This window comes from Entelurus aequoreus, linkage group LG12 (assembly GCF_033978785.1).
Source record: "Entelurus aequoreus isolate RoL-2023_Sb linkage group LG12, RoL_Eaeq_v1.1, whole genome shotgun sequence".
NCBI lineage: Eukaryota > Metazoa > Chordata > Actinopteri > Syngnathiformes > Syngnathidae > Entelurus > Entelurus aequoreus.
Window position 1 is genome coordinate 45121161 of NC_084742.1, and position 144179 is coordinate 45265339.

At 41.1% G+C, this 144179-nt stretch overlaps 6 protein-coding genes and 1 long non-coding RNA gene across 12 annotated transcripts; 4 read left to right on the plus strand and 3 right to left on the minus strand.

Moving 5' to 3' along the window:
• Window positions 1–9064: 9064 nt before the first annotated feature.
• Window positions 9065–24488, minus strand: cnpy4 (canopy FGF signaling regulator 4). Its single transcript, XM_062067027.1, has 6 exons — window positions 24325–24488; window positions 24058–24184; window positions 9915–10011; window positions 9696–9818; window positions 9515–9632; window positions 9065–9447 (listed from the first exon to the last, which is right to left on the minus strand). Exons 1-6 carry the CDS (start codon window positions 24458–24460, stop codon window positions 9353–9355), a joined length of 696 nt encoding a protein of 231 aa, XP_061923011.1. The 5' UTR covers window positions 24461–24488; the 3' UTR covers window positions 9065–9352.
• Window positions 24489–32791: 8303 nt separating this feature from the next.
• On the plus strand, window positions 32792–42499 carry LOC133662856 (uncharacterized). The gene is made up of 3 exons (XR_009828179.1): window positions 32792–33155; window positions 33660–33717; window positions 42440–42499. It is a non-coding gene; the product is annotated as an uncharacterized LOC133662856 (long non-coding RNA).
• A 196-nt stretch (window positions 42500–42695) lies between these two features.
• Window positions 42696–58435, plus strand: LOC133662857 (calpain-5-like). Its single transcript, XM_062067028.1, has 12 exons — window positions 42696–42860; window positions 42930–43061; window positions 43113–43324; window positions 43393–43585; window positions 43672–43865; window positions 48066–48143; window positions 48552–48903; window positions 48964–49086; window positions 49463–49659; window positions 52643–52761; window positions 52862–52998; window positions 57900–58435. The coding sequence occupies exons 1-12, from the start codon at window positions 42696–42698 to the stop codon at window positions 58068–58070; spliced, it is 2073 nt and encodes a 690-aa protein (XP_061923012.1). The 3' UTR covers window positions 58071–58435.
• A 4560-nt stretch (window positions 58436–62995) lies between these two features.
• LOC133662858 (transmembrane protein 272-like) lies at window positions 62996–65888 on the plus strand. Of its 3 annotated transcripts, none has more exons than XM_062067030.1 (5): window positions 62996–63106; window positions 64692–64766; window positions 64831–64881; window positions 64949–65155; window positions 65223–65882. In XM_062067030.1, the coding sequence occupies exons 2-5, from the start codon at window positions 64703–64705 to the stop codon at window positions 65432–65434; spliced, it is 534 nt and encodes a 177-aa protein (XP_061923014.1). In that variant the 5' UTR covers window positions 62996–63106; window positions 64692–64702; the 3' UTR covers window positions 65435–65882. The 3 variants fall into 3 exon arrangements, with proteins under 3 accessions (XP_061923014.1, XP_061923015.1, XP_061923016.1); XM_062067031.1 differs by lacking the exon at window positions 62996–63106 and adding an exon at window positions 63133–63164 and having other exon boundaries at window positions 65223–65888; XM_062067032.1 differs by lacking the exon at window positions 62996–63106 and adding an exon at window positions 63797–63914 and having other exon boundaries at window positions 65223–65888.
• An 8954-nt stretch (window positions 65889–74842) lies between these two features.
• Window positions 74843–105456, minus strand: LOC133662859 (procollagen C-endopeptidase enhancer 2-like). 2 transcript variants are annotated; one of them, XM_062067033.1, is made up of 9 exons: window positions 105355–105456; window positions 92898–93006; window positions 88997–89255; window positions 88787–88911; window positions 82303–82439; window positions 81662–82242; window positions 81512–81592; window positions 75201–75371; window positions 74843–75132 (listed from the first exon to the last, which is right to left on the minus strand). In XM_062067033.1, the coding sequence occupies exons 1-9, from the start codon at window positions 105441–105443 to the stop codon at window positions 75002–75004; spliced, it is 1683 nt and encodes a 560-aa protein (XP_061923017.1). In that variant the 5' UTR covers window positions 105444–105456; the 3' UTR covers window positions 74843–75001. The 2 variants fall into 2 exon arrangements, with proteins under 2 accessions (XP_061923017.1, XP_061923018.1); XM_062067034.1 differs by lacking the exon at window positions 105355–105456 and adding an exon at window positions 103680–103810.
• An 814-nt stretch (window positions 105457–106270) lies between these two features.
• Window positions 106271–110848, plus strand: LOC133662256 (uncharacterized). 3 transcript variants are annotated; one of them, XR_009828083.1, is made up of 3 exons: window positions 106271–106360; window positions 106592–110541; window positions 110770–110848. XR_009828083.1 is itself a non-coding variant. In XM_062066086.1 (2 exons), exon 2 carries the CDS (start codon window positions 108956–108958, stop codon window positions 110228–110230), a length of 1275 nt encoding a protein of 424 aa, XP_061922070.1. In that variant the 5' UTR covers window positions 106271–106360; window positions 106592–108955; the 3' UTR covers window positions 110231–110818. The 3 variants fall into 3 exon arrangements, 2 of the variants coding, with proteins under 2 accessions (XP_061922070.1, XP_061922069.1); XM_062066086.1 differs by having other exon boundaries at window positions 106592–110818; XM_062066085.1 differs by lacking the exon at window positions 110770–110848 and having other exon boundaries at window positions 106592–109308.
• A 1893-nt stretch (window positions 110849–112741) lies between these two features.
• per1b (period circadian clock 1b) lies at window positions 112742–124865 on the minus strand. The gene is made up of 20 exons (XM_062066087.1): window positions 124675–124865; window positions 120334–121025; window positions 119944–120197; window positions 119734–119855; window positions 119415–119616; window positions 119111–119305; window positions 118669–118747; window positions 118090–118196; window positions 117862–118015; window positions 117501–117774; window positions 117295–117403; window positions 116633–116798; window positions 116447–116553; window positions 116228–116365; window positions 115784–116146; window positions 114928–115709; window positions 114665–114851; window positions 114377–114590; window positions 113632–113782; window positions 112742–113546 (listed from the first exon to the last, which is right to left on the minus strand). Exons 2-20 carry the CDS (start codon window positions 120711–120713, stop codon window positions 113307–113309), a joined length of 4224 nt encoding a protein of 1407 aa, XP_061922071.1. The 5' UTR covers window positions 120714–121025; window positions 124675–124865; the 3' UTR covers window positions 112742–113306.
• Between the last annotated feature and the right edge of the window lie 19314 nt (window positions 124866–144179).

A 144179-nucleotide genomic window follows, 5' to 3' on the forward strand; every position in this document is an offset into this window, starting at 1 on the left:
ATATATCACCAAGAATGATTCCCGGGCGCAGCCACTGCTACTGCACACTGCTCCCCTCACCTCCCAGGGGGTGAACAAGGGGATGGGTCAAATGCAGGGGACAAATTTCACCACACCTAGTGTGTGTGTGTGTGTGTGACAATCATTGGTACTTTAACTTTAACTTAAATATTTAGTATGACAGTTATACTGTCATATTGAGTAAAAAAAATGAATAATTTGTGTTTGCAAACCTTACAAAAGATTATGTTTCGAGTAAAACTTACAAAGATACATTATTTCAGGCATTATTAAACATTTTGCATGTTTGAATAATTTTACTCAATTATTTCAGGCATTATTAGACATTTTGCATGTTTGAAATAATGTATCTTTGTGAGTTGTACTGGAAACCAGGGGCGTAACTGGCTTTTAAGGACAGGGGGGGCTTAGCCCCCAAGAGATGCACAGGATGCGAGCGAATGTAGCGCACGAGCACAAAACTTCACAAGCGGCTAACAAACACTTAGAAATTAATCATTGTTATTATTATTATTATTTCAGTCGGTTTATTTTCAATCTGTGTTCAGTACAACAACAAACATGGGTTTGCACAGTGACATTTTGTTTACAGCATCAACAAGAAACTATTACTTGCATGATCCTTCAAGATACACTGAAACACAATGAAAGTCATGGCATTAGCCTCTATGTTATTAATTCACAAAATAAAGGCTAATGCCACGACTTTCGCTCACAATACAATAATTGTTTGTTCCCAAATATTTTGAAGTTGCACAAATTGCATTTTGGGCACATATGTGACTAAAATGGTTGTAAATTCAAGCCCTGGAAATATTACTTAATTACTTGAATTAAAGTAATATCTGAATCGGGATAATTTGGCTTGTATATAATATATTTATATATATATAGTGTATATTATGGCAAGCCGTTAAGGAAATTAAATATATATGGAAGTCTGAATAGAAATGAGAAATGTTTATATAAACTGTAAATAAAAAAGACTTAGAGTCCGTCTGCTGATCTGAAAAAGAGCCAAAGCTGTCAAAAGAGCTAAGGGACCATCTTCAAAGTGCAATGCTGAAACAAATAATGCAAACAATAAAATGTAACTTCCAGGTCTTGAGATTAACATAGTCCCGTCGTCCCGGGGATGGGACGAAATTAAATGCTCCCCGGGACGATGGCTTTTAACCATTTTTTTTCTTTTTCTTTTTATGTATATGTATTTATTCATTTTACATTTTATATTAAATGTCTTGGTTTTTCCACCCTCTGAAAATCCTATGAAATGTTTAACAAGCCATCCTATAATAATACAACAGCTATTAAAGGCCTACTGAAATGAATTGTTTTTATTTAAACGGGGATAGCAGATCCATTCTATGTGTCATACTTGATCATTTCGCGATATTGCCATATTTTTGCTGAAAGGATTTAGTATAGAACAACGACGATAAAGTTCGCAACTTTTGGTCTCTGATAAAAAAAAGCCTTGCCCCTACCAGAAGTAGCGTGACGACACCGGAGGAAGGGCTGCTCACATTTTCCTATTGTTCACACCAGCAGCGAGAGAGATTCGGACAGAGAAAGCGACGATTACCCCATTAATTTGAGCGAGGATGAAAGATCTGTGGATGAGGAACGTGAAAGTGAAGGACTAGCGTGCAGTGCAGAACGTATCTTTTTTCGCTCTGACCGTAACTTAGGTACAAGGGCTCATTGGATTCCACACTCTCTCCTTTTTCTATTGTGGATCACGGATTTGTATTTTAAACCACCACGGATACTATATCCTCTTGAAAATGAGAGTCGAGAACGCGAAATGGACATTCACAGTGACTTTTATCTCCACGACAATACATCGGTAAAGCACTTTAGCTACTGAGCTAACGTGATAGCATCCGGCTTAACTGCATATAGAAACAAAACAAATAAGTCCCTGACTGGAAGGATAGACAGAAGATCAACAATACTATCAAACTCTGGACATGTAACTACACGGTTAATGCTTTCAAGCTTGGCGAAGCTTAGCAATGCTGTTGCTAACGACGCCATTGAAGCTAACTTAGCTACGGAACCTCGACAGAGCTAAGCTAAAAACATTAGCACTGCACCTACGCCAGCTCTCATCTGCTCATTACGACCCGTGCTCACCTGCGTTCCAGCGATCGACGGTACGACGAAGGACTTCACCCGATCACCGATGCGGAGAAGGAGGAAGTCAAGGTGAGGTCGTTCGGCTAGCGCGTCTGCTATCCTCAAAGTCCTCCTGGTTGTGTTGCTGTAGTCCGCCGCTAATACACCGATCCCACCTACAACTTTCTTCTTTACAGTCTCCATTGTTCATTAAACAAATTGCAAAAGATTCACCAACACAGATGTCCAGAATACTATGGAATTTTGAGATGAAAACAGAGCTTTTTGTATTGGATTCAATACTTCCGCTTCAACCGTTGACGTCACGCGCAAACGTCATCATATCGAAACGTTTTCAGCCGGAAGTTTGCCGGGAAATTTAAAATTGCACTTTTTAAGTTAACCCGGCCGTATTGGCATGTGTTGCAATGTTAAGATTTCATCATTGATATATAAACTATCAGACTGCGTGGTCGGTAGTAGTGGGTTTCAGTAGGCCTTTAATGGAACAATACAATAAAACAAATATATTTAATGATGTTTTTTTCATTATTTTAACAATAGGCTAATGTATATTAATTTATATAGATTCTACAAGAAACAAAAACTTAAAAACTAAATTATTTACAATTACACCTGCAGGACCGCAAGCAAGGTCGCAGAGAAAATGCGGACTGGATTTTGAGTGATGTGGGCATTTTCTATATGAACAAGTGGAATGGATTGGATACCGACGCACTAAAGGGGCTCTCTACCTTACACTATGAAGTGAGGGGAAACTGAGTGAATAATGACAGGTTATATGATTATTTATTTAAACTCATATTCGGGCCACTTTGTAATGAATATGTCGGCATGTATTTGTAAAAAACACCAAATTATTTAGGGGGGCTTAAGAACATTTTAGGGGGGCTTGAGCCCCCCTAAAATAGGCCTAACAACGCCAATGCTAGAAACATATGCCTAGTAAAAAAAACAAATTTTTGTGTTTGCAAACCTTACAAAAGCTCATGTTTCTAGTAAAACTTACAAAAATACATTATTCCAGGCATTATTAGACATTTTGCATGTTTGAAATAATGTATCTTTGTGAGTTTTAATAGAAACATATGCTTTTGTAAGGTTTGCAAACACAAAAATTAGTTTTTTACTCAATATGACAGTAATGTTTTTAGAATCCTGAGATAATGTGGGGGAAAAAAGCACATGTTGCTAGTAAAACTCACAAAGATACAATAATACAGGAATGGTTAGACATATTGCATGTTTGGTTTAGGAGTTATGTTTGAATAACTGAGACTCTGAGACAATTTATTAGCTATTGGATATTACAATATTTCATGGAGTTATGTTTGAATAACTGTCATATTTAGTAGGAAAGTTATAATGTCATATTGAGTAAAAAACTTTTTTTTCTGCTTGCAAACCTTACAAAAGCACATGTTTCTATAGTAAAGCATAAAGATACATTCATACAGGCATTATTAGACTTATTGCATGTTTGGTTTTGGAGTTATGTTTGAATAACGTTCATATTTAGTATGACAGTTATACTGACATATTGAGTAAAAAACTAATTTTTGTGTTTGCAAACCTCACAAAAGCACATGTTTCTAGTAAAACTTACAAATATACATTATTCCAGGCATTATTAGACATTTTGCATGTTTGAAATAATGTATCTTTGTGAGTTTTACTTGAAACATATGCTTTTGTAAGGTTTGCAAACACAAAAAAATGTTTTTTTTACTCAACATGGCAGTAATGTTCTTAGAATCCTGAGATAATGCAGAAAAAAAGCACATGTTGCTAGTAAAACTCACAAAGATACAATAATACAGGCCTTATTAGACATATTGCATGTTTGGTTTAGGAGTTATGTTTGAATAACTGAGATCGGGATAATTTGGCTTGTATATAATATATATATATATATATATATATATATATATATATATATGTATATATATATTATGGCAAGCCGTTAAGGAAATTAAATATATATGGAAGTCTGAATAGAAATGAGAAACTTTTATATATACTGTAAATAAGAAAGACTTAGAGTCCGTCTGCTGATCTGAAAAAGAGCCAAAGCTGTCAAAGAGCTGAGGGACCATCTTCAAAGTGCAATGCTGAAACAAATAATGCAAACAATAAAATGTAACTTCCAGGGCTTGAGATTAACGCAGTCCCGTTGTCCCGGGGACGGTAAAAAAAAATGCACGGGACGAAATTAAATGCTCCCCGGGACGATGGCTTTTAACCATTTTTTTTCTTTTTCTTTTTATGTATTTATTCATTTTACATTTTAAATTAAATGTCTTGGTTTTTCCTCCCTCTGAAAATCCTATGAAATGTTTAACAAGCCATCCTATAATAATACAACAGCTATTAATGTAACAATACAATAAAACAAATATATTTAATGATGTTTTTTTCATTATTTTAACAATAGGCTAATGTATATTACTTTATATAGATTCTACAAGAAACACAAAACTTAAAAACTAAATTATTTACAATTGCAGACACAAGGTTTTTGTTCTGCAGTGCTGTGTGCTAATGTGCTTCGTACACCTGCAGGACCGCAAGCAAGGTCGCAGAGAAAATGCGGACTGGAATTTGAGTGATGTGGGCATTTTCTATATGAACAAGTGGAATGGATTGGATACCGACGCACTAAAGGGGCTCTCTACCTTACCTATGAAGTGAGGGGAAACTGAGTGAATAATGACAGGTTATATGATTATCTATTTAAACTCATATTCGGGCCACTTTATAATGAATATGTCGGCATGTATTTGTAAAAAATAAATAAATAAAAAAAATAGCTTTTTTTTTTTTTTTTAAACACCAAATTATTTAGGGGGGCTTAAGAACATTTTAGGGGGGCTTGAGCCCCCTAAAATAGGCCTAACAACGCCAATGATACAGGCATTATTAGACATATTGCATGTTTGGTTTAGGAGTTATGTTTGAATAACTGAGACAATTTATTAGCTATTGGATATTACAATATTTCATGGAGTTGTGTTTGAATAACTGTCATATTTAGTATGAAAGTTATACAGTTATATTGAGTAAAAAACTATTTTTTCTGCTTGCAAACCTTACAAAAGCACATGTTTCTAGTAAAACTCACAAAGATACAATAATACAGGCCTTATTAGACATATTGGATGTTTGGTTTAGGAGTTATGTTTGACTAACTGAGACTCTGAGACAATTTATTAGCTATTTGATATTACAATATTTCATGGAGTTATGTTTGAATAACTGTCATATTTAGTATGAAAGTTATACAGTTATATTGAGTAAAAAACTATTTTTTCTGCTTGCAAACCTTACAAAAGCACATGTTTCTAGTAAAACTCACAAAGATACAATAATACAGGCCTTATTAGACATATTGCATGTTTGGTTTAGGAGTTATGTTTGAATAACTGAGACAATGTATTAGCTATTGGATATTACAATATTTAATGGAACTATTTGATTGAATCAGATTCCTACCTTTTTTGGGGGGGCCACACATCAATCGCAGTGAAATAAATAAATCAAAGCAAGAGTGAAAGATAAGCTCACCATGTGTGTCCTCAGAGAAGATCCTTCTCCTGCCGGTCCACGGACGTGTCCTCACGCAAACCAGCCTCGGAGCGTCTGCCGGCCTGCAGAGGAAGAAGAAGAAGAGGAGGAGGAGGAGGAGGAGGAGGAGGAAGAGCTGCGGGACGTGGGGGGTTTTTTTCTCGGGGAAAAATAACGGGGACCTGTTGGGAGGTGCAGGTCTCCGTGCGCATACAAGAGAACCGCGCCAAAGGACGCACAAGTGGTCCCTGCAGGAGTCCAATAGGTTTGTGCATTTATTTACATATGCATTGATATCATATCCAATTGGTTTCTGTGTTAATTTTTGGTGTGGTAAAAGTACTGTACGCTTAAGTTTGTTTTACAATTTTTTTACAATGATATTTATATAATCAGTCGTGCTAATATATTCTGACATTTAATTAACAATACTGTCCTGTTCTGGAGCATTAAGGTGCATGGACTATTATTTAACATTTGTGTAGTTATATCATATTTTAAACCGTATGTTTATTATTTTATGTTTTTCCAGTTGTCAGCTGTTGCTAGGAATTTCCCCAATATATTGGCCTTGTTGCATTTATTTTGGATATTTTCACTATGGCTGCATGATATTTTACAAAATTAAATACAGTATATATGCAAAAAAAGCATTATTTAGAATTGTATATTAGGTTTTGTTTTTGTTTTTACAAACATTTCTGCCGAAATACAACAATAAAGATAAAAAAGTTAACTGTTCTACACTTTGTTTGGTATAAATAAAAGTTAAAGCATGTTTATTATACACAATACGTCTCTTCTTGTTTGCTCCACTTATGCGCCAATTATCCCTGAGTGGAATTGCGAGCTAATTGGCGCGCAGGATGGTTGTCAGATGTGAAGCAAAGCTGATGCAGATGGAAATGCAAGGTGGAAGGTTGGATGGGAAGACTTGATTGGCGAGGAGGGAAAGTTTCCCAGAGAAAGCCATAAAACTGATGGATGGCTCCCCTGGAGGAATGTTTCCCCAGGTGTGCTTCACGCATGTCTGCCAGTTGCAGGGCGCTCCACACATGCTTTGCTTGGACGCCGGACAAGTGCAATGAAGCAAATGAAGCAAATTGGGGGGCGGGATTGTCGTCAAAGTGCACTTTTGGCTACGCAAACAATCACAATTCTAGAGGGTTTTTTTTTTGCGTGCAGGGAAGGAAGTGAAGGTCAATCCATGCAAGCCCTTCAAGCTTTGTTGGACGCAAGGAACGCCTTGCACGTGCCAAACTATATTTGTCATCTTTAACCAAAAAATATATATTTATTTCCTCTTTTGAGAGATGAAAGGACACCTGCTTGTTTGGAGTTTGCACTTATTTGAGTCAAACACAAAAGTGTAAATTATAAAAACAATTTAGCTTTGTGGTTGAGGTTACAAATATGTGACATCATAGGGGAATTTGTATTATTAAAAGGCCAATCGAAAAAAAATGAAAATTAATTTTGCACTTTGGTGCTGTAAAGTCGTTCTTTTACTTACAGCTTATTTCAAAAACAATGCATGAGAAAATATGTCATTAACTGAAATAAAATGCAAGACGCATGCATCCCATTGTTTAATTATCACAACACATGCAATGCTTCAGTTAACAAACCTAATGTTTTAAAATAAATCATAAATAATACAAACTATTGACTGATGATGAACCTTACAAATATTCCAAAGCTCCAGTACCTGCAAGTATGGCTTATAGTTCGGCCTTGTGGCGCCCTCTTGTGGCTGCTTTTGGCACTGCCTAGAGAAATAAAATAAAAAAATGCAGTTATTTCAATTCATCAAAGTTGTACTTCTATACCAGACCTGGGCATTCTGCGGCCCGCGGGCCACATCCGGCCCTTTGTGCGTCCCTGTCCGGCCCGCGTGAGGCCAATTATAAATTACAAAATAAATTTTAAAAAGTATCTATATCGAGTGTGCAATACAACGGTGCTGCTTTTGTTTTGAAAATCGTTATTTGTATTACTTCCGTGTGGACGTATGCGTGCGCGTGATTGTGAGTGAATGTGAACAGCTGCAATCATTAATTACAAAATAAAGTTGAAAAAACATCTATGTCGTGCGCGCAATACAACTGTGCTGCTTTTATTTTGAAAATTATTATTTATGGGCGTGTGTCCGTGTGTAACCTGCGAGTGAAGGTGCACATGCAGCAACAAGTGATGCACGGTTTACACCCGAGACGCTAAAAAGAGAAAAGTTGATGAAGAATGGCGTGTTTCCAACAAGACATGGACTGCCAAGCAACGTTCCCTCTAAGGTGCGTGCCTGCGCAATTGCGTACTGCTCAAGCGTCTGCTGCGCGCAGCAAATATATGCCGCACACCAAATCAAATCCCATCTGAATTCTAAACAAAATAAACATATTTATTCTATGTAATTTTGCAATGCAACTTTGAGTGACAGTGACAACAAGCGGCCCTAACGGTGTTCGTCAACACCGTTCAATTGAACACCGTTCAATTATTGTAACGTCTATCGAGATGCTTCGAGGCCAGGAATTATATCGATCACTTTATTGAGCAAAACTGTTTATATTCTGCCATAACCACACCAAAAACATAAGTAAAACACTTCTATCTCGAAAAACTAGTCATTTTCTGCCGTACAAACCAGGCCAAAACCAACTTGTCACCAACACGCATAGCACTAAACCACTGGTGCGTTTATGGCCACACAAAAAGTCGGACAACTCAAACACCACACAAAGTTACACTAATAATAATAATAATAATACCTGGGATTTATATAGCGCTTTTCTAAGTACCCAAAGTCGCTTTACATGTTAAAAACCAATCATTCATTCACACCTGGTGGTGGTAAGCTACTTTCGTAGCCACAGCTGCCCTGGGGTAGTCTGACGGAACACTATGACTCCTCAGTCATACGTGTGCTTATTTTACTGTCATTTATTATTAATGTTAATTTATTTATATTAGTCATGGACTGCTGTTACACACACTATGTTGAAGTATTACTATTATTATTAATTATTATTATTATTATTTATCTTACGGTATATATCAAAAATAATATTGAGCAAAATTTTATTGAAATATTGTCGATGTGGCCCTCCAGCAGTGCTCGGGTTGCTCATGCGGCCCCCGGTAAAAATTAATTGCCCACCCCTGTTCTATACTGTTCTTTATGCATTTACTTTGTATTTACAATTTTTTAAAAACATATTTTAAAGTAATCTGCTAAATAATGTATAAATAAAATACACTAATATTAATATGGTACCTTCTAAAGTATAGCTCACCCGAATGATTGCGGTTATTGTTCTGGGTAGGTTTTGGAGTGGGAAAAGTGAGAAAAAGTCTTTATTTAAAATGTCAAAACTGTACATATTGCATTTCTGGGTACATATTTTATACATGTGTGAAAAAGCTGCACCACTTCACTTTTTAGACAGTAAATCTCGGTATTAACGCGTAAAAAAAAAAACCCAGCAGAAATAGCTGAGCGAAGACATCATCCTCCCAAGCGCTAATCAAGCGTGACCGCCGGCTCGGCCAGGAGGCCTCAGGGGGCGGAGCCTGTCGGAAAGACATGTCCAGATGTGATTGCAACACCGCTCTGCTGTTGTGCGGGTCAAAGTTCGCCACTGTCGTGCGTCTTGGCGCTCGCCACCTCCTCCGTGCCTCCTTTGGTCCCCGGGTCTCCCTTCCACACCTCCGTGAGACATTCTTCACCAGAGAAGACAAACAATGAGCGGCGGCGAACACCACCGGACCGTTTGAGCCGTGTCCCAACCTTTTTCGGACGCTCCCAGGACGTGACTCCCACACAGGAAGTCTTCTAGCTTGTGGTCCTGATGGTGGAAGTACCAGTCCTCCACCACCTCCTCGTACTGCTCCAACATGGTTTCACACTGCAACGCACACAGATTCACTAAACATTAACCCGTTCTGTGCTTCTACTTCTAAACGTCTACCTGCTTTTTCATATCAGTCACTTCCGCGGAGGGCTCGTCCCACATCTCGTAAGGCAGACCCAGATCCACTTTGACCCCCTTGTGGACCAGGTTCTTCAGCGTGTCCATGGTCTGGCTTGAGCCCTGGCGGCATATGATCCAGCAGCATCACGTCCAGTTACACCACATTAACACGCACCTGAGCAGGGTTCATGGCGCAGGGAGAGAGGGTCAGGTGACCTTGGCGTAGCGTAGGCTGCCTGGCCGCTCTGCGTGGACACTGTACTGCAGGATGCCCTCGCATATGTTGTCTATGGCCTCCATTAGGCGTGTTTCCCTGAAAGCAGAGTGGAAGAAGGTCTATGTGCATGTCACTTGACATTTGTGGCATCCCTATGGGTTGTAAAAGGGTTATACTTGTGTAGCGCTTTTCTACCTTCAAGGTACTCAAAGCGCTTAGACACTAGTTCCACATTCACCCATTCACTTGCTGAAGTATTCTGTCTAAAGTTCAAATCAACCCAACTTTTTTCCCACACATACATACATACATACATATATATATATATATATATATATATATATATATATATATATATATATATATATATATATATATATATATATATATATATATATATATATATATATATATATATATATATATATATATATATATATATATATATATATATATATATATACACACACATATATATATATATATACACACATATATATATATATATATATATATATATATATATATATATATATATATATACACATATACATATACACATATATATATATATATATATATATATATATATATATATATATATATATATATACATATACATATACACACATATATATATATATATATATATATATATATATATATATATATATATATATATATATATATATATATATATATATATATATATATATATATATATATATATATATATATATATATATGTATGTGTGGGAAAAAATCATAAGACTATTTCATCTCTACAGGCCTGTTTCATGAGGGGTTTACCTCAATCCTCCTGAGGATAGTGCTCTACCGCGGTATCGAGCACTATTTTTTGGATAATCTAATTAAGACATATATATATCCAATTAAAGTACCTACTGTACTGTTCACTTGTTGAAGTACCCTTTAAAAAGCTGAAATCTACCTAAACGACCACTGAGTGGTTGCCAAAAAGTGATTAAATGTAATATTTTGATATTGACACATCTTATCTGTGCATGAATAACTAGATTACCCTAGGAAGTATGGCATTTATCATCATAAATTACAAACATACTAGAATACCTTTAGGAGTATTACATATATCAAAATAAAATACCTGCTGTACTGTTCACTTGTTGGAAGTACCCTTTAAAAAGCTGAAATCTACTTTAACAACCACTTTGTGGTTGCCAAAAAGTGATTAAACGTATTATTTTGATATTGCCACATCTTATGTGTGCATGAATGACTAGATTACCCAAAGAAGCATGGCATGTATCATGATAAATTACATACTGTACTGTTTACACATTGAAATACCCTCTCTAAAGTTCAAATCAACCCCAAATGGCAATGCAGTGGTTGCCAAAAAGTGATTCAATGCAATATTTTTGACATTGCCACATCTAATCTGTACATAATTTACGAGAATACCTTTAGGAGTATTACATATATCAACATAAAATACCTACTGTAATGTTCACTTACTGAAGTACCCTTTAAAAAGCCAAAATCTACCTAAACGACCACTTAGTGGTTGCCAAAAAGTGATTCAACGTAGGGCTGGGCGATATGGCCTTTTTTTAATATCTCAATATTTTTAGGCCATATCGCGATACACAATATATATCTTGATATTTTGCCTTAGCCTTGAATGAACACTTGATGCATATAGTCACAGCAGTATGATGATTCTATGTGTCTACATTAAAACATTCTTGTTCATACTGCATTAATATATGCTCATTTTAAACTTTCATGCAGAGAGGGAAATCACAACTAAGTCAATTTAACAAAAGTGTATTTATTAAACAGTGATTAAGCAGTGGCACAAACATTCATGTCATTTCAAAACAGAAAGTGCAAGATTGTCAGAGACATTTTAAAACAAGCTATTAGTGCACTTTTGTGCATGATGTCACTAAGATGACATATCAAAACAACACTAAATTAAAGTGCACTTTTTGTACAGAACGCCACTACAATAGTTTAAAACAAATAAAGTGCACTTTTGTGCATGATGTCACACAAGATATTTCAATAACTGTCAAATAAAAATGAGCTGCATAATAGGAAATCAAATAGTGTACGTCCTTCGCTATGTGGAAGGTTCCGGCGGACGTTATCTCATGTTGTTGTTTTTTTTCATACGGTGTTGATGTGGAAATGGTTGCCTCTGCATTTTGTTGGTGTGGCCCCGAACGGAGATGTTGACATGCGGAGTAAGCACTCTTCATTCTCTCGCAGGTGACTTTTCAAATGATGTTACATATTAGCAGTAATGCTACTTTTTGTAGCAACGCTTTTGCTCCACACTTGACAAAAGACGGTTGTCTGTTCGACATACTCCCACTTGACGCCAAACCACCGCCAGACGATGGACCCCGTGCTGTTTTTCTTGGGAATTAAGTCTTCCTTCATTTGTTACCAGATTCGCACCTTCTTTCTCTCGTATTACCACTCGCACCACAGCTAACTTTCCCCATGCTGCTCCCTCTCTGCTCCGCGAGGGCGTATACGTATGTGACGTATGTAAGAAGGTGCGCTTGTTTAATGGGGAAATCGTCGCTTTCTCGGTCCAAATCGCTCTCGCTGCTGGTGGCCATGATTGTAAACAATGTGCAGATGTGAGGAGCTCCACAACCGGTGACGTCACGCGGATAACGTCTGCTACTTCCGGTACAAGCAAGGCTTTTTTATCAGCAACCAAAAGTTACGAACTTTATCGTCGATGTTCTCTACTAAATCCTTTCAGCAAAAATATGGCAATATCGCGAAATGATCAAGTATGACACTTAGAATGGACCTGCTATCCCCGTTTAAATAAGAAAATCGCATTTCAGTAGGCCTTTAAGTCTCTGTGAGAAGGAGAGACAAGAAAGAGTGGGAAGAGCCTGTAGTGTAATGCCTGCAGCTAAAAGCAACTGAGAATGTATACTCGAATATCACGATATAGTCATTTTCTATATCGCACAGAGACAAACCCGCGATATATCGAGTATATTTATATATCACCCAGCCCTAATTCAACGTATTTTTTTTTATATTGACACATCTTATCCATGCATGAATGACTAGATTACCCTAAGAAGTATGACATATATCATGATAAATTACATACTGTACTGTTTACACATTGAAGTACCCTCTATAAAGTTGCAATCAACCCTAAATGGCAATGCAGTGGGTGCCAAAAAGTGATTCAATGCAATACTTTGATATTGCCACATCTCATCGGTGCATAATTTACTAGAATACCTTTAGGAGTATTACATATATAAAAATTAAGTACCTATTGTACTATTCACTTGTTGAAGAACCTTATAAAAAGCTGAAATCTACCTAAACAACCACTTAGTGGTTGCCAAAAAGTGATTAAATGTAATATTTTGATATTGACACATCTTATCTATGCATGAATCACTAGATTACCCTATGAAGTATGGCATTTATCATGATAAATTACAGACTGTACAGTTTACACATTGACTTACCCTCTATAAAGTTGCAATCAACCCTAGATGACAATGCAGTGAGTGCCAAAAAGTGATTCAATGCAATATTTTGATATTGCCACATCTCATCTGTGCATGATTTACTAGAATACCTTTAGGAGTATTACATATATCAAAATAAAGTACCTACTGTAGTGTTCACTTGTTGAAGTACCCTTTAAAAAGCTGTAATCTACCTTAACGACCACTTAGTGGTTGCCAAAAAGTGATTCAACGTAATATTTTGATATTGACACATCTTATCTGTGCATGAATGACTAGATTACCATAAGAAGTATGGCATATATCATGATAAATTACAGACTGTACAGTTTACACATTGACTTACCCTCTATAAAGTTCAAATCAACCCTAAATGGCAATGCAGTGGGTTCCAAAAAGTGATTCAATGCAATATTTTGATATTGCCACATCTCATCTGTGCATAATTTACTAGAATACCTTTAGGAGTATTCCATATATCAACATAAAGTCCCTACTGTACTGTTCACTTGTTGAAGTACCCTTTAAAAAGCTGAAATCTTACCTAAACGACCACTTAGTGGCTGCTAAAAAGTGATTCACCGTAATATTTTGATATTGCCACATCTCATCTGTGCATAATTTACTAGAATACCTTTAGGAGTATTACATTCATCAAAAAAAAGTACCTACTGTACTGTTCACTTGTTGAAGTACCCTTTAAAAAGTTGAAATTTACCTAAACGACCACTTAGTGGTTGACAAAAAGTGATTCAATGTAATATTTTGATATTACCACATCTTATCTGTGCATTTATGACTAGATTACCCTAAGAAGCATGGCATGTATCATGATTAATTACATACTGTACTGTTTACACATTGAAGTACCCTCTATAAAGTTGAAATCAACCCCTAAATGACAACACAGTGGTTGCAAAAAAGTGATTCAGAGTAATATTTTAATATTGATACAGCTTTAGTGTGCATGAATGATTAGAATACTGTGAGGGGTATTACATATATCATGATAAAGTACATACTGTACTGTTTACATGTTGAGGTACCCTCTATAAAGTGGTCAAAGAGCCTTGGTGCCCAATAAGCCTATCCCATCGGGCTTGAATGACTTCAGAACGGTTGCCCTGACGTCTCATGTCATGAAGGTCCTCGAGAGACTTGTGCTGGATCAGCTGATACCCCTGTTGGCTCCTACCCTGGATCCTCTACAGTTTGCATATCAGCCCCATGTAGGATTGATTGATTGATTGAAACTTATATTAGTAGATTGCACAGTGCAGTACATATTCCGTACAATTGACCACTAAATGGTAACACCCGAATAAGTTTTTCAACTTGCTTAAGTCGGGGTCCACTTAAATTGATTCAGTGGATGATGCTGTTATCTACCTGCTGCATCGTGCTCACTCTCACCTGGATCAATCATCAATCAATCAATGTTTATTTATATAGCCCTCAATCACAAGTGTCTCAAAGGGCTGTACAAGCCACAACGACATCCTCGGTACAGAGCCCACATACGGGCAAGGAAAACTCACCCCAGTGGGACGTCAATGTGAATGACTATGAGAAACCTTGGAGAGGACTAAGGCTGAAACGACGCGTCGACGCAGTCGATGTCATCGGTTACGTAAATACGTCGACGCCGTTTTTGTGCGTCGACACGTCGCATATTTACGTCACACTACCGTCATGGCGAAGCGCAAAGCAGACGATCAAAGCAGACGATGCGAGCGAGGGGGAAAAATCACGCCAAAAGTCGTCAAAAGTGTGGAAGTATTTCAATACACAGCCTAATAATGTTGTTGTATGCACACTGTGTCGAGCGGAAATGGCCTATCATAGCAGCACAACGGCTATGAACGAACATTTGAAAAGAAAACCATCAACCATCAACTAGTCAATCGTCCGCGTGAGCATACGTTGTCATCATTAAGGCTGAAACGACGCGTCGACGTAGTCGACGTCATCGGTTACGTAAATACGTCGACGCCGTTTTTGTGCGTCGACGCGTCGCATATTTACGTCACACTACCGTCATGGCGAAGCGCAAAGCAGACGATCAAAGCAGACGATGCGAGCGGTGCGAGCGAGGGGGAAAAATCACGCCAAAAGTCGTCAAAAGTGTGGAAGTATTTCAATACACAGCCTAATAATGTTGTTGTATGCACACTGTGTCGAGCGGAAATGGCCTATCATAGCAGCACAACGGCTATGAACGAACATTTGAAAAGAAAACCATCAACCATAAACTAGTCAATCGTCCGCGTGAGCATACGTTGTCATCATTAAACAAAAACATGAATGTGTCATTTGTATCTGCTAGGGGTGTAACGGTACGTGTTTTGTATTGAACCGTTTCGGTACGGGGCTTTCGGTTCGGTACGGGGGTGTACCGAACGAGTTTCTAAGCTAAAGCTAACTTTAGCTGCTAAAGTCTTAACAAGCTGCTTCGCTCCTTCTGCCTGTCTCAGCACGCAGCATTGTCCCACCCACACAACCATCTGATTGGTACACACGAAGCATTATCAGCCAATCAGCAGTGCGTATTCAGAGCGTTACCAGCCAATCAGCAGTGTGTATTCAGAGCGCATGTAGTCAGTGCTTCAGCGTCGAGCAGATAGGTGTTTAGCAGGTGAGCATCAGGCAGCGGACTCTCCCCAAATGATAATAAACACCTCCCAGTCAACTACTAGTAACATCACTATGAGCCCGTTGACCTTCTAGAAACTTAAACTGCAGCTCAGCTCACTCGCAGTCCTGGCTTGAGGTGAAGGCTAATTACCTCTCAGTTCCAGCCACATCGACCCCTTCTGAGCGCCTATTTTCAGCTGCTGGGAATATTGTAAACAAGAAAAGAACCAGAGCATGTAGACATGCTAACCTTTCTTCATTACAACTGTTAGTCACTCACTGGAATGAGTAGAATTGGTTATTGTGAACTGTGTTGGACTGGATGTTTATTTTGCACATTTTAAAAGCAATACTTAATGCTTACAGTGCTCCAGAATATTTAGATTGGCACTTTTTTGTATTGGACGTTTATCTTTATTTTTGCACATTTCAGCAAATAAGCAATACTTTCACTTTTGTTGAAATGTTTACACTGTTGTTACAGAATATTTCGTTTTACACTTTTTTGTATTGGATGTAGGGATGATGTTTGATAAGAAATTATCGAGTTCGAGTCTATTATCGAATCCTCTTATCGAACCGATTCCTTATCGATTCTCTTATCGAGTCCAGATAGGTTGTTGTATATGGAAAAAAACACACAATATTTGGTTTAACAAAAGCTCACTTTTATTATATAAGAAAACAATTTAATCTAATAAATAAATAAATATTGACTGTTACCCCCCTAAAAAAATAAAAAAATAAACATTGACTGTTGTTACCCAAAGTATATTAAGTGGGATTTTTCAGAAAAAGAAATATATACAGTAACACAAAAACAACCTGTCTCTGTGATCACTATAGGTGTATAAATAATAATGTAGTGTTAAATAAAATCAGTCCCTTGGGCAAAAAACTGGAAATAATACAGCTCTCCAAAAAGTGCAATTCTGCTGCTATTTGACATAACTGTTTATGATGCTTTGACATTTTTGCACTGTAAAGAAAGAAAGAAAATTCTATGAAGAGAAAAGTTGTTTGCAAATGTGGTTACAATGCTAAAAAATGAAAAGTTAAAGCTAAAAAAAGAAATACTTTATTGAGTTAACATTATTTCTTTATAGGGGGAAAGATGTTATGAGCTAGGGAATATAACAACTACACTACCCATCATGCAACGGGAGTGACGAGCATGCGCGGTAGCCCCGAAAAGTGTTGTTGCATGTCGTCACCCGTGAAAGTAAACGTCAAGAACTCAGCCAACACGCCTCGTCTGCATTATTTATAATTAGACAGACAACACATATACAGTGTGAAAAACAAAAGTTAAAAAAGGGAGATATGTTGTATATATATGTATGTGCTGCGGTTGCTTTAAGAACGTTGCGCCAGCTGCCGTAAAGGAGGTGCGTTGCTAGCCTGGTTGCTATGTTTCCGGTGGGTCGTAAAAGTGTTCTTCATGAGTTTGTACCCTGCTCAAATCTCTCAGTAAAGTTATTCATTGGATTATACCTTTTGTTTTGAACTTTATTACACCTTGGAGCGCTTTTTCCCGTCCATTGTTTTCCTGCTTTCGCTATCTGCGCCTAATGACTGAGCTACGTGACTGATTTATTGTGATGTCACACGGAGCATTTCTGGTCGGGACGGGATTCGAATAAAGAACCAACTCTTTTCTTTACTATAGTGGTCTCGATAACGGGTACCGGTTCTCAAAAAGGGATTCGAGTCCGAGGACTCGGTTATTTTCTTATCGAACAACCGGGAAAACCGGTTACGAGTATCATCCCTAATTGGATGTTTATCTTTATTTTTGCACATTTTAAGGCAAAATAAGCAATAATTTTACTTTTGAAATGCTTATACTATTGCAGAATATTAAGATTTGCACTGGATGTTGACTTTTATATTTGCACATTAAAAAGCAAATAAGCTACTTTTAATTTTGTTAAAGGTTAAAAGTTTTAAATGTTTACATTGTTACGGAATATTTAGTCATGTTGTTGTCAATGTTGACTGAGTGGCCATACTTCTTTTTTTTTGTAAATAAAAGCCACGCCTTTTGAAAAAACTGGCCTACATTTATTTTTTCATCTTCATTTTGAATAAAAAAAATAATCGGTAAAAGGAAAAATAATCTATAGATTAATCGTAAAAAAAAACTATAGATTAACCGATTAATCGAAAAAAATAATCTATAGATTAATCGATAGAAAAATAATCGTTAGCTGCAGCCTTAGAGAGGACCGCATATGTGGGTAACCCCCCCCCCCCCCCTCCCCTCTAGGGGAGACCGAAAGCAATGGATGTCGAGTGGTCTGACATAATATTGTGAAAGTCCAGTCCACAGTGGATCCAACACATCAGCGAAAGTCCAGTCCATAGTGGGCCAGTAGGAACCATCCCGAGCGGAGACGGGTCAGCAGCGTAGAGATGTCCCCAACCGATGCACAGGCTAGCGGTCCACCCCGGGTCCCGACTCTGGACAACCAGCACTTCATCCGTGGCCACCGGACCTGTGCAACTCCCCCTCCATAGGGAGAGGGAAGCAGAGGTGGGAAGGGCACTGTGAGGATCATGTTCTTTAATTTCTCCAGTGCCTTTAACACCATTCAGCCAATTCTGATGAGTGACAAGTTGCTCAGTTCATCCATTGTCTCCTGGATCACTGATTACTTGCCTGACAGGCCCCAGTTTGTGCGACTGGGGAGCTCCCTGTCAGATACTGTGGTCAGTGGTGTAGGTGCTCTACAGGGGACCATCCTGTCTCCTTTCCTGTTCACCCTGTACTCCTCAGACTTCCAGTATAGTTCCAGGTCCTGCCATCTGCAGAAATACTCTGATGACTCTGCTGTGGTCGTGTGTATCAGTGAGGGACAGGAATTGGAGTACAGCACACTGATTGCTGACTTTGTGTAGTGGTCTCAGGCGAACCATCTGCTCCTTAATGTGGACAAGACCAAGAAGCTGGTCATCTACTTCAAGAAGAGAATGACTCCTGTGGAGCCCATCAAGATACAGAGCCGGGAGGTGGCACTTGTGGGGCAGTACAAGTACCTTGGAGTCCACTTGAACAGCAGACTAGACTGGAAGGACAACAGCAAAGCTGTTTACAAGAAGGGCATGAGCAGACTCTTTTTCCTGAGCTAGCTTAGGTCCTTTAATGTGTGCAGCAAGCTGTTGGAGATATTTTATCAGTTTGTTGTAGCCAGTGCCCTGTACTTTGCAGTGGTTTGTTGGGGGAGCAGCACCAGCAAAAGGAACTTAAACCGGATCGACAAACTGATCCGGAAAGCCGGCCAAACTATTGGTACGCAGTTGGAGGCGTTTGTGTCAGTGAGGGACAGGAGGACACTGGACAAACTGCTGGCCATCATGGACAATCCTGCCCACCTACTCTACCAGACAATTGAGGGACAGCAAAGCTCATACTCCAACAGGCTCCTTCAGCTTCGTTCCCACAGTGTTCGATTCAAGAACTCCTTCATTCCGCACTCCATCCAGCTGTATAATCACTCGCCATACAGCAACAGATATCTGCCTTTTACCTGACTTGTGCAGCCCTTTGAGACACTTGTGATTTAGGGCTATATAAATAAACATTGATTGATTGATTGATTTGTCAAACTGTCTCTTAAATGTATTCATTTCTTCTGTTACTATTTGTATTAGCTTCTGTGTGTTCTCTCCTGAACAAAACGCAACTGTGTCTTCTGCAAATAATACTAACTTTAAGTCCTTTGTAACTTTACAGATATCGTTTGTATAAAGATTAAACAATTTTGGTCCCGGGGGTACGCCACAAGATATACCTAGCTCTGTTGATGTATGTTCACCTATCTTCACGTATTTGCTTTCTGTTAGTTAAGTGGCTTCTTACCCAGTTCAGGACTAACCCTCTAATTTCATACCGTTCTAGTTTGTTGATTAAGATATTATGATAAATTGTGTCAAATTATTTAGTTAGATCCATAAATACTCTTTACTCTATTGCATTGGTAATTTCCTCTGTAATTTTTAATTAATGCCACCGATGTTGAAATATTAGCTTGGAATCCATATTGGTTAACCGTGAGTGTTCCACTTTTATTTATGAATTTGTACAATCTGTTATTGAATAATTTTTCAACAATATTTAAAAATTGTGGAAGTAAAGATCTTTTGTTTTGTAAATTGGTGTTTGTCTCTGGTCTTATAAATCGGTACAACTTTTGCTATTTTCATTTCGTTTGGGAATTTGCGATAGATTGCTGATATACGTTAAAGGTACTGAATTTCCTCAATAACTTTTTTTTATGGTTTCCATATCAATCCCATGACAGTCAGTTGAGGTCTTAAATTTGTAATTGTTTACCATTATGATTATTTCCTGTTTTGTCACATTCTTAAGGAACATTGAGTTGGGAGTTCCGGTAGATGGTAAATGGTCTGTATTTATACAGCCCTTTACAATAACTGTAATGATACCCGGAACGATTTACAATATACATCACATTCACCCATTCACCCACTGATGGCGGAAGCTGCAAACTACGACCTATCAGGAGCAAGGGTGAAGCTGGAATCGAACCTGGAACCCTCCAGTTGCTGGCACGGCCACTCTACCGTCTGCGCTACTGTGTCATTCCAGTCCTCAACTGACTCATCATCTACATCTGGAATCGTTTGTTCCAGATTTGTTCCAATATTTACAAACCAGTTCTTAAAGCGTTCAACTACTTTGTTCATATTTACGTTTTTAACGTTTCCATCTGAGAAGTATTGAGGGTCATCTTTCTTAGCACCATTTTTAATTACGGTATACTATTTAGGATACCCCATGTTTCTCTCATGTTTTTGTGATTGTCAAATAATTGACTGTAACATTCTTTCCTACATGTGTGTAGTAGTCTAGTTAGCTTGTTCTTATAGTTTTTGTACTTAATATCTGCCTTTATAGATCTTTTGTTTTGTAAATGTTCTAAGTAATGTAGTTATTTTTTGTCGCAAGCATTTTCAATCTCTGTCGTCCATGATTGATTGTTATTTTACTTCCTACTTAATTGTTTCCATGGACAATGTTTGTCATACAGCATCAGGAAAGTAGTCGTTCATTTACGTCATTTTAACTATATTTACATTGTGCCAACTTTAGTATCTTAGATCATTTTTAAAGGCAATCATAACTTTCTCTTTGAAATGTCTTTTTGTCATCTTATTGGTATGTAACAATAGGTAAAACAAGTTGGGGTTTGCTCAATAGGGCCTTTTTGAGAGGCTGATTAAAACAAATTCAATTGATGCGTTTTGGTGTCTGCTGGAGTTTTTTTAATTACATTTTTTAAAATGTAGTTAATTTTTTCATTTAAAAAATAGATTACTATCATAAGGCTCCTACATAAATAACCGGCTGTGCATTTTCTTGCAATTGGCTCATTCCAGACGCATGAATGCGCTGCGGTGTTGCGACGGTCCATCAGCTCCCTGCAGAGCTCGCATCAGCGAGCTAAAAACAGTTTGTTGTCTAGATTGCGATTCTATATTGCAAAAAAGGTTCTACATAATATAGATGTGTGCTGCACGTTCAACAACATCGCACATAGGTTTGAGAGCACAATAACATGAATGTGCAGTAAATGAGTGTCTCCATGGTGACAGCAGGCCGTACACACAAAAACCCCATTTAAATAGGGCGGTCTGCACCACACATGCAGTCTTTGAAGATCACAAGCGATACGCCCACTAATAGTACAGGCTATTTTAATAGTTTGCACACACTGTTTAGCGTGTGGTGTTTGGATATTAGACTATGTCTACACTAAGCCGGATAACCCCTTAAACAAATAATTATTTAGCCTAAGCCGCGTTTCAGCTACACTAAATCACCGTTTAAGGTTCCCCTCCTCGGACAACTTTTTACACGGGTAAGTGCGCCGTGTATTTCTTGAATCCCCGGCTCTTAGCTTTGTGTGGACTCATTGATCGTTTACAAACTGAGTTCGGGGAGGAAGTGACGCCAGAAAGACCGCGCCCCACACAGGAGGTGACGCCAGAAAGACCGCGCCCCACACAGGAGGTGACATCAAAAAGAACGTGCCACAGCCAGCTTCATAATAAAGCGGTTTCGTAACTCGGAGCTAACCACTGGAAATATGGAGGCGAGTCATCCAGACATGCCCGTGTTTCTCCTTCCGTCTGTACAGATGCTTGTGGAAATCACACATGACTACCTTAAGAGAAAGCGATTGCAGCTATTTGGGATACAACACTTCTCAGATGACAAGAGAACTTTCGAATGTCCAGGTCAGCTGTGATTCTACTTACCGAAAAACTCTGTCCATTTGTCGAAGGAGAGACAACGAGAATGCGAGCTCAAGTGGATGTGATAAAAAAGGTAGCGTGTGCTTTGTATTTCCTGGCCATCGAGGGAAGACTACGGAAAACGGTGAATGCTTTTGCACTGGCAAAGCAGACTGTATCAGTTATTGTCCGCCATCTATGTCACAGACTCAACGTCTAGGTCCAGAGTATATAAAGTCACCAAAAACAAATGGACAATGAAGGTGAAGGCAAAAGAGTGAGGAGTGTCCTGACCAGATATCTAGATTGCTAGATTTATTGTTGTCATTGTTCTTTGTCACATTGTGTACTTTCGTGTCCAATAAAGATTTGATTAATTTATGATGGCTCAGGTGTGATTCACTACAATAGGGCCCCACAGCACACTGAATTCCAGTTAATTGAAATACCAAAACACTGGATATTGTTCAGATTAGTTACATTTAAGAACTTGCACACAAAGAATGCACATTTTCCACGCATGCGTACTAAGTCGCATTGCGCCGGCTGACGGAGGGAGGCAGGGGGTCTTAAACGACCATTGCGTGTGTGTGGACAAGCATAAGGTTAGGTGGGATTTACCCTGGATAACCTTATCCAGCTTCGTGTAGAAGGGGCCTTAGTAGATAATTCATTTAATTTAATTTCATTTTTATTTATATCCTTCATTGATGTGCATCTTTGATCGATAGACAATTATACCACAATTATTCAATTATACAGTTACACACCAATGCATGAGAAGGAGCAGGATGAAGAAAAATCTTATATTTTCCTGCCCCCTTCAACATACTACGTAGTCTTACTTAATGATATCATATAAACCAACAATTACATCCAAATATAACGAAAACAAACAAAAAAACACAACAAGTGCAAAACTTAATGAAGTACAAACCGAACAAAAAAACAAAAACAAAAAAAAAGTAATATACACCTCACGGGATGATACAAAACAAATACAAAACCAAGCAAAAAATAGTAAATATAAAGCAAAATGTAAACACTTATGGCTGTCCATATGATTTTATTGTTCTGTTTTTATTTTTTTTAATTGGAATATATTTGTACAATCTTTTATCTCATTATAAAGATAATTCCATAGTTTAACCGCCACCACTGATATACACATTTGTTTTAAAGTTGTCCTTGAATACTGATGTTGGAAATGACATTTTCTTCTATGCTCTTCATTCTCAGAAGTGATGACAAACATTTTTTGTAAATTTGCTGGTAATGTTTTACTTTTAGCCTTAAACATGACACATCATGTCTGTAACTTTACTAGCTCCTGTAATTTCAATAAACCCGAATTAATAAATAATATGTTAGTGTGTTCTAAGTAATCTACTTTATGAATAATCATTATAGCTCCTTTCTGTAGTTGATACAATGCCTTTATGTTACTCTTATATGTGTCCCCCCACACTTCCACACAGTAGCTGATATATGGCAATATAAGTGCACAATACAATATACGCATTGCCCTATGATCTAACACATATTTTACCTTATTTAATATAAAAATACTCTTAGACATCTTTTACCGTACATGTGCCGATCAGGCCCTACGTGTGTTATTATGGTGGTGTAGATGTGCATTCCATCATGATGTTTCTATTAATATGCACCTGGAGATAGGTTGATTGGCAACACTAAATTGGCCCTAAAGTGTGAATGTTGTCCTTATTTATTTACTTACGAGGTGTTGTACTTGATTCTTTTTCTCCGCCTGCCAGTGTCCAGGACTTCTCCCACCTCCAGCACCTCTTTGGAGCGGCCACTTCTCTGCAGGGCTTCTTGGAGCTCCACCGTCAGAAATTTGCACACTGACACAGACGGAGAAGTTATTCTAAATCGACTTTAATAGCAAACTCTCAACATAATTATGGTCACTCCAGCAGGCGGCGGCTACACCGCCACTTAGCGGCTGCTTAGCTAAACGTAAACAACACACCGCTCGTCTTACCTTCACATTTATTCGGCAGTCTGGCGTCTTCGTCGGCTTTCGCAAAAACGTAAAAACAAAACGCAGCCAAAATTATCTGCTTCATTGTCGCCGTAAACGCAAAGAAAGACAAACACTGGGAGACTACTTCTTTCATAGCCACATAGGCAGCCCCAGCCAGGAGTAAACTGCGCATGCGCGGTGGAGACGAGCGAGTCAATGCTTGGTGGTGTTGCTCAGTCAAAGCTAATCGATTAACGAAAACTCGAACTAACAGCTGTGGTTTTTTTGCGTGTTTTTTAGCTATGACCATAAGTTTTAATCATTACATTTATTTTGTAACAATGAAATTAAAACTATTACATAAAAACATTCGTAATATTTCAAAGGTACAATTACTGAACAATAGTTAATGTAATCATGAATAACAAAACCAGTATCTGTAACTTTACTATTATTATTACTACATCATCTTTTTTCTTTGATGGTATTGGAAAAGCGGTAGAAAAATGGATGGATGAATGGTATTGTTTTGACAATTTTCTCCATAATCCGTGAAGTTGTAATGGCTTTTTAATTGATTTTTTGTCATCATTTTTCAAACATTTAACTTGTTAATTAGTCCATAAGTGTGTTGTTATTGGAAATAAATGCAATACAAACAAATATGGTAATGGTATAGTTTATTTGAAGGAAGGAGTAGGAAGAAAATAACTGTGTTGAACATATGGGTCAGTGTCACGGCGCATGCGCAATCCTGCATGTCATCTGCTGCAAGCGCAGCCGGCTAGAAGCGCGTCGGGACACGCCCCTGCTCGCTCTTCCCGCATCGCGGCCACGCGCCTACACGGCTGCAGACAATCAGCGCACCTGGGTCTGATTAGGCAGATAAAGACCAGCGGACCCGAAGAAACAGTGCCGGAACGTAGTTCACTCTCCGTAGTAAGGATCCCGTCTCTGGCTTCCAGCCGCGTACTTGCTCTTTCTGTGCTCTACCTGTGCCTGTGTCTTATGTCCTCTGTGTTCCCCGCAGTGTTCCCTCTGTTTCCCGTGATCGAGCTGTGTGCCTCGACTTCCCACCGGATTCTGGACTGCCTCCCTCGATCCTCGACTCCCGCTTGGACACGGACCACGTCGCCTCTCCCCAGCCCCTGACCGCTCGCTTGCCCACGGACTGCCTTCTTGCCCACGGACTGCCTTCTTGCCTTGCTCCTCTGGTCTGGATCCATCCAACACGCACATACAACAACCCCTGGTAACATTTACATTGTTAATTCTACACATAGTCTTGCACCATTCACTTAGAGTAGCATACACACTCCAACACATCATCAGATTCAACAAACCAGTTAAAATGATTCCCGCTGTGGTGTCGTCTCCTTCCCCCGCCGTACGTAACAGTCACTTGACCACTTTTTAATAGTAAAACAAAAGGATAAATATGTGTAAAAATAAAGTTAATAAGTGTGTAGATAGATTTTACATTAACACGAATAAATAAATAAACAAATAGATGAATGAGTAATTGAACAGAACATTATTCAGCAAGATAAAGGTGTATATAGATAATGTGATAAATATTGTCCTAATGCGGGGGTCGGCAACCTGCGGCTCTAGAGCCGCATGCGGCTCTTTAGCACCGCCCTTGTGGCTCCCTGGAGCTTTTTCAAAAATGTATAAAAATGGAAAAAGATGGGGGGGAATTTTGTTTTGTTTTCATATGGCTTACGTAGGAGGACAAACATGACACAAACCTTCCTAATTGTTAGAAAACCCACTCTTTTACTGTTTGATCGATCGCGAGCTACGGGTCGATTGGGGAGGGTGTCGATTGGGGAGGGATTGGGGAGGGTGTCACTCGATCACGAGGCCTTTAAAAAAAAAAAAAACAAGTACACCTAAAAATATTATTTTAATAATATTTGCATGTCTCATGACGCATTATCTATATGTAATATTGGCTGCATTTTTGATAGTTGTTTGTGTGCCGTGTTGTTCCAGACCACAGCAAATGTTACCCAGCTTGCAAAGATTATAATAAATCCATTAGAAGAAGACAGCCTGCCATTTCCTTTAACTTGGACACACACATCTATAAATTTGGTAGTTCTAAGCCAGTAATTTCCAGGAGTTAGACTTAGACTTAGACTTAGACAAACTTTAATGATCCACAAGGGAAATCGTTCAACACAGTAGCTCAGTTACAATGATGGAAAGGACAATGCAGGTATAAATAGACTAATATAGCTATAAAAAATCTAACATATATACTAATATATACATAATATGTGTACAGAGTAATTTATATACAGATATATTATATCTATAACATATATACAATATAAACCAATGACCATGTACAATATTACAGTATATAAAGTCTATATGACAGCAGCAGCATAAAATAGAGAATAGGTCCAGCAGGAAATAGAAAATAGACATTATAAACAAAGAGAAGTAGCTAACACGTCAGGTGTCAGGTAATAGGCAGATGTCATCTATTGCTGTATGGTGAGTGATTATACAGCTGGATGGAGTGTGGAATGAAGGAGTTCTTGAATCGCACAGTGCGGGAAGGAAGTTGAAGGAGCCTGTTGGAGTATGAACTCCGCTGTCCCTTAATTGTCAGGTGGAGTGGATGGGCAGGATTGTTATGGTGAGTTATCTCACCCTCTGAGAATCCTTCATTTTACGGATGTTCTGCAAATAATAAATATTACATTTCAACATTTCTGTCAATGAAGATTTGCGTCAGCTTGCGACACACATTTTTTTCCAGCAAGGCGTGGTGCCAGGCGGTTGCAAACAAAACAAATACCTGTGCAAGCAGATACTCTCAAACTTGAACAACATAAAATCCAAATACCGCACCCGCCTCACAGATAAGAGCTAGCAGTCTTATAAACACTTACATCATGTGTTGCTTTCATTATAAGACTTATACAAGGATTTACATTTTTTGCGGCCCCTGACAGCTTTGTTTTTTGTATTTTTGGTCCAATATGGCTCTTTGAACATTTTGGGTAATTGATCCCTGTCCTAATGTAATGCCTACGAAGAAATCAAGAAAACAACCCGCAGGCCCTCCGAGAGGCGGGATGAAAGATGGGCCTAACATGACGGACCACACGGTAACGACGATGGCAACGGAAACGGATAACGAGAACATCAGAACTCCAGTTAATGAGGAGAAGATCCTCCGAAAGTGTGCTTGCGGATGGGAAAAGGTGACCACGTACAGGGGACTGCGAATCCACCAGGGGAAAGCAAAGTGTGGTCAGAGAGGCCAACAGCAACCTTGCACCGCGGCAGCGGGTGAGACAAGAGGGACCAGAAGCCAGGTAGAAAACCACAGTGCTAACGGACCCAATGTTGCTGAAAGCACAGATGGCACAGAGGAAGAAAGCCCCTCGGTGGAGGCTGAGCCCCCACGTGAGCACCAAGACCCAATCTCTACCATCTCACACAGAACAGAGCCACAAGCAGAGACCAAGAAACCAGCAAGAAGGAACAAGCTCAAATGGCCAAAGGCAAATGAAGCAGAGGCATGGCGTACTTTGGATACAGACCTGACCAAGATCCTGGAGGAAAGGTTGCATGGAGGTGCCGAAGCTAAGCTTAACCTGTTTGGGGACATCATATACCAGACCTGCAAAGACAGGTTTGGTGAAATTATCTCCAAGCAGAGGACTGCCCCAAGGGAAATGGGGAGGAGGGAAAAGGAGATCGCCGAGCTTGTGCGAAGACGCCGACAACTCCGCAAGAACTGGAGGAAGGCAACCCAGCCAGAGAGAGAAGGTCTGAAAGTCCTGTGGGAGGAGGTCAGGCAAAGGCTATCCAGGCTCCGCAGAGCTGAACGCATCCGCAAGCGTAGCAAACGGAAGCAGAAAGAGCGAGCCAGCTTCTTCAAGGATCCCTTCAAGCACGCCAGACAACTGCTGGAGGAGAAAAAGTCCGGGAAGCTCGAAACCACCAGGGAGCAAATGGAACAGCACGTCAAAAGGCAGTACAGTGATCCGCTAAGAAACGTCCCATTAGGAACACCAGGGTACGTGCCCCGGCCTGCGCCACCGACAGCTGAATTTAACATCATGCCCCCCAAGCTCAGCGAAGTTAGGCAAACCGTGAAGAAGGCAAGGTCCTCATCAGCACCAGGCCCCAATGGAGTTCCCTACAAGCTCTATAAGAACTGCCCCAAGGTACTTGAACTGCTCTGGTATCTAATGAGAACTGCCTGGAAAAAGCAACTCATTCCAGCGGAGTGGCAAAGGGCTGTAGCGGTATTCATCCCGAAGGAAGAAAACTCCAAAAATATCGGCCAATTCAGAAACATCGCCCTGCTGAACGTAGAAGGAAAAATCTTCTTCTCAGTGCTGGCCAGAAGGATGACCACCTACCTGCTAGAGAATTGCTACATCGACACCAACTGCCAGAAAGCAGGAGTTCCAGGTTTCCCAGGATGCGTAGAGCACTCTACGATGATCTGGGACCAGATCCAGAAGGCCAAGCGGGAGAAGACCGACCTGCATGTCATCTGGCTCGATCTCGCCAACGCGTACGGATCGGTCCCACACCAGCTGATCAACTACGCCTTGGAGTTCTTCCACATGCCACCCTGCATCAAGAACCTGGTAGCGCTTTACTTCAGCGATCTGCAGATGTGCTTTGCCCTCCAGGACTTCACCACCGGGTGGCAGCATCTAGAAGTGGGAATTGCAATGGGGTGTGCCATTTCTCCAATCTTGTTCGTGGCAGCCTTTGAGATAATCCTCATCGGAGCAAGGCAAATGGTTGGAGGAATCAAAACACCATCTGGTCAGAGGTTACCCCCATTGAGGAGCTATATGGACGATGTCACCAGCCTCCTTCAGACAGCAGCATGTACATCTCGACTGCTGAAAAGGGTGGATGAGTTGACATCATGGGCCAGAATGAAGATCAAACCCTCCAAATCCCGTAGCCTGTCACTCAGAAGGGGAGTCAGAAACGACAACACCATCTTTGTCGTCGGGGGAGAGAAAATCCCCCTCCTGTCTGAGCAACCCATCAAAAGCCTGGGGAGGCAGTACACTGCAGAGCTGTCCGATAAACAGATGGGGAGGACTGTCATGAAACAACTCACGGACGGCCTGGCAAGGATCGACCAGAGCCAACTCCCTGGAAAGTACAAGGTCTGGTGCTACCAGTTCATACTCTACAGGAGGGTGATGTGGCCTCTGAAAATGAGCGAGATCCCCTCATCTGCCGTGAGTAAGATGGATGGAAAAGCCAACTCATTCATCAGAAAGTGGCTGGGACTACCACGGTGCCTTTCAGAAACGGGCCTCTTTGGGAAGAACGCACTGCAGCTGCCACTGCAGTCTATCAGTCTGGGCTATATGCAGGAGAAGTCCAGGCTGGTCCTCGAACTAAGAGAGTCCACTGACCAGTCAGTAAGGAACGCCAATGCCAAGGTTCCCACTGGCCGAAAGTGGAAAGCCCAAACTGAGGTTGACCGAGCTGTCAGTAGGCTGCATCACCAAGAGCTCATGGGCAGAGTCCAGGCAGGAAGAGCAGGGCTAGGATGGGGAGAAGCGCCTCGGTTCTGGTCTAAGGCCAACCGCAAGGAGAGGAAGGAGATGGTGGTGGCGGAGGTGACGAGGATGGAGGAAGAGCGCTATAAGATCAAGGCCGTGTCGCAGGGCCGACAAGGAAGGTGGACAACCTGGGAGGGAGTGGTCAACCGGAACATCAGCTGGTCCGACCTGTGGAAGATTCCACAGGCAAGGATCAGCTTCCTTATTCGTTCAACCTACGACACGCTTCCCTGTCCTCGTAACCTTCACCAATGGTTCGGGAACGAGGAATGCTGCTCACTCTGCAATGCTCCCAACGCAAGCCTCCAGCACATCTTGTCGGGCTGCAAGACCGCACTCTCTCAGGGGCGCTATAGATGGCGCCACGACCAGGTCCTGAGGAAACTAGCGGAGGTGCTGGAGGGGTGTCGACAGGGCAGCAAAGAATCACCACCAGCAGAGAACCATACCAGCTTTGTCACGGAAGGGGGGGGTCAAAGATACATCAGGCCAAGAGAGACAGCAGCAAGGCCCTTTTCCCCAGACCAGGAGTGGGACATGAGGGTTGACCTCAATAGGCAGCTCCGGTTCCCCACGGAGATCACCACTACATCTCTCCGCCCGGATATTGTAGTGTGGTCTAGCAAGGCAAGAGTGGTGCACCTTATTGAGCTGACCGTACCATCGGAGGAGGGGATCGAGGCCGCCTTTGAGCGCAAGAAGGCCAAGTACTCGGAGCTGGCTGCTGAGTGCCGGGAGGCTGGCTGGAAGACAACCATCTACCCAGTAGAAGTTGGCTGCCGAGGCTACGTGGGGCTGTCAACCACACGCCTTTTGAGGGACGTAGGAGTGACTGGAAGAAAGCTGAGAAAGGCCATAAAAGATCTGGCAGAGGAGGCCGAGAAAGGCAGCTTTTGGCTCTGGCTGAGGAGGAAGGACAGGAGCTGGGGAAAGAACAACTAACCCCGATAACAGCCGCAGGGGGTAACAGCTATCAGCTGCAGGGGGTGACAGGGAGACGTCCCTGTCACTGCTCCGCCACCAGGAGACGTTCCAGGATTAAAGGAGTGAAACGTTGGTGAATGGTGGTTCCTGGCTGATGACCCTGCAGCTGACCCGTGGGCACTGGAGGAGGTGCGACAGGCAGCAATGCCAAGCAGGAAATACTACCTACCTGTTCATTAACTTAGGACAGACACAGCAAATGCAGGGGGCATTAACTGATGAAGCCTAACTGGATAAGAGACGAAAAGTCAGCAAAGACAAACTAAACAGTCTAGTAGCGATCGAGTGAATGTACTGAGAATACAATGACCTGGCTGAATGAGAACATCCACATAGGACACCAAACAATGTAAGAAACACGTTTTTTAAAATGAGCTATAGAGGTAAACAAAAGGGTTAAGTAATCAAATTAATAGGAAGCAAGGTAGTGGTAGTATAATTTTCCATCAACACGTTGTGCTTCAAATTTTGCGGTTTCACTGTGTTTTAAAAAAATGTATGTATTCAAAAAAATATGTTGCGTTTGACTACGGCCTATCATTAATAAAAAAATCACATTTACTGTGAGAAAATTCATGTTTATGGCCTATATTAAAAATTGTATAGCATCAAAATAGCTTAATGAACCTAAAAAACTAATCTAAAGTACTGGGTTATATTGCCAAGTATAACACTGTAATAAAAAAACAGCACAATTTTACGTTAAAATACCAGCAGCTGTGGCTGCCAGGTAATCACCATAAAAATGACAGTTACAATGTATAGGACATTACAGTATGTTAATGTTGAATCCGTTAATTTTATAGTTGATAACTGTTTTTGCTTACAGTAAATTACTATTAAAAACCTGTTGTTAACCTGCACATATACAGAAAAACTATAGAATTCACAATAAAATACTGGCAGCTGTAGTTGCCAGGAATTTGCCATAAAATAAATTAGGGGCCGATTTTAGTGCATGTCTTGGAGGAAGCCAGAGTACTCGGAAGGAACCCATACAATCACAGAGAGAACATGCAAACCCCATACAGAAAGACCCGGAGCCTGGGAATCAAACCCAGGACCTGTGAGGCACAGGCCTTAACCACTGTTCACCATGCTGCCGCTTCACCAATACTACAGTCTGCAAAATGCCTGTGTTTCCGAGTCTTGTGAGCGGTACATGAGGATTTAAACTTGAAAGCATTTGTACAACCTTTCACTGGACAACTCACAACATGGCCTTCCGCAACATGTTCCTTCAAGTAATCTATTAAAAACAAGCTTTAAATACGCCATATCTGTTAAATAGCTGCTTGCAACCAGTTCCAACACACCTAAACACACAGCGTGGTTCATTTCGATGCAGTTTGCAAAGAAGCACATAGACATAACCCCTCAATGTCTGAAACCACTTGCCACAAAAATACAAGAAAACATGTTTGCCAAAAGTTAACTAGGCTAATGCTTCAACACAAACCACTAAAACAATTAAGGTATGCTGTAAATTTAAATGTAAACTCTACAAAACCTTTAATTCAGACATAATAATAATAATAAATAATTTTAGAGTATTTGCATGCTTCTGACATTAAAATATTTGCCTCAATGCAGTGTACAATTTTCATTATTTTCACAGTACAGTCATGTGTTTTCTAGTAATTTTGGTAATCTCTTTTTTCTTGGTTTCCACTGCATTCACAACTGTGATAAAGTATTTTAGATTGTAGTGTGTTTTACTGTTGCAATTAAACAATTGCTTACCGCAGTTTTTAACTGTATTTTTTTTACAGTAGATTATCGTCACCGCCATCGAACAAGTTGCAGTATTTTGAGGTGTGTTGTTGTGTTTCAGAATGGTGTGTGTGAGTCTGTATTACTGTGCAGTATGCCTTATTTTTGTACTAAAGAACAATCTTATTTTCTATTTTTATGTTCACTGTAGGGCAGCACGGTGGAACAAGACGGTCCTGGGTTCGATCCCCGGGCTTTGGATCTCTTCTGTGTGGAGTTTGCATGTTCTCCCCGTGACTGCATGAGTTCCCTCCTGGTACTCCGGCTTCCTCCCACCCTCAAAGACATGCACCGGGGGATAAGTTGATTGGCAACACTAAATGGACCCTAGTATGTGAATGTGAGTGTGGATGTTGTCTATCTGTGTTGGCCCTGCGATGAGGTGGTGACTTGTCCAGGGTGTACACCGCCTTCCACCTAAGTGCAGCTGGGATATGCTCCAGCAGCCCTCCCGACCCCGAAAGGGACAAGCGGTAGGATGGATGGATGTTCACTGTGTTGGATAAAACAAATGTAAAGGTGACTATATTTCATGTCTAAATGGCTTTACTAATGCTATAAACCAAATTAAGAAGGTCGTAACCATGTTTTCTATGAAAATATCAGACTTACGAATAAGAAATTCTAGTTCGCAAAAAGCCACTTATCATGGTCAGTTCTGGAACCAGTTAACAGCAACAAGCAAGGGACGACTGTAGTATTGAACACAGTGGTTGTCCATTATCGTCGTCTTCTTATATTAAAAGTTGTTTCCTGCCCAATAGTAATTACACTTTTACACTATTTAAATCATACCAAGCATTCTTTAGTTTAATGTACTGATAACATGTGGAACATAAAGTCAAAGTTTTGTTGTTTGACATCTTGAATGTTAGGTTATTGATACTCCTTAACTAACCTGCTGGAGGGCTAATTCTATTATATTGGTGTCTGCTGTATCAACACCATGATCGTTGGCTTAATATTTGGTGATTAAGATAAGGGCCGTTAAGAAAAAGGTTGCTTTGCTTTCTCATGTCTCAGCTGCAGCACACGGCATCGAAACGGACACCGGAAAGTCTCGGCATGTGTTGACTGGAAGGTAGAGAGAAAAAAAGATAGTAGAGAAGATGCAATGTTAACACCAGCTCCTGTGTGAAGAGGGATTAAGCCAGCACACACTTTAAAGGCCTACTGAAATGAATTTTTTTTATTTAAACGGGGATAGCAGGTCCATTCTATGTGTCATACTTGATCATTTCGCGATATTGCTATATTTTTGCTGAAAGGATTTAGTAGAGAACAACAACGATAAAGGTCGCAACTTTTGGTCGCTGATAAAAAAAAGCCTTGCCTATACCGGAAGTAGCGTGACGTCACCGGAGGAAGGACTCCTCACATTTTCCCATTGTTTACAATGCAGCGAGAGAGATTCGGACCGAGAAAGCGACGATTACCCCATTAATTTGAGCGAGGATGAAAGATTTGTGGATGAGGAAAGTGAGAGTGAAGGACGAGAGTGCAGTGCAGGACGTATCTTTTTTCGCTCTGACCGTAACTTAGGTACAAGGGTTCATTGGATTCCACACTTTCTCCTTTTTCTATACTATATCCTCTTGAAAATGAGAGTCGAGAACGCGAAATGGACATTCACAGTGACTTTTATCTCCACAACAATACATCGGCGAAGCTCTTTAGCTACTGAGCTAACGTGATAGCATCGGGCTCAAATGCAGATAGAAACAAAATAAATAAATCCCTGACTGAAAGGATAGACAGAAAATCAACAATACTATTAAACCATGGACATATAAATACACTGTTAATAAATCCCAGCTTGGCGAAGCTTAACAATGCTGTTGCTAACGACGCCATTGAAGCTATCTTAGCAACGGGACCTCACAGAGCTATGATAAAAACATTAGCGCTCCACCTACGCCAGCCAGCCCTCATCTGCTCATCAACACCTGTGCTCACCTGCGTTCCAGCGATCGACGGAAGGACGAAGGACTTCACCCGATCATCCGTGCGGTCGGCGGCTAGCGTCGGCTAGCGCGTCTGCTATCCAAGTCAAAGTCCTCCTGGTTGTGTTGCTACAGCCAGCCGCTAATACACCGATCCCACCTACAGCTTTCTTCTTTGCAGTCTTCATTGTTCATTAAACAAATTGCAAAAGATTCACCAACACAGATGTCCAGAATACTGTGGAATTTTGAGATGAAAACCAAGCTTTTTTGTATTGGATTCAATGGGGTACCAATACTTCAATGGGGTACCAATACTTCCGTTTCAACGATTGACGTCACGCGCATACGTCATCATGTATAGACGTTTTCAACCGGAAGTTTAGCGGAAAATTTAAAATTGCACTTTATAAGTTTATGTGTTGCAATGTTAAGATTTCATCATTGATATATAAACTATCAGACTGCGTGGTCGGTAGTAGTGGGTTTCAGTAGGCCTTTAATTAGAACAGCAGAAGCAGCAGTAAGTGATATGCACACGCACGCACGCACACACACACACACACACACACACACACACACACACACACACACACACACACACACACACACACACACACACACACACACACACACACACACACACACACACACACACACACATGCACACACTCTTGTATTTGTTACCTTCTTGAGACCTATGGAAAATGCCTACCTCTTTAGGACCACCCTTTCTAAATATATAAAGATTTGTATTTACAACATTAATAATATATATATACTATGCAAATATGAAAAAGGTAACTTTTAGTTTTTTTTTTTGTTTTTGTTTGTTTGTAATTGTTTTTTAATCTTCATTATTTACTTCAAGTTATTACAGTGTTCGGGAGCCTGTAAAGGACTGTATATTTACTTTAGGAGGATGCTCTAATTTTCACAAAATTACCAAATAAAGATAGTCTAGGAGAGAGTGAGAGGACACCACTTATATAGTTAACCAATTTATTATATCATATAACATACAATAATCTGACAATAATGAACACATTGTTTACACTCATACACTCATCCCCACTCACACGCTACCTCCCCAATGAAACCTCCCGCACTAAACCAATTACACAACACACACACAGTCCAACCTGGGCCCCTTGGCTGGGCCAGAAGATAGTCTGTTGTGGTCCTGCTGTATCGTTGGTGCACGTAGGGGTGGGGGTGGTGAGTTGCAAATGCTGGATACCAAGGGGGCGTTGGAGAGGGGGGACACTGCCCGTTGTAGAGTAGAGAAGGGGGGGGGGCTCGGCCGTGCTTCCTCTTAGTTCCCTCACGAGTCTAGTCTGGAGCGAGAGGAGAACCAGCCTCGTCCTGGGTCACCTCTCTGTCGACTAGCCCGTGAGCGCGAGCCACTAACACTTGTACCTCGCGCTGTCCACTTCCCTCGCAGCAAGGTAGCCACGATAGCACACAACTAAACTCTACAACGTTCTCCAAACAATAAATAGTCCCAGGGGAGAGTGTCTCTTAACTAAACTTAGTCCGAACGTGACGGAACCTGGCGTTCGTGAAGTCACGTTGCAGCCAACAAACACAGGTGCGAGCTGCGGTGAGCTAACTAGCGGTTAGCATGCGCTTCACCTCCTACTGGCAACGTGAAGCGCCCAAAACGTCTTTAAACTTAAACTAGTGCACTGGCACTTAACTGTCACTTATAACAAACTTAAATACACCGCTTAGAGTACTAGTTTCTTATCTGATCTGCAACTGTGGTGATCTCTATCTCCGGGTAGTATTACCGACGCTCCCCTGCCTGTCAATGCTGGAGCTTTTTTAAACACTTTTTTTACCTGCCGGCGGAAACGGAACTGCCCGTAACCATGGCAACCGTTACCGTAGCAACGGTTAAACAACTTAACGAAAATACATTTCACCTTTCCAAACAACACATATGAAATAGAAATAAATAATAATAATTAATCCCTTAACAGAAACGATCTATATATAGAACTAAAAGGGACAATTTACACAAATATGAAAACCTTCAGAACAGCCGCCCCCTGATTTATGTGAAGGAAATCAGTTATACTAATGAAGGTTTGATATACAAGCAGATCAGGGGGGTTTAGGGGGAGTCGGGTCAGAGTATGGGGGAGTCGGGTCAGAGTATGGGGGGAGCTTGATAAGGCGAGGCACTGGTCGATGGTAGGTTCTCTGGCCAGTGTCCACTATTGCTGAGCGAACTCTACCATCCTTCCCCTTAGTGACTGTCTTCACTCTGCCCAGGAGCCAATGCGCTCTGGGTAGCGCTGGATCCACAATCATGTCTGGCCGCCCCATTAGGAGAGAGTTGGGCGTGATGGGATCGAGGTCAGCCAGGTCGCTACTTGCATATCCCAATGGTTTACTCTCCTGCTGAAGAAACTTCTCATCCCAGCCCCCTTTGACCATTTGTAGTCCCTCCATCATCTCCATGACATCAGTTAGCTGGCAGTGAGCGGTTTGGAGCTGCAGGGCTAATGTGTTCTTCTCTTCTGACATCTTTGACAACTGATCAGAGAGGCCGTTCCTCTCATGCAGAGCACTGTTCAGCTTCTGTGCTGCACAAGACGTTTCTACTTCTGCTGATTTAATTTTATTCTCCAAGGTTTGAACCTGGGCCAGGAGGTCAGAGGTCAACTCTTTCCTCAGTCGAAGGTCCGAGTTCAGGAGCTCTATCTCAGAGTACAGGGCCTGGACTTTCTCTTCTTGTGCTGAGAGCTTTTCCTTGTCCTGGTTATGTTGTGACTGCACAACTATTTCTGTCTCCATGGGTCCTAACTCCCTAGTCTCCTCAGATTTGGAAAACAATGACAGCTCACAGGCAGCAGCTTTATTTTCAAAGACAACCTTGGGACAGTTCTCCTCAGGAGCTTGATCAAACTGTTGTTGGTGATGATCCTCCTGCATTTTCTGCCCATCTTCAATGCTTGCATCCCTGTCTTCCTCCTCATTGTCCTCAATCACATCTGCTTTTATTACCTTAAGGAATGCTTCGGTCTCACTGGCAGCCTTACTGGGCTGGTTTGAGGGTTCCTCCATTTTGTACTCGGCCCCGAGGAAGTGCATTCGGGTCTGGCTGGGATTAGCACTCTTTAGGTTGATAGGGCCTTGGAGAGTCCAACCAAGTGGGGTGTCCAGGGCGACGGGGCAGCCACGTGGGCCTGGGAGAATGCGCCTTGGGAGGGTCAGCCTTGCTTGATCGGACCCAAGTAGGATGGTCGGTACCACTTTCTCTTCTTGATCAAGACTCAATTCAGACAGATGGGGGTACTTTGCCTTGAGCGCCTTCATTGGGTAGCCATAGGTAGAAAGGCTCACGTCAACCGCGGTGAACACATCACGCAGGGGGTGCACATCTCCTGGTCGCCCCTTTGCCATGATCTCCAGGGACACTATCTCACCCGTGATCGGGGTGGGCTTGGGTCGAATGGTGAGGATATTCATCTGATGAGGATGACCCTTGAGCCCGAGGGTGGTGGCTGCCTCCTTCATCAGAATTGTGCACTCTGCACCGTCATCAATGATGGCATAGGTGGACATCTCCCTCCCATCATGGCGTAGGATGACCGGCACCATCTTGAGTAACACTTGGGGGTTGTTACCACGGACTGGGCCTACGTAGTAGGTACGACCCTCCTGGATCTCACTTGATGGGTCCAGAGGGAACTCTCCGGTCTCCGGCTTGTCGCTTCTGGTATTTAGGTCGTGGAGGACCGTGAGGTGTATCCTGCCACATTCCTTAATACGACAAGGCCTCTTCAGGGTGCATTGCTTGGCCATGTGCTCACGGGCGCACCTCCAACACCGCTTGTTGTCCTTGATCCACTGTTTCCTCTCTTCTGTGTTATTCTTCCCAAACTCTGGACAGTGTTCTAGCCAGTGGGGGCCTGTGCAACACGGGCGAGGTGGTTGAAACTTCTTGTCACCCTGCTTAGGGCCGCCCCTCTCACCGTGGGGGGTGTCCCTCTCCTCCTTAGTGTCAGCCCTTGGGATCGTCGTCATCACCGGGACTGACCCTTCCTTCCTCTTGGTTGCTCGATTGGTCCATTCGTGTCCGCCGTACTTCGGCTCAGCTTTTGTTGGGAGACGGATGTGCTTTACCTCACTTCTCAGAAAGTCAGATAGCTCCTCTAAGCTGGCTGCTGGCTGGTCGGGGTGGAGCTGGTCGTGGCGCCGCCGGAACCTTTCCTCTCGATGTCTGGGCAGCTTCCTTATGAAGCGCTCCACGGTGGAGCCTGTGTTCAATTCCCTGGCTCCAGTCGGTCCCTGCAGCTTCAGCATCGTGACCAGGGAGCGGATGCGGAGGGCGTAGTCATCCAGGGCTACGTCGGTTCAGATCTCAGGTAACTCCCCGAGGGCTTCAACCTCGTCGAGGATGTGGTCCCATGGACAACCCCAGCGGTGATCTAGTTCGTTCATGCTGTCTGTGTAGGGCGTGAGGGACTTGGCGTGGGAGAAGCAAAGTCTCTTAGCTATTGGTAGCTTGCAATGGAGTTGGAGTGTGAGCCACTTTTGCTGCTCACTGTGGTACGCCTGTGGTTCTCCTAGCAGGTACTCCAGGCTGAGCCGCATCTCCCTGTAGTTCTCCCTGCTGTCTTGGGTGAAGAATGGAACAATGGAGCCAGGCGGGTGAAGAGGAAGCGGGTCATATGGTCCTGCATTACGGCGGGCTGATGGTGATGGTGAGGAGGGGGGAGGGGCGTGTGGATACTGCACCCTACGATCCAAAAGGGAGTCCAAGCGTTCGTCAGGCTCCATTTCCTCCTCGTGTGCGCTCTGGGTTTCTGGGTCCAGCGCTCGAGACCTCTCGATACTCCTCTTCCTTTCCTCTGGCGAGCCAGGCCTTGAGGGCGCTCTCGATATCCGGCCTGGGGAAGAGGGCTCTGGTTGGCGAGAGAGAGCGAGCTTAGCGAGCTCCAGGCTCTGGACGGCCGCCTTCTCCAGTGCCTCCGCAGTTGCATGGGTTTGCCGTTCCAGGCGCTCCTTGTCAGCGCGGGCCTCTATCTGCAGGCGCTCGTCTCTAGCACGGGCTTCTTCGTGCAGACGCTCCTCTCTAGCTAGGGCGTCCTGGCTCTGGTTCTCCTGGTTGTCAATCAACTGCTGGATTAACTTCTCAGAGAGTAGACTCTCATGGCTTGATCGTCCTGAGTGGCTGCTACGGTGACTACCCGTATGGCTGCTATGGATGCTGCTGCGCCGGCCAGAAGATAGGCGAGACTTTACTTTGGGGGGCTTGCCTTGAGGATCGGAGTTCTTGAAAAACTCACCCGGATGGAAGGTTCGCGGGTCGGTCCTGTCTAGTGGGGTGGCGGCATCAGGGGGAATTATTTCCTCACCGTTCTGTAAGTCGCCACCTCCTGGTGGATCCTCTTTGCCTTGGCTGACGATTTCTGTCGGCGGGGGAATGACTGCTGTCAGCGGCGGGCCCGCCTTTTCCTGTCTCTTTTCATCCCTTGGTAGTGAGGAGAAGGGGTGAATACTGGGTTGCATAGTCGAACCTAATTCTGGTGTTGCAATATTGTCCTCCGCCACTTGGGGTGCTTTACTCTCTAAACTACTGGGGCTGTCAGTCTCATCTAGGGTAGTCAAGTGATAGTCCTGTAGTCTAGTGGGTAACCTACGCTCTCTAACAGGGCGTGTTGGTGGTTCTGGTTTTGGGGAGGGGCTTAGGGTTCTCTCACTCTTTTTGGACATCCTAACTGATTAGACTATCCGGCTCAAAGGACCAAAATGTTCGGGAGCCTGTAAAGGACTGTACATTTACTTTAGGGGGATGCTCTAATTTTCACTATTTACCAAATAAAGATAGTCTAGGAGAGAGTGAGAGGACACCACTTATATAGTTAACCAATTTACTATATCATATAACATACAATAATCTGACAATAATGAACACATTGTTTACACTCATACACTCATCCCCACTCACACGCTACCTCCCCAATGAAACCTCCCGCACTAAACCAATTACACAACACACACACACAGTCCAACCTGGGCCCCTTGGCTGGGCCAGAAGATAGTCTGTTGTGGTCCTGCTGTATCGTTGGTGCACGTAGGGGTGGGGGTGGTGAGTTGCAAATGCTGGATACCAAGGGGGCGTTGGAGAGGGGGGACACCGCCCGTTGTAGAGTAGAGAAGGGGGGGGGCTCGGCCGTGCTTCCTCTTAGTTCCCTCACGAGTCTAGTCTGGAGCGAGAGGAGAACCAGCCTCGTCCTGGGTCACCTCTCTGTCGACTAGCCCGTGAGCGTGAGCCACTAACACTTGTACCTCGCGCTGTCCACTTCCCTCGCAGCAAGGTAGCCACGATAGCACACAACTAAACTCTACAACGTTCTCCAAACAATAAATAGTCCAAGGGGAGAGTGTCTCTTAACTAAACTTAGTCCGAACGTGACGGAACCTGGCATTCGTGAAGTCACGTTGCAGCCAACAAACACAGGTGCGAGCTGCGGTGAGCTAACTAGCGGTTAGCATGCGCTTCACCTCCTACTGGTAACGTGAAGCGCCCAAAACGTCTTTAAACTTAAACTAGTGCACTGGCACTTAACTGTCACTTATAACAAACTTAAATACACCGCTTAGAGTACTAGTTACTTATCTGATCTGCAACTGTGGTGATCTCTATCTCCGGGTAGTATTACTGACGCTCCCCTGCCTGTCAATGCTGGAGCTCTTTTAAACACTTTTTTTACCTGCCGGCGGAAACGGAACTGCCCGTAACCATGGCAACCGTAACCGTAGCAACGGTTAAACAACTTAACGAAAATACATTTCACCTTTCCAAACAACACATATGAAATAGAAATAAATAATAATAATTAATCCCTTAACAGAAACGATCTATATATAGAACTAAAAGGGACAATTTACACAAATATGAAAACCTTCAGAACAACAGTATGTCTCTATATACATATTTTATTGTTTTTATACATTTTGGCCAAAGGGGGCGCATTTCAATTTCTTACACACACTTGTTATTACATATGTTAGCCAGAGGGGGAGGACTTCAAATTTTTGGGACCACCCTAATTTTGATAGATTTCACCACCAGGGGTGCAAATGAGACATTCTCTATTAGATGCAATGGTTTTCCGTATTGGGACCATGATTTTGCTCCTAACTTGTCCTCATATGAACATATATGAACATATGAATAATGTAAATAATTAAATGTGATTATCTTGTGTGATGACTGTATTATGATGATAGTATATATCTGATAGTATATATCTGTATCATGAATCAATTTAAGTGGACCCCGACTTAAACAAGTTGAAAAACGTATTCGGGTGTTACCATTTAGTGGTCAATTGTACGGAATATGTACTTCACTGTGCAACCTACTAATAAAAGTCTCAAAATAAAGTCTCAATACTTTTCCTTGTTGATGTCTCAAGAAGGGTAGAAATACAAGAACACACACACACACACACACACACACACACACACACACACACACACACACACACACACACACACACACACACACACACACGCACACACACACACACACACACACTCCTGAAAAAGTCAGCTTTTGGTGTTCACATACAGGTGAGTGCTGTGTGACTGAAACTAAAGTGTTTCTTAAGTAAGTGTGGCTTCCTTCTGCTGTCATGTCACCGGGTGCATAGTTACTGCATATTTCATGTGTGTGTGTGTGTGTGTGTGTGTGTGTGTGTGTGTGTAGACAGGTAAAATTACACCGCAGCGTAACCATGCACATGGACGCAAACATCCCAGAGCCTGCTCGCCATGCACAGATAAAAAACAGGCGTTCCCTCGCACCTTGGTTTCAGCATTGTTGCTCTGATGCAGGTGGAGATGACTCTTAGCGTACCAAAGAAGAAGACAGTGTTGCTCCAAAGACCAGAGGAGGATGAGCAAAACGTTCTGTCTTTGTGATCAAAGCACGCCCTTATCCTGGACCACCTGGCAACGTTACACCTAAAAGGTAAAGGGCACATCATTGTGATCATGTGTGTTTATAGCTACAGTATAAAGCACGTCATGCAGCACTTCCTGTATTGGTGTTTGGCATTTATTGATACGACTGATCCATTTATGGTCTAGTATGTCCGAGCGAGTGACAGACTTCCAAGGTCAGAGCTTCTACAAGCTCCGCCGAGCTTGCCTGCGCCGCGGCGTTCTCTTCAAGGACCCCGTCTTCCCCGCCGCTGCCCAGTCGCTCTTCTACAAGAGGGCGCCCCCGCCAGGTGTGACCTGGAAGAGGCCCCAGGTAAAGATCTGGGATCACTTCACGAGCGCTATACCTGCAGGTTGTCAACTCCCCGTCTGTCCGTCTCAGGAGATCTGCAAGGACCCGCGTCTATTTGTGGACGGCATCAGCACCCGTGACCTGCACCAAGGCAGTCTGGGTAACTGCTGGATGGTGGCAGCCATTTCCTGTTTGGCCTCCGAGCCCACCCTGTGGAAAAAGGTAGCTCACCTGGATTATTGTCTTCCTCAATGTGATAGCTTCTACTCCTAGGTCATCCCAGACCACACGGACCAGGAGTGGAACCCGAAGCGCCAGGACTTGTACGCGGGGATCTTTCATTTCCGCTTCTGGCGCTTTGGTCGCTGGTTGGAAGTGGTTGTAGACGACCGGCTGCCTGTCAGCGGTGACGGCATGCTCCTCTTCTGCCGTTCAGCCACGCCCAGAGAGTTTTGGAGCGCCCTGTTGGAGAAGGCCTACGCCAAGTTAGTCATTGCGGTGTGACCTCCATGCAGACTTTCTATTGGCTGTCTCACTGCTGGCGTCCTTGCAGGCTTAATGGCTGCTATGAGGCCTTGGAGGGAGGAAACACTGCAGAGGCCCTCATTGACTTCACTGGGGGGGTTTCAGAGCCTCTCAGCCTGGATCGAGGGACCCTCAGTCGGCACGGCGACGAGAGAAAGGCTCTCTTCCAGATGCTGGCTAGGGCCCACGAACACAAAGCTCTCATTACATGTTCTATACGGGTATGTCCATCCTCTGACAAATCATCAATCTTCGCCCTGTCCGAGCAGAAGAGCGCCAACAAGTTCATACGTTCTGTTGTTGTCAGCCAGCTGAAGGCGAGACGGTGGAGTCTGTGTTGGACTGCGGCCTTGTGCGAGGACACGCCTACGGGGTGACGGCGGTGAGGAAAGTGTGGCGTGGGGAGAAGCTCCTGAAGGCCACCGGAACGTCCCGACTCTTTTTGGCGCGCATGAGGAACCCGTGGGGGACCACAGACTGGACAGGTGCTTGGAGTCAGCGGTGAGTGGAATCATTGTACTGTCGGGAATAACAGCTTTGCTGATGTTAAATGGACAGTTATACAGTTTACCCGTACTTCCCTTCTTTTACAACCTTGGGCTTATTTTCATAAAATCATAAGAGCAGGCAGCTGCTCGTTGGATTTGATGCAATAAAACCCTAAGCCTTTTTACAGGGGATCCCTGGGTATTCGCAATTCAGCATTTGTGGCCCCGTACTTTTGTACATTTCGTATAAAAAAACTATAGTTAAATATAATAATAATATATATAATATACATGCATCCATTCATTTTCTACCACTTGTCCCTATCGGGGTCGCGGGGGGTGCTGGAGCCTATCTCAGCTGCATTTGGGCGGAGGCCGGGGTACACCCTGGACAAGTCACCACCTTATCGCAGGGCCAACACAGATAGACAGACAACATTCACACTCAAATTCACACACTATTGCCAATTTAGTGTTGCCAGTCAACCTATCCCCAGGTGCATGTCTTTGGAGGTGGGAGGAAGCCGGAGTACCCGGAAGGAACCCACGTCGTGACCGGGAGAACATGCAAACTCCACACAGAAAGACCCCGAGCCCGAGGATCGAACCCAAGACCTTAATAGTTTATACATTCATTTCACTATAGCATGATCTGCTTAGCACCCAGTTTCTAAAACTTGTAGCTCATCCTCCGTATATTCAGGCTAAAAAATATACGATTGTTGATCATTATTTGTCCCAAAGTACAGTAGTCGTAGTTGGCTCTCATGAAGTATGCCATGATTACTATGTTGATTGTAAATGATAGGCAAAATTCCAAAACAAGAGCGGTTCCCCTTTGATATCAGCAAATGTATTGAAACTTGCTGGACCTTTTTTGGATTTAATACAGTTTTTATGGGTTTAGTTGTAAAAAATAAATGAACAGGCTTAAAGCGCAAAATGTCCTGTTAACATGACATTTACTGCAAATGTCATGTTTATCCAGTTCTCTTAGGGCTTTTTAGCTGAAAGTATTTACCTAAAGCAGGGGTTGGCAACCCAAAATGTTGAAAGAGCCATATTGGACCAAAAATAAAAATAAAAATAAAAACTGTTTGGAGCCGCAAAAATTTAAAAGCCTTATATAAGTGCTATAATGAAGACAACACATGTTGTAAGTGTCTATATTAGCTATATTAGCCTACGATCAAAATTACTTTAAAAGTCTTATATAAGTGTTATAATGAAGGCAACACATGATGTAAGTGTCTATATCAGCTATATTAGCCTACTATCAAAGGCTGACACAAATCTTCGTTGACAGAAATGTTGTATTCCAATTTTTATTCTACACATTTTTGCAACATTGGAAATCATGGGTAAAATGGAGGCTTCTCACAGGATAAGATAACTTCTGGAAATCACTGTCTTAGAATGGCCAAAGGTGTAGATGTGTGTGTCCAAGTTTAAGGAAACGGCAGGCTGTCTTCTTCTAATGGATTTATTACAATCTTGGCAAGTTGGGTAGCATTTGCTGTGGTCTGGAACAACATGGCACACAAAAAACTATGAGAAATGCAGCCAATATTACATACAGATAATGTGTCATGAGACATGCACATATAAATTACATACTGTTATGTATGCTGGAAGGAGTTGACGGCACAGACACAAGGGGGAAATATTGCTCTATGTATTTATTATATATATAAATAATATAATATAATAAATAAAGAACAATATAATGAATTAAACAAAGGAATGGAGTGTGAAAAAACCCAAAGGGTGTATGGTGCAAGACTATGTGTAGGAATTAACTGCTGAGTGTTACCAGAGTGATGAGTGAGAAGGAACAAGGCATGAAAGCAGTCCGTGGGGCAGGCAGATAGTCAGGTTGAATGGCGAAGCGTAGGAGTTCCGTGTCCAAGCGGGTTTGAGGATCGAAGAGGCAGTCCGGCAAGCAGAGAAAACTATGGCTGACGAGACGCACAGCTCGCCGACGCGGGGACAAGGCAGACTGCTGGGGAGGACGACAAGGAAGAAAAAATGAAACACGGAGGGGAAAACGCAGAGAGAGAGAGAAAATAAAGCTGGGTAGTCAGCTTACGGTACATAATAGCAGATTAAGTTCGGCAAGGATTCTTGAGTCCACTGGTCTATATACAGCTCGTCCTCATCAGTCCCAGGTGGGTTGATTGCTGATGTGGCCAGCGCGAGCAGGGGCGTGTCTCGGCGCGCTGCCAATGGAGGTGCTGGCAGACCCAGCTGACGGAGAAAAGCGGGTTAGAGCCCGCGCCGTGACAAATACACAGAGGACATGAGTGAAGGAAATTAAATTAGCTCATATAAATACCTACAAATGAGGCATAATGATGACCAAATATGCCTGATAAGCACTGCAGCAAATCAATAAACTCAACAAAGCTTACTTTTGTGCATTCACGCACAGCATAAAACATTTGGTAGACAAAATGAAACAAAGAAGAAGTGGCATATAGTGACATGTACACAAACTACGTTGAGTTCAAGGATCGCTGAAATTAGTAGGATAAAACAATGCTTGCCAAATACTCTCATCAGTGAAGCAATGTATAACATGTGGGATTTCTAACAATTAGGAAGGTTTGTGTCATGTCTGTTCTCCTACAGAAAATATATTAAAACAAAAAAAAATTTTTTTTCGCCATCTTTTTCCATTTTCACACATCTCTGAAAGAGGTCCAGGGAACCACTACGGCGGCACTAAAGAGCCGCATGCGGCTCTAGAGCCGCGGGTTGCTGACCCCCGACCTAAAGGAATAAAAGTATAAACAAACATTTCTGGTGGCCAAATTAATTAACATTTTACTAAAGGCCTACTGAAATGAATTTTTTTTATTCAAACGGGAATAGCAGATCCATTCTATGTGTCATACTTGATCCTTTCGTGATATTGCCATATTTTTGCTGAAAGGATTTAGTAGAGAAAATCGACGATAAAGTTCGCAACTTTTGCTCGCTGATAAAAAAAGCCTTGCCTGTACCGGAATTAGCGTGACGTCACAGGAGCTAGTATTCCTCACAATTCCCCGTTGTTTACAATGGAGCGAGAGATTCGGAGCGACAGAGCGACGATTACCCCATTAATTTGAGCGAGGATGAAAGACTCGTAGATGAGGAACGTTACAGTGAAGGACTAGAGAGGCAGTGATGGACGTATTTTTTTTCCGCTCTGACCGTAACTTAGGTACAAGCTGGCTCCTTGGATTCCACACTCTCTCCTTTTTCTATTGTGGATCACGGATTTGTATTTCAAACCACCTCGGATACTATATCCTCTTGAAAATGAGAGTCGAGCACGCGAAATGGACATTTAAAGTGACTTTTATCTCCACGACAATACATCGGTGACACACTTAGCTACTGAGCTAACGTGATAGCATCGTTCTCAAATGAAGATAGAAACAAAAGAAATAAATCCCTGACTGGAAGGATAGACAGAAGATCAACAATACTATTAAACCATGTACATGTAACTACACGGTTAAAAATTCTCAGCCTGGTAAGGCTTAACAATGCTGTTGCTAACGACGCTAAGGATAATTTAGCAACTTAGCAACCGGACCTCACAGAACTATGATAAAAACATTAGCGCTCCACCTACGCCAGTCAGCCCTCATCTTCCCATCAACAGCCGTGCTCACCTGCGTTCCAGCGATCGACGGCGCGACGGAAGGACTTCACCCGTGGGTTTGGCGGCAAGCATCGGCTAGGCGTAGTAAGTAGTCCTTGTTGTGTTGCTGTAAGTATTGTACTTAGCCGCTAATACACCGATCGATCCCACCTACAACGTTCTTCTTTGCAGCCTCCATTGTTCATTAAACAAATTGCAAAAGATTCACCAACACAGATGTCCAGAATACTGTGGAATTTTGTCGAAGAAAACCAGAGGTTTTTGTATCGGGTCGATGGGGTACAACCACTTCCGTGGATTTTGTGACGTCACGCGCATAAATCATATCCAAAGGAGTTTTTCAACCGGAAGTGTGGCGGGAATTTTAAAATTGCACTTTATAAGTTAACTCGGCCGTATTGGCATGTGTTTCAATGTTAAGATTTCATCATTGATGTATAAACTATCAGACTGCGTGGTCGGTAGTAGTGGCTTTCAGTAGGCCTTAAGTAACAATTGTAAATCGTTGTCGATTATCTTGTATAATAGAATTGGTCGACGATGTCACTGTCCTTGCAGGTCGCAGGAGTGGCAGCAGATGAGCCGTGCAGAGAGGGAGAAGATCGGACTTGTAGTTCGAGACGTTGGCGAGTTCTGGTAGCTAGACAAGTTTTATTGCACTTGCAATGCAGACTGTGACAAAGTGTAGCACTATAATTTAAGAAGACTGTCTCAATATGTACTACAGACTTGTCAAATGTAAGTGTATTTATATTATTCACATGTGAATAATGCTGTATAATAGACTGTATTTATATTATTCACATGTGAATAATGCTGTATAATAGACTGTATTTATATTATTCACATATAAAAAATACCTAAGTGTTTATTGTGAGCGAACTGTGGTGCTGAATTTCCCCCCAGGGATCAATAAAGTACTTTCTATTCTATTCTATGCTATTGACATGAGTTAGCATGTTTGTGTAGTACACCTATTTGTCCACTTGGGAGTGCTGTAGTGTTTTGATAAGAAGTATTTTCTGAATCCTTTCTTGGCTTCAGGATGGACTTTGAGGACTTCTGTCGTTATTTCACGGATGTGGTAGTGTGCCGCCTGGTGGAGAGAACTCTCCTGTGGCAGAGGGCCCACTGGAGAGAGGTGCGCTGTTACGGGGAGTGGTCGCCGGCGCTGTCCTCCACCAACCAGCCTCCATCGGCTGTCTGCATGTTAAGCCGAAGGAAGGAAAACGAGGTTGAGGAGCCGTGGGGGAAAGAAAGGCGCCTCAAAAAAGTGTCAAAGTATCAAGCAAATTATGAGGACGAGATAAACAGAGACCGGGAGGTCCACGTGGACAAGAGGAGCAGGTGTGGAGGATGCATCAACCACAAGGACACGTTCCTCCACAATCCACAGGTAAACAAACCAGGAATCTTCTGAAAAGAACCATGAGCTTGAAGCCTCTTCCTCCTCTAGTTCATGTTTGACGTGCAAGACCACGAGGAAGAGGTGCTCATGTGTCTGCAACAGGAGGACCAGAGAATACGCCGGAAGGACGGAGGAGGCGACAACCTGCCAATCGGATTCGAAGTGCTAAAGGTGAGAGGCTGTGGACGACCACAAGACACCTACTCAGTGGTCTAGTGGTTAGAGTGTCCGCCCTCAGATCGGTAGGTTGTGAGTTCAAACCCTGGCCTAGTCATACCAAAGACTATAAAAATGTGACCCATTACCTCACTCAGCATCAAGGGTTGGAATTGGGGGTTAAATCACCAAAAATTATTCCCGGGTGCGGCACCGCTGCTGCTCACTGCTCCCCTCACCTCCCAGGGGGTGATCAAGGGGATGGGTCAAATGCAGAGGACAAATTTCACCACACCTAGTGTGTGTGTGACAATCATTGGTACTTTAACTTAAACTTAACTTTAACCTTCATGGAGAGCAGAGACTTTTCATGTCTTTTGTCTGTGCCCAGGTGGAGGTGAACCGCAGCAGCCGAGTGCAGCGTGTCGTGGAGCAGGCGGCCAGCTCCGTCTACATGGACTCCCGCAGCATCACGCTAAAGGCCACCCTGGCACCGGGTCGCTACGTGGTGCTGCCCACCACCTTCCAGCCAGGGGCCACCGGACACTTCCTTGTGCGTCTCTTCTCCCATTCCCATGTCCAACTCAGGTGTGGACACATTTTACCCAATTGTAGTATTGGCAGAGGTGGGTAGTAACGCGCTACATTTACTCCGTTACATCTACTTGAGTAACTTTTCGGATAAATGTACTTCTAAGAGTAGTTTTAATGCAACATAGTTTTACTTTTACTTGCGTATATTTATAGAGAAGAAACGCTACTTTTACCCCGCTCCATTTATCTACAATCAGCTCGCTACTCGCTACTGATTTTTATCGATCTGTTAATGCACGCTTTTTTTGTTTTGGTTTGTCAGACAGAACTTCAAAGTAGGATCTATCGCATGCCTGTGTTTCATCAATCAAATGCAGTCACTGGTGATGTTTCACTCCGTTTCACCAATCAAACAGAGCCAGGCGGTCACATGATTAACTGAACATAAAGTTTCAGCGGCAAACAACAAGCTTAAGCTTACATGAACTGAACGTCAAATTTGAGGAAGCACATCGCGGTAAGTAAGGTTAGTAGATATTTAGGCTGTCACCTTAGGCTGATGTTAGCTTCCCTGCTATGAATCACTGTCAAATGTACATCGTGTGGGGACATTTATTAACGCACTGCAGCCTCATAGACACACACACACACACACACACACACACACACACACACACACACACACACACACACACACACACACACACACACACACAGTCACACGCACACACACACACACGCATGCATAGAAACACCAATCAGTGTGTTCCCAGGTGCAGTCCACATCTATCAGTTTATGGTTTGCGTAAAGGCTAACTTGTTATTTTCCTTTGTAATCTCTGCCTACTGCGCCTATGGTGCTGTTAAGTTATTGTGGCTCAATTTGCCTTAATTTTTTTATGTTAATGTATTATTATTTAATATATATTATTGTTTTAGTTGCTTTAGAGATATTCCTGGCTCTGAATTTGCTCATTGCTATTTTTTTTTTTTTTTCTGCATTATTTGTTGCCGTCATCATTAAACGAACAGGTTACTCATCAGTTACTCAGTACTTGAGTAGTTTTTTCACAACATACTTTTTACTTTTACTCAAGTAAATATTTGGGTGACTACTCCTTACTTTTACTTGAGTAATAAATCTCTAAAGTAACAGTACTCTTACTTGAGTACAATTTCTGGCTAATCTACCCACCTCTGAGTATTGGTCACATATTTTACTGAAGCGTGTTGTCCAAACTAGTCCAGCCTTGATGCTGGATTTTAGACTTTTTGCGAGCCTTACGTTGTGTCTGTAGCTTTAATGCTAACAAGCTGCTTTTGTCTACACCTGTATCCAAGAAGCGCTATGGCGCGTCTTAGCCACTTTTGTGATATACTGTACATTGTAGGGTTGTACGGTATACCAGTATTAGTATAGTACCACGATACTAATGAATCATATTCGGTACTATACCGCCTCTAAAAAGTACCGGTCCCCCAGTCGTGTCATTGCTGGTTTACGAGCAGAGGAGCATGTTCGGCAGCGCACAATCACAGAGTACTTACAAACAGACACAGTGTGTAGACAGAATTAGGAGAACGGATGCATTTTGGCTGAAAAATTAACGATAAAGGTGAAGTTATAACACTGAAACGCCCTCAGGAAGAGGTGCTTTAAGACATGGCTAGCTAGTTAGCGGCTAATGTCCATCCGCAATCGGCAGTGTTTTAGCTACTTCTAAATCACTAATCCTTGTATCCATGGCAACAAATGAAGTGAGTTTCTTACAAGTATCATCCCTGCAGGACGAGGAATAGCTAAACATGCTTCCCTACACACCATAGCTTACCGGCGTCAAAATGTAAACAAACGCCATTGGTGGATCTACACCTGACATCCACTGTAATAATATCAAGTACAGGTGCATATCTAGTCGATACTACTATGATTACGTCGATATTTTTTGGCATCACATCTTCTCTCGTTTAAAAAAAAATTATATTGTGTTTATAAACTCAGGAAATATGTCCCTGGACACATGAGGACTTTGAATATGACCAATGTCTGATCCTGTAACGACTTGGTATCGGATTGATACCCAAATTTGTGGTATCATACAAATTAAATGTAAAGTATCAAACAACAGAAGAATAAGTGATTATTACATTTTAACAGAAGTGTAAATAGAACATGTTAAAAGAGAAAGGAAGCATATATTAACAGTAAATGCAAGTAGATGAATATGTTTTACAGTTTGTCCCTCATAATGTTGACAAAATAATAGAATAGAAAATTACAAAATATGTTACTGCATACGTCAGCAGACTAATTAGGAGCCTTTGTTTGTTTACTTACTACTAAAAGACAAGTTGTCTAGTATGTTCACTATTTTATTTAAGGACAAACTTGCAATAAGAAACATATGTTTAATGTACCCTAAGATTTTTTGTTAAAATAAAGCCTATAATGACATTTTTCGTGGTCCCCGTTATTTAGAAAAGTAACGAAAAGTACCAGAAAGTATCAAAATACAATTTGGTACCGGTACCGGCACCAAAATATTGGTATCGGGACAACACTACTACATTGTAACTCTCTTCTAATCTATCAAAAACAAAGTAACATTAAGGAGTGGGACAGGAGAACGCAAACATTTGCATTAACACTAGCATAGCGACGTGAGCTGAAGCTAACGTTATAGTCACATTTTGACATTAACATTGTTGCTGTTCACACGTCATGGGGGACGGCGTGGCGCAGTTGGGAGAGTGGCCGAGGCAGCAACCTGAGGGTTCCCGGTTCGATCCCCACCTTCTACCAACCTTGTCACGTCCGTTGTGTCCTTGAGCAAGACACTTCACCCTTGCTCCTGATGGTTTGTGGTTAGGGCCTTGCATGGCAGCTCCCGCCATCAGTGTGTGAACGTGTGTGTGAATGGGTGAATGTGGAAATAGTGTCAAAGCGCTTTGAGTACCTTGAAGGTAAAAAAGCGCTATACGAGTATAACCCATTTACCATATTTGGGTACATCTTTTTTTCTTTGTGTGTATTTAGGGAAGTGAAGGATGACTTACCGTCTCCGTCCTTGTTCCAGTGTCTTTTACCTCAGCCCACCATGGTGACTACGGTCCACCTCCAGAGGGCGACCGTACTTTGTCCCCCTAAACAGACAGGTGGCTCCTCCCACAACTTGAATTGTTCTTTTTCAAACAACTTGTAACTGTATGTGAAAACATAACCTGCCGAGGTCTCTAAGTTCCTTTTGTCTCACAGCTCCAGACGTTTACGCCATCATTCGATGTGAGAGCGCCGCCATCAGGACTCGGGTGTTCAAGGCTGAAGGAAACCCAGAATTCAACCTGAGGAGCATCTTTTACAGGAGATACCCTGATGCTCACATCTCAGTCGAGGTTTGACGCCTTCCTGAGCCCTAGCACCAGAGCTATTCAACTGTGTTCAGTTCCAATCTTGGGAGTCAAACATTTTTGCAGTAAATTCTTCAAACACTAGAGTGCTCCTGTTCTATAGAAAAACTTGGACCACTGCAAACACGTTGGCAGATCCTTGTATTGACGTTTTAACCTTGCTAGTAAACATAGAACACCAGGGTCCAAAGTTGTGATGTACAAAACCCAAAACCAGTGAAGTTGGCGCATTGTGTAAAAAGCTCATCAAAGATGGATTGATGAAAGTGGAAAAGTGTTAACGAGTCCATATTTCAATTTTTTTTTGGAAAACTGTGGATGTTGTGTCCTCCAGAACAAAAAAGAAAAGAACCATCCGCATTGTTATAGGTGCAAAATTCAAAATCCAACATTTGTGATGGTATGGGGGTGTATTAGTGCCCAAGGTGTGGGTAACTTACACATCTGTGAAGGCACCATTAATGCTGAAAGGTACATACAGGTTTTGGAGCAACACAAGTTGCCATCCAAGCAACGTTATCAGGGACGCCCCTGCTTATTTCAGCAAGACAATGCCAAGCCACGTGTTACAACAGTGTGGCTTCATAGTAAAAGAGTGCGCGTACTAGACTGGCCTGCCTGTAGTCCAGACCTGTCTCCCATTGAAAATGTGTGGCGCATTATGAAGCCTAAAATACCACAACGGAGACCCCGGAATGTTGAACAACTTAAAGGCCTACTGAAAGCCACTACTACCGACCACGCAGTCTGATAGTTTATATATCAATGATGAAATCTTAACATTGCAACACATGCCAATACGGCCGGGTGAGATTAGTAAAATGCAATTTTAAATTTCCCGCAAAATATTCTGCTGAAAACGTCTCGGTATGATGACGTTTGCGCGTGACGTCACGGATTGTGTGGACATATTGGGACAGCATTGTGGCCAGCTATTAAATCGTCTGTTTTCATCGCAAAATTCCACAGTATTCTGGACATTTGTGTTGGTGAATCTTTTGCAATTTGTTTAATAAACAATGAAGACAGCAAAGAAGAAAGCTGTAGGTGGGAAGCGGTGTATTAGCGGCTGGCTGCAGCAACACAACCAGGAGGACTTTGAGTTGGATAGCAGACGCGCTACCATGAGTACGCAGCTTTGGCTTCCAAACATTTGATCGCTTGCCCGTACGTGCGTGGCGCTATGTGCATGTCACGTACGTAACTTTGGGGAAATATATGTGCTGTATGAACTTTACGGAGGTGAACGGTACTTTGGGCTGTGGGATTGAGTGTGTTGTGCGGGTGTTTGAGTTGTATTGGTGGGTTATATGGACGGGAGGGGGGAGGTGTTTGTTATGCGGATTAATTTGTGGCATATTAAATATAAGCCTGGTTGTGTTGTGGCTAATAGAGTATATATATGTCTTGTGTTTATTTACTGTTTTAGTCATTCCCAGCTGAATATCAGGTCCCACCCGCCTCTCACAGCATCTTCCCTATCTGAATCGCTTCCACTGCCCTCTAATCCTTCACTCTCACTTTCCTCATCCACGAATCTTTCATCCTCGCTCAAATTAATGGGGAAATCGTCGCTTTCTCGGTCCGAATCGCTCTCGCTGCTGGTGGCCTTAATTGAAAACAATGTGCAGATGTGAGGAGCTCCACAACCGGTGACGTCACGCTACTTCCGGTACAGGCAAGGCTTTTTTATCAGCGACCAAAAGTTGCGAACTTTATCGTCGATGTTCTCTACTAAATCCTTTCAGCAAAAATATGGCAATATCGCGAAATGATCAAGTATGACACATAGAATGGACCTGCTATCCCCGTTTAAATAAGAAAATTTCATTTCAGTAGGCCTTTAAGCTGTACATCAAGCAAGAAGGGGAAATAATTCCACCTGAAAAGCTTCAAAAATTGGTCTCCTCAGTTCCCAAACGTTTACTGAGTGTTGTTAAAAGGAAAGGCCATGTAACACAGTGGTAAAAATGCCCCTGTGCCAACTTTTTTGCAATGTGTTGCTACCATTAAATTCTAAGTGAACGATTATTTGCAAAAAAAAATTACGTTTCTCAGTTCGAACATTAAACATCTTGTCTTTGCAGTCTATTCAATTGAATATAAGTTGAAAAGGATTTGCAAATCATTGTATTCTGTTTTTATTTACCATTTACACAACGTGCCAACTTCACTGGTTTTGGGTTTTGTACAACACTGAGGTGTTCCTCAGGGCACCCCTTTAAGTCCTGTCCTTTTTGGAAGGTTATGTTCGTGTTGCTCTAGCTTGTTTACTTCAGACGCAGTCAGTAGTCATTAGTTCAAGTTAGTTGCACCAGCAGTGTTCCTCTGCGTTTCATTTTAGGTCTGCGAGTACAGTGCAAACAAGTTGTAAGAGACTCACATGTTTGCAGCAGATTCTTAAAAACACAAGAGTGCTGCTGTAAAGATGATCCTTGAAAACAGAAGCGCGCTATTGTAACGCTGACAAAATAAAAGGACCGAAATGAAGTGTGTCCTGTAGAGGTCTTACACCAGGGGTGTCAAAGCCAAGGCCCATGGGCCAAATCCGGCCCGCAAATGAATGATCTATGGCCCCCGCGATGATATTTGATTAGTATTAGAAGCGGCCCGCAGGCCACAGCCGCCTGCTGCTGTTTTGCACGCACCAATACTCCATCAGTGTTGGCGCTAGGAATTTTCAAAACGGGGCCCAGGGACCCTAGAGGGGGGGGGTTACCCACATATGCGGTCCTCTCCAAGGTTTCTCATAGTCATTCACATTGACGTCCCACTGGGGTGAGTTTTCCTTGCCCGTATGTGGGCTCTGTACCGAGGATGTCGTTGTGGCTTGTACAGCCCTTTGAGACACTTGTGATTTAGGGCTATATAAATAAACATTGATTGATTGATTGATCAAGTCATAAAAATGGGGTCCCACAGTAAACTTTTTGGGGTCCCACTTTTTTGTAACCGTTTTGAAAACAAATGATAAATGTATGCATTATCCTGTTATATCTCACATTCTATAGTGTTTGGAAAAAGGTTGTCATAAACGTTACTTAATTCATTAAAAATAATTCAAAAGAAAACACATTTGTATGCATATGTGAATTTATTCAGTTATAAACATTCATTCACTTTCTTCTTTCCTTCCTTTGTTTTTAAAATATTTTTGTTGTAATATTTTCAGAATGTGTTTGTTCTATTTTTGGCCAAAATAAGACAAAGGACACAATCAGGGATGTCCGATAACGGCTTTTTTGCCGATATCCGATATCCCGATATTGTCCAACTCTTAATTACCGATACCGATATCAACCGATACCGATATATACAGTCGTGGAATTAACACATTATTATGCTTAATTTGAACAACCAGGTATGGTGAAGATAAGGTCCTTTTAAAAAAAATGTTTTTAAATAAATTAAAAACATTTCCTTGAATAAAAAAGAAAGTAAAACAATATAAGAACAGTTACATAGAAACTATTAATTAATGAAAATGACTCAAATTAACTGTTAAAGGTTAGTACTATTAGTGGACCAGCAGCACGCACAATCATGTGTGCTTACGGACTGTATCCCTTGCAGACTGTATTGATATATATTGATATATAATGTAGGAACCAGAATATTAATAACAGAAAGAAACAACCCTTTTGTGTGAATGAGGGGGAGGGAGGTTTTTTGGGTTGGTGCACTAATTGTAAGTGTATCTTATGTTTTTTATGTTGATTTAATTTTTTTTAAAAAACAACAACAAAAAAAACGATACCGATAATAAAAAAAACTATACCGATAGTTTCCGATATTACATTTTAAAGCATTTATCGGCCGATAATATCGGCAGGCCGATATTATCGGACATCCCTAGAAACAATCTGAAGTTGTCTTTATTTTTTTGTTTTAATGCCATGATTTTAATAGTCCGGCCCGCGTGTACACACTTTTTCCTCCATGCGGCCCCTGAGCTAAAATGAGTTTGACACACCTTGTAGGAGCCTAAATGCTGTTTAAGTTCATTTACATTTTATGGAAGGTGCTTTATGTTTATTCAGCCAAAATGGGACTATTTACTTTATTTGCATGCTTAGAATAATTATAAGGAACACTTTATTTAATTATTACATTTGTCTAAATAATTTGATGACGTAACTGTTTAATTGCATATATGGCGGAAGGATTTGTGTGGTAGGTTGGTTTTTGGACACAAGGTATTATGGGTAATGGCAGTTAGGTGCGGGGGGAATTGAGCCATACAGTTTTTTGACCTCACTCTTACTTTTTCTAACTGTTTTTTACTGTAACAAACTCTATTCATTTTGCCATTCATTTGTTCCCACGTCGTTATTGTTTTACGTTTTTGAAATATTAAGTTCACAAGTAAGCTATACAAATTAAACGAAGAGGAGCATCTGGAGTTTTGTTTGTTGTTGCCGCAGCAAGCGGAGCAGGAGAAAGTAGAAGAGCGTCAAGCTAAGGCTTCATTGGGAATCTACACACCTTCCTTACACTATCAGCACACACACTAGCTAAAGTGTGTCCTTGGGCCCATCCATCCATCCATTTTCTACCGCTTGTCCCTTTTGGGGTCGCCTGGGGTGCTGGAGCCTATCTCAGCTGCATTCGGGTGGGAGGCGGGGTACACCCTGGACAAGTCGCCACCTCATCACAGGGCCAACACAGATAGACAGACAACATTCACACTCACACACTAGGTTTCCTTGGGCAACTACTGTATTCCCCCCCTTCATTTACATACTGTAGTTTTGCGTAAATGTCCTGTACTTCCGGTACTGCACAATGGTGGCGATATCCACACTTGAGCAGGCCAGTCAGGTCTTGTTACCCCACATCTCTCATTTTGCAAATATTGACAGGTGTGTGTGTGTGTGTGTGTACAGTTGTGGAGGAGAGGCTTGCTGTGGGACTCCATCCTCGGCCGGGCCAGGGTCCACCCAGCCGAGCCCGAGAAGAGCCGAAACCACGTGATGGAGTTACAGGGTGACCGGTCAGGCTCAGGGGGCCGTGTGTGTGTGGAGACATCTTCCAGCGTCTGCTTAACAGACTTGTAATGGTTACCGTAGCAACTGGCACATTTGGGAACATTTCCATGTAAATCCCAAAATATTAAAAATATGCCAACATGAATCAATGTAACTTTTTTGTTTTTACACTGGCCATGTATTGTTATTGTTTTATTTATTTGTATTTATTTCCATTATTTCTTAGAATTTGTATTTATTTTTATCTTTTTTTTTTTTTGCTGCAGCTGTTACATATATTGTAATATTGTATATGGTCATTTTGATTTGTTATATATTGTATATATTATATAAAAATATAATATAATATAATAATATAATATATCAGTATATATTATATACTGTATATATAATATGTAAATATTACATATATGTTATATTTTATATTGCTACTCTGGTACATTTTTGTCTACTTTATATCTGCATTATCCTTTCCATCCTTACCCTTTCCATCCTTTGTAACTGAGCTACTGTGTGGAACAATTTCCCTTGTGGATCAATAAAGTTTGTCTAAGTCTAAGTCTAAGGAGTGACTAATAATAATAAAATTAATAACACTATACTGTCCAATACTTTAAAAAGGATACATGACAGTTACACTGTTATAAACAAAGTCCATCATGATCAACAAAAATGAAGATAATTTAATGTTCTGTATTAATATTTGACGCCATGTTGATACTTCTTTTAGACACACATGCTGTTCCAACACACTCAGCAGGCTTGTGTTGACCTTTGCCCCTGATTCGTTTTTTTTCCATTTTGACATTAAAAAAAATATAAATGTACTGCATGCAATTGAATAACTTTTCAATAACATATTATTACATTACATGTCTTTGTTAAAATTAAAATAAAGAGTTAAATATTTCAAAGCAAATTATCCATTAAATTGTGCACGGTAAAAATGACAATAATAGACTAATAAGGTCAAATTCTGGCGACTAAGCTGCGATTTTTTTTTTTTTTTTACAGTAAAAACAACTTTGGTACCGTTTTTCCATTTACGGTAACACACTATAAAAACAACAACTGTAGATTTTACGGTAAAAACTGGCAGCTTATTCGCATACATTTTACTGTAAAACAAACAAACAGTGGTACCGTTTTTCCATTCCATTTACAGTAATATGCTGTAAAAAAAAAACATTGCAAATTTTACGGTAAAATTCTGCCGATTAAGATTCTGTTTTTTTTTACAGTAAAATCTAAATATTTTGTTTTACTGTTGTGTATAAAATATATAATAATCAAATGCATAGATAATTATATACTATGTGTGTGAATCTATGGACGCTGTACGATTCGACTCAATTCCAATTCCTGTGGTGACGATTCGATCCCGAATTGGTTCTTTATTTAACACGATTATTAATTCAAACAGATTCTCGCAATGTACTGTTTGGTGTAGTGTTGTCCCGATACCAATATTTTGGTACCGGTACCAAAATTATTTTGATACTTTTCGGTACTTTTCAATAGTTTTGTAAATATAGGGGACCACAAAAAATTTGCATTTTTGGCTTTATTTTAACAAAAAATCTTAGGGTACATTAAACATATGTTTCTTATTGCAAGTTTGTCCTTAAATAAAATAGTGAACATACAAGACAACTTCTCTTTTATTAGTAAGTAAACAAACAAAGGCTCCTAATTAAGCTGCTGACATATGCAGTAACATATTGTGTCATTTATCATTCTGTTATCTTGTCTAATTTATTAAGGACAAGCGGTAGAAAATGAATTATTAATCTACTTTTTCATTTACTGTTAATATCTGCTTACTTTCTGTTTCAACATGTTCTATCTACACTTGGAGGACCGGTATTTTTCAGAGGCGCTATTGTACCAAATATGATTCATTAGTATCGTGGTACTATACTAATACCGGTATACCCAACAACCCTAGTTTGGTGTAATAATTATAAAGAAACAGGCTACAGGTTAGACAAGCTCCTTTTGGTTGCATGAAAATGCCCAAAAAAAGTATTTTCAAAAATTGGTTCTTACAAAAAAAATTATTTGATTTAATTGATTTTTTTGTGCACCCCTATTATATATACTGTATGCGCATTTATATGTATACATTTATGTTCTTATGTTATTCACTTTAACGAGTGGCCCTCTGAGAGCATCCTTAACTGCGATGTGGCCCTCAATAAAAAGGAGTTTGACACATTATAAATGCATCCTGGCAGAGATAGACCTTGTCTGTCTGTGTTTGCGACGTTGAGACCAACGCTGTACCATTTTCATGTGGCCATTATTAAAAAAATCATGTTGATCATCCCAAGTGGCTTGATTCTTGGAGTTGTCAACCAAAGAAGGCGGGTTCCAAACAAAACAGTGAATTATTGTAAGCTGACCCCACAAATAAACACCATGTTGAACTCCACCCAGCAAGCCGAGCACAAACACAAATAATGTTGAATCAATCAATCAATCAAAGATTATTTATATAGCCCTAAATCACGAGTGTCTCAAAGGGCTGCACAAGCCACAACGACATCCTCGGCTCAGCTCCCACATCTGGGCAAGAAAAAAACTCAACCCAATGGGATACCGGAGCAATGGACGTCGAGTAGATCTAGATCAGGGGTCGGGAACCTTTTTGGCTGAGAGAGCCATGAAAGCCAAATATTTTAAAATGCATTTTCGTGAGAGCCATATAATATTTTTTTTAACACTGAATACAACTAAATGCATGCATTTTTAAGTAAGACCAACATTTTTAGAGTATAATAAGTCTCTTATTCCTTTTAATAACATTGTTATTCTGAAGCTAACCAATAATAAATAAAATACTTCTTACCATTAATGCGACTTCTTGAACAGGTGCGGTAGAAAACGGATGGGTGGATAAAAATGCATTAGAAGGTTTTACATTTTGACACTGTGATTACCAGCGGAATTATTAATTACTTATAGTGTTAAGAAATGTCAGCTAAGATTTATCTGAGAGCCAGATGCAGTCATCAAAAGAGCCACATCTGGCTCGAGAGCCATAGGTTCCCTACCCCTGATCTAGATCATAGTGTGAGAGTCCAATCCATAGTGGATCTAACATAATAGTGTGAGAGTCCAGTCCATAGTGGGGCCAGTTGGAGATCGTCTTGGGTGGAGACAAGTTAGCAGCGCAGAGACGTCCCCAACTCGTGGAGAGGGGGTCAAAGCAGAAAAGAGACGGCAGATCAACTTGTCGGCGGATCTATTTAGTGTGAAGTGAAGTGAATTATATTTATATAGCGCTTTTTCTCTAGTGACTCAAAGCGCTTTACATAGTGAAACCCAATATCTAAGTTACATTTAAACCAGTGTGGGTGGCACTGGGAGCAGGTGGGTAAAGTGGCTTTCCCACAGACACAACGGCAGTGACTAAGATGGCGGAAGCGGGGATCGAACCTGGAACCCTCAAGTTGCTGGCACGGCCACTCTACCAAACGAGCCATACCGCCCCTATTATTATTTAAAGGCTAGAGTATACAAATGAGTTTTAAGATGAGACTTAAATGCTTCTATTGAGGGGATTCCACAGTACTGGAGCCCTTTGCTTGCTAGAGCTCCTTCATGAAAACACAACCAAAAAATGAACACCTTTTTTATACTCTACAGTTAAATTGTCTTGAGCATTTATAAAATACTGTCATTCTTAAGGTTTGATCAACTACATTCAAATTAGAGAGTTGATCATTTATTTCTCTAATTTTATTTGCATAATTTGCTCTCGGTGTGAATATTTAAGCCATTAAAGGCCTACTGAAACCCACTACTACCGACCATGCAGTCTGATAGTTTATATATCAATGATGAAATCTTAACATTGCAACACATGTTAGATTAGCAAAGTGCAATTTTAAATTTCCCGCGTAATATCCTGCTGAAAACGTCTCGGTATGATGACGTATGCGCGTGACGTCACGGATTGTAGCGGACATTTTGGGACACCATTGTGGCCAGCTATTAAGTTGTCTTTTTTCGTCGCAAAATTCCACAGTATTCTGGACATCTGTGTTGGTGAATCTTTTGCAATTTGTTTAATGAACAATGAAGACAGCAAAGAAGAAAGCTGTAGGTGGGAAGCGGTGTATTAGCAGCCGGCTGCAGCAACACAAACACGTAGAGAACTGGGACAACAGAGACTCTTACCAGGAGGACTTTGAGTTAGATACGCGCTACCGTGAGTACGCAGCTGCGGCTTCCAAACATTTGATCGCTTACCCGCTATGTGCATGTCACGTACGTGACTTTGGGGAAATATATGTGCTGTATGAACTTTGCGGAAGTGAACGGTACTTTGGGCTGTGGGATTGAGTGTGTTGTGCGGGTGTTTGATTTGTATTGGTGGGTTATATGGACGGGAGGGGGGAGGTGTTTGTTATGCAGGATTAATTTGTGGCATATTAAATATAAGCCTGGTTGTGTTGTGGCTAATAGAGTATATATATGTCTTGTGTTTATTTACTGTTTTAGTCATTCCCAGCTGTCCCATCCGCCTCTCACAGCATCTTCCCTATCTGAATCGCTTCCACTGCCCTCTAGTCCTTCACTCTCACTTTCCTCATCCACGAATCTTTCATCCTCGCTCAAATTAATGGGGTAATCGTCACTTTCTCGGTCCGAATCGCTCTCGCTGTTGGTGGCCATGATTGTAAACAATGTGCAGATGTGAGGAGCTCCACAACCTGTGACGTCACGCTACTTCCGGTACAGGCAAGGCTTTTTTATCAGCGACCAAAAGTTGCGAACTTTATCGTCGATGTTCTCTACTAAATCCTTTCAGCAAACATATGGCAATATCGCGAAATGATCAAGTATGACACATAGAATGGACCTGCTATCCCCGTTTAAATAAGAAAATCTCATTTCAGTAGGCCTTTAAAATGTAATCAGTAATATGTCATTGCAGTTCAAGTTTGTGTAAAACTGAGTTATTATGGTTTCATGTATTCCTTTCTACCTGAGAGCGTGCCCCGCCCTCACTCATACGTGCTGACGTCATCGCGAGCAAAGGAACCACGCGCGGGGTGAAGTGAGGTGTCACGCCGAAGACCACGAAGCCAGCACAGGTAAAAGCAAGCCCACCTGCGGATACTAAATGTTTGTGTTCGGGCGGAGAAGCCAAAAGTAGGTGTCGTTGTTTAAGCGTGACGTGACGTGGTACGAAAGCTGGCATTGTATAAGACGTACTGGGCGAGGCTGTTTCCTTTTCAGTCACGGTGTTTCGTTTTTTTTAATTTTTATTTTTTTTTAATACATAATGATTATTTTCCCACTGTTTACTATAGTGTAAGTACGTTTTTTATTTTTTATTTTTTTTAAACAGACCAGTTGAAGCTATTATTATAACATGTGATACAAGTGTGTACAAACATCCCCCGACAAAGTCAACACAATCATTATTAATATTATTATTATTATTGTTATTATTATTGAGGGTGAACATTGACGTTCATGAACCTCAAACGTTGGATTTGTAATGTCTGCCAAACTGGATTTGCTGGAAATCAGCAGCTTCCGTCTTTGTAAAATCAGATCAGAGGTGGCCAAATATGTTTCTGTGTGTAAACAACTCATCATTCTGCAAATATTTTATTATAACTTTCAATGGGACCAGAATTGGGAAATGACACAGACTCTGATGCAACGTTAAAGTAGTCAGTGTACAGCTTGTATAAAAGTGTAAATCAGGGGTCCTCAAACTATTTTTTTTCTACACTAAAGCTCATCTATTTCTTCTTCTTCTTCTGCTTCTCCAGATTTTGCTTAAATCAATAACAGAGCAGCATCTCCTCATCCGGAAACAACAACAACGCCGGAAATGTGTCCCGTTAAAAACCGTCCGACCGGAACTCTCTAATAACTAAAGTTCCTTTGGTGAATAATGTAAACTCACTACACTACATGTTTTAGTGCTTTCATGGCGAGTTTACTGACCGATATAAGTAAGAACTTTACACTACTTTATATTAGAAATGGCAACAGCGGAGGATGAATGTCCCATAACAAGAAGATAGAGAAAAAGAAGAAGCTTATCGACTACGGTGTCGGCGCGGACTACAAAGGCGGAATTTTTCAGGATTTATGCAGAACCCAAATACAGATCAGCAGGTGCGGTGCGGCGTCGTAGCTTACCAAAGTTGTACTAAAACATTTTGATAAGATTTTTGAGCGCCGTGTGTAATGTTCTATATTTTCAATGGTACATTTAAAATGTTGGTGTTGTTTACTTGAGACACATCATATTGCAGCCTACACTTATCTCTTATGTGTGACTGCCATCTACTGGTCACACTTATCATTACACCACGTACCAAATAAAATAGCTTCGAGGCGGGTAAGCTCAACCAAACGTATTCCTTACATTAGGTGCACCGGGTTATGAGGCGCACTGTCGGGTTTTGAGGGAAAAAGATGATTTTAAGTGCGCCTTATAGTCCGGAAAATACGGTACTTTGCTTCGTTACATTATATAACCAAAAAGCTAGTTTTATTGAGATATCTTAGTTTGGTTTTTACGTTCAATAACTACTGTATATCAAATGCGTTGTCTACGTGTGCCTTGTGATTGGCTGGCGACCAGTCCAGGCACCTTAGCTGGGATAGACTCCAGCTATGACCACATGTATCATACTGTATTCATCTATGTTGCAGGTGCAGTCATCATGTCCAACACAGGCCCCATGCGCTTCATCCTCAATGCCCCCCAACCCTCCACGCCAGTCCTAGGTGAGACCCCCTCAGCTTCTGCCTGGTTACTAATGAAGCTCACATCATCTCATTTACGCTGCAGTGGGCGTAAAAGTGCTGCTGTGCATCGTCCCCATCGCTCAGATCGCCGTAGGTGAGCGACGCCACGCCTGAATTACCTCAAAGTGAACTTCAATGAAGTGTTGTGATGGTGCCAACAGGTGCAGCGCACCTGGACGATTGCCCCCGCCAGCACCTCATCCCCGTCTACCTGATCATCGCCGGTCTCTTCTTTGCAATGCTAGTGCTGATGGTTTGCCTGCCCTGTGCACGGCAGCCGGAAAACAAGCCACCGAACCCCCTGTGCCTATTCTGCCTGGGCTGGACGGCGCTCACGGCCTTGTTCCTCGTCGCCTGGTTCATCGCCGGTGAGTGACTCGCCCTTCGGGACCTTTTCGCCGTCTTTCGAGGCTTACTTGGACATTACTTCTGCAGGTAACGTGTGGATCTACTCCATTTACGAGCCCAACTACTACAAGAACGTGACAAGTCCGGAGCCCTACTGCGACAAGACGCTCTACCTGTTCGCCTTCTGGACCACAACGCTGGTCTACATCCTGGTCATTCTGGGGGTGGGGATCGGCTTTCTCGTCCTGTTCTGTCTTTACTTGTGTGGCCACGCGGACCCTGATGACGACTACATCTAGAAAGACCTTCCACCAAACGCGTGGGCTGCCTGGGCATCGTGACATCATGGTCGCTGTATGAACTCCTTAAGCCGAAGCATTAATGGCAGCCGCTTGCTAGCTTTTGCCATACATGTATCGACATGAAAATGTCATATTATGACCAATATCAGTTATTATTATCAGAGTATTGTTTATTGTACTCATATACACACTGAAATCTTTTAACCAAAAAAATACATACTGTACATCTGTCTTGTATTCATGTTAACATTTAAGCTTTTCCAGGAAATGACTAAATCACTGAGTTTTTTAAAGGCCACTGAAATGAATTTGTTTTATTTAAACGGGGATAGCAGATACATTCTATGTGTCATACTTGATCATTTCGCGATATTGCCATATTTTTGCTGAAAGGATTTAGTATAGAACAACGACGATAAAGTTCGCAACTTTTGGTCTCTGATAAAAAAAAGCCTTGCCCCTACCGGAAGTAGCGTGACATAGTCAGTTGTTCGCGTCCTCATATTTTCCTATTGTTTTCAACGCAGCTAGAGCGATTCTGACCGAGAAAGCGACGATTACCCCATTAATTTGAGCGAGGATGAAAGATTTGTGGATGAGGAACGTTAGAGTGATGGACTAGAATGCAGTGCAAAACATATCTTTTTTCGCTCTGACCGTAACTTAGGTACAAGCTGGGTCATTGGATTCCACACTCTCTTCTTTTTCTATTGTGGATCACGGATTTGTATTTCAAACCACCTCGGATATTGTATCCTCTTGAAAATGAGAGTCGAGAACGCGAAATGGACATGCACAGTGACTTTTATCTCCACGACAATACATCGGCGAAGCTCTTTAGCTACTGAGCTAACGTGATAGCATCTGGCTCAAATGCAGATAGAAACAAAATAAATAAACCCCTGACTGGAAGGATAGACAGAAGATCAACAATACTATTAAACCATGTACATGTAACTACAAGGTTAATCATTCTCAGCCTGGCAAAGCTTAACAATGCTGTTGCTAACGACGCTGAAGCTAACTTAGCAACCGGACCTCACAGAGCTATGATAAAACATTAGTGCTCCACCTACGCCAGCCAGCCCTCATCTGCTCATCAACACCCGTGCTCACCTGCGTTCCAGTGATCGACGGCGCGACGAAGGACTTCACCCGATCACAGATGCGGTTGGCGGCTAGCGTTGGTTAGCGCGTCTGCTATCCAAGTAAGTCCTCCTTGTTGTGTTGCTACAGCCAGCCGCTAATACACCGATCCCACCTACAAATTTCTTCTTTGCAGTCTCCATTGTTCATTAAACAAATTGCAAAAGATTCACCAACACAGATGTCCAGAATACTGTGGAATTTTGAGATGAAAACAGAGCTTTTTGTATTGGCTTCAATGGGCTACCGATACTCCTGTTTCACTGGCTACGTCACGCGCATACGTCATCATCCAAAGGCGTTTTCAACCGGAAGTTTAGCGGGAAATTTAAAATTGCACTTTATAAGTTAACCCGGCCGTATTGGCATGTGTTGCAATGTTAAGATTTCATCATTGATATATAAACTATCAGACTGTGTGGTCGGTAGTAGTGGGTTTCAGTAGGCCTTTAAAGTGTGTTAATCAAATAGTTGGCTATTGCCTTTTTTAAACGATGATACAAATCAGTATCAGTAATTAGGGCTGGGCGATATGGCCTTTTATTAATATCTCGAGCATACTTGCCAACCGTCCCGAAAATCTCCCGGGGCAACCATTCTCCCGAATTTCTCCCGATTTCCACCCGGACATCAATATTGGGGGCGAGCCTTAAAGGCACTGCTTTTAGCGTCCTCTACAACCTTTCGTCACGTCCGCTTTTCCTCCATACAAACAGCGTGCCAGCCCAGTCACATGATATGCGGCTTTTAAGCATGCACAAGTGAATGCAAGGCACACTTGATCAACAGCCATACAGGTCACACTGAGGGTGGCCGTATAAACAACTTTAACACTGTTACAAATATGCGCCACACTGTGAACCCACACCAAACAAATATGACAAACACATTTCGGGAGAACATCCGCACCGTAACACAACATAAACACAACAGAACAAATACCCAGGACCCCTTGCAGCACTAACTCTTCTGGGACGCTACAATATACACCCCCCGCTACCACCAAACCCCGCCACCCCCCCCCCCCCCATCTCCCGAATTCGGAGGTCTCAAGGTTGGCAAGTATGATCTCGATATTTGTAGGCCATGTCACGATACACGATATATATCTCGATATTTTGCCTCTATGTGTCTACATTAAAACATTCTTGTTCATACTGCATTAATATATGCTCATTTTAAACTTTCATGCAGAGAGGGAAATCACAACTAAGTCAATTTAGCAAAAGTGTATTTATTAAACAGTTATTAAGCAGTGGCACAAACATTCATGTCATTTCCAAAACCGAAAGTGCAAGATTGTCAGAGACATTTTAAAACAAGCTGTTAGTGCACTTTTGTGCATGATGTCACTAAGATGACATACCCAAAAAATTTAATTAAAGTGCACTTTTTGTACAGAACGCCACCACAATAGTTTAACTTTTGTGCATGATGTCACACAAAATGTTTCAATAACTGTCAAATAAAAATGAGCTACATAATAGGAAATCAAATAGTGTATGTCCTTCGCTATGTGGTAGGTTCCTTCGGGCATTATCTCCTTCTGTTGTTGACTATTTTTTTCATACGGTGTTGATCTGGAAATGGTTGCTTGGGCATTTTGTGGGTGTGGCACCGGCCGGAGATGTTGACATGCAGAGTTTCAAGCACTCCTTATTCTCTAGCGGGTGACTTTTCAAATTATGCTACAAATTAGTAGTGCTGCTACTTTTTGTAGCAACGCTTTTGCCGCATACTTGACATATTACTGTTGTCTGTTCAACATCTTCCCGCTTGAAGCCAAAACACCGCCAGACGATGCACCCCGTGCTGTTTTTCTTGGGAATTAATTCTTCCTTCATTTGTTACCAGCTTGGCACCTTCTTTCTCTCGTATTACCACTCGCACCTCTCCACTAGCATCACAGCTAACTTTACCCATTCGGTATGTGACATATGTAAGAAGGTGCGCTTTTTTTATCTCTCCGTGAGAAGGAGATACAAGAAAGAGTGAGAAAAGCTTTTAGTGTAATGCCCGCAGCTAAAAGCAACTGCGTGAGAACGTATACTCGAATACTCACGATATAGTCATTTTCTACATCGCACAGAGACAAACCCGCGATATATCGAGTATATTCGATATATCGCCCAGCCCTATCAGTAATCATTACAAAGTTCCTAATGGGAACTGTATGGTAATTCTTACACATCTTTGGATAATTTTCCAGGTATTTTAAGTCAAAGCATAATCATTTTGTAACATGAATAAATGTTTCAGGTACAAAGTGCTAAAGTAAGCTACTTTTTTAAAACCTTTATTTTGTTAGCGCAGTTAGACCGGATGTCGCACACGTCACTGGTGTTGTGAAGGCAGGAAGTGTGCTGCTGTTCTTGACGGTTGCTATGTTTTGGAGTGAAAACGGCACCAAGCTGTGGTAAAATAAAGAGTCCATGTCAGCGGTCATTTTGCCTGACACTCATTTGTTTACACTTAATATTTTTGGTATTACTACATTAGCGAATGAAGTGAATTATATCATGTACAATTTTCTTATATGATTGGAAGTAGCATGTGTTTGTATTTGGTCACAGAATCTTTTAGAGCAGGGGTCCCCAAACTACGGCCCGCGGGCCGGATACAGCCCCCCAGCGTCCAAAATCCGGCCCGTGGGAAGTCCCAAGTTAAAATATTTTTTTTATTTTTTTTGTATTATTATTATTTTTTTAATTTGTCCTTACTAGTCCATTTTCTACCGTCTTCTAGCCACTCAGGCAAATCATATTGTCTAAAAATGCATTTTACCATCGATAAGGTGGCTTGCAACAAGTGGGGTCTTTAAGTCAATTAGTGCGCGAGGAATATATATGTATGAATACATATATATATATATATATATATATATATATATATATATATATATATATATATACACACACCAGTGGCGTGCGGTGAGGTTAATGTCTGGTGAGGCACTGCATCATCACAGTCAGATTTACAAACATATGAACCCTAAATAGTATCTTATTCACCATGTGATTGGGAGCAGTTAACGGGTTATGTTTAAAAGCTCATACCAGCATTCTTCCCTGCTTGGCACTCAGCATCAAGGGTTGGAATTGGGGGTTAAATCACCAAAAATTATTCCCGGGCGCGGCGCCGCTGCTGCCCACTGCTCCCCTCACCTCCCAGGGGGTGAACAAGGGGATGGGTCAAATGCAGAGGACAAATTTCACCACACCTAGTGTGTGTGTGACAATCATTGGTACTTTAACTTAACTTTAACTTTACACTTACAAACTGTAGCACACAAAAAAGCACATTTAATTAAAAAAAACGTTATTATGGTCTTACCTTTACTTATAAGTGCGGGAACAGTGGTGTTCGTGTTGGAAGAGTTGTGAATGAATGAAATATGAAATCCGTGCTGCAGTCTGCAGGTGTACCTAATGTTGTGTCTCTGCGGTCGTTCGCGGCTCCTCCACCGCGAGCATTGTTGTTTTTGCACTTTTTGGCTTCTTGTTAAGTGACTTTTTTTTGGGTGGATTCGGTCTTGCACGTGGAGGGTTTGGGTGTGGGCTTTGGTTGGTGTGGCCGCGGCGCTCCCGTCGGGCGGTGCATTCTGCGGCGGAGGTGCTTGGCACCAGGAGGCGGGGTTATGAGACGAGCCCCTCACAGTGCGTCTTCGCAGCAGATGTATGATCGCTCAGAACAACAAATACGTTACACACATACAGTTGTTGACAAAATACACTGTACATTATATACCTCAGCTAACTAAACTATGGAAATGTATAATATAATTCATATAGCAATACGATCTCACTGCACAGCAGGCCAGCAGTTAGCCGAGTCATTGCGCACAATCCATGTTGAGGCACAACGCAGTGACGTGCCTCAACTGGCTGCTGATCCCCGCACCGTCTCTTCTCAGTATTTGAACGGCAAATGTGAAAATAAAAATAAAAATAATCTAAAACTGGTGAAGTTAAATGGAAAATAACTTTAGTATAATCACTGGATGCATATAACAATTTAATTATTATTTTTTTCTTTTTACTTTTTTTTTTCTTTCCATGATGGCAGGTGAGGCCGTGCCTCCCCTGCCTCTAGTGACTGCACGCCACTGGCATCTATATATCGTTATCTCTCCCTATCTCTCTCAGACGGTCTTTAACAGCGACGCATATACACATAAATATATACACATACACAGGTGTATACATATATACACTTAATGCCAAAAGTATTTGGCCACCCATCCAAATGATGTGAATCAGGTGCCCTAATCACTTGGCCCGGTGTATAAAATCAAACACTGTTTCACAAATGTTTCTATAAACATTTGTGAAAGAATGGGCCGCTCTCAGAGATTTCCAGCATGGAACTGTCATAGGATGCCACCTGTGCAACAAAACCAGTTGTGAAATTTACTCGCTCCTAAATATTCCAAAGTCATCTTTATTAAAAGAAAAGTGAAGAGTTTGGGAACAACAGCAACTCAGCCACGAAGTGGTAGGCCATGTAAACTGACAGAGAGGGGTCAGCAGATGCTGAAGCGCATAGTGCAAAGACTTTCTGCACAGTCGGTTGCTACAGAGCTCCAAACTTCATGTGACCTTTCAATTAGCCCACATACAGTACGCAGAGAGCTTCATGCAATGGGTTTCCATGGCCGAGCAGCTGCATCTAAGCCATACATCACCAAGTCCAATGCAAAGCGTCAGATTTAGTGGTGTAAAGCACGTCGCCACTGGACTTTAGAGCAGTTGAGACGCCTTCTCTGGAGTGATGAGTCACGCTTTTCCATCTGGCAATCTGACGGACGAGTCTGGGTTTGGAGGTTGCCAGGAGAACGCTACATTTCGGACAGCATTATGCCGAGTGTGAAATTTGGTGGAGAATGAATTATGGTGTGGGGTTGTTTTTCAGGAGTTGGGCTTGGCACCTTAGTTACAGTGAAAGGAACTGTCAATGCTCCGGGATACCAAAACATTTTGGACAATTCAATGGGATGGCACTTCAAGTTCATATGTGAGTAAAGGCAGGTGGCCAAATACTTTTGGCAATATAGTGTATGTGTATATATAAATACATATGTGAATATTTATGTGTGTGTGTGTGTATATATATATATATATATATATGTTTGTATATATATGTGTGTGTATATATATGTGTTATGTACCGTATTTTTCGGAGTATAAGTCGCACCGGAGTATAAGTCGCACCTGCCGAAAATGCATAATAAAGAAGGAAAAAAACATATATAAGTCGCACTGGAGTATAAGTCGCATTTTTGGGGGAAATTTATTTGATAAAACCCAACACCAAGAATAGACATTTGAAAGGCAATTTAAACTAAATAAAGAATAGTGAACAACAGGCTGAATAAGTGTACGTTATATGACGCATAAATAACCAACTGAGAACGTGCCTGGTATGTTAACGTAACATATTATGGTAAGAGTCATTCGAATAACTATAACATATAGAACATGCTATACGTTTACCAAACAATCTGTCACTCCTAACCGCTTAATCCCATGAAATCTTATACGTCTAGTCTCTTACTAAAGCTAAATAATATTATTTGATATTTTACGCTAATGTGTTAATAATTTCACACATAAGTCGCTCCTGAGTATAAGCCGCACCGCCGGCCAAACTATGAAAAAAACTGCGACTTAAAGTCCGAAAAATACGGTATATGTAAATATATGTGTGTATCTATATACCTGTTTGTGTACATATATATATTACAATATATATTATACATTGGCGGGCCGTGCGTTTCCCACCTAGGCCTCAGTGATGTCCGACTTCAATGATTACCTCTCAAAATAGCATAATTGATGTGACCACATGACCATTGCTGGAGAAATACTATACAGAAACACATTTACGCACTACTGCGTATTGAATCACTCGACAGTGTACAAAACGGGTTCTTTTCTGGCGCATTTAAACATAAATTAAAATACATCAGCAATTAAAACATATCTTATCTGGTACTGTCAGAATTAAAATAGCAAAAAACATTAAAAAGTGAAAACATTTTATATTTGAACTCACAATTTGTAGCAGGTATTCGACACCGCAAAAGCCAGTCGTGCCCCTCGTCGCCGGCTGATTTGAGTTTCCCCATTTCATCGCCAGAACAGCTGAGCTAGCTTCCGGGATTGGCCAACATGGTCTCACAAGATGTAGTTTCTTTTTAAATATCCTTCTTGAAAATGGCCTTGCAAATATATTTCTGCCACCTAATAAACATTTTGTTCTCCTTCTCTGCTATCTTGGTATGGCTACGGCAACACTTCCTGCTAAATTGAAACTTGTGATTGGTTACTCACTTAAGTGAGTATCCAATCACAGTCTTGTTAACATCAGGCTACTTGGATAGGCTACTGTCAACAACTTGTGATCTGATTGGTTATCGCAGGGGTCGGCAACCCGCGGCTCTAGAGCCGCATGCGGCTCTTTAGCGCCGCCCTAGTGGCTCTCTGAAGCTTTTTCAATAATGTATGAAAAATGGAAAAAGATGAGGGGAAAAAAAAAATATATTTTTTGTTTTAATAATGTTTATTTATGATGACAAACATGACACAAACCTCCCTAATTGTTATAAGCACACTGTTTGTATTAAACATGCTTCACTGATTCGAGTATTTGGCAAGCACCGTTTTGTCCTACTAATTTTGGCGGTCCTTGAACTCACCTTAGTTTGTTTCCATGTATTACTTTCTCCGACTTTCTAGGACGTGTTTTATGCCACTTCTTTTTCTGTCTCATTTTGTCCACCAAACTTTTAACGTTGTGCGTGAATGCACAAAGGTGAGTTTTGTTGATGTTATTGACTTGTGTGGAGTGCTAATCAGACATATTTGGTCACTGCATGACTGCAAGCTAATCGATGCTAACATGCTATTTAGGCTAGCTATATGTACATATTGCATCATTATGCCTCATTTGTAGCTATATTTGAGCTCATTTAGTTTCCTTTAAGTCATCTCAATTCAATGTATATCTCATGACACACTATCTGTATGTAATATGGCTTTTAATTTGTTGCGGCTCCAGACAGATTTGTTTTTGTATTTTTGCTCCAATTTGAGCCATATGTCTCTTTCAACATTTTGGGTTGCCGACCCCTGGGCTATCGCAACTGTCTCTTAACTCTGTGGTCTCAAATTCATCCGCTAACAGTCCCGGTTAGTAGCCAATCACAGGGCGCGTAAATGTCACGTTCAACGTGAGGCCATCTAGAAGGCCTTACTGACAACAACTGGTGATCTGATTGGCTATCGCAATTGTCTATCAACTGTATGTTCCCGTTCACTTACAGTGCACAGACGCCCACATTGTTGATTCTGAAGGCCTCTGGCAAATTTCGTACAGCATGGCAACATAAGCTAGCTGAATTCTGATTGGATACAAACTAAAACTAAAAACAACAGCGCTGAAAGGAGCATAATATGACATGAAGAGAATATGAATACTTTTCGATATTTAGGGAAAGTAAATTTAAAAATAATCTTATCTTTAACTTTGATCATAATTTCTGGTTATGTTAGCTCAGCAGAACACCACTGGTATTTTATATATATATATATATATATATATATATATATATATATATATATATATATATATATATATATATATATATATATATATATATATATATATATATATATATATATATATATATATATATATATATATATATATATATATATATATATATATATATATATATATATATATATATATATATATATATATATATATATATATATATAATATATATACATATACACATATGTGTGTGTATATATATATATATATATATATATATATATATATATATATATATATATGTATGTATACACAGAAATAACGCATGTGCAACTATACACCAGAGGTCATGCAAACAGAGAAAAAAGTGACAAAACAAGTAGGAGGGAGAGTTGGTGGCAGTTAAGTGTGGAAAACCTAATAAAAATATACAGTAAAAAAAAAAAGCTATATTTCCTAATGGGAAAAAGAGCCTTACAGGACTGGATTAGACCCAGATTGAAAATTTGTGTGTGTCTGTTTCCATAAAAAAAAATTTGTGTCCGCATTTTTCTAGAGCTGTTTAAAAAAAACAACTGCCTAATGTTTAATAATTACACTATTGCAGTACTGCTTTCAAGCCACTAGAGGCTCCTCTACCCCATTTAAACTCCAGTATGCTGCTCATCACCAAACAATTCACATACTTTATTGATTGTACATTGTTTTTTCCTGTTACAGAATTAACATAATTTACATAGAAAATTTGAACAAAATACTCCTAATGTATGCTTTATTATTATTTCTTGAAGGTATAGAAACAAGAACCTTGTTTGATATGATATGCTGTTAAATTGGGTGTTTTATGCAGTCCCAGTGATGTCAGCATGCTTTGCGAGACAGGGTAACGAGTGCTTTGCCATGCACTGGCTTGTAGAGGAGGCTGAAACTGGACGGGGTCAGGACGCCTTTGCCCTGCGCGTCCACCTTTCCCATCAGCACGTAGTTTTGACCTGATGACGACACGCGTGACTAAAAATGTTGCTCGACAAATGAGGCGAGGCTACGGTTGCCGTCTTACCTTTGGTCAGCCCGGGGCATCTCTTGCAGGTTGAGGTAAGTTTGATGGTAGCGGCCGGTCCTGGTTTGAGGATGTTCAGTTTTCCGGTCTTATAGGCCTTGACGATGGCCACCTCCACTGTGGCAGAACCTCTCAAACCGGGGGTCACAGCTGTAATCTTGCCCGTAATGACTAAAAAGAAGAAAAACAACACAGTTGGTATCACGTTTTGGTCGTGATTATGGTTCCTTATAAACTGGTTCAACAATTCCACATGTTCGAAAAGAAGTCGGAAGAAGCAAAGCTCATTAAATCCTACCCCTACAATTAATGAAAGTTTGTTAATTTCCTGTGTTTAAATGTTACCATTTTGTAATAAGGAGATTAAAAACAAGATTACACTGTAAAAAAAATCCTGTAAAAAAACGGCCATCTACTGGCAGCTACGGCTGCCAAACGAAAACCATAAAATTAAAGTAAAACATTGTAAACCAAATAATGATCAAAAACATTATATTTACAGAAATTTTCATGAAACGTTTTGCGGAAAAATGTCGTAATTTTACAGATTTTTTTTTAATTGTTAAAATCAACCACCTTTAATAAAGTGACGATGCAAACAGTTCTGCAGAAAAATACCTTCGATTGTTAGTATGGACATAGACTTTTATATAACAAGCTACATATTTAATGAAAGATAATTACTGTAATTTTACATGAATTTGAAAGTAATTTAAGAAAACAGAAAAGGCTATGTATAATTAATTTGGTATTTTTCTGTTAAAAAAATAGAAATATACATAGGTTTGTCATTACTGGCACATTACTTAAAATAAATGATAAATGATAAATGGGTTATACTTGTATAGCGCTTTTCTACCTTGAAGGTACTCAAAGCGCTTTGACAGTATTTCCACATTCACCCATTCACACACACTGATGGCGGGAGCTGCCATGCAAGGCGCTAACCAGCAGCCATCAGAGGCAAAGGGTGAAGTGTCTTGCCCAAGGACACAACGGACGTGACTAGGAAGGTAGAAGGTGGGAATTGAACCCCAGTAACCAGCAACACTCCGATTGCTGGCACAGCCACTCTACCAACTTCGCCACGCCGTCCACAAAATAACAGGCGGATGTTTATTTACAGATAATGTTTTCAATTCTACAGTTTTATAAACTATTTTTAAAAAATAGAAAAATTACAGTAGAAATTTAGAGTAAATTAACCATAAAAATTTGATTTTTTTTTACAGTGAAAACCCGAAACCAGTGAAGTTGGCACGGTGTGTAAATGGTAAATAAAAACAGAATACAATGATTTGCAAATGCCTTTCAACCTAAATTCAACTGAATAGACTGCAAAGACAAGATATTTAATGTTCGAACTGGCACATTTTGAGGTAATTTCTTTGTCTTTTAGAATTCAGCAGTGTTCTGACATCAACCAAATGCCCAGCGAAAAACTGGCCTCGGTCTTCTCCTCCTGCTTCTTCCAGACTGAGGGACAAACGCCACAGGAAATTTGCATGGTCCACGACCTCATCGACAACTATGTGACACTCTTTGGGGTGAGTCCAAAAGGAGTTACAAAGAACCTAAGGCTACACTTTGTAGACAGTACTCTTATAAAAAAACACAATATTTTTTTTTGCAAATAATTATTAACTTAGAATTTAATGGCAGCAACACATTGCAAAAAAGTTGGCACAGGGGCATTTTTACCACTGTGTTACATGGCCTTTCCTTTTAACAACACTCAGTAAACTTTTGGGAACTGAGGTAGACCAATTTTTGAAGCTTTTCAGTTGGAATTATTTTCCATTCTAGCTTGATGTACAGCTTAAGTTCCGAGAGGACACGACGTCCACAGTTTCCAAAAACAATTTGAAATGTACTCGTCAGACCACAGAACACTTTTACACTTTGCATCAGTCCATCTTAGAGCCCGGGCCCAGTGAAGCCGGCAGCGTTTCTGGGTGTTGTTGATAAATGGCTTTCGCTTTGCATAGTACAGTTTTAACTTGCACTTATAGATGTAAAGACCAACTGTAGTTACTGACAGTGGTTTTCTGAAGTGTTCCTTAGCCCATGTGGTGATATCCTTTACACACTGATGTCGCTTTTTGATGCAGTACCGCCTGAGGGATCGAAGGTCTGTAATATCATCGCTTACGTGCAGTGATTTCTGCAGATTCTCTGACCCTTTTGATGGTATTACGGACCGTAGATGGTGAAATCCCTAAATTCCTTGCAGTAGCTCGTTGAGAAATGTTGTTCTTAAACTGTTCAACAATTTGCTCACGCATTTGTTCACAAAGTGGTGACCCTCGCCCTATCCTTGTTTGTGAATGACTGAGCATGTCATGAAAGCTGCTTTTATACCCAATCATGGCACCCACCTGTTCTTAATTAGCCTGTTCACCTGTGGGGTGTTCCAAATAAGTGTTTGATGAGCATTCCTCAAATTGCTCAGTCTTTTTTGCCACTTGTGCCAGCTTTTTTGAAACATGTTGCAGGCATCAAGTTCCAAATGAGCTAATATTTACCAAAAATAACAAAGTTTTCCAGTTCGAACGTTAAGTATCTTGTCTTTGCAGTCTATTCAATTGAATATAAGTTGAAAAGGATTTGCAAATCATTGTATTCTGTTTTTATTTACTATTTACACAACGTGCCAACTTCACTGGTTTTGGGGTTTGTAATATATGACATACAGTAGGCTCGTAATGCGCAACTCAAGATATTTCAAGCCTTCTTTTGCTATTTTGATGATTATACTTACAGCTTATGAAAACCTTAAATTGAAAAACTGTAAGCCATAAACATCAGAATTATGATCAACTAAGGCTTGACATACAGTATGTCACATTGCATGTAATGAGTTGGTTGCATTAGTTTCACATTTGAAGTTGAATTGCTGATATGAAAACAACTTTTTTACAATATTCAAATTGTTTGACTTTCACCTATAATTGCTTGTCATCCAGACTTTTCCAATCAAGTTAGCCATCAATTTGTTCTTAAAAATATATAATAATCAAACGCATAGGCAATTGTGTAATAATATGAGGCTAATATACATTATTGGTCTTTAATTAACATTACAAGCAGCCTCCTGAGGGCAGCCATAAGTGGTCCTCAGTGAAAACAAGTTTGATACTCCTGCAAGAATGATAAATAAAGATAATGATGATTATGAAATTGCTGTATCTCATGATGATGACAATGATTACTGTAGCCTCGACAGCCAATCAGCAGTAGGCAAAAAATGAAAGCACTCAGTCATTGGCTATATTCAAACCTCATGTCAACATAATGTTCTATTGCATCCACAAATACAAGTTGAACGTCCATCCATCTATTTTCTACCGCTTGTCCCTTTTGGGGTCGCGGGGGGTGCTGGAGCCTATCGTTGTTTTTTTTATGTTACAGAGCATGGTAACATTCTAACAACAAAAACAACACCTTTCATCTCCTTCCTCTGTACTTGCCTTAACATGCTGTACATGGAAAAACTCGTCATACCTGCTGATGATATAACACGTGTTTTAGCACGTTTCATTACAAACTGTATGCTGTACTACTATTATGCTGCACATCAGTGTTCGCCAACCTTTTCCAGCCCAAGATCCCTGGTCTCAGCCAAAAACCAAAGCAAGATCTACCCCTGCGTCAACTATGATATACATGTACAGTACAGGCCAAAAGTTTGGACACACCTTCTCCTCATTCAATGTGTTTTCTTTATTTTCATGACTATTTACTATGTAGATTGTCACTGAAGGCATCAAAACTATGAATGAACACATGTGGAGAAATGTACTGTAAAAAAGGTGAAATAACTGACAACATGTTTTATATTCTAGTTTCTTCAAAATAGCCACCCTTTGCTCTGATTACTGCTTTGCACACTCTTGGCATTCTCTCGATGAGCTTCAAGCACACCTGTGAAGCGAAAATCATTTCAGGTGACTACCTCTTGAAGCTCATCGAGAGAATGCCAAGAGTGTGTGAAAAAGTAATCAGAGCAAAGGGTGGCTATTTTGAAGAAACTAGAATATAAAACATGTTTTCAGTTATTTCACCTTTTTTTGTGAAGTACATAACTCCACATTCATTCATTCATAGTTTTGAATCCTTCAGTGACAATCTACAATGTAAATAGTCATGAAAATAAAGAAAACCCATTGAACGAGAAGGTGTGTCCAAACTTTTGGCATGTACTGTATATATATATATATATATATATATATATATATATATATATATATATATATATATATATATATATATATATATATATATATATATATATATATATATATATATATATATATATATATATATATGTGTGTGTGTATAAATACACATATATATATTTATACACATATATAGACATATATAATAATATATACATAAATGTATGTATATATATATATATATATATATATATATATATATATATATATATATATATATATATATATATATATATATATATATATATATATATATATATATATATATATATATATATATATATATATATATATATATATATATATATATATATACTACCGTTCAAAAGTTTGGGGTCACATTGAAATGTCCTTATTTTTGAAGGAAAAGCACTGTACTTTTCAATGAAGATAACTTTAAACTAGTCTTAACTTTAAAGAAATACACTCTATACATTGCTAATATGGTAAATGACTATTCTAGCTGCAAATGTCTGGTTTTTGGTGCAATATCTACATAGGTGTATAGAGGCCCATTTCCAGCAACTATCACTCCAGTGTTCTAATGGTACAATGTGTTTGCTCATTGGCTCAGAAGGCTAATTGATGATTAGAAAACCCTTGTGCAATCATGTTCACACATCAGTTTAGCTCGTTACAGAAGCTACAAAACTGACCTTCCTCTGAGCAGATTGAGTTTCTGGAGCATCACATTTGTAGGGTCAATTAAACGCTCAAAATGGCCAGAAAAAGAGAACTTTCATCTGAAACTCGACAGTCTATTCTTGTTCTTAGAAATGAAGGCTATTCCACAAAATTGTTTGGGTGACCCCAAACTTTTGAACAGTAGTGTATATATATATATATATATATATATATATATATATATATATATATATATATATATATATATATATATATATATATATATATATATATATATATATAATTTATTTATTTATTTAAAAAAAAATTTAAGATAAAGCTTTTTGTCGTTATTTTTGGCTGATGTCAACATTTAGACTTTTTCACATTGTGTTTTTTGCTGGGGATTTTTTTTCAATTTTTGCCAGTGTTTTGTTTTTGTTTTTTGTAATGCCAGATGGCACCTGTGACGTCCTTTTGGCACCCCGTTGTAGAAGCTAATTGTTTATGGCCACTATAGCCTTAGGACCGTAGTACTGTATATCTGTTCATCCTATGGTCACATACTGTATGAGACGCGAGTCACATGGCTGTCTTACGTCAGCGCTGGAAATAGTATATTTAACCTGTGTGATAAAAAGGGGATAAACGGGGAAGTCCTTCTTTTGCTCCGCCTTGTTTAATCATATATAACTGCCTTTGCACATGTCAATGTTTACTTTTGTATGCACATTAAATCAACACAAAATCTGTACTTTGGAGCAATGTTCACCGACCGTAGTATTTGGCTTGTGAGCTTCCTGTCGCAGGTGAGCGATGATGGTCGTACTCGTGGTTAAGGGTAGAGTTCTTTGATGTTGGATGCTAGAAAATGTCCGATTTGTTGCATTAGTCAGCCCTATTGCATTGTTGCAGATAAATGATTTATGAGACAAGCGGGAGTAGAGCTCGGCCGTTTGGGGGCGTGGGCCTGCAGTGTCGAAAGCCACAGGTTGAGAGGCAGAAAGTTAGAGGCGTGTGGGCGTGTTCAGGGGTCAAATGCTTGCCTGTTTGCGGGTCTGTTGGTCATTCTCCGGGTGGGGGTGTGATTTTTTTTTTCTAATATTTTAATATTAGGGTCCAAAGGATCAACAAATTGGCAACCCCTGCTGTACGTGCTATGCTTTTGTTTTTTTATTGATTTGTTAAAAGTCACTTGCGGGGATGAGATGGGTTTTCTGATGAAAAAATCCCAAGAGAAAATGTGAAAATCGGCAGGTTAAAAAAAAAAAAAAGTAATTCTCTGTAAATTAAATCAGCGACTATGAGAGAGACTGAATGCCAAATTGCGAATAGGCGGCGTGTAGCTATAAAAAAAATGCTTTGTCAGCTACAATTTAACACAGGATACCATCACGTGAACATGACTGTGTGTAAAAGTGTTCACCGTCAGGGTTCAAAGTGGCTCACCAAAGTCGTTAGGACAGAAGCTGGACTGCAGAGTTCCTGTCCTTTTGCAGGCTTGTGTGCATGCGGGGTTCAGTGGCAAAGCTGCAAAAAAAATACAGCCGAATAAACTTCTTATGCCAACAACTTACTGAGAAGTTTAGTCGGACTCACGTTTTTTGATGACAGCAGGCTTCTTGCTGACTCCTGGTTTAGTCACTTTAGGTTTGATAGTTGGTTTAGCTTTGCTTTTATTGGTCGGTTTGGCCAGTTTGACGACTGGTCTGACCGCTGGTTTGAGACTGGGTTTTGTCTTGGGTGAAGGTTTACGTGTCGGTTTGGCACCGGGCTTGACAAGCTTGGGCTTGGGTGTCGGTTTAGCTTTGGGAACAAGCTTCTTCACAGGCGCTTTGGGCGTAGGTCTGACCGTTTTCGAAGGCTTGGCTGTAGGCTTCCGTGGCGGGGGCTTCAGCGGAATCTTTACCACAGGTTTTTTCACTCTAGGTTTCGGGGTGACTTTAGGCTGGACGTCAGGCTTTGGTTTGGGTGTGGTTTTGACAGGTTTGTTCGGCCTTGCAGCAGGTTTACGCGTTATGGTGGTGGTGACTTCAGATCGATGGATGAAGTCGCCCCCGGCGGTGGGAGTCCTGGAGCCACGAGGCACACTGTTGTAGTACGCCATGAAGCCATCTGACGTGACGCTGAGGTCGGAAACAAACTGGACCAGCAGCTGATTCCCGCTGGTCACCACAGTTCTGTGGAAGACACTTGGAGATGATCGCCTGTTTTAGGACACATCCCCATTATTATCTCACCCTGGTATCCTGTCACCACAGAACTTCCCAATCCTCCTCGAGTCGACCCTCTCACCACCGTTGAAGAGCGCCACGTAGTCATAGCGACAGTATGTGTCCGGTTCCAGATCCAGCTTCTCGAACTTCAATTCGATCACCTGCAGGAAAGATGCAACACAACATTTTTTTTTGAAGATTTTAAATATTCTTTATTGTATAAGTCATATCATATATTACATGGTTCATGTTCAGCTAGATACGTTGTTTTTTATGTTTCTTTTTACTTTTTAACTTTTCTTTTTTTAAATATAAGTAATATATAGCGATGCTCCCAGAGCAAAAGTACAGTTTCAATGTTAAGGTGCATTTATAGGAAAAAGGAAAAAAAGTAGGGATGTCCGATAATAAGAGTAGTTTTAATGCAACATACTTTTACTTTTACTTGAGTATATTTATAGAGAAGAAATGCTACTTTTACTCCGCTACTTTTATCTACATTCAGCTCGCTACTCGCTACTAATTTTTATCGATCTGTTAACGCACGCTTTGTTTGTTTTGGTCTATCAGACAGACCTTCAAAGTGCCTGCGTCTCACCAAATGCAGTCACTGGTGACGTTTGACTCCGTTCCACCAATCAAATGCAGTCACTGGTGACGTTGGACCAATCAAACAGAGCAAGGCGGTCACATGACCTGACTTAAACAAGTTGAAAAACCTATTGGGGTGTTACCATTTAGTGGTCAATTGTACGGAATATGTACTGTACTGTGCAATCTACTAATAAAAGTTTCAATCAATCAATCAAAAGTGTGAAGGAAAAAAGACACTTTTTTATTTCAACCGTATATCCCGTCAAAAGCCTAAAGACTGACCGCACAGTTCCTGTCTTCACAATAAAAGTGCCGCTCCATCGCGCCTGCCCTTACAAAATAAGAGTCTCCGAAAGCCAGCGCAAACAAGCTAGCAAGCCATGGAGTTTGCCGCCAATGTATTTCTTGTAAAGTGTATAAAAACGAATATGGAAGCTGGACAAATAAGATGGCAAAAACCAACCACTTTCATGTGGTATTTACGGAGCCCCTAAAGTGACATGGGAATTTATATTTTTTTAGACGTGTATCTCGTGCGCACGAGAAAGTATCTCGTGGCCACGAGAAACTTTTTATAAAAAATAAAAAAAATATATTAATTTTTTTTTTTTTTTTTTTTTTTTAAGTTTCTCGTGGCCACGAGAAAGCATTGGATGCGTGCTGATGGTTTGGTGTGTGTTAAAATGGCAGTTTAGGAGTTAATTTGGCTGTATTTCAAATTAGGACTTTCCCCCACGTGTGTTGTGGCAAAATGTGAATGCTTGATTAGTAGGTGTGAGACAAACACTTTATCTTCCTGGTTATTGTAACGCTACGTGTTTGACATTATTTAAGACTTTATCATGCCCGGGAAAGGACAGTTTTCCTCTTCTGTGGCTGTGGGGGAGGTGGGCGTGGCTTGCGGACCTGCAGCGAAGCGGAGTGTACCAGTTAGTCCGATGTTGATGTGATCAAACTTCTTTCTTGTTTGGAAGATACACACACAATTGTAACTGTTATTTCTTCCTGCACATAATAAATATGTACAACGTGGATGTATTCATTTATGTAAAATTGTCATTAAATGTAATATTGCCTGACAAAAAGTGATTCGACGTAATATTTTGATATTTAAACATTGCATATTTACACACGCGCATCTGACTAGAATACCCTTATGTGCATTACATATATCAACATCAACTACCTACTGTACTGTTTACTTGTTGAAATACCCTTTTTAGAGCAAATATCTACCCATATAATTTATATGTGTATATATAATATATATATATATACACACAGTATATACACGCACACACACACATATACATGTATACTGTATAGGAAGAAACACACATACATATATACAGTATACATATATACACACATACACTAAATTTGACATACAAAATAACTACTATTTTTAAGAACAAGTTACATTAATATATAATATATATATATACACTACCGTTCAAAAGTTTGGGGTCACCCAAACAATTTTGTGGAATAGCCTTCATTTCTAAGAACAAGAATAGACTGTTGAGTTTCAGATGAAAGTTCTCTTTTTCTGGCCATTTTGAGCGTTTAAATGACCCCACAAATGTGATGCTCCAGAAACTCAATCTGCTCAAAGGAAGGTCAGTTTTGTAGCTTCTGTAACAAGCTAAACTGTTTTCAGATGTGTGAACATGATTGCACAAGGGTTTTCTAATCATCAATTAGCCTTCTGAGCCAATGAGCAAACACATTGTACCATTAGAACACTGGAGTGATAGTTGCTGGAAATGGGCCTCTATACACCTATGTAGATATTGCACCAAAAACCAGACATTTGCAGCTAGAATAGTCATTTACCACATTAGCAATGTATAGAGTAAATTTCTTTAAAGTTAAGACTAGTTTAAAGTTATCTTCATTGAAAAGTACAGTGCTTTTCCTTCAAAAATAAGGACATTTCAATGTGACCCCAAAATTTTGAACAGTAGAGTATATATATACATGCTTATACATAATATGTATGTATGTATATATCTATATATATATATATATATATATAGATACACATACACACACATATATATATATATATATATATATATATATATATATATATATATATATATATATATATATATATATATATATATATATATATATATATATATATATATATATGTATACACATATAAATTATATGGGTAGATATTTGCTCTAAAAAGGGTATTTCAACAAGTAAACAGTACAGTAGGTAGTTGATGTTGATATATGTAATGCACATAAGGGTATTCTAGTCAGATGCGCGTGTGTAAATATGCAATGTTTAAATATCAAAATATTACGTCGAATCACTTTTTGTCAGGCAATATTACATTTAATGACAATTTTACATAAATGAATACATCCACGTTGTACATATTTATTATGTGCAGGAAGAAATAACAGTTACAATTGTGTGTATCTTCCAAACAAGAAAGAAGTTTGATCACATCAACATCGGACTAACTGGTACACTCCGCTTCGCTGCATGTCCGCAAGCCACGCCCACCCCCCCACAGCCACAGAAGAGGAAAACTGTCCTTTCCCGGGCATGATAAAGTCTTAAATAATGTCAAACACGTAGCGTTACAATAACCAGGAAGATAAAGTGTTTGTCTCACACCTACTAATCAAGCATTCACATTTTGCCACAACACACATGGGGGAAAGTCCTAATTGGAAATACAGCCATATTAACTCCTAAACTGCCATTTTAACACACACCAAACCATCAGCACGCATCCAATGCTTTCTCGTGGCCACAAGAAAGTTTCTCGTGGCCACGAGAAACTTTTTATTTAAAAAAAAAAAAAAAAAAAAAAGTTTTTTTTTTTTGGTTTTTTTTACTTACTAGGTATTAGACAGAAAGGAGGAACTTTTTTTCTCCTCCATTTGAAAACGTGGACGTTATCATCACTACTGTCTGATTCCAATCAATACAATTCATCAGAATCAGGTAATATACCAACTTATATTCTTGTCTTCATGAAAGAAAGGAATCTATATGTGTTAAACATGCATGTATATTCATTAAAACACCTTTAACATGTAAACAAAAACGGCAAAATAAATAAATATAAATTATATACTGTATATATATATATATATATATATATATATATATATATATATATATATATATATATATATATATATATATATATATATATATATATATATATATATATGTGTGTGTGTGTGTGTGCGTGTGTGTATATATATATATATATTATGTGTGTGTATGTTACTCATCAGTTACTCAGTACTTGAGTAGTTTTTTCACAACATACTTTTTACTTTTACTCAAGTAAGTATTTGGGTGACTACTCCTTACTTTTACTTGAGTAATAAATCTCTAAAGTAACAGTACTCTTACTTGAGTACAATTTCTGGCTACTCTACCCACCTCTGCTTGCAGACTGTATTGTTATATATTGATATATAATGTAGGAACCAGAATATTTAAAACAGAAAGAAACAACCCTTTTGTGTGAATGAGTGTAAATGGGGGAGGGAGGTTTTTTGGGTTGGTGCACTAATTGTAAGTGTATCTTGTGTTTTTTATGTTGATTTAATTAAAAAAATAAAATAAAATAAAAACGATACCGATAATTAAAAAAACGATACCGATAATTTCCGATATTATATTTTAAAGCATTTATCGGCCGATATTATCGGACATCTCTAAAAAAAAGGTCATCAGAAAAATCCTTTATTTCCCTTTTAGTTTCCCGAAAAGAGGCATTGAGGTTAGACAGTGTTTAATTCTATTACTTGATTGATCAAACACGATAGATTACTCGATTACTAAAATAACCGATAGCTGCAGCCCTAATATTGTCAAATGATGTATGACAAAACAAAATTCAAGCACGGATATGATTCTACCGCCTTGCTAGCTGACCCATGTCAATAGTAGGATACAACTGTGACACCCTCTGTCCTTCCACCCTTCAACGGGGTCAGGAAAAAAGCAGTTTGGAGATAGACAGATAAAACAAAGATACACTATTTGAAATTACATAATTTCCAGAGGTAGACTTAATAGCACAGTGGTTGGGAATCATTGCAGTAAATTAAAAAAAATGGCTGCAGGCAATACAGAGAGGCACATTTACCGACACTCTCGGCTTCGCTTCCTTATTCCTCAATCTCTTGGCACACAGGAGTGTGCACTCATAATGAGCTCTTTCATTTCAGCGAGGGCATTTCCTTGTAATGGGCCCCCTTTTTAGGAGTTTTTTTTCCCCTGCCTCCTCCAAAGCAACATAACTATCGTTTTTGGCTCGCATCAGAACTGGATGCTTCATAGCTGGATAGGACTAAGCTACAAACCCCGTTTCCATATGAGTTGGGAAATTGTGTTAGATGTAAATATAAGCGGAATACAATGATTTGCAAATCATTTTCAACCCATATTCAGTTGAATATGCTACAAAGACAACATATTTGATGTTCAAACTGATAAACTTTTTTTTTTTTTTTGCAAATAATCATTAACTTTAGAATTTGATGCCAGCAACACGTGACAAAGAAGTTGGGAAAGGTGGCAATAAATACTGATAAAGTTGAGGAATGCTCATCAAACACTTATTTGGAACATCCCACAGGTGAACAGGCTGGTGGGTGCCATGATTTGGTATAAAAGTAGATTCCATGAAATGCTCAGTCATTCACAAACAAGGATGGGGCGAGGGTCTCCACTTTGTCAACAAACGCATGAGCAAATTGTTGAACAGTTTAAGAAAAACCTTTCTCAACCAGCTATTGCAAGGAATTCAGGGATTTCACCATCTACGTTTTGTAATATCATCAAAGGGTTCAGAGAATCTGGAGAAATCACTGCACGTAAGCAGCTAAGCTGTACTGCATCAACAAGCGACATCAGTGTGTAAAGCATATCACCACATGGGCTCAGGAACACTTCAGAAACCCACTGTCAGTAACTACAGTTGGTCGCTACATCTGTAAGTGCAAGTTAAAACTCTCCTATGCAAGGCGAAAACCGTTTATCAACAACACCCAGAAACGCAGTTGGCTTCGCTGGGCCTCCAGCTCATCTAAGATGGACTGATACAAAGTGGAAAAGTGTTCTGTGGTCTGACGAGTCCACATTTCAAATTGTTTTTGGAAACTGTGGACGTCGTGTCCTCCGGACCAAAGAGGAAAAGAACCATCCGGATTGTTATAGGCGCAAAGTTGAAAAGCCAGCATCTGTGATGGTATCGGGGTGTATTAGTGCCCAAGACATGGGTAACTTACACATCTGTGAAGGCACCATTAATGCTGAAAGGTACATACAGGTTTTGGAGCAACATATGTTGCCATCCAAGCAATGTTACCATGGACGCCCCTGCTTATTTCAGCAAGACAATGCCAAGCCACGTGTTACATCAACGTGGCTTCATAGTAAAAGAGTGCGGGTACTAGACTGGCCTGCCTGTAGTCCAGACCTGTCTCCCATTGAAAATGTGTGGCGCATTATGAAGCCTAAAATACCACAACGGAGACCCCCGGACTGTTGAACAACTTAAGCTGTACACCAAGCAAGAATGGGAAAGAATTCCATCTGAGAAGCTTAAAAAATGTGTCTCCTCAGTTCCCAAACGTTTACTGAGTGTTGTTAAAAGGAAAGGCCATGTACCACAGTGGTGAACATGCCCTTTCCCAACTACTTTGGCACGTGTTGCAGTCATGAAATTCTAAGTTAATTATTATTTGAAAAAAAAAAAAAAAAAGTTTATGTGTGTGAACATCAAATATCTTGTCTTTGTAGTGCATTCAATTGAATATGGGTTGAAAAGCATTTGCAAATCATTGTATTCCGTTTATATTTACATCTAACACAATTTCCCAACTCATATGGAAACAGGGTTTGTAAATGTCTCATGCTCACATTGCCTGGCTCCACTGAGATGAACCAGGAGCAGCTGATGCCTGCTGGGTAGTTGGAGTTGGGCCAGTTAGGCGTCTGGACGGAACCCTGGGATTTGGTCAAGCGCCCTCCGCAGAACTGATTCTCTGCGGAAAGAAAGGAAAAAAGCGTCGGAACACCCCGAACCACCAATAAGATTGGGGCGGGAGGTTCTACTTGACATGGCCGCACCTTCCACGTGCGGCTTCCCGGCCCTGTAGTAGGCCAGAAAGCCTCTCCCCGCCGTGGCCTCGTCCGACACCATGTCCAGCATCATGGTGTTGGAGGTGGAGATGAGCGCTCCGGGACGAAACGTGCCACAGAAGCGGCCCAACTTCTGCACCAAGCGCGTGTGTCCGTTGTAGACGTCGAGGTAGTCATAGCGACAGGTGGGCTCGGCCTCCATGTCGAAGAGGCGAAAGGACAGCATGACCACGTGCCCTTCCGGAACCTTGATGAACCAAGAAGAGATGTGTAAAATTTTCTTTTTAATGATATAATTTCAACAGTAATGTGTGTCCCTCAAGCCTGTTTATGAGCACCAAACGTGAGAAACATTCTGTTTGCTGCACTCTCTTCGGATAGGCTTCACTATACATCCCAAAACATGCTTTACTGCAGGGGTGTCCAAACTTTTTTCACTGAGGGCCGCACACGGAAAAATTAAAGCATGTGGGGGCCATTTTGATATTTTTCATTTTCAAACCATAACAAAATATATGCATTTTTTATTTATTTTACCTTTAGGGATCCCGGGGACCATAAAGGGTCTCAGTCATTAAAATGTTAAAAATAAGTCAGATTATTATTTTTTTTAAATTATTTAACGCTTACAGTAAATCTCTATATCAACTTCAAGTTGATGTAAAGTAATACAAATTAAAAACTATGTTTTATGGCTTTTCTGTCAAAAACAACTTAGTTTTTTTAATAGTAAAACTGAAATATGCAGTATTTAGTAATTAGAGCCCTAAAAGATCAATAATGCAGGACACCATTGATTTTAATTATTTCATATTTTTGAGTAATCACAGTGAAAAGATAAATAAAAAATCACTAAATATATTTGGGATCCAAAAGGTGCCCCACTCATAAAGTGATACATTTTTATTAGGTTTTTATTTTACTTTCAACACTTAAGTTACAAGATCAACTTCAGATATATCTGTCGATTTTATGCTGGAACTATTATTTTGTTTGTTTTATGCGCTTTTGTCAAAGAAAACTTTGATGTTTTTATATGGCTACTACACAATATATGCAATATTTACCACATAAAACATTTTAAAGTGAAATATTTGAAGTAATTGGAGCCCTGAAAATAATTCATTATAACATGGATTTTTTGTCATTATTTTTTTTTTTTGAGCAACGGCAAAAAAAGAAAAATGAAGAAAGACAAAAGAAAGAAAAACAGCCTGCATGGCAGCTTTTGTGTCAACATTGCAACTTTTTCTCGTTAGATTTCACCTCATTCCACTTTTTTTAATGTTCTTTTTTATTTTTACAATAGTATTTCCAGAATGTGTTGCGGGCCGGTAAACAATTAGCTGCGGGCCGCAAATGGCCCCCGGGCCGCACTTTAGACACCCCTGCTTTACTGTCCAACTTTGTATTGCTTGGATTCAAAATGACATCACCAGCCCATTGAATATGCATGGTGGTTAAGCCAGCGTCTGTTCTCAATGGGTACTATAGGCGCCATTTAGCCTTTCTCAAAGAAAAATGCCCTATGCCTGCGTTCTTTTCGGCTGTACGAACCGTTTACATTGCAAGAAGGGTAAATGTTTTTTCAGAGTTCCTCGATAGGTCATCAAGAATGGCGGAAAAGTGCAAGATTCTATGAAAAAAGACGACAAAAGGACCACGCACTCCAGTCTAAGGGAGTCAAAGAACGCACGAATTTGCAGTGACCAGTCCGTTAAAGGTTTGTTTAATATCTCCCTGCTAACCCACCAGTGCCTCCATGGAAATGCCCCCCCTACCTCAAAGAACTACTCACCCCCAAATCCTCCACACGACACCTCCGCTCCGGACAGGCTAACCTCCTCCAACCTCCGAGGACAAAGCTACGAACAATGGGAGACCGGGCTTTCTGCTCCACCGCTCCCAGTCTGTGGAACGCTATCCCTGACCACCTGAGGGCACCACAGACTGTGGATGCTTTTAAAAAAGGCTTAAAAGCCCTTCTTTTTTAAAAAGCCTTATTTTTAGATATGTGCATACTAGCTATAACTATTTGGCTGTTCTAGTTTTTATTTTTTATTTCTTTATTATCTTTTTTATTTATTTTATTTGTTTGTTAATACACTGTAGCACTTTGAGATTGTTTACTCAATATAAAGTGCTTTATACAAATAAAATCAATTATTATTTATTATTATTATTATAATTTTAACGTTTTGTGCGGGGGTTGGCAACTCGCGGCTCTAGAGCCCTAGTGGCTCCATGGAGCTTTTTAAAAAATGTAAGAAAATTTAAAAATATGAGGGAAAATATATATATATTTTTTGTTTTAATATGGTTTCGGGGCGGTATAGCTCGGTTGGTAGAGTGGCCGTGCCAGCAACTTGAGGGTTCCAGGTTCGATCCCAGCTTCTGCCATCCTAGTCACTGCCGTTGTGTCCTTGGGCAAGACACTTTACCCACCTGCTCCCAGTGCCACCCACACTGGCTTAAATGTAACTTAGATATTGGGTTTCACTATGTAGAGCGCTTTGAGTCACTAGAGAAAAGCGCTATATAAATATAATTCACTTCACTTCACTTTCTGTAGGATGACAAACATGACACAAACCTTCCTAATTGTTAGAAATCCCACTGTTTAATATGTTTGTGTTTATGCTTTTCTAAAGAGAATATTTGGCGAGCGCCGTTTTGCCCTACTAATTTCAGCGGTACTTGATCTCAACGTAGTTTGTTTACAATCAGGTGCAACTTTCTCCAAAGCTGCCACAGAAAGACGTGTTTTGTGCCAGTCCTTCTTTGTCTCATTTTGTCCACCAAATGTTTTATGCTGTGCGTGAATGCACTAACGTGAGCTCTGCTGATGTTATTGACTTGTAGGAGAAATCAGGCATATTTGGTCAGTGCAATGCTAACATGCTATTTAGGCTTGCAGGTATATTTGAGCTCATTTAATATCCTTTATTTATGTCCTCTGTGTATTTAATTCATATTTGCATTTTTCATGACACATTATCTGTATGTAATATTGGCTGCATTTCTGATAGTTGTGTGTGTGCCATGTTGTTCCAGATCACAGCAAACGTTACCCAGCTTGCAAAGATTGTAATAAATCCATTAGAAGAAGACACCCTGCCGTTTCCTTAAACTTGGACACACATTCTAAGTCAGTAATTTCCAGGAGTTATTTCAGTTGTTTATGTGAGAGCATTTCAGTAGTGTATGTAAGAGGTAATTCTGAATAATGTACCTAACGGCCCCTCATAAGATCATCTCTGACCCCTCACGTCCACTACACCTGCTGTTCGCCCTCATGACCTCAGGGAGGCGCTACAGATCACTGCCAGCCAAGTCAACAAGAGTCATCAACATTTTCGCCACCAGCTGCCATAAGGACACTCAATAGAACTTCGGACTATTTACGCTTCTTACTAACTGGAATGCCTTTTTGTTGTTGTGTGTATGTTTGTTAGTTTGTAAGTACACAGTAGACGTGAGCTAGCAAAGCTGTACCGAATGTGAATTCTACCAATTCCAACCAATCAATAAACACATTTTTTTGTTATAGTATAAAAAAATAAAACAACTCAAGAAAAGCATGGTTTTTTTAGAGAGTTTGATGTGCACATATGGTTCAAAATGGCACCAAACAAACTCACTAAATCCAATACTTAAGATGGTTTCTGCAGCGCAATGTGACAATGTTGTCAATGATTATCATCATGTCTAAATGTTCAACATTTTTTGTACATAATAAAAATTTGAAACAATAATTTTCTGTTGTTTCTGGTGCTGTTAGTGAATGTGAGGACAGAATACATGAAAACGACAAGCATAACTCATGAAATGACAAAAAAAACAAAGCTGCAGAGACATGTTATGGTGCTTGAATTAAAATGTAACTCACAGTGATGTACCAGGTGCATTTAGTGTTGCTTTTGTACGGACTGGGGAAGCCCTCACTGGCCACGATGCCCGAATCAACCACCAGATGACCCCCGCACTTGAAGTCTGGCCTGGCAGAAACATTTACACAGTCAAACACAGTGCATGTATGACAGAACAACATGCACTATTACAACTCATTTATTGTCAATGAGGAATGCACTACAATATTAGAATCCAGTAATTGTCAATAGCGGACTATTGCCCTGCGTTTAATGACTATTTATCATCATAATTTCTAATTACATCCTAAAATATTGATTGTTAGTTGCAGCAGCATAGTAGCTATTATCAGTAAAAATATTGCTTCATATGTACTATTTATTACTCCTTCAAGATTCAAGATGCTTTATTATTGTCCATTCTTTAACATGAACAAGACACATTAGAACTGAAATTTCATTTTCGGCACAGTCCCACTAAGAGCAGACATACGTTACAAGGAGACAAGACGGGACCGCCAACGGATCAGCCACTTACGGCGCTCCTTAAAAAAAGGTGATATTGGGAAAGGGGGCAAGAGTAAAAAATATCAGTCTAAGGCTGGACCCTCGGGAGGGGGTCCAGACTGAGTCCAAGGGAAAAAAAACTTCTTTTAGCATAGCACACATAAACATGTTACATACAAACCCCGTTTCCATATTAGTTGGGAAATTGTGTTAGATGTAAATATAAACGGAATACAATGATTTGCAAATCCTTTTCAACCCATATTCAATTGAATGCACTACAAAGACAAGATATTTGATGTTCAAACTCATTTTTTGCAAATAAAAATTAACTTAGAATTTAATGGCTGCAACATGTGCCAAAGTAGTTGGGAAAGGGCATGTTCACCACTGTGTTACATGGCCTTTCCTTTTAACAACACTCAGTAAACATTTGGGAACTGAGGAGACACATTTTTTAAGCTTCTCAGGTGGAATTATTTCCCATTCTTGCTTGATGTACAGCTTAAGTTGTTCAACAGTCCGGGGGTCTCCGTTGTGGTATTTTAGGCTTCATAATGCGCCACACATTTTCAATGGGAGACAGGTCTGGACTACAGCCAGGCCAGTCTAGTACCCACACTCTTTTACTATGAAGCCACGTTGATGTAACACGTGGCTTGGCATTGTCTTGCTGAAATAAGCAGGGGCGTCCATGGTAACGTTGCTTGGATGGCAACATATGTTGCTCCAAAACCTGTATGTACCTTTCAGCATTAATGGCGCCTTCACAGATGTGTAAGTTACCCATGTTTTGGGCACTAATACACCCCCATACATCACAGATGCTGGCTTTTCAACTTTGCGGCTATAACAATCCGGATGGTTCTTTTCCTCTTTGGTCCGGAGGACACGACGTCCACAGTTTCCAAAAACAATTTGAAATGTGGACTCGTCAGACCACAGAACACTTTTCCACTTTGTATCAGTCCATCTTAGATGAGCTCAGGCCCAGCGAAGCCGACGGCGTTTCTGGGTGTTGTTGATAAACGGTTTTCGCCTTGCATAGGAGAGTTTTAACTTGCACTTACAGATGTAGCGACCAACTGTAGTTACTGACAGTGGGTTTCTAAAGTGTTCCTGAGCCCATGTGGTGATATCCTTTACACACTGATGTTGCTTGTTGATGCAGTACAGCCTGAGGGATCAAAGGTCACGGGCTTAGCTGCTTACGTGCAGTGATTTCTCCAGATTCTCTGAACCCTTTGATGATATTACGGACCGTAGATGGTGAAATCCCTAAATTCCTTGCAATAGTTGGTTGAGAAAGGTTTTTCTTAAACTGTTCAACAATTTGCTCACGCATTTGTTGACAAAGTGGTGACCCTCGCCCCATCCTTGTTTGTGAATGACTGAACATTTCATGGAATCTACTTTTATACCCAATCATGGCACCCACTTGTTCCTAATTTGCCTGTTCACCTGTGGGATGTTCCAAATAAGTGTTTGATGAGCATTCCTCAACTTTATCAGTATTTATTGCCACCTTTCCCAACTTCTTTGTCACGTGTTGCTGGCATCAAATTCTAAAGTTAATTATTATTTGCCAAAAAAAAAAAGTTTATCAGTTTGAACATCAAATATGTTGTCTTTGTAACATATTCAACTGAATATGGGTTGAAAATGATTTGCAAATCATTGTATTCCGTTTATATTTACATCCAACCCAATTTCCCAACTCATATGGAAACGGGGTTTGTGTTAATATATAATATATATGTGTATATATGTGTGTATATATATATATATATATATATATATATATATATATATATATATATATATATATATATATATATATATATATATATATATATATATATATATATATATATATATAATTAATAAATAATTGGATATTAAGAGTATGTGAAAGTTCGACTTTTACCTTGTTTACTTAATTAAAAACTAAATGTGGGATATAAATATTGTAGCGTCCAGAAGAAGTGCACACCAAGTCTGACGCTCTTTTTAAACTTTTATTGAGCAACCTACACTAACACAGCTCAACTTATCTCGTTCCTTCCACACGCACGTCCATCCTCACTCCTCATTTCGGCAACAACAACGCTTCCTCCTTCTTCGCCAATCACCTTATAGGCGTGCTACGTTCAAAACAATGGGAATTCTGAATATCACTCCTCAAGAACACAACATCAACTTCAGCAGGTTGTCACAATGTACTGGAAGTATAATTGTTTGTATAGGGACAGCGGAGCTCATACTCCAACAGGCTCCTTCAACTTCCTTCCCGCACTGTGCGATTCAAGAACTCCTTCATTCCATACTCCATCCAGCTGTATAATCACTCGCCATACAGCAATAGATGACATCTGCCTATTACCTGACACCTGACATGTTAGCTACTTCCAGGGGCGCCGCTAGGGATTTTGGGCACCATGAAAAGAATCTTTACAGGGCCCCCAACACAGCGGCAACATTTTTCGATGCTATTTTACATACAATTATGCATTTTAATGGTATTTTTGAAAATCATTACCATATTTTTGAAATAAGAACAGCATCACAGTTGACATGTACAGTAGGGGAAGAACTGAGCACTCTGAATACAATGTAATTCATTTTGAGTCATTTATTTGCTGCACCACTGATTCTTAAATTGGAAATAAACTCTTCCATGAAAAAATAGCAATTATAATCAGTGGAGAGAAAAAAATCTCAGCAAAAACAAAAACGCCATCAGAATACAAAATGGCCATATATGATTTCTCATAATTTAAGTAGAACTTAATATATGAAAGAATGGTAAATATATATATAACGTTGCAGACTGAGTCAAGCTTCCTTTTGCAACCTTTCAATCACTGGTCCTTGCTCAACTTTTCTCACCAAAAGCCCAACGCCGAGCCTTCTCACGTGCAAAATCACTTATCAGGTCTTTGAAGTCTAGCTTTCTAGCCAACTGACTCTCAATTGACAGCATGGCAAGACTGCAAAGTCTTTCCTGAGACATTGTTTACATGTTGGTGACTAAGTCACCAACATGTAAACTTCTCTGATTGGACTGAGAGCAGTCACCCCAGCTGCTGCACACACCACAGATGTTCTCCTCTGTTCTTACTGCATGTGTTCTATTTCATTTTTTAAAAGGGTTTATGCTTTTTAAACCATTAAAATTGTTCTAAATGACTTTTATTTAATTCATTTTAATTAATGAATTACCTTCATCTTTGTATTGTTTTGAGACTGTAGTAAAATGTATTATATTTTGTATTATATTATTATTATTATTTCAACACACACAGCTGCTCACCTCCTTCCTCATGTGGGGGCACTGGGGCTGATTCAGGGGCAGGGGAAGTTGGGGGCTGACTCTGAATTGACTCTGTTCAGAATGAGGCATCATTTTGACAGAGGGGAGATCAACTATTATTGAATAAGAACAGCTTGATAAATGTTTGACTGGATTGATTATTTAACTAATATAGCAGAAAATGTAAAAATCCAGAGTTTTCGTGAGCCAACATGGTGAGAAAAGTGAGCTAGCTTATTACCAGAGACAGGGACAAAGTTAATATGCATAACTTTCCACCACAACTAACAAACCCACCTTTTTTTGGAAATATTGGGTTGTAGGAGTGTAGGCAGAGAAACGACGGAGATTTATTCCTCTTTGGAGAGCCAAGTAACACTCCGTTTATTTTCAGAGAGAACAACACAACAACAAAACTGTCGCACAGGTAATTACGTCAGCACCACAGAGGTGTGTCTCAACCCTTCAAAGTAAAAGCACCTATGCACCTATGCAAGTAAACATGGGCTAGAACGCAGTGAATTATAACCGTAATAATTAATAAGTGTCCTGTGTGTGTATATCCACCACACACGTCCCCCCAGAATTCACAAGAACTGGCCCAGTGAAACGACCAGGGACCCGAATGACCCGCCCAAAGCGATTCCGAAGCTCCTGGGCAGGTGGAGGGGGGTGAAGCGGGAGGGTGACAGCCGGCTGCTGACGGCGAGCAGACGTCGGTTGGCAGTGTGGGGGTCGACCGCGACGTGGTGCCTGAGCCACCTCAACTGAACGGCCCAAATCCAGGTGGGCTGGCTTCAGCCGGTCCACTGAGACGCGATCCAGTCTGCCCCCAATGTCAATGACAAATGTCTTATCCCCAGCCTCCACAACCCGATAAGGACCGTCGTATGGTGGTTGCAAGGGCCCCCTATGGGCATCGTGGCGGATGAACACGTACCCCGCTGCTCGCAGGTCAGGGGGAATGTGCACCTGGGGCAAGCAGTGGTGCGAGGTCGGGACTGGTAGGAAGGTACGGGCAGTGTCCATGAGGCTACGCCGCTGGTCAGAAGCAGACCAGGGGACTGTAGTGCGGGGTATAAATTCACCTGGGACTCTGAGGGTCTGGCCATAAACTAACTCCGCTGAGGAAGACAGGAGGTCCTCCTTAGGCGCAGTTCTAATCCCCAGCATCACCCACGGGAGCTTGTCGACCCAGCCGTCGTCTGTGAGAGAAGCCTTAAGGGCGGCCTTCATGTCCCTGTGAAAACGTTCACACATGCCGTTTGCTTGAGGGTGGTATGCTGTAGTGCGGTGGAGTGAGACACCCAACTGACAGGCAACAGTATTCCAGAGCTCGGAAGTAAACTGGGGGCCACGATCAGACGAAAGGTCAGATGGGGCACCATACCGGGCGACCCAGGTACCAATGAAGGCCCGGGCCACATCAGCTGATGTCGTTGCTGACAGTGGGACAACCTCCGGCCAACGGGTGGTCCGGTCCACCATAGTCAGAAGGTGAGTAAATCCCCTGGAGGGAGGAAGGGGTCCCACCAGGTCAACGTTGACGTGGTCAAAACGCCTTTCGGGAACTGCAAACTGCTCCAACGGGGCCTTAACATGCCGATGGATCTTAGCGCGTTGGCATGCCACACAGGTCCTGACCCAGTCGCGAATGTCCTTCTTGAGGCCATGCCAGACAAACTTTGCTGCCACGAGACGCTGTGACGGCTTGCTGCCTGGGTGCGAGAGGCCATGTATGGCGTCGAAAACTTGCCGTCTCCAGACCTGCGGCACCACAGGACGGGGCAGGTCCAGAGATACGTCGCAGAGCAGCGTTGTGCCGGCATCGCCGAACGGGACGTCCGCCAACTGGAGGCCAGTGACCGCTGTTCTGTACGCCTGAATGTCGGGGTCCGAAACTTGGTCCACAGCCATTCGGGCATAGTCTATTCCAAGGTGGACAGCACCAATGACCACACGGGAGAGGCAGTCAGCCACGGGATTGCCTTTTCCTGACACATGTTTAATGTCCGTGGTAAATTCAGAAATAAAAGCTAGGTGGCGCTGTTGCCTGGCAGACCATGGTTCCGACACCTTGGCCATGGCGAAGGTCAAAGGCTTGTGATCCACAAAGGCAGTGAACGGACGGGCTTCCAGCAGGAAACGGAAATGACGGATGGCTAAATACAGGGCGAGGAGTTCACGGTCAAAAGTGCTATATTTCTGCTCACTGGACCTAAGTTGGCGGCTGAAAAAAGCGAGAGGTTGCCAAACACTATTGACCAACTGCTGGAGAACAGCACCAACAGCATAGTCTGAGGCGTCCGTGGTCAGAGCAACAGGGGCGTCAGGCACCGGGTGAGCCAGCATAGTTGCGTCCGCGAGTGCATCCTTTGTAGCAGAGAAAGCTGCCAACATGTCCGTGGACCAAGAAAGGGCATGCTTAGAAGTTTTTTTACCCTTGAGAGCGCTGTATAGGGGGCGCATAAGGTCGGCAGCCCGAGGCACAAAACGGTGGTAAAAATTGACCATGCCGCAGAACTCTTGTAGAGCCTTGACAGTGTGAGGCTGCGGAAGCCCCAACACTGCCTCCACCTTTGACGGCAGAGGAATCGCCCCTGCTGTAGTGATGTGGTGGCCCAGGAAATCCATGGAAGACAGTCCAAACTGGCATTTCGCTGGGTTGATGATCAAGCCGTGCTGCTGGAGACGACTGAAGAGAAGACGCAGGTGTGATAGGTGCTCTGCCTCAGACGTGCTGGCCACTAGGATATCGTCCAGGTAGACAAAAACGAATGACAAGTCACGCAGCACCGTGTCCATCAATCGCTGAAAGGTCTGGGCAGCATTTTTTAGTCCGAATGGCATCCGTAGAAACTCAAAAAGCCCGAATGGAGTAATCACCGCTGTTTTGGGAATGTCCTGAGGCTGAACTGGTACCTGGTGATAGCCCCGGACGAGGTCCACTTTAGAAAAAATAGACGCACCCGCCAGGTGGGCAGAAAAGTCATGGATGTGTGGAATAGGGTACCGGTCCGGCGTAGTGACAGCATTAAGGCGTCGGTAGTCGCCGCACGGGCGCCAACCACCATTGGGCTTTGGCACCAGGTGAAGGGGGGAGGCCCAGGGACTGTTCGACCGGCGGACGATGCCAAGGCGTTCCATGGCGTCGAACTCAGCTCTTGCGATACTGAGCTTGTGTGGGTCAAGGCGCCGGGCTTTGGCGTGCACAGGCGGGCCATTGGTGGAGATGTAGTGCAACACACCATGTTTGGCGGAGGCGGAGGAGAAGGTAGGTGCGGTGATGTCTGAAAACTCCTTGAGGAGGTGAGAAAAGTCATCAGCGGGCGAGAGGGCACTGGACAGCTTCGTCGGGGCAGTGTCACTGTGTTCACAGGGAAATGAGCCGAATGTTTCAGCATGGACGAGGCGGCGGTTCCTCACATCCACTAGAAGCTTGTTGGCAAACAAGAAATCAGCACCCAACAGGGGAGTGGACACCTTTGCTGACACAAAATCCCAGGTAAAACGCTGACCAGCAAAACTCACTGTCACAGTGCGTGTGCCAAAGGTGTGGATTGTGCTGCCATTTGCGGCCAGAAGGGGGGGGCCACACGGCCCTGCGCGAATGTCTGTGGCTGATGCTGGCAGCGCACTCATATGGGCACCTGTGTCACAAAGAAAGCGACGACCGGAGAGGGAGTCAGTAATAAACAGCAAGCCGCTGGTACGGCCGTCACCCACGGCTGCTAATAGGTGGCGGCCGGTGCGTTTCCCGACGCACTGAATGTACAGGGGGGAAGGCATTTCTTGGCTTTGTTGCCAAACTTGGCGTGGTAGAAACACAATCCTCCTGACTGCTTTGCACGTCGGGGCACAGTAGTGGTGGCAGAGATGGAGTATGGCTGGTGCATATGGTCATCACTGGTGGCAGTAGACGTGGAAGGGGGCGTGGCTGCAAAACATTTCTTCCCAGCTGAGAAAAATTTGTCCGCCTCCCTGGCCAACTGGCGAAAATCCGTAATCGATGAATTCGCAAGTGCCAAACGCACCTGTTCTGGAAGCTGCTGCAGGAATAGTTCTTTGAAAAGAAAACACGGCTGATGGTCTCCCAGCAGAGCCAGCATGTGATCCATCAGCTCAGAAGGCTTACTGTCGCCGAGACCGGGAAGTGAGAGGAGTTGGCGCGCACGTTCGGATTCAGAAAGTCCAAAAGTCTCCAGTAGATGCGCCTTCAGAGCGGCGTATTTGTTGCGTGCAGGAGGACGTTCTAGCAGACTCACCACTCTCCCCGCAGTCGAGCTTGTAAGGGACGCCACCACATGATAAAACTTTGTTTCGTCCGCCGTAATGTCTTTGATGGCGAATTGAGCCTCCGCCTGTGCGAACCACGCAATTGCGTTCCCTTCCCAAAAGTCGGGCAACTTTAGTGTAGCAGACATGTTCAGTAAACTCTGGAAACGTCCAAGAGTAAAAAGGGGTCACCAATGTAGGAGTGTAGGCAGAGAAACGACGGAGATTTATTCCTCTTTGGAGAGCCAAGTAACACTCCGTTTATTTTCAGAGAGAACAACACAACAACAAAACTGTCGCACAGGTAATTACGTCAGCACCACAGAGGTGTGTCTCAACCCTTCAAAGTAAAAGCACCTATGCACCTATGCAAGTAAACATGGGCTAGAACGCAGTGAATTATAACCGTAATAATTAATAAGTGTCCTGTGTGTGTATATCCACCACAGGGTGACATATTGTCGACCCTTCAACTCCTTCTCCTCTCTTATTTTCTTTTCCTTTCTTTTTTGGCTGCCTGATTTTTGAGGCATACTGCTGTCTCCTCCGCTTTGCCCGCTGTGGCGCTGTCTGTCTGTGACAAATCGTCGGTGCTCTACCTGCAGCTGATCCAGTCGGACTGAACCATTTTACGTAAATAGAGGGGGGGAAGGGAGGGCCCTGCAGGTGTTGATGCTTCCAAAACAAATAAAGGTATTGTTACCAGGACATGGAAAATAAAACATGTTTGATTATATGTTAGTTAATAACTTAGTGTCATTATTTTTTTTCTGTATTATAATTTCATCATCATTAGGGGCCTCTCTGGGCCCCCCTCCATCATGGGCCCCTAGAATCCGTCTCCTTTACCCCCCCCCCTTTTCGGCGCCCCTGGCTACTTCTCTTTGTTTATAATGTTTATAATGTCTATCTTCTATTTCCTGCTGGACCTACTCTCTATTTTATGCTGCTGCTGTCACCTATACTGTATATACTGTAATATTGTACATGGTCATTGGTGTATATTGTATATATGTTATAGACATAATATAATATATTTGTATATAAATTATTCTGTACACATATTATGTATATATTCGTATATATGTTGGATTTTTTTTATAGCTTTTTTAGTCTATTTATACCTGCATTGTCCTTTCCATCCTTACACTTTCCATCATTGTAACTGAGCTACTGTGTTGAACAATTTCCCTTGTGGATCATTAAAGTTTGTCTAAGTCTAAGTCTAAGTCTATAGTATATAATTGGTGCAAAGGTTTAACATGTGTACTAGGATAATTCACATGCCTTTACTGTGTATATAATTGAACAGTATTTATGTTGTGTACAATGTGTATTTATTAGGGATGTCCGATAATGGCTTTTTGCCGATTTCCGATATTGACCAAACCCTTAATTACTGATACCGATATCAACCGATACCGATATCAACCAATACCAATATACACAGTTGTGGAATTAACACATTATTATGCCTAATTTGGACAACCAGGTATGGTGAAGATAAGGTCCTTTTTAAATAAAAAAAAATAAAATAAAATAAGATAAATTAATTTAAAACATTTTCTTGAATAAAAAAGAAAGTAAAACAATATAGAAACAGTTACATAGAACCTAGTAATTAATGAAAATTAGTAAAATTAACTGTTAAAGGTTAGTACTATTAGTGGACCAGCAGCACGCAGAATCATGTGTGCTTACGGACTGCATCCCTTGCAGACTGTATTGATATATATTGATATATAATGTAGGAACCAGAATATTAATAACAGAAAGAAACAACCCTTTTGTGTGAATGAGTGTAAATGGGGGAGGGAGTTTTTTTGGGTTAGTGTACTAATTGTAAGTGTATCTTGTGTTTTTTATGTTGATTTATTTAAAAAAAAAAAAAAAAAAAAAAAACGATACCGATAATTAAAAAAAAACATACCGATAATTTCCGATATTACATTCTAAAGCATTTATCAGACATCTCTAGTATTTATAATATGTTGTGAAAAGGAAATTTCATATTTTTTTTGGAAGCTCATCTCGTACTTGACTTTGTTTATAGGGTTAGGTGCAATAAGTGTTCAACTTCAGCCTAAACCCTTTCGGTCTGCAACATTTTTTATTTATGAATGTACATCTGTTTATTTATGTAAAACTGTTTGTTTATTTTGTTGACCATTGACCGAAGAAATAATAAACTAAACTAAACTTATGTGACGACCTCCTTAAAGTTTTGTAATCAATCAGAAATATCAAGCAGCTAAAATGCGCAAAACATGGATAAGTGTTTCGCTTTTTTTTCCCATCATGAGTCGTGCCTGACTAAGCGTGTGTAAAATTAGTGCTCCAAATTAAGATCTGCTGGCGATAAAAAAAAAATAATAAAAAAAGTTATATTTTCTGTTGTTTAATATTTCAGTGCATCTTAATTTTAGTTCCATCCTAAAATGTTGATTCTTTGTTGAGCATCCAGTGCAGCTAAGCTAACTGTATTGCCGCTGCCCGATTCGTTTGCGCATGCATGCCCTGCGTTTGCAACACGCATGCGCAAAGATAACAACTTCCGGCCCTACTCCAACGGGTTCACGACTTTACGGAAACATTACAAAAAAACAACGCAACCGGACTCGCAGCTGAAGCTAGTGTAACCCTATTATTCGGTCTCTCACCAACTTCGGCTGTGGGTTAAAGGCGGATTACAGTTTTGTTGTCTTACTTGCTCGAAACACCACAACGGCATGACACGACATTTGATGTGTCACACACAGCAACACTTCTCACGTCTCGCGCTTTCTTTTCTCTTCTTTTCTTATCCCCTCACCGGTCCGTTCTCTATTTGGGCACACGGAAACAACAGGTCGGAACCAAAATGCGGGGCCGTATAAGATAAACAACTTGAAAATAACAGTAATGTGACCCAACAATATGTAAATGAAAATTCCTGCCGAACATAAATTACTTTTCATACATAGATAAGAATAACATACCAAATAATTTTCATTTTTTTATAAATCTCCTTCATTGATGTACCGTAATACCATTAACCAGAGTTATTGTAGTCCCGGGGATCTCCAACAGGAAGCGCAAACGTGAGCTGAGCATAAAATTCCTCCTTTTAAGAGGTTTTTTTTTTTTTTTTTTTGAACGCATGCACGCCACATCAAATACAGGACATATAAGCGCGGCGCCTGCAGACGTGTTAAGTGCACTGGAGCTACAATCCACGTTGGCAAAGTCTGTCTCTGTTCCTTGTGCTTTTTTTTTTTTTTAATAGTGTCACAGTCATGCTGCACAACTGCAGCTACTTTACACCAACACCTTGCTGAAAGACGCTAATTCACATCCAGACTTGCATTTGAAAGTATTGATGCCTATGAGATTCATTTCGTATCTTATCGTTACATTTTTGACATATATATAATAAATGTGCAATCGTAGTTTTTGCTTTATTTTGAAAATATTTTCACTATGGACTTTATTTCGCTCACAATTATCTAATATGTGTGTGCGTGTTTTTACATTATATATATATATATATATATATATATATACATATATATATATGTATATATATATATATATATATATATATATATATATATATATATATATATACATATATATATATATACATATATATATATATATATATATATATACATATATATATATATATATATATATATATATATATATATATATATATATATATATATATATATATATATATATATATATATATATATATATCGTTGTATTCATATATTTTTTAATTTTTTTACACTTTTTTTTGATAAACAATGAAATCATTCAATGTAAAAATGTAACATGTGTGTGTGTGTACGTGTGTGTATCTGCGTTAATTGTATTCACATATTGTTGTATTTGTTATCATTTTCACAATTTATAATATCATTTTGTTGATAAACAATTAAATCATTCAATGGTCCTGAATTAATTTGAATATAGCCTCTGGTGCTTTCTGTCCAATCTCCAGCAGGGGGAGACACTAATTGTGACCATGACTTTTTGACCTCTGTTGGTATTTCCAGGAACAAATAACTTTTAACTCATCAAAAACAAGCCCTCAAATCATTGTGGTAAATGTGTTTAAAACGTTGTTCCAATTTGGAGCTAAATAAGCAATTAAACAGTGTAAAGTTGTAGTAAATGCACTGCAAAAGCGCCAAGTGAACATGGAGTGTTCGGTAAAAAGCCTTTATTTGTTTTAACAAGACAAGCCAGCCTTCAATTTACTTTAACACAACCCACAGAGCGAACACACACACACGCAGGCACACACACATTGATGTGGGTTTGAAATCCAGACTGCCACATAAGCACAATAAAGGTGGCAAAGTCAGGTGGGAAAAGACCTGCGTGGACCTCACCTGGTGTAGTTGGTCTGACTCTGGGCCTCCGTCCATCCCAGCGCCAAAGTTACAAGAAAGCACCCCAGACTCCACGCTCTGACCTCCATCCCGCCTGTCCGCTGAGATTTTGGGAAGACGGCAGCAATACAAAAAAAAGAAGGAAGGCGGGACGGGTGAAGAGGGCGGAGAGGAAGAGATGGATTTTGGCTGTAAATGGTGCATATGGAAAAAAGAGGTGTTCAGGTGTGTGTGTGCTAGTGGACAGAGTGCCACTGTTGGATGAGTGTGTGTGTTCAAAATTGCTACTTTACACCAACTACAAACCAGGCTTTCATTAGTTGGAAGTTCAGCATCTATAAGGTGCTGTGAAACATTTACGTGCGAGACTGAGGGCCCCTGGAGGCTGCAATGTTGGCGGATGAAACAAATGCAAATGTAGGATTTAGGTGTACGTTTTTTCTTTTGTTCTTGCTCTTGTGCTCTGATGTAAGTACTGTCATTGAGCAGTGAACTTTGCTGCTTAGTCCAAACAAGGGCATTCCATGGTCTTTTTTAAGCTGCGGTGACCTCTGGGGTTTAGAAACCACAGCGAAATGGGCGGTTTGCAGCGTGCACAGCAGCAGCTCCATCCCGACACGTATTTGTACAAACCCCGTTTCCATATGAGTTGGGAAATTGTTATAGATGTAAATATAAACGGAATACAATGATTTGCAAATCCTTTTCAACCCATATTCAGTTGAATATGCTACAAAGACTGTGTTGTCCTAAAGTCAATTGTTAATATTCTTTACATAATTACTTGATAATAATTTTGTATTATTGACTGCAAGGCTTTAATTTGGAGCTAAAGTTGTTTATATTTATTGTATATGCTATAATCGGTAAACAGCAGTTAGATGATGTCACTTCCGCTAAATTACTTCCGGTTGGTCGACTTCGTTCGAAAGCAAGTCATACATGTTACGGTCTTCTGTGGTTCTTTCTGTTGCCATCCTACACAAAGCGGCGAAGAAGCAATGCCGTAAGTTGTCTTTAATAAGTTAACAACATGTCAGATACGTTAAAAAGTGTAATAGTGCCGATATGTTAAATATAATTGTCGAACTAGATACAATGTGTTCAAGTCATTCAGACGGACGGGAGTCTCCCTCTGCTGGACATTTTGGGACATTACCGTTACATTTTCATATGTCATTGTTGACAAATATGTACAGAGACAATAAGTGTGTTTGTGTCTCTTTGTTCTTTTTAGTTTTTCACCATCTTGTCTATGAAGAATTGTCAAAAGTAAATGGTCAAGCTTACAACGACGTTCTCTTCATTGACTCCGGTTTGGCTTGGTGTTGAGTGGCGTTTCTACACGTCTCACGAGAACACTAAAGTGAAAAAGGCACGTTCCGGCTGCCCTACGGTATCAACATGGCGACAAGTCACAGCGGAAGCAGCAAAACGTCAGTATCCACAGCAAGCGCAGCTCTTGTTAGAGCTAAAGCAGAAGCCGCCAAAGTGCGAGCGTCGTACGCAAGCCGAGAAGCTAAGCTAAAAATGGAAAAGGCCTCCAGAGACGCTCATAATCATTTAGAAACAACGAGAATAAGCACAGAATTAGAAGTGCTTACACTACAACGAGAAGCAGATGCAGCTGAGGCGGAAGCTCAAGTATGGGAGGAGGCTACGGCAGCACAATCCACAGGCGATGACAGGAAAACTGAATCTGAAAAGGCAAAAATTGAACGCACCAGTGAATACGTTCAATCACAGATCGACCTTCAACAGCAGTTGGCATCTCCAGCTGCCTTGTGTCCAGCAATAAATAAGCAACCGTGTCCGTTAACACAATCTACCATCAACACCTGGCATCTGGATGAAAATACTCCATATATGCAACCCAGTCCTAATAAAATAAACTTTAAGAGCGATAAAGAATCCCACTTATCCACACCAAACTTAAATAAGCCAGTTAAAGCTACAACAAACTTTGAAGAAAAAAGACAACCTGGCTCAAACATACATGCTCCGCCCTATGTTCCCCGACAGTTTCCACAAGCCAGCATGTCGTCTTCAGTTGAATCGTTGGCCCACTATTTGGCAACACGAGATCTCATCACCTCAGGACTGTACTACTTCGCAGATAAACCAGAAGATTATCACGCGTGGGAGTCGTCATTCACTACAGCGGTGCTCACCTCACAACAACCCAAGAACTAGACCTCATGACAAAGTGGCTTGGTAAGGAGTCTGTAGAACATGTGAGACGCATCCGCTCAATGTATGTAAACCATCCAGAACTGGCTCTACACAAAGCATGGGAGAGACTGCGTGACTGTTATGCTGCTCCTGAAATAATTGAAAAATCACTATTTGATCGGCTGGACAATTTCCCCAAAATTTCTAATAAAGACAACGCTAAGCTACGTGAACTGGGAGATTTGCTCATGGAAATTCAAGGTTTCAAGGAGGACGGCTATGTCACCGGCTTGTCCTATCTGGATACGTCACGAGGAATTAGGCCGATTGTGGACAAGCTTCCTTATAGCCTTCAGGAAAAATGGACGTCTTCTGGGTTTTTGTACAAAGAACATAATAACGGTTGCTTCCCTCCCTTCCACTACTTCTGTGTTTTTGTGTGCTCCGAGGCAAAGAAACGAAACGACCCCAGTTTCACCCACCAATACAATACAACTGCTAACCCTGACAAACACATTGTAAAAAGTTTTAAGCCCAACAGACCCATCTCAGTGCACAAAACAGACATTTTAACAACCAATAGTGACCCCAATGAATGTTGTCCTCTACACAACAAACCACACCCCCTTAAGAGATGCAGGACATTCCGAAACAAATACCTGGATGATAGAAAGGCCTTTTTGAAGGAAAAAGGGATATGTTTTAAATGTTGTTCCTCAGTTTCACATCTCGCCAAACACTGCCAGTCTTCTGTGAGGTGTTATGAATGTGGAAGCGCTCATCACGAGGCAGCAATGCATCCTGGTCCATCCCCTCAAATGGCCAAGGCTCCTCCACCTCTGAAAGAGAATGGCGGGGAGGAAGAAGAACAGTATAACATGCCTGATGTTAGCACAAGCTGTACAGATGTTTGCGGTCAAGGTCAGTGGGGGCGCTCATGCTCAAAAATATGCCTTACTAAAATGTACCATAAAGACTTCAAGGACAAGGCCATCAAAGCCTACGTAATTCTGGATGACCAAAGTAATCGATCATTGGCAAGACCAGAATTGTTTAAAATGTTCAATGTGGACAGCAAACCAATCCCCTATCATCTCAGAACTTGTTCTGGCCTTGTAGAAGCACACGGCAGGGAGGCTGAGGGTTTCCAGATTGAGTCCCTAGATGGTAAAGTTCTCATCTCACTTCCAACACTCCTCGAGTGTCAAGAGATTCCAAATAATCGGAATGAGATCCCAACACCAACTGCAGTTTTGCATCAACCCCATCTCCATCACATTGCCAAACACATCCCTGAATTGGACCCAGATGCCCATTTGGGCATTTGCTCCTTGGAAGAGATGTAATCAGGGCACACAAGGTCAGACAGCAAGTAAATGGACCACACAACGCTCCTTTTGCACAACGTCTGGATTTAGGCTGGGTGGTGATGGGAGAAGTGTGTTTAGGCAATACACACAAACCAACAATTAATTCAATGAATACAAACGTATGGGAAAATGGACGTCATTCCATCTTTCAACCCTGCACCAGCATCATGTGTGTTAAGAAGCAACAAACCTTCAACCAGTCCTGCAAATCACAAGAAAGAATGCTGGGATCAACATTTTTCAACCAAACTGAACATGACAACAAACCCGCTCCATCAATGGATGACCTCCTCTTTCTAAAGATCATGGACATTCACACCTACAGAGATGGATCCAACAATTGTGTCGCTCCACATCCTCCAACTTTGGCTCAGAGGATGGGCTTGGTGGCCCCGCCTGCGGGCAGTCCGAGTGAGGACCAGTGGACGCGGGTGAAGACCAGGTCACTCCAGCAGCGGGAGTCCGAGCAGCCTTGTTCAATATGCAGAGAGACTTTCTGCCTTCAGCCTCAGGTGCTGCTGTCCTGCTCCCACGTCTTCCACAAAGCATGTCTGCAGGCCTTCGAGAGGTTCTCTGGGAGGAAGTGCTGCCCGATGTGCAGGAGGGAGCAGTACGAAACGTGTGTGATCCACGATGCTGCGCGCCTCTTTCGCAACCAGTGTGCCACCAGAATCCAGGCTTTCTGGCGAGGCTACATTGTACGGAAGTGGTGCAGGAATATTCGGAGAAACGTCTGCCCAAAAGACAAACGCCTGCGCCGTAAATTCGATAAAGCAAAGGATTGTAAAGTAAGCAGCAAGTTGGTGATCATCTCAGTGACCCTTCAGGATCACATCAGAAAGAACCTTCTAGAGCCAGAGTTCTTGCTTTCTGACCCCCTGCTGAAGTACAGAAGCAAAATACCTTTAAGGCAGAGAGGGAAGCAAAAGGATGTGCAGAGACCAGAACTTCCAGAGGAGCGAGAATATGTACTTGGTCCTCCTCCACCTCCACCTGGAGAATTCACAGAGAAGGACCTTTACACCAAACAATGGAAGCAAGTGCAAGCATTTGCAAACCAGTTTTGGAGCCGATGGAGAAGGAAGTACCTTCCTTCTTTGCAACAGAGACAGAAATGGAATATGTCACAGCGAAATCTTCAAGAAGAAGATCTAGTTCTCCTCAAGGACAAGCAAGCTGCTCGTAACTACTGGCCTATGGCCATGGTCACCGCCACGTTCCCCAGGATCGACAATTTGGTCAGGAAGGTCGAAGTGAAGACTACAGACAAAGGAACCCCAAAAACATTTCTGAGACCAGTAACAGAAGTTGTTTTACTCCTGCCCAAAGATTAGAGTTGTTTGGTGATCTTAGTGGCCTCACATAGGCCAGACGGGGAGTGTGTTGTCCTAAAGTCAATTGTTAATATTCTTTACATAATTACTTGATAATAATTTTGTATTATTGACTGCAAGGCTTTAATTTGGAGCTAAAGTTGTTTATATTTATTGTATATGCTATAATCGGTAAACAGCAGTTAGATGATGTCACTTCCGCTAAATTACTTCCGGTTGGTCGACTTCGTTCGAAAGCAAGTCATACATGTTGCGGTCTTCTGTGGTTCTTTCTGTTGCCATCCTACACAAAGCGGCGAAGAAGCAATGCCGTAAGTTGTCTTTAATAAGTTAACATGTCAGACACGTTAAAAAGTGTAATAGTGCCGATATGTTCAATATAATTGTCGAACTAGATACAATGTGTTCAAGTCATTCAGACAGACGGGAGTCTCCCTCTGCTGGACATTTTGGGACATTACCGTTACATTTTCATATGTCATTGTTGACAAATATGTACAGAGACAATAAGTGTGTTTGTGTCTCTTTGTTCTTTTTAGTTTTTCACCATCTTGTCTATGAAGAATTGTCAAAAGTAAATGGTCAAGCTTACAACGACGTTCTCTTCATTGACTCCGGTTTGGCTTGGTGTTGAGTGGCGTTCTACACGTCTCACGAGGACACTAAAAAGACAACATATTTGATGTTCAAACTGATAAACTTTTTTTTTTTGCAAATAATCATCAACTTTAGAATTTGATGCCAGCAACACGTGACAAAGAAGTTGGGAAAGGTGGCAATAAATACTGATAAAGTTGAGGAATGCTCATCAAACACGTATTTGGAACATCCCACAGGTGAACAGGCAAATTGGGAACAGGTGGGTGCCATGATTGGGTATAAAAGTAGATTCCATGAAATGCTCAGTCATTTACAAACAAGGATGGGGCGAGGGTCACCACTTTGTCGACAAATGCGTGAGCAAATTGTTGAACAGTTTAAGAAAAATCTTTCTCAACCAGCTATTGCAAGGAATTTACCATCCACGGTCCGTAATATCATCAAAGGGTTCAGAGAATCTGCAGAAATCACTGCACGTAAGCAGCTAAGCCCGTGACCTTCGATCCCTCAGGCTGTACTGCATCTACAAGCGACATCAGTGTGTAAAGGATATCACCACATAGGCTCAGGAACACTTCAGAAACCCACTATCAGTAACTACAGTTGGTCGCTACATCTGTAAGTGCGAGTTAAAACTCTCCTATGCAAGGCGAAAACCGTTTATCAACAACACCCAGAAACGCCGTCGGCTTCGCTGGGCCTGAGCTCATCTAAGACGGACTGATACAAAGTGGAAAAGTGTTCTGTGGTCTGACGAGTCCACATTTCAAATTGTTTTTGGAAACTGTGGACGTCGTGTCCTCCGGACCAAAGAGGAAAAGAACCATCCGGATTATTGTAGGCGCAAAGTTGAAAAGCCAGCATCTGTGATGGTATGGGGTGTATTAGTGCCCAAGACATGGGTAACTTACACATCTGTGAAGGTGCATTAATGCTGAAAGGTACATACAGGTTTTGGAGCAACATATGTTGCCATCCAAGCAACGTTACCATGGACGCCCCTGCTTATTTCAGCAAGACAATGCCAAGCCACGTGTTACATCAACGTGGCTTCATAGTAAAAGAGTGCGGGTACTAGACTGGCCTGCCTGTAGTCCAGACCTGTCTCCCATTGAAAATGTGTGGCGCATTATGAAGCCTAAAATACCACAACGGAGACACCCGGACTGTTGAACAATTTAAGCTGTACATCAAGCAAGAATGGGAAAGAATTACACCTGAGAAGCTTAAAAAATGTGTCTCCTCAGTTCCCAAACATCTACTGAGTGTTGTTAAAAGGAAAGGCCATGTAACACAGTGGTGAACATGCCCTTTCCCAACTACTTTGGCACGTGTTGCAGCCATGAAATTCTAAGTTAATTATTATTTGCAAAAAAATAAAGTGTATGAGTTTGAACATCAAATATCTTGTCTTTGTAGTGCATTCAATTGAATATGGGTTGAAAAGGATTTGCAAATCATTGTATTCCGTTTATATTTACATCTAACACAATTTCCCAACTCATATGGAAACAGTGTTTGTATCAGTGCCAAGCGCATGCTGAAAGAATAGCCTACCGGACAGCTTAGGCGTGGTATAGCTGGAAAAAAAAAAAAGGAGGCGCAAGTACATCACTTTTTTTTTTTTTTTTATAATGTCCTGCCCAGCTTCTCGGGCAAATCATATAGCAGATGTAGATGCCCATATCGGCTGTTCAGATTTACTTTACAAAAGAGAAGTGTAGGATACTTCTCTTGTTGCCTTACTTGTATTTTGACTTTATTAAATGTATTTATATTATCATTTGGTGCAGCCGGGCCGGAGCAGGAGGGGATAGAAAGAGAGAAAAAGGAAGACAGAGGGGGGAATTGTGGGGACAAGAGGGGGATTAGACAGAGAGACAAAAACAACAACAGCAAACACAGTACATCACATTTTAAGGTCTTTCACATAATTTTATTGTCGTCTTTTGTACAAAGAACTTGACAAAAATATGAAACATCTGCAGACTTCACCGACGCCACGAAGCGGGATATCACATGATGATCACCACAGCGCCACACAGTGGGAAAAGAGAGAATAAAGACTCCTTACACAAATCACCACTTCATAATCGTGACAGATTGGAACATTCTCTCTTTAGCTGCTCCATCCTCACATGTATAAAACTATAAACAATTTTTTTTATACAAAATAAAACATGTTTGTTTTTTTCTGTACATTGTATTCACGTGTTGACGTCAGGGTGAAGAACACTGTGGTGAAGTAAATCCATCCACATTCACCTGCCTCCCTTGTTGTCCTCAACACATGAGCCACCAGCGAAAGAAGGGGTTTAGAAAAAAAAGAGCGTGAAGCTCCTGTATTGTCCTTGGTCACATAGAAGTTCAGTGTTCGTGAAGAAACATGGCAGCTGTCCTGTCAGCATGCACCCTCTCGTCACTGGATGTGCACAATCAAAGTGTTTTTTAACCCTTTGGCCTCTGACTTCATGCCTCAGACCACTGGAGTGATGTCCTCCACCAAGTCCTCTGCTTGATGGCTCTTCTGTGTTTTGTCTTCCTCCTCCTCCTCCTCCTCAGGGTGATGTTCCACCATGGCTGCCTCCGACGTGCTTTTCTTCACAGCAACCCCCTCTTGAGTCTTTAGCACAGAGCACAGCTCCATCTCGTGAAGCTCCACGTCAAAGGGGGCGGCGGGCGGCGTCGACGTGGGAGACTTGCAGTCGGTGCAACTCTGGGAAGAGTCAAGAAGAAAAGACATTAGAATTGATCTCGACCGAGCAAAGGCCAGAGTGGAGTAGAGTGTAGCGTTCACTCACAGAGATGTTGATGGCTCGAGGCAGACGACCTGTGCGCACCCACGGGTGCACCTGGCTGAGCTCTCTCTTCTGGTCCTCTGTGAAGCGAGGCTGGTGCTTCTGCATGTTCCTCAAGTTCTCGCGATCCTCACGCAGCACCGCGTCCATGTCCCTGTAACGCAATAACGGATTGTAGAACTGGATCGTACAACTTAACGTGCGACTAAGGCTGTGAATCTGTGGGCACCACATGATTCGATTCAGAAACGATTCTCGATTCAAAATCAATACTTTTTTAATAACATTGGGTGCCAGTTCTACATTCCTACATAAAGTAGATTAACAGCTGTGGTACATTTCTATATTACTTCAAAGAAAACTACTTTTGTTTGTGTAATAAAATTTAAAAATTCTATCCAAATATTTAGCCATCCATCCAATTTCTACCGCTTGTCCCTTTTTGGGTCGCGGGGGGTGCTGGAGCCTATCTCAGCTGCATTCAGGCGGAAGGCGGGGTACACCCTGGACAAGTCGCCACCTCATCACATATTTAATAAAGTCAAAATAAATAAAAGCATTTTCTAAAGTAAATCTTTACAGCAGGTATGATGTTCTACATCAATATGATTTCCCTGAGTGTCTGGACAGGACACATTTAACAAAAAAAAATATTGAAGATTTTTTCAAATTGATTAAAAATCACGATTCATTCGAAAATCGATTTTTTTTTATACCCCTACATCACATTAACTGCCCCCTGTTTTACCTGATAGGCAGCTGGTAGGTCATCATTATTTTGTTGTCTGTGTTGGCCATCAGCAGCCAAATGGGGTCCTGCAGGACACACTTGATGAACTGCTCCTCGCCGCCGTCCCCTCCGGCGCTTCCACCGCTGCCCGCCGGCTGCTTGCGGGCATGGTCGTTCTCTAATGAGTCAATGCTGCCAAAGTATTTGCTGGTGTGGCTGCCCTGGCTGCTGCCTGGATGGACACCAAATTAACGGTTAGAAAGCTGGAAGCGTGATATGAAGTGACGGTGTTAGTAATCCACTTACTGGTGCCACTGGTTCCAGAGGAGCAGCATCCGTTGGAACCGGAGCCAGAACCTGAGGACCTCGTCCCTGATGACCCTGATCCAGAGGCAGCTGAGCCAGTGCCAGATTGGGAGTCTTCTTGTAGCAGCAGGTCCAGCAGGTCGCTGGAAGTTGACATTGCGTCGTTGTTGGACTCATTGGCTTCCCCCTATGATGGAAGACGGTGAGTGTGAATGTTTGTCACATAGTTAAATAATTGTAAGAGTCGTCATCTGTGCGCTTACAGTCTCATTCTCCTTGGTGTTGTCATCAGAGCTCCTCTGGTTGGCTGAACTCTGCCCCCCGGCCGTGACACCTTGTACAGTGGGTGTGGCTTGTTGGGAGGCAGTGCCAACCTCTAAACGGTTGCTAGGTGACTCCTCCAGCTGCAACAAGTTGAGGGGGGAGGAGCACCGAGACTGAAAGAGTGGCGACCCTGCACCCTCGCGGTCTGCAGGTATTTGTGTGTAGGACTGTGGGGTGCTGCTACGAGACTGCGCGCCTGTGCCAGGCATGCATACCGGGTTGGGAACGACTGAGGAGAGAGGGACTTGGACCGGGACCGGGGCGGTGCCAGGATAGTTAAAGTTTGGATTGAAAAACGGTACGGGTGTGGTGCCTTGCTGAGTCATGGGCGCCCCCATTTGAGGGAACATGTAGTTCGGGAGCACAAAGGCCATCATGGGCGGCACCATCTGGGCAGGGGGGAAATGTGATGCGTCTGGAATAGGCTGAGGGAGTGGCGGGTAGACCGGGTACATCGGAACCATGCCAGGTGCAAACGGGGTGGAGGGAATGTTGGGCTGAGAGCAAACAGATGGCCAAGAGGAAGAATTGGTCAGGGCTCCAAGGGGCATGTTGAAGGGCCCGGACACCATGTTGCTTCTGGGGTCTCGACACATCCCACTTGGACCCGCAGAGCTAAGCTGGTCAGAAGACTCCTGGTGCTTGACTCTTTTGCCACCACGACCACGTCTGTGACTGGAGCCTCCCCCTGCGGCCGGGTAGTCACGAGAGCAACGTACACCTGAATAAAATGAATTGGAATTAGTTTTACGTGATTCCCACAAGAAGAAAAGAGTGAAATGAAGAGTGGGCTACCTCGTGACAAAGGGTTGGGGCCGGGGGTGGGGCAGCGCACAGTCGAAGACGCAGTCTGGTCGAAGACGCGCAGCTTACTGAGATCCTTAAATCGATCGAGGAAGGCCTGCTCCTCTTGCTGGGTGTGCGCAGAAAGCACCTCTTTCGTCAGACCCAAGCGGCCGCCCCCACTTGCTGGCCCTGCGACACTCCCGCTGCGCCAGCTGTCCCTATCTGGCTGTGTGACTTGAGGGGGCAGAGCTTTGGCGGGTGGAGGAGGAGGAGGAGGAAGAGTGATGGGAGGGGGACCATTAGAGGGAGGAGTCGGGGCGGTGTTAGGAGGAGCGTGTGTAGGAGTGGTAGGAGCCTCCTCCATCACAATGTCTGCCAGGTGAGAAGACAACACAAATGAGTTACAATCCATTCAAATGAATTGAATTAAGACTTCAGTTGATGACTACCAACCTGACTCAGGAGGCTTCTTGTCCCCAACGTGCACAATAGTGCTGCTAAAGCTGCACTGGGATGTGATGGAGATGACACTCTCCGCTTTCATGGCCAGCGCCAGTGGGGGAAGAGGAGGATGTTCGGCCACCAGTTTAACTAAATGAGCAAGTGACAGATGTGAGATACATGACTTCCCCACAGGTGAAGGTGCCGTCAGTTGAAGTCAATAATGCCAACCTTTAGCGTTTCCGATAACGTCCTGCTGTTTGTCCTCATCAGATGCCGAGGAAGAGGAGCCATACTTCCTTTTGACCGTGTTAGGAATGTTACAGCTCTCCAGGTACCTGTAGAGGATAGTCAAGATGCTTACTACACGAGTCAAATGAGAAGCAAATCCTTGGAGATTGGAAGCCGCTTTAGTACCTTATGATGCTGTCCAGACAATTGATCTGCTGGTAGGAGTACCCGGGTTGGGGCTCTTTCTGGACAAGTGGAGCGGGTACCATGTCTTTGAGAGGTTTGGTCACGTCAGCAATGAGACCACGGATTGGGTCGTTGTTGATGGCTTTCAGTCGACTGCTAATGCCAGCTAAAACAAAACAAAAAAACAACTTTAGACTCCCTTCTGCCATCTTTTTGTCTGAGGTGTGTAGGCCTGCATGCAGCTACAGATTATTTAAATAATCCAGTAATCTATCAATTAGTTTGTTTGATTAATCGGATACAAGACACTTTATAGCCTCAATGTGTATTTAAAGGAAAATAGATAAAAAAATAAATAAATGCACATCATCAACATTGAATTTACACTTAACATGTGCGCATTAATAATATTAAAAAATGAATCTCTGTGTACGCCACCACGCAGATCATAGCCCCCAAACATCACCGCTCTACTGCAAACTATGTTCTCGTATTTAAAGTTCAGGGCACTTTGTGCGGTCAGGATTTTATAAATTTTTAGTTACACTCATTAAACAATCATTCGAAGCAACAGAACATAAATGAAAGCTCTTTTCTAATCAAATTAATCTTATTAACCAATTGAATGTTGCAGCTCCAATTAGGTAGTCTAATATTATTACCTGTGCTGGTGTTTTTTCTGGGTGCCGGCTTGTTACGGGACTCGATAAAAACCTGCTGCCCGTTAGTTTTGACCATGTGAACGTCTTTGCAGATCTGCTGGAAGGTCATCTGGAACAACCAGTGCACGAAAAACAATGTTAGCTCATTATAAAATGTGGCACAAATGCATAAATGGCACAATAAGTACAGTGACACTTTGACTCACAGGCTTGTGTAAAACAACTGCCGCCGCTGCGTCGTCCATGGCGGGGCCATTGCTATCACTGGAGGAGGCGGCCGAGGCACTCGGGTGCTGCGGGTACGAGCGGCGCGAGCCCCGTGACCCACTGGACCCCAGCGAGCTGTAACCCTGAGATCCGCCGCTGTGCACCGGCTGCACCAAAAGACGGTGGATCCGCTCGCTGAGTTGCACTACATCTGGCGTTGTGACGCGGGGCTCACATTCCTGTGACGTGAACACATCCTCGTTGAGCGGGCTCCTGGAAGAAGGAGAGTGCGGTGCCTTGTCATTCATTGTGCATCTTAGTGCACATAAACACTGTCAGTCTGCGAGGAGGTACACTTACGTTCTGACTTTGTGGCGGCCTACGATGAAGGCCACTTTGCGGCTCCAAGGGTTGACAAATGACGACCAGCTGGTGTCAATGGTTAAGTATTCCCCGTTGCGAGCGCACATCCTCAGTGGTGCATATTCGAATGGCTGCCCAGCAAACTGAAGGACTGGAAGCAAAAACAGAGACAATAAACATGCGTGCAAAGTTAAGAAGGGATAATAGAAGATGAATTAGGCTCACTCTTCTCATGTATGGCCACCATGGTCGGCCTGTCTTCAGGGTGGATGTAGAGCAGAGTTGGGGTTCCAACCAAGTCTTGCGGCAGATAGCCTAGCAATGGCACAGCCCTGCATCGAGACCAGATTACCTTTTATTCATTGGCACATTACAAATAAAACTACTGTAGAACATCACTACGGTATATCAAGGAGACAAAAGCGGTTGTAGAACCAAAAATAGCCATTGCTTTCACAATTACTTGTGACTGCCCAGAGACAAGGTGAATGGGCGAAAATAATGGACTTTTTTTCCCCGGGCGCTTGGATAATACTGATCAAGTTAACAATACTAAAACACATTGACATAGAAAAGGCTGATATTTAAAATAAATTACCCAGGATGTCACTAAGCACATTCTAATATATCCCTTTGGGTCGACCATATATCAATCAATTTCAACTAAAGTGGGAATTAGTTTGTCGACATGGACAGGGTGACGACATAAACAGGATCGACTTAAATGGGTTTCACTGTAAATAAAATGTAGAGCTTTGTCAAACAAGCGCTAGTTAGGGCGGTTAGGAAAGTTGGGAAACTGACCTCTCGTCCACTTCCTGGAAGAGACAGGTGGGTGTGTGACTGGTGGTAAAGATCCTCTTGTCTGTAGGAATCCGAGGTGCTAATGGGATAGCAGAGAAGGGAGGGGTGGAAATATGTTTTAGACCCAACCAAGTGCCTCATGTTTTATACATATACATACATAAACATGAAATGCATCAGACAACTTGACGCCTGTGCGTAGGAAGATGTTTAAAATCTGTGAGATTGGATTGCATGAGGGTAGCACGTGAAGTATTTTCCATTTCCACAAACTCGATTATATTCTACAACTGTGAGTGCAGAGTTAGTACGACATTATATTAATTATCAGTGGCTCCTAGTCACAATAAGTTAATAGTGTTTTTGATAATTATTTCTTCTATAAACACTGATTAGTGAACAACAGTTTGGATGAATATAAATTATCAGGTAAATATAGTACCTTCGTATCCAGAGTGGACCCTCTCTGCAATGAGCAGACAACAGGGCTGGGGGTCGGCAGTATCCGAGTCCCTAATAGTGAGCTGGTAGGGCGTTAGGCGAAAAGGATAATAGCGCATCCCGCTGCCACGTGTCTGGTCGGCGCTGATTCTGCAGAACATGGACTTCTCCTGAGTACAGTCCACAGCAGGCGAGGCTGAGTGGAGCAAGGAGAGGGTCAAACCAAACTGCACAAGCATATGATGACGTTTCTGATTGTTCCAGACAGGAACGGTGGATCATGGTACTGTGGGGTTTCATCTCACCAGATCCAATGCAGGAGGCCCAGAGGGGCAGGCGGCAAGGTGCTGTGCCGCTGTAGAAAGTGCTGACGTCTTGCGGGGCCAGAAGCTCGGAAAACATCTTCCCCTGGAGACCTTCGGGCTTGCAGCGCAGCACGGATGATCCCTGGGGTGACACGTACACGACCCGACCCGACAGGAAGGACACTGCCATTGAGAAGGTGTCCTGTGAGGAAAGGAGTAGCAGAATATAACAAGTGAATATTTGATTGACTCCTCAATTCTTTGTTCTAAAGAATTGTAGGTAGGCTGAAGAAGGAAGAAAACTGAGGTTCAAACTTACAGTGTTCTTCAGGGTGTACTCTGAAGTGATGTTGTCAAGCTCCTCGATCGTGAAGGCAGACAAGTCCAAACTGCAACCGTGACACTCCTCCACACTCCACTGGTGATAGTACTCCTTGTTGGCTGCACACATGGACATAAGGCATGGCACACATTAGCTTTGGCCCAAGAGGTGGGGGTACAAGAAGGCATGATAAAATCATTATCTCACCTCGGACTTGTCTGACACACTGCAGGGCGTATTTGAGCGCATTTAGAGTGCTGGAGTGGCTTTTCGACTTGCGCTCGGACGGCATGCGCAGCTTTAGCTCTTTGATGGCCTTCATGAGCTCCTTCTGCGTCTGGACCCTTGCTGACTGGTTGCTGCTGCAGCCAGAGGTGGAAGGTGGGTCGCGCTCTGAGCTGGTGGACAGCAGGCTGTAGGCCAGGGAGCCACTGGGGGGTGACAGGCCCTGCGAGTTGGAGCTGCAAAATGGCGGAAGCATTAGAATCAACGCTTCAAAGATGAAAATGTGACTCGTGTTTCAATGGTAAATGGATTATACTTGTATAGCGCTTTGACACTATTTTCACATTCACACACTGATAGATGTGAGCTTACCTCTTGTGGCTATCCATCATGCCGGAGTCCTTGCCATTAGACGAGCCGTGAGAGCTGCGTATGGACTGGCCCCCGCGAGAGCCGCTCTCCCTCTCCGTGCCGCCCTCACTTTCCCTCTCACCAGAGTCGTTGCCACTGGAGAGCCCATCCATGTCGTCCGAGTTGAGCCCCCTCTGGTCTCCAGATCCAGAACCTCCACTGGGGGATAAGCCACCACCATTGCTGATTCCCTGCTCCGGAGTGGAGACATCTGCGTCGGTGGTTTTTACAGAGTTTAACCCTATGCACTCAGGGTCCTGATCTTTGTCTTTGTCTGCAGCCCTTGACACTCGCCCCCGGGTGTTGCTGCTCGCCACTAATTGAGAGATCTCATAACTCATACTAGACTTGGATGAGGCCTGATGAAGGTGTCAGCCAAAGAATAAGTGGAATACTTTCAACTTAGGTAGGACTACTATTTACAATAAAGTGAATCATGGTGATGGTTGCTCGTGATTACAACTATGGGGAGAATACCATGGTTTCTTGAATAAAAATATGGATGTAAACCCTTTGTTGTGTTGATATTCAAATAGTTGGGAAAGATGAATTTCTGTTTATGAAACAGCCTTGGCACAAGCAGACCAATGAGAGGAAAGAGATCTTGTTCGGTCTCGCCTCTTGAGATGTGTTGCTGGCAGTGAGAAGGTCACCTAAGACAAGAGAAAAACAGAGAATTGGACACAGAACCAAAAGACTAAGGGCTGTGATTATGAAAAGATTAGTAATGTTTAGGGTCTTCCGAGGACTCTAGTGATGAAAGCAAGTGTTGATCATCAGACACCGAAGTTATACAGTGTTGTTTGGTGGGCACACCTCATTTGTCCACCTTAAGTAAAAAAAAGGCCTTAGAGAACCGAAGGCCCCTTTTTTAAGCAGCAAATATGTATGCATGCATCTCAATATAGAACAAGGGGACATGCGTTAGTGCCTGAATCAAGTAGGACATTTGTCAGTTTTCATAGCTTAATCCACCCAGAGGACAATTTAAAACAAACAGGGGTAGATAATCTGCTGGAGCTCTAATAAACTGGTTTGTTTCTGAATAGTATCCACAAGTATATATCTGGCCAGTGCCTACGCAAGTAAAAGACTAGTGCTATTTATTTCTTCAGTAGCCTCATAATCCTATAAAGCATACAGGTGCAACGGGGAAGACGAACGTCACGCCTTTTAAATGTATTACTCTCACATGGCCCAACGCCTCAAGCTTTAGGAGCACAATCTGGTCAGAGCGGTTTGACCTACAACCCTGTACTGACCACACAAACGTACATGCGCTTCCCGTTGTTACTTGTTATGACTTGGCAGGTTTCAGATTGCTCAGTAGACCTGACAAGAGGATGACAGGTGACAAGGGTACCTCACACAACCAAAATTACTTTGGAGAAGATGCTGCAAAGAGAAATATGTTATCAATTGCTGCTGGTTTCTGTCGCCTTTGAAATGCTAATGAGCATTCTGCTTGGCCAGATGTATTATGCACACTCACGCATGACGAAGTGCGAGCTCTACAGTTGGACCAGAGCAAAGGAGCAGTTACAGCTGAGAAATATGCCAGCCGGGCTGTCATCTAAGTAGACTTCAACAGGCAAGTATCAATGCAAACTAATAAACAACTAATAAGTGCTTACTAGCAATGCTGTTGGTATGTGACTTTGTAGTAATGCAAAAATAAGTGGACCTTCTTCCCCCTTTCAGCCTGCTGATAGGGTTTTCTTGGCCTAATGAACATGCAACAAGGTGTTCACATACATACCCACGCCCACACACTGTCTATAATGACGATGTGACACCAGCACATGCAGAGAACACAACATGACATTTGACTTGGAACATACTTCCCCGCTACAGTGTACGTGTGTGTATATATATATATATATACCATCATGCACCATTGTACATCTATTTGTACGTTTTAAAGCGGACCTCCCATGAGATCCACCGGTGAATAAAGTAACCCTACACATACAGCATTTTTTTCCTGAGTACATTCGGCACGTGTACTTGGACGTGTTTTCCAGAGTGCAAGAACAGCCCCGGATTGGCTGCCCTACAGGGCCAATCAGAGAGCAGGCTGTGCAGAGGTCTGCCTGTGCGCAGTGCCGGCTGCCTGTCATTGGCTGCTTTCAGCTCCGCCCCCACGCTCCTCTACAGGCGGCCATGTGTCAGCTGATCCGAGGCCAGCGTCTGGCAGGGACATGCTGCTGCCTTTCTATCATCATTTCATACATTACGTCACAATTGTTGTATATATACAGACAAACAAATATTACATATATATAAATCTATACATATATATATATATAAATCTATATATATATATATACATATACATATATATACACACACACACACACACACATACACACATATATATATATATATATAAACATCACCTACAGTACAATGTCTGCGCTCAGTGGGATGCCGACTGTTAGGATGTTGATATATTCTCATTTAGATAAAGAATGGCTCATAATCCTTGTGAGGAAGAAAAAAAGTGGGGTGTAACAAAGCATCCTTTCAGGTCTTTTTCGTCATTTCCGGGTCTAAGTTGGCTGTCAAAGTGTACCAACTTCTCAATTTATGTCCACATCCTTTAACTATTAAAGTGAGATGTATGATTTAGATTATAAAATTAATGTTCACGATTCAATTGATGTCAATACGGCAGCATAAGGAAGTTACCTCTCTCTGATCATTGCACCGCTAAATGTAGGTCCTTAACATTAGCACTTATAATAACAATATTGCTGGATAAGTTTGCTAAGTATAAAAATTAGCTGAAATTTTTAAATAAAAGAAACCGCTGTGTAAATGTGTCCACTAGATGTCGCAATAGCAATTCTTTGTAGATTATGCTACATATGTAAAAAAAACAAAAAACATATGATGTTAGTGCACCAGTCGAGGAAATGAGCAAACTACATGAATAATATCCTGTAGTTTGAGTTTGATATGATTTTTTTTATCTTGATAGATTGAAGATTAACACTAATTTATTCAGAAAGTGTGAATAAAGACAAATAAAGGTAGAATACTATTAACCACATAGATGTCTGTCTATCTGTGTTGGCCCTGTGATGAGGTGGCCACTTGTCCAGGGTGTACCCCACCATGTATAGCTCGGTTGGTAGAGTGGCCGTGCCAGCAACTTGAGGGTTGCAGGTTCGATCCCAGCTACCGCCATCCTAGTCACTGCCATTGTGTCCTTGGGCAAGACACTTTGCCCACCTGCTCCCTGTGCCACTTAGATATTGGGTTTCACTATGTCAAAGCGCTTTGAGTCACCAGAGAAAAGCGCTATATAAATATAATTTACTTCACTTCACTGCCACCAGAATGCAGCTGAGCACCTCCCCCTCCCTCCCTCCGAAAGGGACAAGTGGTAGAAAAGGGATGGATGGATGCAAATGTAAAAAAAAAAACATTATGATGTGTAAATTTTCAGAATTTGCTTGTTCTATTTTTAAACAAAGAAAAACAATCTGAAGTTGTCTTTATTTTTAAGTTATTGTGCCGTGATTTTACCAGTGGAGCAGATATTCCCATCTAAAATGAGTTTGACACAACTGCCTTAGAGTGTAAATAAGGATTGAAAGCTATAGTAGCAATCATATATTATTAAATATAGGAATTTAAGTATGTTTAACTAATAATAATAATAATAATAATTTACACAATCGGCACATTTTCTAAAGTGATATATTTCCATCAAAGCAACAAGTGTTACAATTGTGTGCATACTGGACTAGAAAGAAAACACTCAGATGTTAAAAGTGCATGTTTTTTATGATTGATAGTTTTATTCAAGGATGTTAAATACTGCTTATATTTTTTTAATCTGGGTTTCGTGTCGTGCCTTTTGGGAATGTCGGTCTGTAGGTTGCAGTGTAGGCCTTGAGTTGCACATCAGCCCAGCCCCACTGCTCACTCGCCATTGGCACCAGCAAGAAAGACCAGCATCGACTTGTGTACTTGTGTTTAGTGGATCAGATTTTAGGCTGCTATTATTAACCTATTAAACCATTTTGAGACGGATGTTTGTTTGTTTTCTGTCGACTCGAGTGAGCTGACAGTATCGTGCGTGGAAACAAAACCACTGTTGATGGTATACGGATTACACGGGTGTGGGCGTGCAGGTACAGAGTGTCCTGCACTATGCTACGCTGTTAGCGTGCTAGTTGTAAACACAACACGCACAGATCCGCCATGATGAGACAAATACCTCGAAGACTTTGCACACCTGTGTTAATTCACTAATCATATCGCGTAATACTTCAAAGCAAAACGACGTACCTTTTTATTTCCCTCTTTAAAGGAGATCCGTTGACGTTGTATTCCAGGCTGAGGTGTCCAGAAATGGTACCACTATGTCGTATATCCCAAATTGTATTGACGAAGACTTGGAAGCAGCTTCTTCTCCGCTCGACAGTTTTCGTTTGCTACCCCCACACCCTTTCGACACTAAACAGGAGAGTACACACGCAGGAACACACGTGCCCGTGCATGGACTCAGCATGGGCTCGCCTCTCATTGGTGGACGTGACACCCCAAGCCGCGCCCACAGCGGTTCTATTGGACGAGGGGCGGGGGCGGAGCTTGCAGCACGGGGCTCGCTGGTCACGTTGCCGGCTGCCTGCTCCTGTGTTCTTTTGCTAAACATTGAGGACACGTGAAAGGGCGGGGGCGGTACTGCCCCCATTGCTTTGCGATGCGCCGTAGTGCCGCAAACGGGACGCAATGCAACTTTAAACAACTACCAAAAAGCACTTTTACCTCTAACACGGACTGCCTGACATCTTGTATAGTTTTAATAACGCTATCACGCGACTTTACTCTCGCGTTCACACGTTTTTTGGAGGAAACACATCCAACAAGTGGTTTCTGCTGCGCGTCTAGTGGCAGCGTTACGGCGAGTGCAAGCACATTTCAACGTGTTTGCAGGGCGTCGACGTCATCTGTCCTGCTCGCCTTGTCCAGAATCACATGGCAAACGGTGTGGTCGTCCTGTGGCGGTAAACAGAGCAGATGTAGGGCGTTAAGGCCACATGCCATCGAGTTAATAGGCGACCGATGTACTACTAAACTACAACTTGCACGTTGTAGTTGCATTCTGTCAACGTCATGTTCTCTCCTGTTGGAACTTTGAAGACACACACTGCGTGAAAGAGGCTGCACAAGACAGCTGCAGTCGGCATGTCTGCGGTGTGCGAAGCAAGGGGCTGCACAGAACCATTTTCAAGAGTCGCTGTGATTTCGTTTGCACATTAATACCAGTAGGGGACATTTCACCTCACATCCATTGCATCCACACCAATCTGTTCATGTCATTAGCAGAGTTCTGCTCACAGGAGGATATTTAGTTGTTTTGATTAGTCAGCCACTAATGCAGCGTTTATGTAGCAAGTGCTACAAGTAGTGTCGTAAAATAACTAGAGATGCTAAATGCTTTAAAATGTAATATCGGATATTATCGGTACCGTTTTTTAAATGATCGGTATCGTTTTTTTATTTTTTTTATTTTTTTATTAAATCAACATAAAACACACAAGATACACTTACAATTAGTGCACCAACCCAAAAAAACTCCCTCCCCCATTTACACTCATTCACACAAAAGGGTTGTTTCTTTCTGTTATTAATATTCTGGTTCCTACATTATATATCAATATATATCAATACAGTCTGCAAGGGATACAGTCCGTAAGCACACATGATTGTGCGTGCTGGTCCACTAATAGTACTAACCTTTAACAGTTAATTTTACTCATTTTCATTAATTACTAGTTTCTATGTAACTTTTTTAATATTGTTTTAATTTCTTTTTTATTCAAGAAAATGTTTTTAATTTATTTATCTTATTTTATTTTATTAATATTTAAAAAAAAAGGACCTTATCTTCACCATACCTGGTTGTCCAAATTAGGCATAATAATGTGTTAATTCCACGACTGTATATATCAGTATCGGTTGATATTGGTATCGGTTGATATCGGTATCGGTAATTAAAGAGTTGGACAATATCGGATATCGGCAAAAAGCCATTATCGGACATCCCTAAAAATAACCCACGCAAATGTTGTTAGTTAGGTCACCTCATCAACTATGGAAGTATAATTGTCTCACATCAACTTATATATATCAATATGATATTAATACATATGCATATATTAATAAATATCCAAATACAAATGTGATATACAAATAAATAAACAATTTGTATAAATAAACGTGTATTTGTAAATATATTTTTGAGATTTGAAAATATATAGAAATACAATTTATAAATATAAAAATGTGGCATACAAATAAATCAAGAATTTGTTTAGGTCACATTTATTTGAGCATCTGGTTTGTGGGAGGAATGTCTCATCGACACAAAAGCAAAAAAAGCGATCCACATATGCAAATTCAATACAAATACAAATACAAAATCAAGCATATTTACATTCAAATCTCAAAAATATATTTACAAATACACGTTTATTTATACTAATTCTTGATTTATTTGTATGTCACATTTTTATATTTATAAATTCAGTCCAGGGCTGGGCCCTTGGAGAGGAGGGCCAAACTGAGGCCAAGGGAAAAAAACATCATAGCCATAGCACACATAAGCATGTGTGTAAGAGGGAAACATCAAAGAAAACAAAGGACATTAAAGACATTAAAGGAGCAGAGCTGATCCAACCACCCATTTTTACACAAAACTACAACAGTAAAAAACAACCAAAAAAAAACTAAACATATACACCGTGGTGGCCTCTGCGGTGTTCCACGCCATTTTCTGCTGGGGTGACGGGAGCATGGCCAGAGACAGGAGCAGACCCAACAAAGCAACCAAGAGAGCCAACTCCACCCTAGGCCGCCCACTAACTCTCGGCCAGTGTCCAGTCTGCATGGCTGAGCGAGGATGCGTTCTAAGGAGGCCGAGGTGTCCGATACGCGTTCATTCAGCCAAGACACTGTGAAGCTCAGTCTCTTCATCTGCACTTCATCACTCTGACAGTGTAATTGTATGTTTACACCAGGTTGGTTTATTTTATTTATTTATTTATTTAAATTAGGACAATGCATATTCATCAACATAGAGCAACAATGTAAATATGCCGGAGTTAGCACAATAGCTAATTTTCGACCGTTGTCCTAAGGCAGTAAACATTCAACAGGTCATGATACAAAAGAATACATCAATCACAAGACATTACACATTACAAGCATACCATAATAAGCACAGACCAGGTCTTATGCTTATGGTATGTGGTATGTGGTCAGGTCGGGCTTATACCGCCACGGGTAAGATGTACCCCCGTGCTACCTGCCGCATTCGGGCAGATGGGGCTCGTAAACCTGGTAAGGCAGCCCATCTAGGAGAAGGAAATCTCCGATCTCAAAACCACCGCTGCCTTGCGGTCAACCCACTCCAGGGTAAGGCTAAGGGAGTAAACCCTGACAGAAAATCAGGAGCCGGAGTCCTGAAGGCGGTTTGACATTGTAGCGTCATTCCGGCAACTCCTGCGGCGTCGCTGGTGCCAAGTTGTATCGACACTCGTCGCTCCCTTGGATCCACCAGCCATGCGGAGAGGGAGGGGCTTTCTGCCTGGACAACAGCTTGCCCTCCATAGTTCCATGCCCAGGCCGTGTAGATCCACTGGAGAGGTCCACTGGAGAGGTCACTCCAGAAGATACCGGTTCTAAGCCCATCCGATTGGCGAAAGAAACGGGTGCCAGGGGCCATCTCGCAGTGAGACCCACCCCCTTTTTGGATCTACCCCATCGTCTCCCGAGACGGAAGGATGCCGATGAGGATAAGCACAGACCATAGACAAAGAACAAACAAACGAAAAACAAGTGAATAATCTAATTGTGCGTGCATGTCTGATTAGTTTTTTAACCACTGTTTCAATGTAGTTTTAAATGTTAAATAGGTGTCACCCTTTCTGACATTGGCTGTTCCACGACTGTATGCCTCTGATAGACCTCACCGTTTGGCCAAATTTAGTCCTGCGCTTTGTATGTTGCAGTCCCCTTTGGTCACTGCTTTGGTGTTTACTTGACTGCTATTTTTTTTATTAATAACATCCATCAAGGGAGGGGGAGCAAGTATATTTAGAACTCTATAAAGATGAGGCAAGCATCCATGAATATCTGATAATTATCTAAATCCAATATATTATACTTACTGGTTACAATAATGATACTTCATAGGTTTTTTGTCTAAAATGTTTAGTGTTCTCTTGATGAGAGACTTTAGTGGCTTCAGGATATTTATTCTCTGAGGTACGGGACCAAGTTGTATAGCAGTAGTTTAGGTGGCTGAATATCATGGCATACATATATACAGTCGTGGTCAATAGTTTACATACACTTGTAAAGAACATAATGTCATGGCTGTCTTGAGTTTCCAATAATTTCTACAACTCTTATTTTTTTGTGATCGAGTGATTGGAGCACATACTTGTTTGTGACAAAAACATTCATGACGTTTGTTTCTTTTATGAATTTATTATGGGTCTACTGAAAATGTGACCGAATCTGCTAGGTCAAAAGTATACATACAGCAATGTTAATATTTGTTTACATGTCCCTTGGCAAGTTTCACTGCAATAAGGCGCTTTTGGTAGCCATCCACAAGCTTCTGGCAAGCTTCTGGTTGAGTTTTTAACCACTCCTCTTGACAAAATTGGTGAAGTTCAGCTAGACTTGTTTCTTTAGCATTGTCCACGTGTTCTCAATGGGGTTTGAGTCAGGACTTTGGGAAGGCCATTCTAAAACCTTAAGTCTAGTCTGATTTAACCATTCCTTTACCACTTTTGATGTGTGTTTGGGGTCATTGTCCTGTTGGAACACCCACCTCCGGGCTGATGATTTTAAGTTGTCCTGAAGAATTTGGAGGTAAACCTTCTTTTTCATTGTCTCATTTACTCTCTGTAAAGCACCAGTTCTATTGGCAGCAAAAGAGGCCCAGAGCATAATACTACCACCATGCTTGACTTTAGGAATGGTGTTCCTGGGATTAAAGGGCTCACATTTTGTCCTCCAAACATATTGCTGGGTATTGTGGCCAAACAGCTAAATTTTTGTTTCATCTGACCACAGAACTTTCCTCCAGGAGGTCCTATCTTTATCCATATGATCAGCAGCAAACTTTAGACAAGCTTTAAGGTGTCACTTCTGGAACAAGGGCTTCCTTCTTGCATGGTAGCCTCTCAGTCCATGGTGATGCAAAACACGCTTGACTGTGGACACTGACACCTGTGTTCCAGCAGCTTCCAATTCATTGCAGACCTGCTTTTTGGTGGTTCTCAGTTGACTCTTGATCATCCTGACCAATTTTCTCTCAGCAGCAGTGACACAACAGTGCCATTCACTTTATATTTACGAACAATTTTTCAGATCCGTGTTGAGTTCCTTTGACAGTCCCATTGTCACGTTTGTAACCGAGTCTAATGACTGCATCCCATGAGCCCTATTTAAATGGGCTCAGAGAAGTCAACAGGTGTCGTTAATCATAATCACCCACATGAAGTTAAGAGGCCATGCCATGAAGCTAATTTGATTTGATTGTAACGTTTCTTTATCACCAAAATTGATAATGTATCTTGCTGTATGTATTTTTTGACCCAGCAGATTTGGTCACATTTTCAGTAGGCCCATAATAAATTCATAAAATAACCAAACTTCATGAATGTTTTTTGTGACAAACAAGTATGTGCTCCAATCACTCTATCACAAAAAAATAAGAGTTGTAGAAACTTTTGACCACGACTGTATATATACATTCTCACATATTCTCATATATATGAGGGTAACAGTATATATATATATATATATATATATGTAATATATGTTATATATATATATATATATATATATATATATATATATATATATATATATATATATATATATATATATATATATATATATATATATATATATATATATATATATATATATATGTGTGTGTGTGTATATAGGTTTTTCTACAATGCGTTTTTTGGTTATGTTATTATATATTTTTAGTTGTGAAACACTGTTCAATTTAAAAATGCTATTTGGTACATTTAAAAACAGCTTACCGTATTTTCTGCACCATAAGCCGCCCCGTGTTGTAAGCCGCACCTTCAATGAATGGCATATTTCACAACTTTGTTTACCTATTAGCCGCCCCGTGTTATTAGCCGCACCTACGCTACGCTAAAGGGAATGTCAAAAAAACAGTCAGATAGGTCAGTCAAACTTTAATAATATATCACAAACCAGCGTTCTAACAACTGTGTTCACTCCCAAAATGTAATGTGCAAATGTGCAATCACAAAAATAGTAACACTCAAAATAGTGCAGAGCAATAGCAACATCAATAACTCAACGTTGCTCATACGTTAGTGTCACACAACACACAAAATAAACATTTAAAGCTCACTTTCTGAAGTTATTACTCATCCACAAATCCCTCAAATTCTTCTTCTTCGGTGTGCTTCACTTGTTTTTTGACACCATCTATGATGTGGACGCTCATGCAGTCATAGATCAACAGGGACGGAGCTGCGTGAAAAAAGTCACCTGGTCTCTTCGCTCATTTTTTCTTCATCCATCCATCCCTTCGAGTTAGCTTTTATGATGACGCCGGCTGGAAAGTTCTCTTTTGGCAAGGTCTTCCTTTTGAATATCACCGTGGGTGGAAGTTTCTGGCCATTAGCATGGCAAGCTAGAACCACGGTGAAGACGACTTCTCATTCCCTGTGGTGCGAATATTCACCGTACGTGTTCCCGTTGTATCCACAGTGCGGTTCACATGAATATCAAAAGTCAGTGGAACCTTGTACGCGTGTCTCTTAGTAGGAGACATTTTGTGGTCTTTACAGAAACACACAAATGAAATGAAACGTAATATCCGCACGCTTCTTCTTCTACGGGGGCGGGTGCTCACCTTGGCGGTTGCTTACCGTAGAAGAAGAGGCGCTTCCTCTTCTATGGGGGAGGTTGCTTACCGTAGAAGAAGAAGCGCTTCCTCTTTTACGGGGAAAAAAGATGGCGGCTGTTTACCGTAGTTGCGAGACCTAAACTTTATGAAAATAAATATTAATATTAATCCATATATAAGGCGCACCGGGTTATTAGCCGCACTGTCAGCTTTTGAGAAAAATTGTGGTTTTTAGGTGCGGCTTATGGTGCGGAAAATACGGTAAGTTATGCACAGTGCAAACAACAATTATCCTCAATAAAAGAGCAAAAGTAAAAACGTCTTTTTCAAACATTCATATGCACGTACAACACTTAAAATCTTTAGCATAGTGTTGAATTAAATTATGCAATTAGCTAAAACAATGTACTAACATGTGAAAGAAACTGTTCAAAGTAATTCAGTCAATCAAAGTTTACTTATAAATAAATGCCTACTGAAATGAATTTTTTTTATTTAAACTCGGATAGCAGATCCATTCTGTGTGTCATACTTGATCATTTCGCGATATTGTAGTAGAATTTCTGACCTTTGACCTATATTTCATGTCTGTCAAGAATGTATGCTCATTTTGATTTCTCTTCTATTCTGTGTCCCCAGGTGTGGGACAAAAGTGAATTTTAAGTCATGCCAACTTGTCTACAGAATGTGTTGACTGTCTAAAGGATTCGAGTTGTTATGGAACAGATAGGGAAAACAAAAAGACATTGACGCACTAACAAGAGAGATAAGAAAGGGATAAAGTCAAACGAAGAGAGTGTTTTGGTAGCCATTATTCCATGCTGTCGGGCGCGCCCGGGGCAAACTTTCTGTGTGCTCGACAACTCAACCCAACCATTGTACCATTTGATTATGAGTAAAATAAAACTCTTGTGTTAAATCTACTTTGGTTCTCATTGACAACCTGGACTTTCCACTACACAAATTGGCGTCACGAACTAGGATGGTCCAGAACTCTGCAAGTCAACATCCGCTCCCGGCTTCTCTCTCAGGCAGACAACGCTTGCACGCGCGCATCTAATACAAGGTAAGCTATTTTGCTTATTGTGTAAAAGTTATCTGTCTGAAGCGAAACGGGATCGGTAAGACGAAAACTGAATTTTTTTTTCATAAAAGATAGGCCTAGCAGGTTCTCCAAAAACAACCTAGACTGGGGCATGTGTTGGTTGGCTTGAGCTGTTTTATATGTGATCATTTGTCTGTGTGTTTGTTGAAAACTTGTGATTTCTTGTTTTTAGCTATAAGGGGATTGTTAATAGAATTTTGGTGGTTTGGAGTGTTTTTGAAGCATAGACGATGTGAGACGAAAAATGTCTTTTAACCTCTTCATCCTCTGTCGTTGTTGGCAGAGGATGCTTCTTTCTGCAAGTGCATCAGAATTAGCCAGAGTTGGATACAGCTAAATTTAAGGCAGGGTTTGCTAACTGGTGTGACATTTGGCCCATACAAATTCATGAAGTCTATGAATGTGCGACATATCTCTCTATGTGAAAACTGCAGCGGTGGAAAAGCCTCATATTGGGTGACCGTTTGGTGACTCCGGTAAAGGAGATCAACTGAGCTGTATTTGTCACGACATTCTGTTTAATTGGCTGCAGTATAGATGGATAGAGATCGCGCTCCATATGGTAGAGCTTTGGTGGAGCTTTGGTGAAGCTTTGGTGAAATCAGAATCAGAATCAGAATCAGAATCAGAATCGTTTTATTGCCATTGTTTGAGAACGGGTTCACAAACTAGGAATTTTTCTTGGTGCAAACGTGCGCCATAAAAACATATAACACATATTTGGTAATAAAAAGAGCTGTAACTGAGCTATCAGATAGACTTAGAAGGAATTCAAGGAATTCAAGGAGCTACTGTTAGGAGTTATTGTTCATTTGCCTGATGGCCGAGGGGAAAAAACTGTTCAGGTGGCGGGAGGTGTGGGTCTATATGGAGCGTAGTCTCCTGCCTGAGGGGAGAGGGGAGAATAGCGTGTGTCCAGGGTGAGAAGAGTCAGCTGTGATCCGACCCACACGCCTCCTGGTCCTGGAGGAGAACAAGTCCTGGAGGGATGGGAGCTTGCAGCCAATCACCTTCTCAGCAGCACGTACGATGCGCTGCAGTCTATTCTTATTCTGGACTCTGGCGCCGGGGAACCACACTGTGATGGAGGAGGTCAGGATGGACTCTATGATGGCTGAGTAAAACTGCACCAGCATCTCGGTCGGCACCTTAAGTTTCCTCAGCTGCCGCAGGAAGTACATCCTCTGCTGGGCCTTCTTGATGAGGGAGCTGATGGTCAGCTCCCACTTGAGGTCCTGGGTGATGATGGTGCCCAAGAAACGGAAGGAGTCCACAATGGGGACGGGGGTGGGAGAGTCAATCAGGGTGAGGGGGGATGGTGGGGCTGTGACTTTCCTGAAGTCCATGATCATCTCCACTGTTTTCTGGGCGTTCAGCTCCAGGTTGTTGAGGCTGCACCAGGACGTCAGCCGGCCCACCTCTCTCCTGTAGGCGGACTCATCGCCATTCGAGATGAGCCTGATGAGGGTGGTGTCATCCGCAAACTTGAGCAGTTTTACGGATTGGTGACTGGAGGTGCAGCAGTTTGTATACAGGGAGAAGAGCCAGGGGGAGAGTACACAGCCCTGAGGAGTACCAGTGTTTGTGGTTCGACTGTCCGAGACAATCTTCCCCAGCCGTACGTGCTGTCTTCGGTCTGTCAGGAAGTCATTAATCCAACTGCAGAGGGAGTCGGGCACGCTGAGCTGGTAGAGCTTGTCTCGTAGCAGTCCACGGAGGATGGTGTTGACTGTATGGAACTGACCAAAACATGATAACTGTAGAGCATTGGGTGATTATCATTGACTCTATGGTGCTTTTATGCTGTTGCCGTGTATTGGTCAGGGAGTAAAACCAGGGGCTGCTCCGCTGAACGGGTTAATCGCCGTTGTATGAGTAATGAAGGGACCTGTGTTTGTTAATGAGACGGCCGATTCCACAAAAGCACGCGTGCATTAGTTGTTTATATTGGTCCGGACCAGGGGGGCGTGGTTTATGGGATAAAAATGTGTGTTTTTTACATTTATATATATATATATCTGCGTATTGTAATAACATTTGTGTAGCACCTGGTTTCTTATCTGTTTGAATTCCCCTCTGAAAAAATCAACCTCTCCCCTCACGCTTTTTTCGCACCCACGCTGATCTGCAAGAGCTGGGAAATTGTCCAAAATGTGTGTGCTTGTGAGAAAATAGACAAAGTTATGTACAGAAAACATATGAGTGAATGATCCATCCATATAATTATTTTCTTCCGCTTATCAAGAGGTTGGATCGCGGAGGCAGCAGCCTAAGCAGGGAAGCTCCCCCTCTTTGGCGCTGCGAGCGAAGTCCAGTCATTTGAATTTGTTTTTTACTGTGCTGGTGATTGAGACAGTGCGATATTATAGTTGTAAGAAGGCACTGAGATTTTGAGTACGGAAAAAGGCCCCTCTGAGGCTCTCGCTCTCTGGTGAATTCTCTGTGTGTGACGCATATAAAAGAAAAAGGAAGCTCAGCTGGGAGACATTTTGAGATAAGAGTGTGTCATTGTGACGAGGATGTGTGAGTGACAGCTGCGTGAGGCGTGGGCCGAGCATAGCATTGAGCTAGTTTAGCATTGAGTTAGCATAGCATTGGATTAGATTAGCATTGAGCTAGGTTAAAATATATATATATATATATATATATATATATATATATATATATATATATATATATATATATATATATATATATATATATATATATATATATATATATATATATATATATATATATATAGTGGACAGCTGTACTCAGTCTGAGGAGAGTGCTGACAGGTTGGTTTTGATAATAGGAAAAATAAAATATACTGTATATGAATAAATAAACATTTAAATATCAATACATACATTTGGACTGGGACATTGAAGCATTGTTAAATTCATTAGTCATTAATTATGTGTGTAATATACTGTATTGAACAGCCTTGTTGCTTATCTGATCCATCCAGTTCCTGTGTGGAAGTCGAGACAAACACACACACACACGCACATCATAGGTTGGAACACATTGTAGCTTTGAATTAATAATGATATAGCAAACACATTAAATAAAATTAAATTTTATAAAGGTAAATTGATTATTTAATTATAGTGACATTTTTATTATTTCAAGAATAATCACGATGAAGTAAAATTTAAATTTATAGTCTAAAACATCTAAAAACATCTGTGAATCATAGAGTCTGAGGAAGTACAGATAAGAGTCGCCAACACTCAGCGCCTTAGTCAAAACAAAACGTAGAGAAGCGTTAAACAAATTCTAATCAGAAGGAAGACAGACCAAAATATGAGAACTTAAGTAAACAGACAGCAAGTAAACCAGAAATAATAATGTAAATAAATAACAAAGAAAGCAAATTTCTATGTGACATTGGTGCATGTAGAATTACATGTAGAGAATAAAACTAAATGGAAATAACTGTCTGCAAGATGAGCATGACGTCATGAATTGTTTGGGTTAGTAATAGATAGATAGATAGACAGATAACACGTTATTGATTCCTTCAGGAGAGTTCCCTCAGGAAGAAGAAGTAAAAAGTAAACAGTAACTAACAAGGGTATAAATGGAAACAAAATAGAAAAATATTACAAGGAGAATGAAAAGAGAACAGTAAAATAAGAATATAATAAGAGAAACTAGGCATTAACGACCATGATATAAAAAAGTATTGCACTGTTATTGTTTTGCATTCCCTGTCATCCTAGCCCCCCCAAATAGGAGTTGTACAGTCTAATGATGTGTGGGACAAAGGATTCTTTATAGTCTAAACCAGTAGTTCTTGAAGGAGGGTATGGTGTTTCCGCCCGGACAAAAAGGGGGGTACCTGAGATTTTAAATATTTTAAAATAGCGACAATTCAAAATCCTTTATAAATATAATTATAGAATAATACTTCAACAAAATAAATATTTAGAATTAAGTTCACGAGTCCAGATGAATCACTATTACAATATCCAAAGAAGGTTGATGATAGATTATAGGTATAGAAATCTTTATTATAATTTAATCACTTGTTTAATTTTAAAACGTTTTAGTTATTCTTACATTTTTTGTTGTCCAAATAGTTCAAGTAAGACCACAACAAATGAGCAATATGTTGCACTATTATACAATTTAATAAATCAGAAATTGATGACATTATGCTGTATTTTATTTCTTTATTTTCCTGGGAAAAAAGGTTGAAAACCACTACCCTAAATCATATTAAAGCCAAAATTATAAAATGCAGGTTATGAAGGAGGAAAAATTGTTAAGAGATAAATAATGATACAGGTTTAGATTGCTGCTGACCCTGTTGTATTTTATAAGACTGATTATTTTGGATTATTGTGTTTGTATTTTGAGAGAGTGAGAGAGAGGGGAAGAGAGAGCAGGTGAAGGAAGATTGTGGGTGAAGAGGATGGTTTGAGAAAATATGGGAAAAGGATGTTTATAACCTTACGTTACGTGAATGGGTTCTAGGAGAACAGAAAATAGAAACATTGTGTGAAGTGTAAGGAAGAGATGGATACAGGATGTTGTTTGTAAAGGAAAACGAAAGTGAAGAAAAGATGAGAAAGTGACAAATGAAGGTATTCATAAATGGTATGCTGTTGATTGTGGTTAGCTGCAAGTTTGTTTAATTGTTTGTTTGTTTAGTTGTTTGAGTGAAATGGGAAGAAATCAATAGGAATAATTACATGCAAAATGGAATAAAACTATGAGTGCGATAGATAATGAATGAATAGATGAAATAGGTTTATTTTGGTCATATAATCAACCATCAACCAATTTGTGTGAGCAGTTTAACAGTAAATTAGACATATTAACAATCATACACATTCACACACAGAAAAGAAAAGAAAAAGAATGACAGAAAAAAGAATAGGCGGAAGCCAAAGCTTATATTGGCCTATGATATACATTTACTGAACATTAAATTACCTGGAACATCAACGTTAAAAGATGAAAGTAATTGTTACTATATTTTATAATGTTAAAAAAACTTTACTTTTCAAGGGTCTCCAAAACCATAACAAAAAACTACATGTGTTCAGCTCATCACTGAGGATGGTCCATCATTTAACTCCTAAAACTGAAATACATTTGTTTTTATTTTTATTTTACTTTACCTATTTTAAAAATCGATATCCCCCGTAAATGATAGTTTTCTCCTCATAATGTAAATAAGCTTAGAATACAAACTGGAAGGCTGTTGTTCTTTACTCGAAAAATTGCCATTGTTTTAAAAATAGATTATTTGAACATTTAACACATTATGACTTATACAAATGGATTGGTATGATCATAATAATAATGCTTTGTGTATTATTGAAAAGAGCCTTTTAAGTTTAAGTATTGGGTCTATATTTCTTCTATAAACATTTCCCCAAACTTCAAAACAATATTACATATGGAAAAATAAATGAATGACATAACATATGCAGACATTTCTTATTCAGCATGTGTTTTACTTTATACTGAATGGCAATGGATTTTGATATTTTTCTTTAATATGTTCAATATGCGGCTTCCAACATATTAATGATCAATTACTATTCTCAAGAATGTAGTTCATATACTCTGTCAATTTCCACTTGATTGAACTTTAATTTTTGTTTCACAATTTGACTTTGCACCCTGGACAGGTCGTCACCTCATCACAGGGCCAACACAGATAGATAGACAGACAACATTCAAACACTAGGGCAAATTTAGTCTTATTAATTTCCCCATATTGAGATCTATTACTCAAAACAACTACTTAACCACTATTGTGAAACACCTTTCTAATTTATGGGAGTATTGGGATAGGATTGAGGAAGATGTCTGCTGTGGTGGTGGTTAGTTTGGAAATCAATTTAATAAAAGTAAGTTTAAGTCGGGTAACTTTGAAGTATAGTCTGACATTTTTAATTTGGAGTACTTTATTTTTATTTAGACATTGCAGTACACCATACTTCTGGATGTTGAGCTAGAAGAGGATAATGGCATGACAGAATAAAGTTAGAGTTAAAGTTAAAGTACCAATGATTGTCACACACACACTAGGTGTGGTGAAATTTGTCCTCTGCATTTGACCCATCCCCTTGGTCACCCCCTGGGAGGTGAGGGGAGCAGTGGGCAGCAGCGGTGCCGCGCCCGGGAATCATTTTTGGTGATTTAACCCGCAATTCCAGCCCTTGATGCTGAGTGCCAAGCAGGGAGGTAATGGCTCCCAAATTTTTTATAGTCTTTGGTATGACTCGGCCGGGGTTTTGAACTTGCGACCTACCGATCTCAGGGCGGACACTCTAACCACTAGGCCACTGAGATGAAGGAGGCAAACCAAATCTCAACAGCTTTCAGTTAGCTATAGATTTTGAGAGTATAATGCGAATAACTATAACTTTACAACTGTTTGCTGTGAATAGTGTTGAATAATAATTAGAAACAACAGCCTACATTAATAATCAGAATAAGAGCCGATATGTAAAGTGTTAAAAAGAGGAGAAGTGTGATTAGGCCTGGCGCTTATAGCATGGCCTTGTGTGTTTGTTGGGACTAGGTTGGATAACCAGTCGGAGACAGGCAAGGCAAGGCGGGGCAGCTTTGTTTGTGTGGCGTTTTTCATGCAAAGGGCAGACTCAAAGTGCTTCACAGACAACAAAGTGAAATGAAAGAAAATAAAAGCAAAATTAAAATGCAGACAACAAAAATAAAAACAGTGCGGACGTTAAAAGTTAAAAGATTAAAAGATTTAGCTGAAAGATAAGGAGAAACGTGAATAAAAACAATCTTTTGTTTTGGAGAATATCACGCACAGCGGGAGGTCAGAGTGCAAGCATGACAGCTTGCTCGAACCTACTGATAGACAAATGATAGTTTAAATGAACTTATAGATAATCTTTAAGTGAATTAAAAGGGTACTTAAATACACATGAAGTAGTACGTATAATCTTTGAAATGGGGTTATTGATTAACATTTAATGGGATGGTTAAGACTGTGATTTTAAAACGTGATATGCAAAATTGAACTAACCGAGAGGATATGAAAACGATGGGTGTACATGTTTTGAGTTCCAAATTCTGGAGGGAAAAAAAAAAAAAAAAAAAAAAATTCAACAAAACGTAAAACCATACAGACGGACTTGGGTGATAGTCACGGTTGTCCTAGGTCAAGCGAGGGTGGAAAGGATATGCAGCCGGGGGACTGCCAACTTCTCTGGACAAAACAAGCTCCAAAGTTGTAGCCAGAACATGCTCACAAAAAATACAGGTGTGACAGAGGACGCCCACAGCAGGATACAAACAGACCCCTGCTGGACATAAGTGTCAACGGACAATGTTCAACACAATCTTTGAAGCATTCCTTTGTGGTCAACTTGCACACACCTTGTAATGACCTGCTTACGAACTGTGCCCTGACAATTCAATACCGCACAGAAGGAACTTCCTGATGTTGCCTGACAGCACGACATCAGCTGACAACTACTGGGGACGCCTCCCAGGAACGAATGGAGGACGGGGACTGCTCCAACTGTCCTAGCACTGGCTGACTGAGGTGCGTCCGTGTGTCCTGCCACCCAAACCGCCAAAGTGTATGATCACCAATTAGACGACTCATAATAGGAGCCTTTTGACTCTTATATATGGTGGGACTCAAGGTATGGCCGCTCATGTGAACTATCCTTACAACAATTAGCATGGTATAAGATGGACAACTAATGACCCACATTGTTCCTTTGCTCTCTGTCCTGCCTACGAAACCAAAAATTTAGGTCAAATGATAAAACAGGGCGTAGCTGCCGCTGATTGGACCGATACGCAAATACCACATTTTAAATTATTTCGGTTGTCTGTTAAAAACAAAGCTATTGGCTGCAATTTGGAAATTCCTGCTGTAGGCTACAAGGAGCTAGCAGCTACACAACAGCTGAGCTAAAATAACAAATTTAAGCATATCAAATATTTATAGTTGCTTATTACATACACAAAGTCGCAGAGAGACAGAAGTCTGTAGAAAGTATTCAGTAACAAACATGTCCGCATTATTAAACTTTCTACCACAGGAAACATACTGAACAAATACAACAGTTACTGTCAGACTCTAATCCGGATTACCTTGTCTATCAGAGACATGGTTAAAACCCACAACACCTTTCGTTCTAATTAATGTCCTGGGGGACAAGATTACAGAAAAGACAGATCGAGTGACAAAGGGGGGAGGAATTATGATTTATGAAAGAGAAAACATTAAAAGTAGATCAATTTGAGTATGTTAAAATTTAATTTAATTTAATTTTCCTCAGAAATGTATTTCAAGGTAATTGTAGTATACCGACCGACCACAGCTAAAGACATTTTTCTCGATTCATTTTCAGACATCCTCAAACAGCATAGCAGAGGTGGGACCAAGTCATTGCTTTGCAAGTCACAAGTAAGTCTCAAGTCTTTGCCCTCAAGTCTCGAGTCAAGTCCCGAGTCAAGACAGGCAAGTCCCGAGTCAAGTCCAAAGTCAAGACTGGAAAGTCTCAAGTCAAGTCACAAGTCCTGCATTTTGAGTTTCGAGTCCTTTCAAGTCCTTTTAACCACAGACTAATATTTTTACACAGATTGAGTATGCTTTTAAACCGCTGTATTTATTTATTAAAACAAGTGCATTTGAAATAGCATGAAAAAAAAATAGTACTGACATTGCAATTCATAATAGCACTATTAACCAGTCATTTTAATAGTTTAAACAATTTTAAACATTTAACTCATTCCTTTACAGAATAAAGACATTTGCAAAAACAAGTGTAACTGTACTTATTTGTACAAAAGTGTTAACATTGTATTTCCATGGCATATTGCATTGTAACTAGTTCCACAGCAGTTTGTATTCTGTTCTTACCTTATCTCATTGATCTCATCTCATACTGTATGTGTGTTTATGTGTGCGTACACATGAAAAACATAACAAATACATGAACATAACAATGAACAGAGTTGTACTTTTTAGATGTCAGGGCCCTATGCAATATGTACACATATTCTTAATATAGTATACATTTTAACTGACCTTTATTTGACCATGTTTGTCTTTTTGTAGGTGGCTAAAATACGCGGTGCTGCTGACCGCCGTCTAATGTTACGTTACTGTGTGTGATACATTGACTAACGTAACGTTAAGTATAGGTACCTCATGCAACCCTGCTTAAAAAAATCACTTGACAAAAAGTATGAATAAGGTAGCAAACTGCAGTGGACGCAACATATTGCTGTGTTTGAAATGATGTTATAACCATATACATCGTATAAGTAGACGCAGTATTGGTTGCTGTGACGCAAGCAAATTGCATCTTGAAGTAGTGATGAGGAGCCGGCGAGCAGCCTAAACTGACAGTTGACAGGTAGAAAACAAAGATGCCGGGCTGGTGTTCAGCGTTTTCCTGCTCAAATGAGCGGACTGTTGAAAATAGGAATCGGGGGATTACTTTTCACAAGTAAGATTTAACATTAATGTACTATTGGTTGTATTTTATGAAAATAACATTACCACAGAGTTGAGAAGGAGCAAAGATCTTCAATATTTGTATGTGAAAATCACAAAGAAATCTTCTGGGGGAGGATGACACCCCTACAGGGGTTTGGTTTACAAACTTTCAGCCCCACCTAAAACAAAATTCACCAGCCGCCACTGATTATGATGCATTCTCATTTTAGGCAAAATATAAGACAATACTTTCTTAACAGTATAATTGTAACCAGGAATAAGTCTTCAAGTAACAATATTCAAATACTAACATTGTTGGGTAAGACAGCATTTGGTTTTATTCTGAATCCAGTGAAAGAGATTGGTGGTTTTAGCTGATATAAAGAGTTTCAGGTGTTTATATATGTTTAAGTATTTGGCAGACGCTTTTATCCAAAGCGACATACATAAAAAATACATATATAACAATCACTGTAAACATTATCATTTAAGGGAAGAATGTAATACAAAATATCAATACAAAGTGTCAAGACAGAATAAACTCTCTGCTGCTGCAGCAACAGAGATACAGTCTATACGATATATAGATATCTAATGTATTCATACATTGTTTATGTAGGATATACGCATGTATATGTAACATAATCATATTGTTTCTTCAACTTAAAAATAGCTGACCGTTTTTTCCCCCCTTCTCTGGGCTTATATTCCCAGTTTTGATCTCGGACGTCTGGTCACTTATAGCGTATAAGAATATTATATTACTGTTAAGCAAACTATGAATAATAAAACATGTGTCCGTATCATAGCTACACGTATGACGAAAAAGCGCGTGAAAATGAGTGGTATCACTATTCAGTGAGGTAAAATGAATTAAATGCGCTGACAGTTCATTGCTCCTGCCAAATGAATTGCACTGAGTGGAGCGGATCACCACTCCAAGATGGCGGCCCCGCCTCTCGTCTGCGCCAGTAGGCAGTAGCGCTCGTGCTGCGTCTACTTATAAGATGTCTATGGTTATGACGTTAGCAGTGAGTTTACAGCCTCACTGATTGAACTACACAGCAAATAAAAGTCATGTTACTTAGCCAATAAACGTTAGCTTACATTCAAAACTTACCCTTCTTTGTGCAACTTCAAATGTCGAACGAAGTTGGAAGTTGTTGCGTCTCCGTCTGTAATATTCGAACTGCGTGATTTGCATACGGCAATTCGTTTTTTGTTGACCAAGTCGTAGTTTTTATACCCGAACGAAACCAACTTTGGTATAAATCTTTCTCACTGGCGCGTTGTTTGACAACTCTTGTTCATTGGTTGTCCTGCAATTTGATTGGCTGAATGCTGTGTGATGAAAACAATGTAGATCTAATTTGATTGGCTGTTGTATTGACACGCAACACACACGCTGATAGACAGACACGTACAAAATGAAAGCAACGGAGCGCTCCGAAATAACTTTTTAAGCTTTAGGTTTTGGGGAAAGTAGCAAGTCATGTCAAGTCAAAAGGCTCAAGTCCAAGTGAAGTCACAAGTCATTGATGTTAAAGTCTAAGTCGAGTTGCAAGTCTCTTTACATTTTGTCAAGTCGAGTCTAAAGTCATCAAATTCATGACTCGAGTCTGACTCGAGTCCAAGTCATGTGACTCGAGTCCACACCTCTGCAGCATAGTATGAAAGAATTGAACGTCATGGTTAAGCGTTAAGCTGGACTGGTTAAATAAGACGCGTAGAAAGAAACTTAAGGATATTATAAACGGCTTCTACAATGATACAAAGGATAAGCAGCCCTACTAGAATTACAATTGGATGACAAAAATCAAAGAGATCATCTGTAAATACACGAATACAAAACCAGAAAGAAGAGTGCTAAAATAAAAATACCTTGGATTAATAAAACAATTTGGATTCTAATAAGACATGAGGACTCAGCTCTCATAAGAGCAATTATAACAGGTCTAAATACAGATCGTATGATTTTAAAAGTATTGAGGAACAAAGTTACAATGTTTATGCGGAAGTCTAAGGCTGAAGCCTGTACAAACCAATCTCACGGTTAGTCTTAAACTGGATAAGAAGTTATCTAACGAACAGGAAACAATACGTGAAGCTAGGCGAACACACGTCTACAACGCTAAATATATCCTGTGGTGTACCTCAGGGATCAATACTAGGACCTAAATTATTCAATCTCTATATAAATGACATTTGTAAAGTTACAAAAGATTTAAAGTTAGTATTATTTGCGGATGATACTACAGCGTTTTGTTCAGGAGAGAACACACAGGAGATAATACAAATAATAACTGAAGAAATTAACAAATTAAAAC

Excerpts from the sequence above, each read along its gene's own strand:
- LOC133662256 (XM_062066085.1), top strand. The coding sequence starts at position 107,553 with ATGACAAAGTGGCTTGGTAAGGAGTCTGTAGAACATGTGAGACGCATC.
- LOC133662858 (XM_062067030.1), top strand. The coding sequence starts at position 64,703 with ATGTCCAACACAGGCCCCATGCGCTTCATCCTCAATGCCCCCCAACCC. Across the intron at positions 64,767-64,830 it reads ACCCTCCACGCCAGTCCTAG|TGGGCGTAAAAGTGCTGCTG; the intron begins GTGAGACCCCCT and ends TTTACGCTGCAG. Across the intron at positions 64,882-64,948 it reads CATCGCTCAGATCGCCGTAG|GTGCAGCGCACCTGGACGAT; the intron begins GTGAGCGACGCC and ends TGGTGCCAACAG.
- per1b (XM_062066087.1), bottom strand. The coding sequence starts at position 120,713 with ATGAGTTATGAGATCTCTCAATTAGTGGCGAGCAGCAACACCCGGGGG. Across the intron at positions 119,856-119,943 it reads GTGTGTCAGACAAGTCCGAG|CCAACAAGGAGTACTATCAC; the intron begins GTGAGATAATGA and ends CCATGTGTGCAG. Across the intron at positions 116,554-116,632 it reads TGTCTGGACAGCATCATAAG|GTACCTGGAGAGCTGTAACA; the intron begins GTACTAAAGCGG and ends TATCCTCTACAG.
- LOC133662859 (XM_062067033.1), bottom strand. The coding sequence starts at position 105,443 with ATGGAGGTCAGAGCGTGGAGTCTGGGGTGCTTTCTTGTAACTTTGGCG. Across the intron at positions 82,243-82,302 it reads TGTGGTGACAGGATACCAGG|AACTGTGGTGACCAGCGGGA; the intron begins GTGAGATAATAA and ends TGTCTTCCACAG. Across the intron at positions 81,593-81,661 it reads GCCTGCTGTCATCAAAAAAC|CTTTGCCACTGAACCCCGCA; the intron begins GTGAGTCCGACT and ends TTTTTTTTGCAG.
- LOC133662857 (XM_062067028.1), top strand. The coding sequence starts at position 42,696 with ATGTCCGAGCGAGTGACAGACTTCCAAGGTCAGAGCTTCTACAAGCTC. Across the intron at positions 43,062-43,112 it reads AGCCCACCCTGTGGAAAAAG|GTCATCCCAGACCACACGGA; the intron begins GTAGCTCACCTG and ends TTCTACTCCTAG. Across the intron at positions 49,660-52,642 it reads CATTCCCATGTCCAACTCAG|GGAAGTGAAGGATGACTTAC; the intron begins GTGTGGACACAT and ends GTGTGTATTTAG.
- cnpy4 (XM_062067027.1), bottom strand. The coding sequence starts at position 24,460 with ATGAAAGAAGTAGTCTCCCAGTGTTTGTCTTTCTTTGCGTTTACGGCG. Across the intron at positions 24,185-24,324 it reads ACTGCCGAATAAATGTGAAG|TGTGCAAATTTCTGACGGTG; the intron begins GTAAGACGAGCG and ends CGTCTGTGTCAG. Across the intron at positions 10,012-24,057 it reads AGAATCAAGTACAACACCTC|GGAAACACGCCTAATGGAGG; the intron begins GTAAGTAAATAA and ends CTCTGCTTTCAG.